The 144,179-nt window shown below is 35.5% G+C and overlaps 9 protein-coding genes and 1 pseudogene across 22 annotated transcripts; 3 read left to right on the top strand and 7 right to left on the bottom strand.

The window, feature by feature from the left end:
• The first annotated feature begins 11,230 nt into the window (after positions 1-11,230).
• LOC113688632 (caffeine synthase 1-like) lies at positions 11,231-13,490 on the top strand. The gene is made up of 4 exons (NM_001405427.1): positions 11,231-11,364; positions 11,513-11,929; positions 12,187-12,447; positions 12,900-13,490. Exons 1-4 carry the CDS (start codon positions 11,290-11,292, stop codon positions 13,299-13,301), a joined length of 1,155 nt encoding a protein of 384 aa, NP_001392356.1. The 5' UTR covers positions 11,231-11,289; the 3' UTR covers positions 13,302-13,490.
• Positions 13,491-21,626: 8,136 nt separating this feature from the next.
• LOC140038182 (pentatricopeptide repeat-containing protein At4g21300-like) lies at positions 21,627-22,175 on the bottom strand. The gene has a single exon (XM_072083284.1). The coding sequence runs from the start codon at positions 22,173-22,175 to the stop codon at positions 21,627-21,629; it is 549 nt and encodes a 182-aa protein (XP_071939385.1).
• A 56-nt stretch (positions 22,176-22,231) lies between these two features.
• Positions 22,232-22,999, bottom strand: LOC113734126 (pentatricopeptide repeat-containing protein At4g21300-like). The gene has a single exon (XM_027260518.1). The coding sequence runs from the start codon at positions 22,997-22,999 to the stop codon at positions 22,232-22,234; it is 768 nt and encodes a 255-aa protein (XP_027116319.1).
• A 22,114-nt stretch (positions 23,000-45,113) lies between these two features.
• On the bottom strand, positions 45,114-51,531 carry LOC113688767 (uncharacterized; annotated as a pseudogene).
• Positions 51,532-60,972: 9,441 nt separating this feature from the next.
• LOC113734549 (flavonoid 8-hydroxylase 2, chloroplastic-like) lies at positions 60,973-67,045 on the bottom strand. 2 transcript variants are annotated; one of them, XM_072072764.1, is made up of 7 exons: positions 66,260-67,045; positions 64,218-64,405; positions 63,716-63,805; positions 63,427-63,616; positions 63,108-63,305; positions 62,037-62,224; positions 60,973-61,465 (listed from the first exon to the last, which is right to left on the bottom strand). In XM_072072764.1, exons 1-7 carry the CDS (start codon positions 66,818-66,820, stop codon positions 61,210-61,212), a joined length of 1,671 nt encoding a protein of 556 aa, XP_071928865.1. In that variant the 5' UTR covers positions 66,821-67,045; the 3' UTR covers positions 60,973-61,209. The 2 variants fall into 2 exon arrangements, with proteins under 2 accessions (XP_071928865.1, XP_071929141.1); XM_072073040.1 differs by having other exon boundaries at positions 64,218-64,493; positions 66,260-66,977.
• A 1,604-nt stretch (positions 67,046-68,649) lies between these two features.
• Positions 68,650-72,004, top strand: LOC113688854 (zinc finger BED domain-containing protein RICESLEEPER 4-like). 9 transcript variants are annotated; one of them, XR_003448151.1, is made up of 5 exons: positions 68,650-69,076; positions 70,292-70,759; positions 70,852-70,910; positions 71,024-71,065; positions 71,751-72,004. XR_003448151.1 is itself a non-coding variant. In XM_072073204.1 (4 exons), the coding sequence occupies exons 1-2, from the start codon at positions 70,292-70,294 to the stop codon at positions 70,891-70,893; spliced, it is 510 nt and encodes a 169-aa protein (XP_071929305.1). In that variant the 5' UTR covers positions 68,651-70,291; the 3' UTR covers positions 70,894-70,910; positions 71,035-71,065; positions 71,751-72,004. The 9 variants fall into 9 exon arrangements, 2 of the variants coding, with proteins under 2 accessions (XP_071929305.1, XP_071929372.1); XR_011828556.1 differs by having other exon boundaries at positions 68,651-69,076; positions 70,283-70,759; XR_011829057.1 differs by having other exon boundaries at positions 68,652-69,037; positions 70,283-70,759.
• A 7,038-nt stretch (positions 72,005-79,042) lies between these two features.
• Positions 79,043-82,393, bottom strand: LOC113734634 (G-type lectin S-receptor-like serine/threonine-protein kinase SD3-1). Its single transcript, XM_027261287.2, has one exon. It carries the CDS (start codon positions 81,800-81,802, stop codon positions 79,370-79,372), a length of 2,433 nt encoding a protein of 810 aa, XP_027117088.2. The 5' UTR covers positions 81,803-82,393; the 3' UTR covers positions 79,043-79,369.
• A 17,068-nt stretch (positions 82,394-99,461) lies between these two features.
• LOC113688972 (IQ domain-containing protein IQM2-like) lies at positions 99,462-103,363 on the bottom strand. The gene is made up of 8 exons (XM_027206835.2): positions 103,061-103,363; positions 101,727-102,158; positions 101,431-101,611; positions 101,245-101,333; positions 101,065-101,155; positions 100,721-100,957; positions 100,498-100,599; positions 99,462-100,393 (listed from the first exon to the last, which is right to left on the bottom strand). Exons 2-8 carry the CDS (start codon positions 102,113-102,115, stop codon positions 99,707-99,709), a joined length of 1,776 nt encoding a protein of 591 aa, XP_027062636.2. The 5' UTR covers positions 102,116-102,158; positions 103,061-103,363; the 3' UTR covers positions 99,462-99,706.
• A 14,428-nt stretch (positions 103,364-117,791) lies between these two features.
• LOC113689062 (transcription initiation factor TFIID subunit 7-like) lies at positions 117,792-122,664 on the bottom strand. 3 transcript variants are annotated; one of them, XM_072073425.1, is made up of 6 exons: positions 122,518-122,664; positions 122,218-122,337; positions 119,354-119,487; positions 119,141-119,260; positions 118,613-118,684; positions 117,792-118,210 (listed from the first exon to the last, which is right to left on the bottom strand). In XM_072073425.1, the coding sequence occupies exons 2-6, from the start codon at positions 122,333-122,335 to the stop codon at positions 118,049-118,051; spliced, it is 606 nt and encodes a 201-aa protein (XP_071929526.1). In that variant the 5' UTR covers positions 122,336-122,337; positions 122,518-122,664; the 3' UTR covers positions 117,792-118,048. The 3 variants fall into 3 exon arrangements, with proteins under 3 accessions (XP_071929526.1, XP_071929743.1, XP_071929617.1); XM_072073642.1 differs by lacking the exon at positions 122,518-122,664 and adding an exon at positions 122,489-122,513; XM_072073516.1 differs by lacking the exon at positions 122,518-122,664 and adding an exon at positions 122,483-122,507.
• A 13,730-nt stretch (positions 122,665-136,394) lies between these two features.
• On the top strand, positions 136,395-138,744 carry LOC113689199 (uncharacterized). Of its 3 annotated transcripts, XM_072073726.1 has the most exons (5): positions 136,395-136,685; positions 136,908-137,072; positions 137,628-137,737; positions 137,969-138,121; positions 138,355-138,744. In XM_072073726.1, the coding sequence occupies exons 2-5, from the start codon at positions 136,955-136,957 to the stop codon at positions 138,508-138,510; spliced, it is 537 nt and encodes a 178-aa protein (XP_071929827.1). In that variant the 5' UTR covers positions 136,395-136,685; positions 136,908-136,954; the 3' UTR covers positions 138,511-138,744. The 3 variants fall into 3 exon arrangements, with proteins under 3 accessions (XP_071929827.1, XP_071929802.1, XP_027062821.1); XM_072073701.1 differs by lacking the exon at positions 136,395-136,685 and having other exon boundaries at positions 136,723-137,072; XM_027207020.2 differs by lacking the exon at positions 136,395-136,685 and having other exon boundaries at positions 136,728-137,072; positions 137,655-137,737.
• The last annotated feature ends 5,435 nt before the right edge of the window (positions 138,745-144,179 follow it).

Raw genomic sequence — 144,179 nt, forward strand, 5'->3', positions numbered from 1 at the left:
ATCGTTGGTTCATTTCCTAAATCCAATTGCCATTCAAATATTTCAGACAAAGCAACATCTCAAACGGTTATCTGCGGCTGAAAAGAGGAATTATTGGTAGTTAAGGGATATTCTGGTAATTACACCAACATACAAGCATATATGGGTTGTACAAAATGCAAAAATAGTTGCACACTAATTACACATTCCATCAATACCCAGATGGCTCATCAATGACAACTTTAAATGTATTAAAATGGGGTTATTTCAGTAAATATACCCAAATACATGCTTTTTTAACTTGTACCTAAAGTTTTTAAACTAATATACAACATTTCACATTCCTAGAAAGCCTCCATCTATACGGTTGAAATTCAACTTTTTCTTTGACCAAAACTCAATCTTATATAGTATAAGGATGTTCCCTTCTGTTTGCTAGTGCACCAAACCGATTTGTGACTCTATACATGTACAACATTAATCTGAACTAGCATTATTTTGCCTGTGCCTTGGCATGGTTTATTTTTTTAAAATTTATTATGAATTCGTGCAAGCATGAATAATTTAAATAAAAAATTAATGATGATCTTACAAGTTCATCCATATTAATTTTATAAAATTAATGTAATAATTATACTTAACTATCATACCAATTTTTAAAAACTTCGTTAGATACTTTTATTATAATATAATGATATTATAACACTTATAAAAAAATCAATAGATATTCTACCCTTTTCTGTATGGATATTTTTTAGATGATTACAATTTTTATAATAACCATAGACATAGTTACATATTCCTACTTAATTAAGTACAAAAAAATTTAGCAATTTATTTATGCATCAACAAATATTTAATTTCCAGCAATATTAATAAATCTATCAGTTAATAGTTAAAGTTTTTAAACACTAAGTTAGTCCATATGGATAAAAAAAATTATACAAATTTATCGTATTGTTAGAAAAGAGAAGAACCATAAGAATAAATAATTCAAATTTATGTAAAAACTATAAGAAAAACTAATTATAAAACAATCGGATACAAAAATAGGTAAAACTCAAGTGTCCAAATAACTAGTTAATTCCCCATCAATTTCTACTCATTTTCAATTTCCACCTTTCGAAGTCTTCTTTCGAGAATCTTCTATTATCGCAACTCCATTTAAGTTAAACTTGTGATCATATCATAGGCAAATAATTCAATTGTAAAAATTGAAATCCACAAGAACGCCCTCATTTCCTCCTTCCCAAAACATCCAAATTCAGTCAAAGTTTATAATTATATTATGAACTAAAGGTCGATTTTATTTCTAACTCCAGTTGAAATTGTGACAACTTGTGACAAATTGAAACTGTCACTACTACAAAAATAGTCTTTAGTGACACACCTATTATGACACTTTTAGCAAAATGTCATAATACAATCTTAATATGACATGCAATAGGAATGGTCATTAAAAAGGAAAAGAAGACACCGTAACGACATCGTAATGCTAGAAACAAATTGAAAAAAAAAAATCAGAAAATGCTGAAACAAAATGGCGCTCCACTAAGGCGCTTTTTTTTTTCAGGAAAATTTGTAAGCTCCTCTCCAGAACTTACCTGACCTCAAGATCTACTCTTTCCTCCCCCAATTTTTTCTCTCCGGACATAACCAATCATCCCAATTGAGCCAGAGAACCAATCATGCATCATCATACACAATATCCATTCTCATGCTTTTGCAACTTGTCTCATCGCACCGTTTTTCACCTCTCTAAGTAACTCTTGGATTCGTGGTTTGATTGCGAAGAAGAATTAGGGCATTCAAACCTAGTGATAATTAGGACATTTGAAGATAGAGGAAGGCAAGATTGTGGTGGCAGACAAATGGTTAGTCTGCATTTGATTTTTGAAAGTTATTTGCTTTTTGTGCCTAATTTTTCCATCTCTTGATTCAATTTTCTGTTGAGTTTTCCTTGCAAAATTAGGTTAGAAATTTAGGTTTGTAAGGCTAACACTCTGATATTAAGTGGGTTATTCTGTTTTTCATGAGTTTGGACTGATTTCAAGCATTTAGTGTTATATTTTTCTGGCAAAAAACATGAAGTCTAATAATATTTGCTATGTGTTTGCTGTTTTGCCAGAAAGAAACTTTCAAAATATAGCTGCCCCATTTGAATAGTTGTTTAACCAGTTTTAATGCTGCTGGTTGAACTTGAAGATGCTTAAATTATGTGCTCCTAAACAGGGCAACATTGGGTGATACTTGAGTTGTTGGTAGTTACCAAGTTCTTGGATTCGGATTCGGATTGTGATAAGAAACCAAATAGAGTTTAAGAAACTTTATTAGTCTAGTTTAAGCATCTTATTTTCAGCTTTGTTCATTCTTCATTTGATGGCTCTTGGAATTTGGTTTACTTGTTCTTCCTTGTAATTGGATTTTGGGGTTTTGTTAGGAAGATAGAGAGTCATCAAGAGACTAATAAAGTGCAGTAACATACTTAAGAAAGAGAAAGAATTATTCTGCAAAATTCTGAAAAAAAAAATTAAAGTTCCTAATGGTTATTCAGCCACAATTTCAAAGTCTGTGCACTTGAAATCTCTTAAACTATCTAGACTTAAGAGCCATGACAATCACATTTTAATTCAACAACTATTACCATAATGCTACATAAAACTTCTTCCAAAATCGGTGCGGTTTCCCTTGATAAAGTTGTCCAACTGTTTTAGAGATTTGTGTTCTAAAACATTTTGTCCTAAAGAACTTGTTCAAATGAAAAGTGAAATTACTATTGTGCTATGCCAGTTGGAGCGTGTGGTTCTACCATCTTTATTTGTTGTAATGGTTCATTTGACCATTCATTTAGCAACTGAGGCAAGAATAATTGGTCCAGTGTACTATCATTGGATGTATCCAATCGAAAGGTAACTATCATAAGTTTAAAATTTCATCTTTTTTTTCTTAATGTGATTAGTCTTATTATAAATATTATTTTATAATTATCTCATGTACCTATGCACCTTGAAGAATTATGTTTGAAATAGAAGTCGGACTGATAGTTAGAATGCAAAAGAGTACCTAATTAATGAGTGTAAATCACTGAAATTTTGGGTTGGTTTGTAGTATTATGTAATGAATTTCTGTTTAGGAGTTGCTTTCTTGTGTATCATTTTCACAAACTTTATAAAATTGATATTTTCAAGGTTAGGGATGAAGTTACAATAAGGAGCATGATTGATCCAAACAGAATTTTGGCTGTTGGAGAGGTTAGAAGTTTGGATCCTACGGCTAAAGTTGGTGACACACCTTTGGGGTCATGTTGGTGTGAAGTTCATGTGAATGTGCCTGTGAAGAGTAATGAGGAGTTGATGAGGCCATACCATAATTTTCGAAAGATTAGAGATGCAATTGGAGTGGCTATTGTTTGGCCAATAAATCTGGTACTCTTTTGTCATACCTTTACCATTTGTCTAATGTAGTTATTATTTGTTTTCTAATGTTAAAACTGTAAAACAAGACCTGTGTGAATTGTAATATGTCTTGTTTGGTTTACAACACTTGTAGGTGAGTATTGAAGAAAATTAAAGCAACATTGGATCAAGTGGCAGTTTTTTGAAGGCATCTTCCTTGCTTGGTAGTTGAGTTGCTGTCCCATGCGTCCTTTATATGTACACGACTGATTTAAAACCATCTAAATTAGTATGTAATTTGTAGACACTTTTGGTGTGGATTGTTTAAATGATGTACTTTTGCTCAAGTTTGGATGATTGTATTGCTTCTGTTATATTATTGTACTAACTATGTTACAATCCTTCAAAATTTAGGATCTAAAATGCTTGTGCAGCAGGATGAAATGTGGTTTCTGACGTTAGCTGATATGCAACAGGAAGTTGGAACACTTTAATTTGGATGCTATACTGACAAGTAGAAAATGTCATAAAAGCCTGATCTAGTTACTCTTCAAAAGTGTCATAATATTTCTATCTACTTATACTCAAAAAACGTCGTGATATATTATTGTACTCCAGCATTTCTTGTCATTTGAAAGTGTCATAACAGACATAGATAATGACATTTAATAATGTCATAATAATGATAAATTGGGACACTTAAAACTGTCATAAACCTATTGTGACGCTAGAATGGATGACGCTTTCAGTGGAGCGTCATTATAGCCTAAACGTCATGACATAGATCTATAATGACGCTTTTGAATGTCATAAAAGGACATTTTTATAGTAGTGTGTTTTTGGCTCCTTGCAACCAAATTGAAATAAATTAGTAAAGGGTCAATTTAGCACTAATCTTCAATGTTATTAGGGATAAGCTGCACTTTGCCCACTTGAGTTTATTTTATCATCACGAAACAAAAACACACATCCTCTTTTAAGACTAGCTATCTCGTTTCTTGGTTCTAAATAGTGGTGCACAATGATAGTCTTCTCAGTGTCTCAAAAATCAAGCTTGTGATCTCAAGTTAATCGAACTTTTATTTTTTGAAGTAGATAATAATCATTGAATTATTGAAATTTCTGCTCCCTCTTTCCATTGTTAATGTTGCTTGCATAGTTATTATTGCAATGATTAACAAATAATTAATTTTTTCCCACCGTGCAAATTTAGGTCATCCAACTCGAGGAGAAAAATAAAAAAAAAATTGTTCGCATATCTAATTAAAAATCAAACAATTTCAGTGGCATTATCCTAATTTATTTCTCATGAAAAAAAAGAAAAACCAAAAGAAGTAACTAGAAATACTGATATATATATATATATTTAGTATGACAAGGCTGGGTTAGGTTTGGTGCAACGTTTATCATTATTGGTCTGGGAATGATGCAGGTGACTATTCATATTGTGTCAGAACATAGCAATTGATTCCCAAATTCAAATTGATTTTCCCAATTAGACCAATGGATTTTGCCCCAATGAACAAACGTTGTCGTTCCACTTATTGGTCAATAGAGTTAGTGATAAGTAGGATGACGTCGTGGGAGGGCCAAGTTGAGTAGCGCGACGCCGTTTTAGCATACAACAGAATTAGTTAACAGATTTCTTAGTCGGTTGCTTCAGCTTATTTGTATAGCATTGATTGGTGGAAAAGGTATCAGAAAAATATAACAGAATTTCCCTCTTTTTGTTACTCTCTCTCTCTAATTCTCTCTCTCCCTCAATTCTCTCTATTCTTCTGTGCATCTTCCATCCCCAATCTCTCCCTTCTTCCCTAAATCTTCACAAATTCAGGAATTATCCTCAATTTCAGTCAAATATGGATTCTGAGGCCTGACAAGTGGTATCAGAGCAGGCTAAATCCTTGGAACGAGTCAGGATCCATGGCAGAAAGTACCAGGTTCAAAACCTTGGAAGAACAAATCAAGAAGCAGGAAATCAGACTTCAAGAAGTAATGGAAGGTCTGCAGGCATCGCAAGCACAACAACAGCAAATGCAGATGGAATTTCGCTCAAGATTGGAAGATAACAGTAGAAGGATGGAGAATCTGGTAGCTGAGATGAAGCAGGAACTTAGCGGCTTCATGAGAGCTGTAATAGGCAAGGAAAGAGCTACATCTGATGAGGAAAGGCAGAGAATGGATCAAGCACCTCTACTATCAACTCCACCACTGAATCAGAGACTACAGCTGGGAACAGACAACAGTAGAACTGTGAAAAGAGAAACAAGTAAGATTCTGGTACCCAACCCTCCCAGAATTGATTTACCTATGTTCAGTGGTGAGAATCCGAGAGAATGGATTAGGAAATGCAATAAGTACTGTCTAAATTACCAAATTCCTGAAGATCAAAAAGTAGGAGTGATAGAAATGTATCTGGAAGGTAGGGCAGATAACTGGTTCCAGGGGATTAAGCTGGAAAAACCAGATCTGACTTGGAAAATGTTTGAGGAATGGTTGTATAGAAGGTTTGATAATAGAAATGGCAGGGATGTGGTAGAGGAATTCGATAAACTTAGGCAATCAGGCAAGGTGGAAGATTACCAGGAAAAGTTTGAGGAGCTAAAAACCATGATGATGATTAGAAATCCACATCTATATGAGGAATACTTTGTATCCAGTTTTATCAGTGGACTTAAGGATGAAATCAAAACTATGATCAGAATGTTGAAACCTACAAACCTATCAGAAGCATTTGAACTAGCTGCACTGCAGGAAGAGGCACTAAGACTTCAAACCAGGACCTTCAAGGAGAGGGTAAAGCTGTCCTTGAGGATAGATTGGGAATTTCCAGGAACTCATCTCCACACCAGATCCACAGCTCTCAATATAGGGTGCCTCTCACCAGTACCTTTAGAAATACCCCATTTAGAGGCAAACCAGTGTCCATGGCAGGATCTGAAGCTAGGAAACTCTCATCAGAGGAATTACAATACAGAAAGAACAATGGCCTTTGTTTTAAGCGTGGATAGAAGTTCATCAGTGCAAACCTGGCCACCTGAACCTTCTAGTTACTGAGGAAGAAGAGGAAAATGAGTTTGAGGATGCAGTAGGAGAGCAAGATGAGTCCACAGGGAATCCAGGACAAGTCATGGAGATGTCCTTACATGCATTATCAGATGCCATGAAAAGAAAGACAATAACACTGGTTGGAAAGTGGGATGGGGAGGAGATGCTCATACTTGTTGACACAGGGAGCTCAGATAGCTACATTAGCAGTGAGAAGGTGATTGCATTTGATATCCCTTATCGGCTAGTGGAACCGTTTTCTGTGATTGTGGGGAATGGAGCATGTGTGACTAGCAAAGCCATTTGCCCCAAGGTCACATGGGGAATTAACCAGCACCAATTCTGTTTTGATCTCAAAGTAATGGATTTAAGTGGTTGGGACATGATTTTGGGAGTGGACTGGATGACTCACTATAGCCCCATTACTGTTGATTTCCATCAACTAACCATATCCCTGCATAATCAGGGCGAAACGATACAACTAAGGGGACAAGCTGAAGACTGTGATTTGGACCTTATTAGAGGAAGTGACCCGAGGAATTTCATTGAATATAAGAAGAAGATGTGTTTGGCTCTAAGGATGGGACAGGACAAGCTGTCAGAAGAATATGGAGTGCCTGCTGAGGTTCAAGAGGTCCTTGGAAGTTTTCACGATGTATTTTAGACCCCTGTTGAGTTGCCTCCTCCCAGAGAGATAGATCATGAGATTCCACTGAAGCAGGGAGCACAGGCCTTCAAGATGAAACCATATCGATATCCTCATTCTCAGAAAGGTGAGATTGAGAAGCAAGTGAGAGAAATGCTGCAGCATGGGATAATTATACACAGCAACAATCCTTTTGCTTCTCCAGTGCTGCTGGTCAAAAAAAAAAGAAGGAACACGGCGCTTCTGTGTAGACTACAGGCGCTTGAATGAAATGACAATTAAGGACAGGTATCCCATCCCAAATGTAGATGAGCTGATCAACGAGTTGGCAGGCTCAAAGTACAAATCCAAACTGGACCTCACTTCTGGCTATCACCAGATCAGGGTCAAGCCTAAGGACACCCATAAAACTGCTTTTCAAACTCACTGTGGCCACTATGAGTTTCTGGTCATGCCATTTGGGCTGACCAATGCCCCAGCTACATTCCAATCTCTCATGAATCAGATATTCGAGCCATACTTTAGGAAGTTTGTTCTGGTTTTTTTTGACGATATTTTGGTTTACAGTGCTACACTTGAGCTGCATCTGGAACATCTGAAAATAGTATTAAGTGTCTTGGGAAGGCACCAACTATTTGCTAAGAGATCCAAATGCTCTTTTGCCCAGCAGAAGGTGGATTATCTGGGCCATACCATCACTGAACAAGAGGTGTCCATGGACCAATCCAAAATAGAGAGTGTCATGAATTGGCCAACTCCCCAGACTGTAAAGGAGTTGATGGGGCTTTTGGGGCTGACTGGATATTACAGGAGGTTCATTAGGCACTATGGGATCATTTGCAGGCCACTAACAGAACTGCTCAAGAAGGACAACTTTAGGTGGAATGGGGAAGCACAAAGAGCCTTTGACTCACTGAAACACATCATGTGTGAAGCCCCTGTACTCAAGTTACCAGATTTTCAGATGACCTTCACTATAGAGACTGATGCCAGTGGTGGAGGAATTGGGGCAGTATTGATGCAGGAGGGTCACCCTATAGCCTTCCTTAGCAAGGCTCTATCAACTAGAAACTTGGGATTATCAGCCTATGAAAAAGAATTGTTAGCACTAGTGATGGCCGTGACCAAATGGAGGCACCTCTTGCTGGGATACCACTTTGTTATCAAGACAGACCACCAGTCCCTCAAGTATTTGCTAGATCAGAAACTTACTACTGCACTGCAGCACAAATGGTTGGCTAAGTTGCTGGGATTAGATTATGAGATACAGTACAAGAAGGGGTCAACTAACAAGGTGGCTGATGCACTATCCAGACTGTACAACAGGGGTCAAGGGGAGATCCATCAGCAAGGATCCTGCCTGGCCATTACTTCAGTCACACCCTTATGGATACAGGAATTGCAACAGAGCTATGATGCTGACCTTCATTGCCAGAGTATCATCTCCCAACTGCTCCTGGATCCTACTGCCCAGTCGCAGTATGAGTGGGATCAGGGATTGCTGAAGTACAATGGTAGGCTTTATGTGGGAGCTGCAAATGGCTTAAGGGGCAAACTGATTCAAGCTCTCCATGCTTCTGCCATTGGAGGACATTTTGGACAAAGAGGGTGTTGGCACAGGCTGAAGGCACTATTCTACTGGCCTAATATGAAACAGGATGTCATCAAGTACGTTCAAGCCTGTGACACCTGTCAAAGGTTTAAGTCTGAGCATGTTCCCTACCCAGGCCTGTTACAACCTCTACTTGTGCCTCATTCGGCCTGGACTCACCTTACTATGGATTTCATCGAAAGCCTTCCAGATTCTCAAGGGTATGATACAGTAATGGCTGTCATTGACAGATTTACTAAAGTGGGACATTTCATTGCTTTGGCTCATCCCTTTACAGCCAAACAAGTGGCTCTACTATTCCTGGACAACATATTTAGGCTACATGGAATCCCTGAGTCCATTGTGTCAGACAGAGACAGGATCTTCACGAGTGCATTTTGGCAAGAACTCTTCAGTTTGGCAGGCACAGAATTGAGGTATAGCTCTGCTTACCATCCTCAAACGGATAGGCAGAGTGAAAGACTTAACCAGTGTTTGGAAGCTTACCTCAGATGCATGACTGGGGAGTTTCCTCACAACTGGAGCAAGTGGCTCCCTCTGGCTGAATGGTGGTACAACTCTTCATATCATTCTAGTCTGCAATTGACACCTTTCGAGGCACTGTATGGCTACAGGCCTCCTCCGTTACCCTTGGGGCCTCACCTTGATACCATTATTCCAGCAGCTTCTCAACTACTCCAAGAGAGGTTGAGAATCTCCAGTAGTGTCAAGGAGCATCTTGTAAAGGCACAGCAGCGCATGAAGTACTTTGCTGATCAGAATCGCATAGAAAGGACCTTTGCAGTGGGTGACTGGGTTTTCTTAAAACTGCAACCTTACAAGCAGCAGTCAGTGGCCATCAGGAAATGTCTTAAATTGTCTGCCAGATTCTATGGTCCATTTCAGATTGAAGCTAAGGTTGGTTCAGTTGCCTATCGACTCAAATTGCCAGTAGGGGCACGCATCCACCCAGTCTTTCATGTTTCACTACTCAAAAAGAAGATAGGACCTTTGCAGGCAGTGGCTACGACACTACCTGAACCTGATATGGAAGATCAATGTCCCCTACAGCCTGAAGCCATATTGAAGAGGAGGGTGATCATGAGGAATGAGCAGCCCGTGATTCAGTACTTGATCAAGTGGAGTCAGCTTAATGAGGAGGAAGCTTCCTGGGAAGATAAGGACTTCATCCAGGCTCAATTTCCTCAGCTCCAGTCTTGAGGACAAGACTGTTAAACGGGGGAGGTTATGTCAGAACACAGCAATTGATTCCCAAATTCAGCAATTGATTTTCCCAATTAGACCAATGGATTTTGCCCCAATGAGCAAACGTTGTCGTTCCACTTATTGGTCAGTAGAGTTAGTGATAAGTAGGACGACGTCGTGGGAGGGCCAAGTTGAGTAGCGCGACGTCGTTTTAGCATACAACAGAATTAGTTAACAGATTTCTTAGTCGGTTGCTTCAGCTTATTTGTATAGCATTGATTGGTGGAAAAAATATCAGAAAAATATAATAGAATTTTCCTCTTTTTGTTACTCTCTCTCCCTCAATTCTCTCTATTCTTCTGTGCATCTTCCGTCCCCAATCTCTCACTTCTTCCCTAAATCTTCACAAATTCAGGAATTATCCTCAATTTCAGTCAAATATGGATTCTAAGGCCTGACATATTGGTCTGTGTTACACATGAATTATTGTTTGTGGCCCACGACACGCAGGGATTTGTCTTATTGTTTAGCGATGTTGCGCTTTCAATGTCCTCAGGCTCCTGGTCCCATGTTTTAAGACAAAGTGGTCCACTCCTGGATTGTACACGTCGTTGAGTTAAGAATGAATTATTAGTATTATTATTTGGGTATTCGGCAAGTGACTATTAGTGGTCCTCCATTTTAACTTTTAAGGCAAAGTGGTCCTACATTCTATATCTCACGTGTTTGTAAAGGTCGAATTAGCTTCAAAAGAAGCCCATCATGGTGGGGTGGTTGTAGGGAAAAATATCACTAAATAAGTCAAAACCAATTTTTTATCCGATTACACAATTTCCAAAACTCAAAACCACTGGTTATATCATCAATAATTAACCTTGTTTGGATTGTTATTTTTCGTCAAAAAATATCATTTTTCGTGATCACATTTCTCTATTACTTTTTTTCTCACATATATTAAATCGTTACAATAATTTTTTCATAAAAAATCATGAAAAATGTAATTCAAACACAAGTTTTCTGAGATCAGAGGAAGGGAGGGAGGTTTTAGCAGCAAATAAGTAAAATCTGTGTGGAAGGCAGCCGAGAAGAAAGAATACAAAATTGGATCATGAAACGAGTTTGGTCAATTGTGGCGGCCTTTAGTTTTTTAAAAAATCCATTATTTTCGTTGTAGGAATTAAAAAAACAAACGAAAGTGACTTCATTATCTCTAACCTCCGATTTTTATCATTAGTGGCTTGTTCCCATTGGCTGTGCGCTTCCTTTCTGACTAATTGATAGACTTTCTACGCACGTAGGTAGGCAGCTAGCATACGCATCTATGAAATTTTCGCTATTTAAGCCCGAAATTTCGCACAATTAATCATTAACAGATACCTTCTTTAGCAGTCCCAATTCGATTTATGCACAAGTCCTGCGTATGAATGGAGCTCCAAGAAGTCCTGCATATGAATGGAGGCGAAGGCGATACAAGCTACGCCAAGAACTCATCCTACAATGTCTGTCTGTCTCTCTATCTCTCTCTTTAACACACACACACACACACACACAGAGTAGTAGTAAATCATGCTATGATACGTCGATCTCTAACTTACTATGTCTTTTTTCCCCCTTAACATTTGTATTTTGGAGTGGTATGTGTTGCAGCTGTTTCTCATCAGGGTGAAACCTGTCCTTGAACAATGCATACAAGAATTGTTGCGGGCCAACTTGCCCAACATCAACAAGTGCTTTAAAGTTGGGGATTTGGGATGCGCTTCTGGACCAAACACATTTTCAACAGTTCGGGACATTGTACAAAGTATTGACAAAGTTGGCCAGGAAAAGAAGAATGAATTAGAACGTCCCACCATTCAGATTTTTCTGAATGATCTTTTCCAAAATGATTTCAATTCGGTTTTCAAGTTGCTGCCAAGCTTCTACCGCAATCTTGAGAAAGAAAATGGACGCAAAATAGGATCGTGCCTGATAGGCGCAATGCCCGGCTCTTTCTACAGCAGACTCTTCCCCGAGGAGTCCATGCATTTTTTACACTCTTGTTACTGTTTGCATTGGTTATCTCAGGTCTTTGAGTTAATCCCTTCTATCTTTTTTACTTTTTCTTGCAGCAAAAATAAGTTCACGATTTTTATTCAACACATTGGTAACTATGCATGGAAATTTCTTTAATAATTCTCAAGATATCCACAGGAATCCAAGAAAGAGATTTCTGAAGAAACTAATAACATATTTTATTTAATTCGTGGCTCATGATTTATATTCCCACATGCAACAGTAACAAAATGATCCAACTATATAAGTTACCAGCTCTAGACGTGCAGGTTCCCAGCGGTTTGGTGACTGAATTGGGGATCAGTGCGAACAAAGGGTGCATTTACTCTTCCAAAGCAAGTGGTCCGCCCATCAAGAAGGCATATTTGGATCAATTTACGAAAGATTTTACCACATTTCTTAGGATTCATTCGGAAGAGTTGATTTCACGTGGCCGAATGCTCCTTACTTTCATTTGTAAAGAAGATGAATTCGACCACCCGAATTCCATGGACTTGCTTGAGATGTCAATAAACGACTTGGTTATTGAGGTTATCATTTCTCTGTCTATTTGATGATCAGATGCTCATTGCTTGTCATCTGAAATAAACTAGATAGCTAGCTAGCTAGCTTATTCAGGGTTCCTACCTTAGCTGCAAAATGGATGCAATTTTATTCTTTGTAACCTTGATGGTAGTAACCTTTAATTGGAAGTTAGGTCACACAACTCCAATACAGTTAAGATAATTCTTTCAAGTTAGAAATATAGGGGGATTTAATTTGTCAGCTATCTTTTTTTCCCCCACATTTTGGTCAAAATGGTATTGGAAAAAATAATAATATGAACTAGAAGCACAAGTAATAATAATATATTCATATTGAAATTAAGGAAAAAACTGTTTGTTTTTTTTTCCTAGAGTTGACGTTTTAGCAAATTGGCTGATTTCCAAGTCTTGTACGTCCAGTAATTCGAATTGACTTGATGATTGGCATATGTATACAGGGACATCTGGAGGAAGAAAAATTGGATAGCTTCAATGTTCCAATCTATGCACCTTCAACAGAAGAAGTAAAGCGCATAGTTGAGGAGGAAGGTTCTTTTGAAATTTTATACCTGGAGACTTTTTATGCCCCTTATGATGCTGGCTTCTCTATTGATGATGATTACCAAGGAAGATCCCATTCCCCTGTATCCTGCGATGAACATGCTAGAGCAGCGCATGTGGCATCTGTCGTTAGATCAATTTACGAACCCATCCTCGCGAGTCATTTTGGAGAAGCTATTTTACCTGACTTATCCCACAGGATTGCGAAGAATGCAGCAAAGGTTCTCCGCTCGGGCAAAGGCTTCTATGATAGTGTTATCATTTCTCTCGCCAAAAAGCCGGAGAAGGCAGACATGTAAAAGTTTGTTTTTAGTTGGTTTTTGTGTTGTGGTTTGTTTTTAGATATGGGGAAAGGATTTAATGCGGTTGGGGGTCCATCGGGTATTGTACTTTTTATATTATTTGGTGTATGATTATATTGTATTATTATTTTGTATTTGTAATAAAAGTGGCGTACAAGAATAAGATGTTTGACATATATTTAATACAATATTTTTATATGTATATTTGTACACAAAATATTTGAACACGCACAACAACAGGATAGAGCCGCACAAAATACAACTGCACCAAATAGTTGTCCGATATCATGTGTATGACTGCACAACGGATCTTCTGTCCCGCATCCTGTGTTATTCTCTGTCTTATTTTTTATTATCTTGCTATTTCTCCTACATAAACACCATGTTTTAATTCTTTTTTGTTTCCTTAAGATCCAATAACTATTAACTGAGTAATATACAAAATTTAACAAACTCAAAAAATCAAAATGCATAAAAAAATGAGATTTTTTTATATTCAATTAATAGTTATTGGATCTTAAGGTAATAGGGTATTTGTATAAATAGGGTGTTTGTATAAATTTTTTTACCCTATCCTCAACCTAAAAAATAGGGTGTTTGTATAAATTACCTTTTACCCCTTGTAGCTTGGTGATTTACCACATAACTCTGTATACTTTAAAAAATTATATATAACCCCTCATGATTTAGGTAGAGTGTCACCATTAGTTCTTCTGTTAAAACGAATGGTCAATAGTAAAAGTCAAAATCAAATTAATAAATTGATAAATTCTCCCTTGCACTACTTTTTTTTTTCTTTCTCTCTTGTGATATCAATTTAGAAACATATATAGCTTTGTTATTTATTTATTTTTCATTGAAACCACGAGAAAACCATGAGACATAGAAATTGAAAGAAAAGCATTCAGTTTTTAAAGCTTTAAGTTGAGGATTCCAACGTCGGTGGAGTTGAGATGATACGGACTTGAAAATTTAAGTACCAAAATAATTTTACCATATTAAAAAATTGAAATTCAAGATGATGTTGGAAAGTATGTCTTTTTTTATAACGTGTGCAACATGTTCGAAATGTGGTACATTTTGTTTGGTTAATAAATTTAACTAAAAATAATAACCATTATGTTGACATAAACTAAAAAGAACAACATTTAAAAACTTAACAAGTGGTAACATAAATAAGCATTATATATACACACACATATATATATAAATAAGCATTATACACACACACACACACACTCACATATATATATATATATATATATATATATATATATATATATATATATATTTTTACCCACCGAGCTTCTACAAATACGCAAGGGTACCTCAAATACTAGTAGTCTTGTCTCCGTATCTCAACTATACTAGCCTTATGATCTTATCCCCATATATTTATGTTCATCTTAAATTGATAATTTTATTGAATAATTTCAATGATTATAAAATCTTTATTTCAATTGAAACTTAATTGACAACTAGTTGAAATGCCAAAAAAAAAATATTATTCAATCAACTCAATGACATATAGTTGTTTATATTATAATAGAATATTTAATTAATTATTTTAATTTATCAAATATAAGTATTGGACAATAGATGATGAATAAATTTTTAAGAGGACTTTTATTATGATTTTAAAATATATTATATTTTTTCATCCACGCACAACCGGCTTTCTCAGTGGTGTCCGGACATCCTTCATTGTGCGTCCCCACAGAGCACAGTTGGCCTCCTTGCATTGCTTCTGCCTACTATCGACAGAAAAGTGAACTTTCCACCGCAGACGTAACCACCTTATCCCCATACCTCAGCTTCTGATTTAGGTCCAACAACGTCTAATCAAACATATTATAATCTTTCAAGTATTCCCTATAAATAGAGATACCGAATCGTATGTCTCATTCAACTCGCAACATCAATCAAGAATTTCCTCATTGGTGCAAATCTAGTAAAATTTTCAACTTTAAGCATCAATCTATCAATGGCTGCTAATTCCAACTTTTGCTTCGTTCTATCGTTGATGATGGCATTGTCTTTTTGAAGCATTCATGTAAGCAAGGCACCTCGGCACCTTTTGCAAACTTCCCAACCAGCAATCCCTTCCGTACCTTCAATACCATCATTGCCTTCCATTCCAAATTTGCCTACAGGGGCATTGCCAAACTTGCCAAGCAATCAGCTGCCACCTCTGCCCACCATGCCTGCAGTTCCTAAGGTGACCGTGCCACCATTGCCTTCTGCTTCATTGCCAACCTTTCCAAATATTCCCAGTATCCCTATCTCCATTCCTTCAATCCCTTTCTTCTCACCACCTCCATCAAACTAGTAGTTTGACTTGAGATTTCGATATTCCAGGATGTGGCATCCTTTTCTTCCTCAAATTCATCATTGTGTTGTGATACTAGAATTATGTTTCTTTCATAATGTTCGTGTTTCAAATTTGTCCCTTAAAAATTCTCTGGATTGTAATTTCTGCATTTAGTATTCACTGAAATGTACTTGTATATTTACAGAATTGTTGTTGTATTGGAGATTGCTACTATTTTAGCAAGTTATGATCTTAAATCTGGACTTGTAAGCCCATACAAACACATGCAACTTTTGCAATTTCAATCCTGAGCGTTAAGAAATGGCCGGGCAAATACTTAGAATGTAGAGAGCTTCATTAAATCCTCCAACTTCCTTTTTATTGATTTGTACCCTAATATGATTTTGGAGAAAAAGAACTGTACAAATTTTTGTTTCAAATCACGTAAAGGAATATGAAAAAGGGAAAAGAAGAAAATTACTCCCTAATTATGTTTTGGAGAAATAGGAAACTATGGCCATAGATTCAGATTAAAAATGGAAGACGTGGATAGAAACACTATTTCAAACAGACAAAAAATTGTAGTTTAAATTGGCTGGAGCAATTTAGAATTCAATGTAGGAAACAAATGGGATATATGATGGAATGAACTCTAGTATATGTACACATTTTGTTTGATTCCAATTTGACTTTGATCGAAGCAGAATCATCAAATCAAGGAGTAATTTTAAAAAATCAATTTCAGATCTTCATTCTTTTTTGTTCTATTTCCCTTTTGTTCCTTTAGAATTTTCTTCCAATATATTTTGAGATAACAGGGCAACAATAATCCTCCATTAACGGTAAGTACTATAAAATGCTATTTTGCAGTAATTCATCAATTCCTTAGGGCAAAGCTCTGGATTAGTAAATGCAGGATTTAAAAAGAATTCCTCTTAAATTGGGAAATTAAGCTCGAATTCCTTTTAAATTGGGCAATTAAGCTCTTATAGCTTAAGCTTTGTTACATATTTACAAGATCAAAAACAATTTTGACTATCTTTTAGGATATCTCTCACTCACATTTCTAGGTTAGTCTTTCCTTCTTTCTTTTTTTTTTTTTTTCTTGTGTGAGAATGATATTTGTAAACTAGGTCTAAATTGTCATCATCCTAAATGGACTTATAACATAATAAGGAACAAATTGAAAAGGATAAAGGATACTTTTACCCCAATGATGTAGTATTAGTCCGTTTTCAAAATTAATAGTATATATACGGTGAGTGTATAGAAAATTAACTCTTAATTATATCCAGTAGTGAGTAGATCGACAATCAAAGATTTTTTTACATAATGTATGCCTTTTTATCTTTTCTTAATTTTTCTAAAGTTACTGCATTTGTAGCTCCATTATATATCACAATTTTGCCAAATCCTTTTCCGTTTAAAACTCAGAAATCTAAACCTTTTCTTTTCAGAACTAGGAAATCTCGACACGTATGTAACTCCATGCAAAGCACTAGAATGTCATTCGTATCCATCAAACTTCCTACAAAAAATGTCTCTGTTACCAGCCTCCAAGAAGCCTTTCAGCAACTCAACTAGAGTTCGAGAAGAATAAAGAAATTTGTTAGAGAAATCAGCATGGCAGCAGCAGTAGTTTATGGTTTGTTCGATACAATAACTAGAGGAAGAAATTTCCAATTTTGTGATGAATTTTAAAAAAATTCTACAAAAAGGGTTATTTTGGTTAGATATTCCGCAGGAGGTGTTTGCATTCGGGAAATGCAAGCTCTGTAAAGCTCGCATTCGCGAAATGCGAGCTTCCCATTCCTTGAACCATTGGACACCTCCCTTTCCTTTATTTTGGACACCTCCCTTATTACTGCAATAAATAGAAAGACCAGACATGTAAGCATCGACAAGACTTAAGTTTAAATTGAAATTTAGTATATTTGGAAACCTTATTTAAGAATAATGGTGTCGTATTTTAGTGACATACTATAGAGAGATAATATGTTGGAAAAGTAAAATTTTGGTTGGACAACAGTGTTTAAGAAATAATATAAAAATTTTCTAAAAAATGGGCAACCCATTCACATAAATTTGTAGGAGTTCAGCTACAGTAATCTACGTACTAATAACTGAGAAAGGAATGAAAAATCGAGAATATTCCAAAAAAATCCAGGTTTGAGTAGTCAATACCTGAAGTTGGAAATTGAAAAAAAAAAAAATGAAGACCATGAGAATTCAAAGAATCCAAGCTTAAGAAATGCCGGAGCATTGACCACTGTACAGGACCAAACATTATTGGCAACCCAAATTAGTGGTAAAAGAACTAATATCATTCACTGATTCACAGAGCTCGCATTTCCTGAATGCGAGCTCACTGAGCTCACATTCCCGAAATGCGAAAACCCCCATTTGTAGAATAACCTCTAAAAATCGCCTCAGTTGTAGAACTCTTTTTTTTTTTCATCATAAACTAAGAATTCACCCCATCTAAAGGCCCTTTCTACAACAGTGTTCTCGTGAGGGCACAAGAAATATACATGCAAGCTACCCCTCTACCGGTTAATTTCCTTTCACCCTGGGAGGATGAAGATCATCCTGAGAACTTCATTCCAGGCCCAGAGGACCAGTATCAACCTGAAAGCAATCTAGAATCTTGCGAGGAGGATCATCCTGAAAATATTCCACCACCACAGGAGAGAATTCAACACGGTGGCCACGGTAATATTCTTTAAGCACATGAATCTGATGATTATGATGATGACCATGATGATGATTATGAGTTTGATGATTTACATGGACAACTGGTCCAACTTAATAATGGGGAGATTGTCAGGCTTGGGGATGCATTTGCTGTAATCTCTGAAGATTTGGAAGTTTTGGGCCAACGAAGTAATCTGTACCAAGAAATAATCTCAGAGCATCTGCAAACTAGAAAGTACCAAAAACTTGCTAAGCAAGATGAAGATCAAGATGAGGTGGATGAACTATGCGTAATATGCCAAGATGGATTTGAAAGCGAAGACATGTTGGGAACTCTAGGATGCCAACACGAGTTCCATGCGGATTGTATCACCAGATGCTTGCAAGTGAAGAATGTCTGCCCAATCTGCAAGCGCATGGCAGTTCACCATCAAGGAAACTGTTGGGATATGCAACTTTTCCTACATATTTTGCTAGATTATGTTTGATATCAAAATAATTTAATTATTAGAAAAATAAGGATATTTGTTAACCAAAGATCATGTTGGTTTGTTAACAGATATTTTAGATAAGATTTGCTAGTAGAAGGAGATTATATTTTGTTGAGATTTTTAGAATAATTGTTAGTGAGATATTTTGCTAGTTTGTTTCATGTAATCACTATAAATAGCGAGTTGATGAATGTAGAACATAAGCTCATTTTCCACCTTCAATACAAGTCTCTTATAAGCTTTTTTTGCAACACTAAGGTGTTGTTTCTTAGTTTATGCCCCAAAAAACCAACAGAAACTAAAGACGTTTTTGGCACATCATCCCAAACAAAGAAGCTATATTATCCACTTTGTTCTGCCAAGGAAGATGGCTTTTGATCATCTCTTGATCAAAACAAGTCTATCTGTTTCTGATCAAGTCTAGGTCTTGACGGCATGGTTTCATCACTACCTAAGTACATAGTTACTGCAATTGAAATCATTATGATCAAAAGCTTGTCAAGCTCCTGCAAAAACCAACTGTACATAGATGATGAATGTATTTTTCTTCTTCAGTGGTAGGCTAGAGATTTTAGTCTTCAATCTGTAACCAAACCGATATTTTCATGATTTGAATAAAATCTCGTATTTGTAAGATTCTAAATTGGAACAGTTTTCATGATTGTGGTTTTGCTGAAAATTACTATTTTAGCTTGTGATGGCAATCTTAGTTTTAGCATGTTCTTAACCTAGACTTATGGGACCTTTTAGAGTTGCATTGATCCTGTTAACGTAGAAGGAATCTCATGGTGATACATCTACAAGTTCTTGAGACGGGCTACATAACGCCTTACACCTGTTTCACTCATTCATTCTTCTGAATTGGGTTCTCTCTATGTGTGCAATTATACTTCTAACATTTACTGTATGTGTTTCGTAAGTGTAGCTCACGATTGTGTTCCAGATATAGAGAAATTTTACCGTGATTGTTGTATTTGTTGGCTCGCTTGTTTCATCGCATTGTATGAAACTAAATATGCACTCTCACGCCTAAGGGATGCCTGGGCACATGTTTGGAATGTTGTATTAGCAGTTGCTCTGCTATATATGCACAAGTGAAAGAGTGTTGCAGACAATAAAATCAATCTGCCAGCAAATTAGTAGATTTTTCCCAAGAAAGAAGGATTAGTAGGTAATGGCAGCCTTTCAGTTGAAACTAAGAATAGGAAATATTCATGTTGTCCTAAAGATGGATCATCCTCAGTAAGAACCACATAAAACCTGACTTTGCTTACAATCTTTCATCTAACTCTTAATCAATCATTTTTTTCCATGTGGATGAAGAGTAGTTATATACACTTATTTAAAAAAGATGGCAAATAATTGCTCAATTTCCAGAATGCATGATCCAGATAAGCTAAAGTCACACGCATAACTTCCTGCTAGGAGCTTCAGTACATCATTCAGCAGCTACACCACCCTATATGTATATGCTACCAGTTTGAATATCTTTTAAGCATGATAATCAGCTCGGACCCAGTCAGTAGTGTTGCTTATTCCTCAAAGTAACTTCAAACACATTAATTGTTAACTAAATCCTTTTTTTTAACAATGTAACAACTGTGTGAATAGTCTTGGCCCACTTTTCTTCAAACTATATTGTAAATATACTAGAATGAACAAAATGAGATAAAGCTAAGCATGCGTATGAATTCCTCTTAATATAAAACTTCAATGATACACTTTGTTGGTTTCAATTGTATGACATATCTTTATGAGAAGTCCACGTTTTGCATAAATTAATTGATGAGGAAATCACCATCAGAATTCCAGAAACTGTGAAACAGAACACCAATTTCAAGTAGAGAGATGATTTTAGCCCTAAAACGGAAAAACCCAAAACCATGTGGAAACACCTTTATAGCTGGTCATTAATCCTGGACCATCTGCATTTTCATTTTCCGAAAATTCCTCTAAACAAAGATAAGATCCAAAGATATTTGTTTTTCTGAGCAGGATTCCATGTGGAAAAGGGATATTAGATACAATGATTTCAGTAATTATCAACGTAGAATTCTGTATCATACCACAAGTGTTTGCAAGAGATGGGGCCAAATGCAGCATTTTTATTGGGTGAACCAGATTGCTAATGTTTCAGAGTTTCATCAGATTTCAATCAAGCCCTCAAATGATAAAGTCCTTACTTTTAAATTGATCTCAATTCACATCTCCAAAAGGGGTGAAACGATACTAACAATAGCATAAAGGGCATAAATTAAACTCGTTACTAACATCAAAAGACTGGGAAAAAAATTCTGAGTGTGTAAGTAGTAAAGCCTCATCCTAAGACAAAACCGTTAAAATGAAACTAAACAAGAAGGGCTAAACTAAAAGGATCTAGCAGTTTAAGGGCGAGCATATAATCGAGTGAAATTTTAAAAGCTTCAAGAGTAGTTTACCCCAGTGTTTATTTCTTTGTCTATCATTCCAGGTCTAACCCCAGTTAAACTGAAGATTTTGTTACTCCATATTAGTTATAAATGCAGAAATAGTTCAAGTAAATTTTGCAATGTGTGTGCAAACTATTATTAAGAACAGCAGTATGACTCGTTATTGCTTGACAACCTAACTATAAACATTTATTACAGAGTTGCATTAATGCAGAAGTGTCCTTGGTATACATTTGTCATTTTGTTTCAATTGAAATTCAGAACCATGTTAGGGTACTCCATTCCATCCCTCAAAGGCTGAAGTATGAATGATCCAGAAAAGAAGAAAAGTATGTAATGTCTATACTTACAAGGTGCAAGAGATTCATATCTACTCTTAATTGACAGAGCACCATGATCAAAATTGAACATCCTCTGCAGGTGATGAGTGGCATGAGTTTGTGAATTTGCTACGGTGCATTGGATGGTAATACTGAGGAACATATCCCTCTCTGTGCAGCTCCCGAAGAAGATGTCTCAATAGCCGATAGATCTCAGATGACTGAGGATGATCTGTGTCTGCAGCAACAAAGATGTGGACGCTCTGATTCACCTCAAGCCAGCTGTAACCAGGAACTTTCTGCACTCCTCTTTCCTTCATCATATTTCTTACTTTGTTAACCCCTTCCCACTTTCCAGCTTCAGCTTGCACATGTGATAGGAGCATATAATATCCAGAATTTTGCGGGTCCAAGTCAAAAAGATGATTTGAAGCCAATTCAGCTAGTTCAACGTTGCCATGGACACGGCGGGCCCCGAGTAGCGTGCCCCAAATGCCAGCATCTGCAGTAAATGGCATGCTCCTAATCACTTGATGTGCTTCTTCAAGGCGACCAACTCGGCCAAACAAATCTATTAAGCATGCATAGTGTTTCATTCGAGCTGTAATTCCAAATTCTTGGGTCATGCATTCAAAAAGTTGCTTGCCCTCTTCAACTTGGCCAGTATGGCCACAAGCAGATATTATGGTGAGGAAAGTGACATGGTCAGCTGCAATCCATTTTCCCTCATTTCATTCAGTAGAGCCAAAGCATCCTCAAGGTGTCCATGGTTCCCATAAGCAGCAATTATGCTATTCCAAGAAACTTCGTTCTTGCACTCCATCAAGTCAAAAGCAGTACGTGCTAATTCCAAGTGTCCACATTTAGCATACATGTCTATCAAAGCGCTCTCAGCAAAAAGATCTGAGCTAAATGCTCCTCGAATCATGAATCCATGTATTACTTTGCCATAATGCAGTGCTTGCAAGTCTGCACATGCACAAAGAGCTGCAGATATGCTAACAGAGTCATATTTGGCTCCTTCTAAACCCATCTGATAGAAAAGATCAATTGCTTTGTCCGGCTTTGCATTCTGGCAACAGCTAGTAATCATCGAGTTCCAAGAAACAGTGTCTTTTTTGAAAATTCTGAAGAAAACTAGACGTGCTAGGTCCAACCTTCCACATTTTGCATACATATCTGAAATTGAACTTCCTACATAACACCTGTCTTCAAACCCATTTCTGAGAACACTACCATGCAACTCCCTACCCAATTTCAGAGCAGCCAAACCCGCACAAGGTAAGAGGCTTGCTAGAGTTACTGCATTGGGCCTCATTTTCTTATCCAGCACCCATCTAAACATTTCTAAGGCTTTACAATCCATTCCATTGAGCACAAACCCCGAAATCATAGCAGTGCAAATGACGATATCTATAGCAGGGCAAGAGTTGAAGGTTTTAGATGCCATCTCCACAGCCCTGCACTTAAAGTAAATATCAATAAGTGCATTCTTCAAGTAGGGGTGTGCATTCGGTGCAAAAGCGGTAATTCGGTGCAATGAATTCGGTGAATTCGGTTATTCGGCCTATAGAAATCTAAACCATTTTCAATTTCGAATTGGCCAGTGACAGGTGCCGAACCTATGCAATAATAATAAATAAAACCTAACTACCACTTTAAACAGTCAATAATCAATTCAAGTACTGGAGCAGGGACTCTATGTGTGCAATGGGTTACTTGATTCACCCTGTTCCCGAAGAGTTTGCTTAATCCGATATACCTAAATTAATTATTTAACTGAATACACTAACTAGTAGACAGTGGTAAGCAGGGTCGTCTCCTCAGGGACTGGAGAGAAATTTATTCCTTTTCGAATCAAGACAGATGGGGGTTTTCACGATTAAATGCTAAAAATAAAGTAACTGCAGAAAATAATTAATTTAAAGAAATAATTGGAGATACTCTAGCCAAGGGTACACTTCAGAAATGGTTCATGCACTGATCATTGATGCAGAAATAATTCCAACATTTATTAATAGATTGGTTATAGTTGTCATGCACGCGATAAACAACCAACCCTTCCTTAATTTATCGATAGCTAAGGTACGACCGTTAGCTATTTCTCTAACCCAAAAACAACCCTAGGTACGACCATAGGATTTAATTTTTAGATTGCATTATTAATTAGAAAGGCCCAATCCTAGCTAACAAATACGCTACGAGGGTTTATTTAAGCTAGATCATATGTTCCCCTAACATAAACCCAATAACGCCAGTTGCTACAAAGACAGAGATAACGAACAATTACGGATTCAATTATCTCTATTTAGCAAAATAGCCTATATGAATAATTAATTATTATGCACTAACCAATCATACACAAGGCTATAGCGATTAAAAGCAAGGGACATGTAAATATCAATAAATGAAGAAAACAATTAACAATGGTTTAGATCTCACAGTATCAGTTGAACTAATTCATCAGTTGCTCCCTTGACTAGAAATAGGGATTTAGTTCCCCATAATTGATGTACAGGCCATACGGATAAAGTTGGAGGAAACCATCGATTCCTTAATCAAAGCGAACGGAAGAAATTGCCCCTTGCTGATTCCGGTCAACCGAGGAAAAGGAAGGAAACAATTGATTATGGCGGTTTTCAATTGTTCTCCTAAGCTAACCGTACAGAGAGTACACACTTTCAATTTCTTCGGTCAAGACCAGAGTGAAAAACAATGGCAAAAGTCCACAATTGCGGCTCTTTTAAGCTTTCTTTCTTTTCCCACACAAGAAACATACGAGAGATTGGATTCAAATTGTTTGATTTCTCAATTTGGTCAAGACTAATGAAAAGCTCACAAGCATCCCAAAGTCAACAAAAGTGGCTATTGTCTGCTGCCTCTTCCTCTACAAAGCTGCGGCCCCCAATCCCTCTATCCAGCCGAGGAGAAAAGAACGAGCGGGCAAAAACCTAAACTAAGCGAAGCGCTCACTCCTCCCTCTGTTGTTCGAAGTTCAAGGGAGAGATTTTTCCTTATCGGAAATTGTTATTATCTTTCTTATTTTTTTTTTAAAATTAAAACAAGACTCTCCAAAAATATAAAATAGACTCAAGCCTATTACAATTTAGTTTCTTCAGCTTCTCACGCGGGCCCCACGTATGATGAATCTTCTAAAATTTGCATTTAAGCACTTTTCAGCATCCAGTCCTGCAATTGGCACCAAAACAAAATATCGGTAAAATCCACTCAATTGCTGGAAATATTTAGTCGAATAAAAGTGCATTAATGCCCAAAATACCCCACTAAAATGCACCCTATCAATCTCCCCCACACCTAAACTATGCTTGCCCTCAAGCATAATCAACTCAGAAGTGCAATAAAGATACTAAACAAATCACAGCAGTTCATACCAAGAATGGCATTCCAAATTCCCCAATAATCTCATCGAAATCAGAATATACCAAATCAACAATTCTCGCAGTTTAAAGTGCACTCATTCACTCTAAAGTGTATATGAAATGTATATAAGATGGCTCTCAAATCAACACAATAGAATGACACTACCATAAGCTTGCTCATATATCATATCTCCACCACTTATGAATTTAAATGCAGCAATCAAGGGACTCTGCAAGGTTGTAATGGGGCTAGGGTGAGAAGGTAGGATAAAAAGGAATAAAAAAGGTGTAAAAGTATAAAGAAAGTGCTCAGAAACTCACTACACAGATTCTTGCACATTGGGAACTTCAAGGCACCTCAACCATCCCTCAAGCGAAGTAAAATTTGGCACTTGCCATAACCTTCGACTTTTCTTTCTCCTCTTTTCATTCATCTACTTCCCCTCTCATTTTTTTTTCTTTTGCTTGTTTTTTCTTTTTTCAATAACTCCCAACCAGCACCATAAAAATCAACTTTACTTGCTGATTTCCTGCACCTTGTATTCTTTTCACATCTCTTTTTTTTTTTTCTCTTTTTGGTTTTCTCTTTTTTTTCATAGATATGTGTAATGCCTCTCAAATAATACTCCAAAATTCTGTATAATGAAATCAAAGCACTTCTTCACACGAGATTCAAAAAGAAAGTCTAAAAAGAGGTTTTACGGCTAAAAACTAGGGTCTCAAGCGAAGAATAAGGGTTAAGGCTCAACTTGGCTCCCTAGTAGTAAATAATCCAAGGGTTGGTTTTAAGAAAGTCCAAAAATGGCTCATTCCTAGGTGCCCTATCATTTCAACGCATTAAACTCATTTAAATGTGGTCTTGACATGCATAACTGAGCAAGTTCTAGAATGACAAATCATGTGCAATAACCACTCAAACAAACGAAAAATTAGGCCCAAAAATTGCACAAATGATCAAATTTATCTCAAGTTCAGCATATTCATCAATCAATTCATCATCGAGGAAAATAGAGCACGCCATGGCATGAACTTGCTACTTATACCCATATCTCAATTGCATTCATCACCGTTTAAAGAAAGAAACTACTAAGGCAAGGAAAAATTTAATCAGACAACTAAAAACACAGCTAAAGCATAGTTAACCCTCCCCCACACCTAAACCTTACATTGCCCTCAATGTAAGCAAAGAAAGATCAAAACAGAGGTATTGGGGCAACGACACTTCCCTTAAAACGGAGGAGGGCAGAAATGAACTACGGCTGTGGAGGGAAAGGCGGGCGGAAACCCACGTGATGGAGATACTGCGCTAAATTCTGGGCCATCCCGCCCATTTGACGCTCCATCCGCTCCATACGAGTGTCCATATGCTGCATTTGGAACCGAAAGGCTGCAAGTTGGCTATCGGCGGAGGAAGACTGTGGAGGCACCGAAGAAAACGGTCCGGGGGCATCCGTAGAAGGACCACCGGCCTCCGGATCAGTGGATCTGGAAGCTCTGCGCTTAGGAGTAATAAAGATCGGCCCTGGGGGAGCAAACTGGAAAGCGCCATTCACCTGTTCCACAAGACCCATTTTCTCCAAACAAACTAAATCGAGGGGTTCCATAGTACAGGCACGATGCAAATTATGATTATTTAAATCCAAAACCCCAAGATTTACAGCCAATTGAGTGATAAATGAGCCTAAAATTAATGGCTTATTTTTCTTACTTAGTACCGTGCGGAGGTGGATGGCAAACCAGCTACCCAAATTGACCTTAGTCTGAGTTACCATGCACCAAATGAAAAAGAACTCGGGTTTGGTCAAAGTACCCGAACTATCCTTCCTACCTGAGAAACTGTAAGCCATAAATCTATGTAAATAACGGTAGACGGCGCTCTTAAGATAAGATGCCTTAGACTGACTGGGGTCATAGTTGTGTCGGTCAACCGACAAATCTCTCCAATAACCAATGTTATGAGAGAAAAATGGCTCCGTGTACTCACACACACTATGCATATATTCATCACTCTGGGAGTAGGGAATATCAATGAACCCAAGAGCCAAATTAAATTCAGTTATAGATTGGGTGAACTCTCTACCCATTAATCTAAACCTCACTACCCCAGGAGTGGTAACGGAGAATTCATCGGGGATATTAAACTCAAAAGTAGCATAATATTCCCACGTCAGTTCAGTGAAAGCAGGTAAAACAATAAAAGCATAGCGGATCCAACCTATGTCGGTCAAGTGCGGCGTGACCTCATCCCTAAGGTTTAACATATCAAGTGTAGGGCCATGGATGTATTTACAAGGAATTATCTTCCTTGTGCAAGCCGAGGCATACTGCTCCTTGTCGGCAGCCCGGATAAAGGTCAAATTGCCTCCAAAGTGGGCCGGAGAGGAGATATGAACCTCCCTATTCCTCCAAAGCGGGTACGGGGCCCTCCAGACCCAGTCGATGGGGCAGGTCCCCCTAAGGGGACCGTAGGCAGAGGGGTGGAAGTGGAAGGCTTGTTCGTGCCTTTAGTTTTGGGTTTGGTCATTGGATATCAGTGAACAAGACAAAGGCAAAGTAATGGCGTTCAAAATATGTCAACAAACAACCACCAAAGCAAATGATCCCCGGTCACAGCACCCAATCATAGACAAGTGCACAAACAAACAATAAAATTACCCCAAAAGCCAATTAATCCTGTGAACCGCAAAGTTTTCCCCAAACATTACCAAATAAACCCAAAAATCACTTAATTAGACAAACGGAGCAAAATTCCCCCAAAAACTAATTAAACAAGCAACCAGAGTAAAAACTTTCCCCAAATATCTCTGATTGAGCACAAAATTTCACAAATAGACCACAATCAACCACAGATATATCACCGCACCAAAATCAAGCAAGAAATTGACAATCTGGCCTCAACTAAGAAAGTTAAATTCTGGCATCAGCTAATAAAAGTTAGTAATCTGGTCTCAACTACTTAGTGACAGAAAAATAAAGAAAGAAATCACCGGTGGGGATATGGCAACAACAGCGAGTAAGGTGGAAAAGGCAGAGGCTGCAGAGAGGTGGAGGAAAGCACCGCGCACGCGCTAAGGCAGGCGCGATAGAGTCGCGCCTAGTCTACTCGCCTATGCGCGAGCTGCTACCCTGGTGACCGCGCGCTTTGCTGCTGGAGGCGCTGTTCTGGTCGCGCGCAAGGGGGTAAGCTGCTCGCGCGGTCTGCAGTCCGCGACTGCAGCTGCTGCTCGCTGCTCTGGTCGCGCGCGTGGAGTGCGCGCTGGTGCTGCTTGAGAGCTGGCCTGGGCTGGGGTTCACGCTGGAGCTCTTGCGCCCTAAGGCTGCGAACGGCGCTGCTTGCGCGTGCTGGTGGCTCGCTGAGGATGGCGCTCGGGCCTGTCCTGCCGCTGCTGCGAATCTCGCTCTGGGCTCTGCTGGAGGCGTGCGGCTGGGCGAAGACGACGTGCGGACTGAAGGGAAGCGGCGGACCGTGGCGAGCTCCTGCGGTGGGCAGCTATGGCGCGACGGCGGCCAAGGCAGAACAAGGAAGAAGAAGAAAGAAAAGGAAGAAGAAGAAGAAGGAAGAAAAAGAAAAGAAAGAAGAAGAAAGAAAGAGTAGGGCCGCGGGTCCTTTGAAATATTTTTTTTTCTTTTTGAATAAGGGTAATTTCATCTTTTTGCCCTTTTTTTTTTGGGGTAAACGAAGAACTCCTGTCTTAGGCGTGGGTACGCCTAACTACCTCTAGTCTTTTGGCCATTCGACGAAAATTCTTGATCCTTTAGCGTGATCACCTAGCGTGGGCACGCTTAACTGCTACAGAGTTTTCTGACTGTCGGACGAAAATTTTCTTTCCCTCATGCGTGATCATCTGGCGTGGGCACGCTTAACTACTATAGAGTCTTCTGACCATCGCCTTCCAACCCTTTTCCTCAGACGTGACCACTTAACGTGGGCACGTCTAACTACCAATTTCCTGCCACCAAAAATCAAACTATTAATTGACACTAACACTTAACTAAAACTTAAAAAATGTTTGAAAACTGAAACAAATAGTCTTGGGTTGCCTCCCAAATAGTGCCTTTCTTTAATGTCTTTGGCTAGACATGGCTGAGACCCTCGAGCAAGATAAAGTGGATCTTGGAGGTGTACAACTTCTACTTCTTCAACAGAGAACCCCTCATAATAAGGCTGCAGGCGATGGCCATTCACCACGAACTTTTTCTCCATTTTTAAACTTTGGATCTCCACTGCACCATAATGAAACACATTAGAAACGACAAATGGATCAATCCAACGAGAACGTAACTTACCAGGAAAGAGTTTAAGCCTCGAGTGATACAAGAGGACTTTTTACCCCACTACAAAAGATTTTCTTGAAACCTGCTGATCATGAAAGATTTTACTCTTTTCCTAATAGATCGTGGCATTCTCATACGCTTCATTTCTTATCTCCTCCAGCTCTTGTAACTGCAATTTTCTTTGGACCCCTGCTTCGTCTAATCCCATGTTACACTGTTTCACTGCCCAAAACGCCTTGTGTTCGAACTCCACGGGAAGATGGCAAGCCTTACCAAAGACAAGTCTATACGGAGACATCCCAATTGGCGTCTTATACGCGGTGCAGTACGCCCACAGTGCATCTTCTAACTTTAAACTCCAATCCTTCCTATCTGGGCGCACCATCTTCTCCAAGATTGATTTGATTTCCCTGTTTGACACTTCGGCTTGACCGTTTGCCTGCGGGTGATACGGTGTGGATATTTTATGGAGCACACCGTATTTTCGAAACAGGGCAGTGATAGTCTTGTTACAGAAATATGTCCCTCTATCACTTACCACAGCTCTTGGTATTCCAAAACGGACAAAAATATTAGATTTTAAGAACTCTGCAACCACTTTAGAATCATTAGTACGGGTGGCTTTGACCTCCACCCATTTAGAAACATAATCAACCGCAAGCAAAATATATAGGAAACCAAAAGATGAGGGGAAAGAACTCATAAAATCTATCCCTCAAACATCAAAAATTTCAACAAACAATATGGGGGTTTGAAGCATTTGGTCCCTACGAAAAATATTCCCCACCCTTTGACACCTATCACAGGATTTGTAAAATAAATACGAATCTTTAAAAAGGGTAGGCCAGTAAAAGCCACTCTCTAACACTTTGCGAGCTGTTCGCTTGGGCCCAAAATGCCCTCCACATGCAAATGAATGACAAAAATTTAAAATAGAGTGAAATTCACCTGCACTCAGACACCTTCTTAGAACTTGATCCGAACATTGTCTCCAAAGGTACGGGTCGTCCCAAATGTAATATTTGGCATCACTTTTCAACTTGTCTCTCTTAGCCTTTGGCCACCCTGCAGGCAATTGATTAGTCACTAAGAAATTTACTATATCAGAGTGTAGACGAGTTAATGGCAAGTAGTTGCTCCTCTGGAAATGCCTCCCTCAATGGTTGCTCCTCCTTATGAGCAAGCAAGCGGCTCAAGTGATCAGCAACTAAATTTTCTGCTCCACTTTTATCTTCAATCTCCAAGTTAAACTCCTGAAGGAGCAGGATCCATCTGATGAGTCTTGGTTTAGCATCCTTCTTCGTCATCAAGTACCTTAAGGCCGCATGATCAGAGAAAACTGTTACTTTCGCACCTAACAAATAAGGTCTAAATTTTTCTAATGCAAAAATCACAGCAAGTAATTCTTTCTCTGTTGTAGAATAGTTGAGTTGAGCTCCATTCAACGCCTATGATGCATAGTAGATTGCATGAGTCGCCCTGCTAATCCGTTGCCCCAGCACTGCTCCCACTACATAGTTACTCGCGTCACAAATTATCTCAAATGGGAACCTCCAGTCTGGAAGTTGGATAACAGGTGGTGATGTCAATGACTCCCTTAACCATTCAAATGCCACCTTGCACTCCTCGGAGAAGTCAAATGCTACATCTTTCTGCAACAGTTTGAACTGGGGTGCTCCAATTTTAGAGAAGTCTTTGATGAATCTCCTGTAAAACCCTGCATGACCCAAAAAGGAACGCACCTCCCGTACACTTACGGGGTAAGGTAAAACAGAAATAACATCAACCTTTGTTTTATCCACTTCTATACCCCTGGCCGAAACTACATGCCCTAAAACAATGCCATGATCCACCATGAAATGACATTTTTCCTAATTTAGAACTAAATTTGTCTCAATGCATCTCTTCAAAATTAAAGCTAAATTATCCAGGCATTCATCAAAACTATCTCCATATACATTAAAATCATCCATAAACACCTCAATAATTTTTTCTACGTACTCGGAGAATATACTTACCATACACCTCTGAAAAGTTGTTGGGCATTGTAGAGGTCGAAAGGCATCTTTCGATAGGCAAAAGTACCAAAGGCGCAGGTGAATGTAGTTTTCTCCTGGTCCTCTGGTGCTATCGCGATCTAGAAATAACCCGAGAAATCATCAAGAAAGCAGTAATAAACACGACCAGATAACCTTTCTAGCATCTGATCGATAAACGAGAGGGAAAAGTGGTCCTTCTTTGTCACAGCATTTTGACGCCGGTAATCAATGCACTGACGCCATCCTGTGGGTTTCCTCACCGGGACTATCTCGCCCTCTTGGTTCTCTTCTACTGTCACGCCAGCCTTTTTCGAGACTACTTGCACTAGATTCACCCATGGACTGTTTGAGATGACGAAAATGATCCCCACTTCCAAGAGTTTAAGTATTTCCTTCTTTACCACTTCCATTATTAGTGGGTTCAATCTCCGTTGTGCCTGCCTTACTGGTTTTGCATTCTCCTCAAGCCGGATCCGATGCATGCATAAAGAAGGGCTAATTCTCTTAATGTCTGCTATGTTCCACCCAATCGCCTCCTTATGATCTCGAAGAAGACGAATCAGGTTGTCTTCTTGCCTTGGTGACAGGTGTGCAGATATAATGACTGCCAGTGTCTCTTTGTCCCCGAGAAAAGCATACTTCAAAATGCTTTGGGAGAGGCTTGAGTTCCAACTCAGGTGCCTGCACAATAGAAGGCAACAATTTCGTTTGAGTTTTGGGAACAAAGAGAGACGTGAGCTCATACCTTGAGGGAATTTGTGGGAGCGAATGCAGTGCTCCAACTGCACAATATAAAACATCACTTAATTCCACATCAGGAGTTGCTCCCAACTCAAGATGTTTGGCCAATGCCACTTTCAGTGCATCGCCCCTATTCAATTCAAATGTGTCATGTACAAGAGGTTCAATAATGCTCAAAGCAAAAACAGAGTTAGCCTCATCCGAGTATTTCATCGCATCAAAGATATTGAAATTTACAATTTCACCATCAAACTCCATCGATAAAATACCCTCATTCACATCTATTTTTGTCCTAGCCGTGCTTAAAAATGGTCTACCTAACAAAATAAGTGACGGATTTAATGCTTTTTCATCTCCCATATCTATGACACAGAAATATGCAGGAAAAACTAACTCATTGACCTGTACCAAAACATCTTCAACTAACCCCTCTGGATAAGCATTGGTACGGTCTGCAAGTTAGATTATAATGCATGTGCCTTTTAATGGGCCAAGATTAAGAGAAGCATAGATTGTCTTAGGCATAACATTAATTGACGCCCCCAAATCCAACATTGCTTTCCTAATTGGGGTACCTCCTATCTTTGCAGGGAATAGTGAACATATCTGGGTCTCCACATTTTGGTGGGAGTTTCCTTTGGAGTATAGCTGACACGTTTTCTCCCACCGTTACTCTTTCGTCCCCCCTTAGCTTCCTTTTGTGGGTGCACAAATCTTTTAAAAACTTGGCATACTTCGGTATCTGTTTGATTGCATCCAACAGGGGAATTCTCCACTTTTCGAAACACATCCAAGAGCTATTTTTCCTTCTCTACCTTCTTTGTCTTTTCCAACCTGCAAGGAAAAGGGGGTAAGTTAGAGTTAGTAGTGAGTGGAGAGGTGGAGGTTACTTTAGGATCCTCACGAACACATCCTTCCTCCTCAATTTCCTTTTCTATCTCCTCCTCACTTTTGCTTTTTGAATTTCCCGCTTTAGGCCCTTCCAGTGTCTTGCCACTCCTCAGTGTCACGACACTTACATTCCTGGAATTTATTTCGGGTTGTGAGGGTAACTTTCCATAAGCGTGGGACTCCAGGCAATTGATAGCAGTTGCCATTTGGCTTATTCGAGCCTCCATATCTTTCATGCCTGCTTTTGTGTCCTGCTGGAACTGAGTGGTGCTCATGGTTAAGGCACTAGTTTCTTGCTGGAGTTGAGCCATATTCGTGGTCAATGACCTAGTCTCCTGCTGAAGCTGTCTAGTCTCTTGCTGGATTTGGGCGGTAGTCGTAGCCAAACTCTAGACAATATCCTCCAAGGAACTCCCTGTGTTGGAGGATGATGAGGGTTGCGGTTTCGGTTGCCATGGTTGCTGAAACCCTGACGGACGATTTGAGAGTGAATTTTGTGGGCGGTTCCCATAACTGAAGTTGGGATGGTCTCTCCAACCGGGGTTGTATGTGTTGGAATACGGGTCATACTGCCTGCGGGGTGCGAGCACGCCTCCGGCCATGTTTACCTGGTCCGCCCCGTCCTCTTGTAACAGGGGGCACGTGTCCTTGCAGTGGTCCATGCTAGTGCAGATTCCACACACCTTTGCTCGTGGTGTGTTCCCCATGGCTAATTGCTTAACAGCGGACGTCAACTCTAATAGTTGCTGCTGAATGGATGGCGTCTCTGTCTCGTTAACTCTACGAGTGGGGTTACTCTCACGGTAGCCAAACTGCTGAGAGTTCTCTGCCATGGCTTCAATGAGCTCCCATGCCTCCCTCGGTGTTTTGTTTGCCAAGGCTCCTCCGCTCACAGCGTCAATAATACTCCTGTCAGTTGACTGGAGCCCTTCATAGAAGTACTGGATCAACAGTTGTTCACTAATTTGATGCTGTGGGCATCTAGTGCACAACTTGTTGAACCTTTCCCAATAGTCGTACAAGGACTACTCGGAGTACTGCTTGATGCTGCATATCTCCTTCCTCAAACTCGTAGCCCGGGATGCGGGAAAAAATTTTTCTACGAATTTTTTTTTCAATTGTGCCCACGTGATGATACTACCTGCAGGTAGGTAGTATAGCCAATCCTTCGCTGCATCCTTGAGAGAGAAGGGGAAGGCTCTCAGTCTAATTTGCTCTTCAGCCTCAGGACGTTTCATACTAGAGCAAACCACCTCGAACTCCTTGACGTGTTTGTAGGGTTCTTCGCCAGAGAGACCATGGAAAGAAGGTAAGAGGTGAATCAACCCCGACTTTAACTCGAAAGCTGTATTTTCTGTCAAAGTGGGGAATGTGATGCACAAGGCCTAGTGAGTCAATTCCGGGGCAGCCAGCTCCCTTAATGTCTGGGTGTTGGTCATGCTAAATTCGCCTTCTACTGACTCGTTTGCAAAAGATAAGTGCCCTTCTTTTCGTCTCTTGGTCTCTTGTCTTCGCCTACGCGCTGCCTTCTCAACCTCAGGATCGTATAACAATTTACTTGTGCAAGAAGAACGGGGCATAAACTAGCAAAAATACCAAGAAAAATAGAATAAAATAAAACAAAGTCAAAAACTGAATTAAAAAAGAAACAAATAATTCAGATGCCAATCCGCGGCAACGGCGCCAAAAATTGACAGGTGCCGAACCTGTTCAATAATAATAAATAAAACCTAACTACCACTTTAAACAGTCAATAATCAATTCAAGTACTGGAGCAGGGACTCTAGGTGTGCAATGGGTTACTTGATTCACCCTGTTCCCGAAGAGTTTACTTAATCCGATATACCTGAATTAATTATTTAACTGAATACACTAATTAGTAGACAGTGGTAAGCAGGGTCGTCTCCTCAGAGACTGGAGAGAAATTTATTCCTTTTCGAATCAAGACAGATGGGGGTTTTCACGATTAAATGCTAAAAATAAAGTAATTGCAGAAAATAATTAATTTAAAGAAATAATTGGAGATACTCTAGCCAAGGGTACACTTCAGAAATGGTTCATGCACTGATCATTAATGCAGAAATAATTCCAACATTTATTAATAGATTGGTTATAGTTGTCATGCACGCGATAAACAACCAACCCTTCCTTAATTTATCGATAGCTGAGGTACGACCGTTAGCTATTTCTCTAACCCAAAAACAACCCTAGGTACGACCGTAGGATTTAATTTTTAGATTGCATTATTAATTAGAAAGGTCCAATCCTAACTAAGAAACACGCTACGAGGGTTTATTTAAACTAGATCATATGTTTTCCTGACATAAACCCAATTACGCCAGTTGCTACAAAGACAGAGATAACGAACAATTACGGATTCAATTACCTCTATTTAACAAAATAGCCTATATGAATAATTAATTATTGCGCACTAACCAATCATACACAAGGCTATAGCGATTAAAAGCAAGGGACATGTAAATATCAATAAATGAAGAAAACAATTAACAATGGTTTAGATTTCACAGTATCAGTTGAACCAATTCATCAATTGCTCCCTTGACTAGAAATAGGGGTTTAGTTCCCCCATAATTGATGTACAGGCCATGCGGATAAAGTTGGAAGAAACCATCGATTCCTTAATCAAAGCGAATGGAAGAAATTGCCCCTTGCTGATTCCGGTCAACCGAGGAAAAGGAAGGAAACAATTGATTATGGCGGTTTTCAATTGTTCTCCTAAGCTAACCGTACAGAGAGTACACACTTTCAATTTCTTCGGTCAAGACCAGAGTGAAAAACAATGGCAAAAGTCCACAATTGCGGCTCTTTTAAGCTTTCTTTCTTTTCCCACACAAGAAACATACGAGAGATTGGATTCAAATTGTTTGATTTCTCAATTTGGTCAAGACTAATGAAAAGCTCACAAGCATCCCAAAGTCAACAAAAGTGGCTATTGTCTGCTGCCTCTTCCTCTACAAAGCTGCGGCCCCCAATCCCTCTATCCAGCCGAGGAGAAAAGAACGAGCGGGCAAAAACCTAAACTAAGCGAAGCGCTCACTCCTCTCTCTGTTGTCCGAAGTTCAAGGGAGAGATTTTCCCTTATCGGAAATTGTTATTATCTTTCTTCTTTTTTTTTTAAAATTAAAACAAGACTCTCCAAAAATATAAAATAGACTCAAGCCTATTACAATTTAGTTTCTTCAACTTCTCACGCGGGCCCCACGTACGATGAATCTTCTAAAATTTGCATTTAAGCACTTTTCAGCATTCAGTCCTGCAATTGGCACCAAAAGAAAATATCGATAAAATCCACTCAATTACTGGAAATATTTAGTCGAATAAAAGTGCAGTAATGCCCAAAATACCCCACTAAAATGCACCCTATCATCCATAACCGAATTCATTCCGTAACCGATTTCAAATTCAAAAACGGTAATGACTAACCGAATTCGTCTATTAAAAAAAACTGATTTTTTAAAAATTATTACTGATTTGATGCCCAAATTTATTCATAATTTAACACATTACTTATGTTCTAATCCCCAAATTATTACTGGTTTAATTTGATTGCATTTATTTGATCACTTATACCCAATGTTTTGAAAACCGGACCAGATCGAGCCGGTTCGATCGGTTGAACCGCGAATCGGCCATGGCACCAGCCCGGTTCTATGCCATTGTTGGTTATGCCAGAAAATCGGTCAAAACCCTGTTGAATCGTGAAAACCGCCGAACCGGATTGAACTGACGGTTTTCCGGTTTTCAACTCCCCCCCTTTTTTTTTATGTTTTGCAAAATATAGCTATCAAGATTCGAACTCAAAACCTTTGTAATAGAAGACCAATGTATCAACCGTTGCACCATCACATCTTATTAATTTTTTTTGATAGCTTATTTATATAAAACAAACACTCATATTTTTTTTTCCATTTTTCTTATAAAATCTCATTCTCTCATGGCTCTTTCTTTTTAATCTTCAACTCTCTCTCTCTCTCTCTATCCTCTTTTCTTTTATCACTCCCTTTTTAATCAAACCTCTTTATTTTTAATTTATTGATGTTTTCTTCCATCTTTTAATTTTGTTTTTGTCCATTAAATTGAAAAAAGTTAAAAAAGAATTATTTTTCTTTAACCCAAATTATTTAATGCCACGACCAGTCACTTTTATCTCATTTTTTGTTTCTTATCAAGTTTACATTTCTATTTTCGATTCTCTTGACTTTCTTCGAACTCCAAACTTCCTTTTTTAAATTGCAATTTTTAAATCCCAAAACGTAAATTAAAATTTAAGTTCACAATGTCTAAATTCTCATAGACGTGAATTTTGTATAATTTCAAAATATTGTGATATTTTTGGGTTGGATTTAGATATAATTGAAATTGAGATGAAATTTATTGTTTTAACTTATAATTTAAAAAATTTATTATTAAAAAATAGTAAACTTTTCCTCATATAAAGTATTAAATTAGTCCATTACATGTCTTATTTTGTGCGTATATATATTTATATAAATTATTTTTTAAAAATTCATTGAACCGGGGTTGAACCGGTCCGACCGGTTGAATCTCGACCCTTTCACTTCACCGGTTCAATTAACGGTCCGATTTTTAAAACATTGCTTATACCTAAAATCCTTAGTCTATGATTTAAGGAACACATAAAAAGTGATTAATTGAAACTAGAATAAACCTTAGACTGTACAATGATTAGTGATAATTTATGAATTTATAATTTACAATGATTAATAATAAGTAATATTAGTTACAAACTTACAAATTACAATGATTAGTGATAAGTTATATTAGTTACAAACTTATAATTTATTTCAAATCAAAATAAAACTTGTTTACTTGCATATGTTATTGTGAAAGTCAATACACTAATACATTGATTTGCAATTCACATGCATTCATTTATACTGCTTAGTCGTCTTTTCTATACTTAAAGCCTTAAGATTAGTGAATAGATAATATGAATTTTTATGTTAAATATGTAATATAAATTTAGAGCACACTAATACTTGCAAGTTACAGATTACGCATTCAAATATTCAATAATTCAAACATGAATGATCAATGATGTATCAAATTACCAATATCTAAATTCTAACTACTAATTATGTTTATTGTTTAATATTTAGTATTATACATATATGTATTAATTATTATCTAATTCTAGTCATGTTACTCATGTATAAAATAATAAGTAGTTATCTTATATTGTTATGCATTACTATATATTTGTATTATTATAATCATATAACAATTAACAAATACTAAAATAATATATTGTACATTATTATATATTATTATTATTATAAGTACATGATATGATGATAATACCATATACAAATTATTATTAATTGCATTTACCTATATAATATAATGATATATTATATTATTATAATGAATAGCATTTACCATATACAAATTATTATTAATAGCATTTACCTATATAATATAATAATATATTAGTAGTATATACTAATACTAAATAGCATTTATCTATATATTATATAATTTTATATACCAATTTGGTATTCGAATGCGGTAATGCGGTACCCTATTTCAATTATCGAATTTGAATGCGAAATTGGTTATTACCAAATTCATAATCTCATTATCTATTTCATACCATATTACCATCTATTCCAAACCACAAACTGAAAGAATACAAGCATAACTAATTGAATTAGGTTTAGTTTCAGTCATCCTCATTTCTCTGTACAACCCAATCACATCATCCACCAAGTTCCCATCTTGCGCGTAAGCATTAACACTATCCTTTTCAGGCATTTTATCAAACAGACGTCGCGCTTCATCTGTACAACCATTCTCCGCATACAATTTAATCAAAGCACTACCCACAAACACATCCAATGTACAAAAAGATTAGATCCCACATTTTAGTGATAAAAATGGATATGGATTGGGTTCGATTCCTTTTTTTTTTTTTTTTGAGAAAAATGAATATAGTTTGAATTAGATTCTGCTTTTTTAGGGTAAAAATGAATGTGAATCAGATAATTTATTTATAATGAGGTTCAAACTTGCACTCAAAAGTTATAACCAACTATCTTGTTTGCTGCAAATATACAAGTCGCTTTTGTAGCATGCGAGGTGTTAAATCCCACGAGGAACACTAACCAACTACTAAGGCCGAAAATTCCCTCTATTATTTAGACTATCAAGAATTTTTAACAGAAGTAAAGCAATAACATTACTATAACAATGCACTTGAAAGTAGTGAAATTAGAGCATCTCAACTAAACACAAGCATCCTAGGGTATAGAATCCACTAAATGTACCAAACTATCAATGAAGTGGTTAATTATCACTAACTACTCTTGTCTTGCCAAAGATACATTTTCCTCAAGGAATCAAGACTCGCTTTTGTTGATGAATTGATTATTGCCAACACTAGAGTTTCCCTATTTTAAGTAGGGGGTGTGCTTCGAATTCGAAATCGGTAATTCGAAACTTTGAATTTCAAATTTTTTGAAATTTTGGCATCAGAGAATCCGATCGAATTCGATTTCGAATTAACTAATTCCGAATTCAAATTCATACCAAATTCAATTCCAAATTCAGTAAATTTTGATTTCACCCAATTCGGGAAATTTAATATATTATTATATATAAAATTTATTAGATAACATAAATTTTATAATATTATATTATATTATATTATATAATTTTTATATTACATATATAAAAAATATATATATAACGAATTTGAAATCAAAATCAGTATTCAATTTTCGATTTTGAATTGTGAATTCGAAATCGAAAATTCTGATTTGAAAAACTCCATTATTGAATTCGAACCAAATTCGAAATATATGAATTAGGAAAACCCGCATTCAATTCCGATTTCTGATTTACCGATTTCCAAAATTCCGAATTGAATTCAAATTCGGTCGGTAAATCGAAATTTTTTGATTTTGCACACCCATAATTTTAATGGTGAAATCACAGGTGAACTTTTCATTAAGACAAAGAAATGTGAAGAAAATCCATCCAAGTGTACCATTACTTTCGTGTTCTTTAGGTTATGCTTATTCTATTTCTATCATTGTTAACCACTCACATATATTAATAATAACTAACATGAATTGTAAATTATGATTAAGCATTCATAAATGTTCATGCACAAAGTAAGTGAACTAGCAAATACAAGATATGGCAATTGGTAACCACAATTAATCCACAATCAAGGTACAAATAGATTCATCTACCCTAAAACAATAATATTTAGCTTAGCTAGACATAGTAGATGGAATAGAAAAGCTTAAGCATTTAATGCAATTGATAGGTGTCGAGTCTGTGTAATAATAACTATCAACTCAAATAAAATACAAATTTTTGTATATAGTGGTGAGTAGGGTCAAATCCACAGAAATTGGGGAAATTTGTCTCTTTTTAGAGCCTAAAGTAAGGGAAATTTTTAGACAATATAGAAATAACTCACTAACCAATTAATGAAATAAATAAGAATTAAATCAACGATAAATATGACTCTAATCATAGGTACAACTTTTCAGATACGATTCACACAACTGATCATTGATGCAATGATGATTTAATCACTCATTAATAGATTGGTTATAACCCAACAAGTTCTGACAGCCAACTTTTCCTTAGTTTATCGATAGTGAAGGTATAACCGTTAACTATTTTTCTAACCAAGAAACAACTTTAGATACGACCATAGGATTTAATTTTCAATTGCATTAAAAATTAGAAAAGCCTAATCCTAACTAACAAACATACTACGAAGGTTCATTTAAATTAGATTATACATTTCCCTAACATAAAACCAATCACGCTAGTCGCCACTTAGTATTAAACAATCAAACAATTACGAATTTAATTTATTAATATGGCAGTAAATATTAGATTAATTCAAATATCGGGTTCTTGACATTGAAATAACAAAATAATCATAAGAAGTTGAAGCAGAAGATGTACGAATACTAATGAATAAAAGAAATAAATAAAAATAATTCAATTTCACAGATGTTTGGAACCGTATCTTCAAATTACCCTTGACTAGAAAAAGGGATTAATTGCTTTCCATTGAAAATAACTCAAGCAATTTCATTGATGAAAGTTGCCTGAGGTTCAACAACAGAAAGAGCAAAAGAAAAGAAAAGACGAAGAGAAAAACTCTTTGTTCTTCCTTGGTGCCGAGACTAATCACCCCTTTCGCTAAAAACAACGATGACTCTTTAAAGCCAACACAAACAAGAAGACTTCCTTGTTCTCACGTCTCTTACTTTCCTAAACTACTAATACTTCCTAATTTTCTCCAAAGAAAGGGAGATTCCCTAAATTGACGAAAGAAAAGCTATTTGTTTCTTAATACAAAATGAAAGACCAATTATCTCAAATAAGGAAACATGCTTCTAAGAACTTCGACTCGAACTGGGATACTGTCACGCGTAGCAAAATCTCAAGCCTCTGAGACTTGACAGTAGGATTTGAACGAGCCCACAAAGAACTGCTAAAATTCTTCATTAAACCACTTTTTACTCCTTTTCTCATCATATTCCTACAATTAACACCAATTACCAAATATGAGTAGAATTTACCCATTAATACAGTATATAGCTAAATCAAGGGGAAAATAATCATAAATTTAATAATAAAATGCAACCTATCAATTTCCCCACACCCAAATCATGCTTGTTCTCAAGCATGAGAATAACAAATCAAGTAATCAAATTCAAACAATGGCTACCACTCAAATCATCTATTGTCAAGGTACAATTAAAACACGTGTCAAGCATTAGTGGCTAATCTCCAAGAAATATCTCTCTGGTTACCTTCTAAACAAAATACTTTTCCAATTTCTGACTAGCCAAATCCAAAGATATAAAATATTCAACTGGCATTCGTCAGCAAACGGTTTGACTATTATGCCAAATCTCAACATTGAAACCAATGGATCAGCAAGCTAACAATTCATTGACACACTTCCATATTTTTCACTATTAGCACATTTTTTTGCTTTTTTAAAATATCCCCATACTTGAGTTTTTTTTCCTTAATTTTTTTCAGGGAAAATGTTTAGTTTTTAACCATCCAAACTTTTGACGTGAACTCCGATATCTATCAAATGAAGAAGTCTGGTTACTCAACTCTTATCGCTTAAAAACCATATACTCATACCTCTCGCTATTTTTTGACGCGAAAGTTGATATTTTTGGTGAAAACCCCTGATTATTAGGTAACGATAACTAATGGAGTATAACCAAATATTATTTACAAATAAGTACCAAAACAAAATTAAAAACCATACAAGTCCGCTACATTTTTCAAACATGGAGAACTAAGATTAATAGTTGAACCAATTTATATAAAAAATGCCAAATAAATATTTACAATGTTTAGAGAAGTTAACCAAAAAGTGCAAAGGCCATAAAATTTCAAATATTCACCAGAGAGACACCCTTAGACCTTTTCACATCATACTGGACATATTAGCATATAAAACCTTAACAATAGCAAAATTTACGAATCTAACTATCATTGATCAGGGATAACCAAAAAATTGGATAAAATTCAAAATTTTCGAACAAAAACTTCAACAAAAATGGCTACACACTTTTCCAATATACTACCCCCTACACCTAAATCTTATATTGTCCCCAATGTAAGAAATAAAGAATAAAATATGAAGCAAAAGAGACAACGAAACTTCCCTGAACATTGAGGAGAATGTTGCACTACTAAGGATGTGGAGCAAAAATGAGGATAAAATCAATAAAATGAAAGTAGTCACCAAATTCTTCAGTCATTTTAGACGTGGACATGCCTAAAATATAAGGAGTCTTCTGGTCGAAAATTTTCAACTTGCCAATTCAACGTGACTTATAGACGTGGGCACGTCTTATCGACTAGTAGTGTTTTGAAATTTCTGAACATATCTTTAGAACCAATCAGCTAATTAGGTGCGGGCGCGGCTTGTCTGGTAGTAGTCTTCTGTCCACGAAAAAAACAAAATAAGAGTTGGGAGAATGTTGACCATGGAATGGAGGAGATGTCACCACATTTGATAATTGTTCACTGGATTCGTTCACTTGAGCGATTTGAGGTTGAGGTTTCAGTTCTTCCTTTTCAGTTTCTTTTTCAACTGCATCTGTAGATCTTTCTTCTTGAGAATCTTGTAGGTCCTTGATATTTGTCAGGGTAATTGCACTCTCATCTTTCTTAAGATCGATAATAGTCTATGAGGGCAATTCTTCACAAATTGGAGAAAGTAATTGGCTCATTATAGATGCAAATAAATGCATTTGATCCTTCATCCTTCTAATTCTCATTTGTGTCTCTTGTTGAAATTGATATGCGTTAGTAATTATTAATTCCATCATTTTTTCAAAAGACATGTCTGACATTGATGATGGTTATTGCTATTGATATTGATATTGAGAACATGTTGGCCTTGCTGCATAATTAAAGTTAAAGTTGTCCCACTATTCTTGATCATACACGTTTGAATAAGCGTCATCCCATATTTGATACAGGATTGGAAAACTCCAAAAGTATTAATTGGGGCACTCAGGTCATCTTGAAATATGGGACACATGTTGATTGAATGATCCAAAACATAACAAATTTCACAAATTGCAACAGCTAATTTTTCTACATGAGATGCATCTAAATGTTGATCATTAGAAAAAACACGAACCCCATTACCCTTTCTAGAAATAAAATCCAATCTATCACCAAAATATTGAATGTTAGCAACCATAAACTAGAAAAAAAATGAAAAATAAAAATAAAAATAAGATTAACTCAAAAAAAAATTTAATCAGACACCAGTTTTCGATAACGGCGCCAAAACTTGACAAGTGTCAAACCTGTGTAATAATAAAAACTTACTCAAATAAAATACAAATTTTTGTATATAACGGTGAGTAGGGTTGAATCCACAAGGAATGAAAAAAAAATATCTTTTTTTAGAGCCTAAAGCAAGGGGAATTTTTAGACAATTTAGAAATAACTCACTAACCAATTAAAGAAACAATTAAAAAAATAAATAAGAATTAAATCAACAATAAATATGACTCTAGCCAAATGTACAATTTTTTAGATATGATCCACATAACTGATCATTGATGAAAGGATGATTCAATCATTTATTAATAGATTGGTTATAACCATCAACAAATTCTGACAGCTAACTTTTCCTTAGTTTATCGATAGTCAATGTATAACCGTTAACTATTTCCCTAATCAAGAAATAACTCTAAGTACGACCATAAGATTTAATTTCCTAATTGCATTAAGAATTAGAAAAACTCAATCCTAACTAACAAAAACGCTACGAGGGTTCATTTAAGTTAAATCATATGTTTCCCTAACATGAGACCAATCACGCTAGTAGCCATTAGTATTACAGATTTAATTGATTAATATGGTAATAGATTATTAGATTAATTCAAATATCGGACTTTTGACATTCAAATAACAAAATAATCATAAGAAATTATAGCAAAAGACGTACAAATACCAATTAATAAAAGAAATAAATAAAAATGATTCAATTTCACAGATGTTTGGAACCGTGTCTTCAAATTGACCCTTGACTAGAAAAAGAGATTAATTGTTTTCCATTGAAAATAACTCAAGCAATTTCATTGATGAAAGTTGCCTGAGGTTCAACAACAGAAAGAGCAAAAGAAAAGAAAAAACGAAGAGAAAAACTCTTTGTTCTTCCTTGGTGCCGAGACTAATCACCCCTTTCGCTAAAAACAACGATGACTCTTTAAAGCCAACACAAACAAGAAGACTTCCTTGTTCTCACGTCTCTTACTTTCCTAAACTACTAATATTTCCTAATTTTCTCCAAATAAAAGGAGATTCCCTAAATTGACAAAAGATAACCTATTTGTTTCTTAATACAAAACGAAAGACCAATTATCTCAGATAAGGAAACATGCTTCTAAGAACTTCGACTCGAACTGGGATACTACCACGCGTATTAAAATCTCGATCGTCCGAGAATTGACAGTAGGATTTGATCGCACCCACAAAGAACTGTAAGAATTTTCATTAAACCACTTTTTACTTCTTTTCTCGTAATATTCCTACAATTAGTACCAATTACCAAATATGAGTAGAATTTACCCATTAATACAATATTTGGCTAAAATCAAGGGAGAAATAATCATAAATTTAATAACAAAATTGCAACCTATCAGCAACCAAACATAAATCCAACAATAAAGAATGAAGGAGTGAAAAATTACTCATTCAATTGAAGAAACAAGAGTTTTCAATTTCCATTATCTTCATTGTCTTCAAAATATTGAGCACATCAAGAGTTCTCCAAGAAAATGAAAGACTAAGCTAACTAAAAAAGCTAGAGAAAAATGTTCAAGAAGAAAACTAAGTCTTGACTCCTATATTTCTAGTTGTTTCTTGTTGCCAGAGAATCAAGAAAAAGCAGTCTTTGAACTCCCAAAATGCTGCTGCAACATCCCCTCAAATGTCCCTAAAAAAGTGTGAAAATGATGTAAGTGAAAGGTGTTAGGACCGGAGCCGTGATCGGTTCGCGATCTAATCGGTTGAACCGGCCAATTCAACTCAGGTTTCAAAACACTACCTATTAGTGCTCTACGCTACTAACACGTTTTCATTTCAACTTGACGTTATGTGTCATGTTTCACATGGACAAAACATGTTGTCGCTACATTTACATATAATTCTTTGAATTATGCTCCCTCCGAAATGTTTGTCTCTTTTTTTTTCCCGAAAACGTTAACTTTTCATTGATGATGTTTAAGATCTATACACTTAGTGAGCAAAAAGCTCTCAAAGAGCTATACAAGTGCATTGAAGCACTGAGAGTTGATCCACTCCTCATCAAAAGGTATGCTTAGAGCATAGTTGCTTATATGACTAATTGTATCACTATTTTCATTGGTAGACAGAATAAATGAGCATTCCACAAACATAGAGCTTAAACTACTAATGTCTTCCAGATGAGAAAACAAGCTCACACCCTTGGCCCTGTTGCTTCCCTTGGCCCTATTGCTTTTGATCATCTTCAGCAAGTGTTGCTGTGGAACTCGAATTTGGATTTTAGCCCATTGACATTCACTAGCTTTGCATAAGGCAAGTTTTAGTGCCATCAGTTGGTCTTCAAGTGTGTTCCCTGAGCTATACTCTTGCATGGCCCATTGAGCTACCACTTGTCTGTCATAATGTTCTGCCACGATGCCAAGTCCCAGCTTCTTGGTTCCCACTTGTTGTTTAATCGCTAAATTGATATATATTCTATCATGTCCACCTCCTTCCCCTTGCTGGATCATCTCTACTCTTATTGTTTCTGGTATGCTCATCTCTCTTTCCTTCTCTTTAGCTTTATTGTATTCCATCCATTCCTTGTGAGCTTTCTCTATGGTCTTCAATGGATATCATTGAATTGAAGACCCTATCATTTCTAGCCTTCCACAGTTGCCACAGAATATTTACTATGAGTGCTATATGATCCATCCCTGCTTACCTGTACCTTGCTTCAATCAAAACGCTCCACCATCTACTGAAGTTTCCCGTATATTCCTCCAATCCATCCCATTGAAGTGGTGACAGTCGCCACACTTCCTTAGCTAACCTACAATGGAAGAATAGGTGTTCCACTGTTTCTATGTCTTCCCCACATCTCTTGCAAATCAGGTCTCCCATTCTGGTTCTGGTATAGATTTTTTCATTGACAGGTAAAGCCGAGTTCATACATTTCCATATAAACAGCTTCAACTTGAGCTTTACCTTCAACTTCCACAAATGCTTCCATAGCTTTTCCTTCCCCCAGCTTGGCCCTTCTCCTATTACCTCTCTTTGTTGTTGTTGTAAGCTTCTTTGTCTACTGATCTCTTTATATGCAAAAGCAACAGTGTACTGTCCATTTCCACTATATGGCCAAAAGAAATAATCATCCCTATTTGCCAGGCTGATTGGAATCCTTAGCATCTTCTTTGCTTCCTCTTCCTGGAACAGTTTAAAGATAAGCGGCCTTTTCCTTCTGAAATTGTGAATCAGGTCTCCTACTTTTTGGACTACGCATTTCTAAGGTTTCACTGTTATCAATTTTCCTTGTCGATGCTCAGGTATCCATCTGTCCTCCCACACTCTTGTATTTTTGCCATTTCCAATTTTCTTAATAGTTCCCTTTTCCACCATTTCCCTCACCCCTACTAGGCTCTGCCAGATCCATGAAGCATTGTGTGGTACTTTGCATCTGAAAATGGACTGTCTGGGATAGTACCTGGCTTTCAAGACTTTTGCCACCAGTGAGTCATGATCTGTCACTAATTTCCACACTTGTTTCCCAAGCATGGCTCTGTTAAAATTTTGCAAGTCCCTGAACCCCAATCCACCTAGTTCTTTCTCCTGTGTAAGCTTGTGCCATGAGCACCAATGTATTTTCTTCTTCCCATTCTTCTCTCCCCATCAGAAATTTGACATCATTGAGCTCAGCTCCTTGCACAATCTGACTGGTAGTTTGAAACAAGACATAGCATATGCTGGAAGAGCCATTGTCACAGCTTTGAGTAGTACTTCTTTTCCAGCATCACTGAGCAGCTTATTTTGTCATTGTTTCATCCTTCTCTCACAGTTATCTCTAATAAAGCCAAAAATCTGTTGTTTGGTCCTTGTGATCACCATTGGTAATCCCAAGTATTTGCCTTGGGATACAGCTTGAATATTCTCAAAATGCTGGCAAACCTTCTTCTGAACTGCCTGTGACACATTTTTGCTAAAAAACACTGAGGATTTTCTAGATTTATCATTTGTCCCGAACCCCGCTCATATTTCCTGAGGATCTCTTTCAATTCAGCTGCTTCCTTAGGGTCTGGTTGCTGAAAATCAGAGAATCATCAGCAAAGAACAAGTGTGTTACTAATGGTCCTCTTCTACTTACTCTCATTCCTATTATCCTTTTTTCCTCCTCTGCCTTCTGCAGTAAATTGGTGAATCCTTCTGAGCAGAGTAGAAATAGATAAGAGGATCCCCTTGCCTAATCCCTCTTTCAGGAGTTACAAAACCTTTTAGCTGTCCACTAACATTGAAAGAATATGTTATTATGGAGATGCAGCTCATAATCCAGCTAATCCACCTGTCAGAGAATCCCATCTTTTTCATGATTTCCTGCAAAAACTTCCACTCCACCCTATCATATGCCTTAGACATGTCAAGTTTCAGAGCAAAATACTCATTCTTTCCTTGCTTTTTCTTTTTTAAGTGATGCAGAAACTCATGAGAGATAATGACATTGTCAAGAATTTGTCTACCTGGAACAAAGGCAGCCTGGTTCATGCTAATACAGACATTTAAGACCCTTTTAATCCTATTAGCCAAGATTTTGGAAATGATTTTATAGATGACTTTACAAAGACTAATGTCCCTATAATGCTTCAAACTTGTTGGATTGTCTGTTTTAGGAATAAGGGTGATCACTGTATGGTTCACAGACTTTAGCATAAACCCAGTGTGAAAAAAAGTTTGAATGGTTTTGATAATGTCTTCTTTGATAATGAGCAAAAAATGCTGGAAAAAAAGGGGACTCATGCCATCCATACCTGGGGATTTATTTGGGTTCATGGAAAAAATAGCATCCCTAATCTCTTTTTCCTCCACCTTTTTGGTCAAGCTATCATTCATCTGCTGAGTAATTGTGTGTGGTATTCCATTTAAAAATCTCCTCCAAATCTTTGACCCTTGAGGATCTATGTTATTAGGACCAATTTTCTAAAACCCCAAGGATTTGCAAAAAGTCTAAGAAAAAAATAAGCAACTCTTCAGATGAGCTTGCAACTACCAACTATTTAAGACATATTTGACTAACCACGCAGTTCATCATTAGATACAGCCAATGTTAGATTATGAGAGTAGTAAAGCAAACAAAAAGGAGATGTGGATTGAAGCAGATTACAAGAGAATGACAGCTGTGAAATAAATCTATCTATCGTACAGAAACATGATAAGACCAAGAGAAGGTCAATCAATACAATAATGTACCATGAATGAGTAAAATCAACAGCACCCTGAAATAAACTCAGTATACTCTTTCAAGACAAAATACAAAAGGTGAAACAGGCAAAAGATGTTTTGAGCTGAAATCTAGAAAAAAAAAATAAAGATTCTATCCAACCTGTTCAGGATTCTGCGATGGCAGAGATTTCCAACTGGTTCAGCAAGTATTAATTCCATCCTTGCAATCGTTTGTCAAGTTATAGAACGTTTCAACCCTTGTCTTTGCCCTGTAAAGGACTTCAGTGTCCACCTCAACTCTCATATATCCATCAAACTCAACTGGGTGCCCACCATTCAAAAGCCTTGAGTCATTGTACCATTCACTCATATTTCCCCACATTTCCTTGTAATCATCAAGCAAATGAACCTTGTAATGAGATCTCAGCTTATCAAAGTAATTGTAAAATGGTTCATTAGTAGCAACATACAAATGCCTCCAAGGCGTAACTGCTGTTTGCAGATTTTGAACAAGCGCCTCCAGAGATGTGTCAGCATCAAGATGAGGCCATAGTTCCTTATTCTGTGCCTTCTCTCCTCGAACCACATGAATTGCATCATAGTCCCAGTCCATGCTCCCACTAATTGCCATAACTATATTCATTAGTCTCTTTGATTTCCAAAGTGCATGCCAGGGCCTCTGGATGTATTTACCTGCTGGACCTTCACAGACCTGATAACCTTAGTTTTCCGGCTCAGGAGCATCAAATTGCCGCCATATAATAGTGCTCTTATCTTTTTTCAACTGCATTGGTGTAACTTTATAATCTGCAACCTTTCTCACAGGGATTTTCTTTTTATGTGTTTTATCCCATCTCTTCCAATCTTTATGGAACTCCTCCTCATCCACAACTGATGCCGTCTCCTTCAAATGCTCAAAATCAAAGTAGAACCAAAAATCTTTTCCCTCCTCATCCCTATGACTCTGAGTGTAAGAGAAGGACAAACAAATACTCAAATCCATCACAAATGTCCTATTCAGATACTGAGCCTCACCTAAAGCGCACAAAAAGCTCCATAGGTAATGATTCATTCCTTTACAATAATCCCCGCCATATGAATAATACAGGTATCTCCCATTTCTAAATGCCAAATCTGATCCTACATCGGAAGCGTATCATTTATTTCATCATCTCTAACAACAGGGGCAGTTTTGTTTCTCAGACCACTTCTAGTGGCATTTGTTCGAATCCTAGTACGGCAGGCATTCAAACCTGAGTGCCAACGCCCTGCATGGATCACCTTATAACTGCAATCATCCTTGAACCCAATCATAAACCTTCTGAAATCCCTATGCTTCCTCCAAGATTTCTCCTTCTTATTTCTAAACCTCCACGCTACATCACACTCATTAGGCGCCGAACCGTTAACAGGATGTTGATAATCTAAAAATGCAAGGGACCTAAAGGCCCTCAAGTTGAACCTCTCTATAGTTATCAACACCCTAGGATCTGAGCAATTTATGACACCTGTATCTTCACAACCAGATTTCAAGCTCACATTTTTAAGATCCGCTTCAGTTCTCTCAATCACATCTTCAGTAATAGATACACTTGCCCCTGCAGGAGCTAATCTTGGAGACTCAGCAATATCCTCACCAGTTTTAAGGACATAAGTATCAGTTTTAAAAGTGGCGTTTTCAACTTGTGTAAAAACCTTAGTGAGGGCTCTGAAGGACTCCCATGGATCAGGGGGCTGGTATGTTATTTCAATTACGGTAACTATGAGAACTGAGAATACAAAAACTGAAAAACACACATTGCTTATGAATTTTATTAGGTTTTGCCCAATTGGGTCACTTACTGAATTTAATTCCTTCATTGGATCAAAACCCTTTTTCCAAAATGAATCAAATTGAAGTCATAAATCAAAAAAGGCAGCAAAATTCAACAAAAGACTAGATCTTGACAGAAAATAAATAAAGGGTCTGCAAAAACAGAGGAAAGAGGCGACGGAGAAATTAAACAATTAGCTTAACTAACCTCTGATCTGAGAATGATTCTTTACCGCAGACACTGAATTAACAAGAAAAAATGAATCTTGACAATTATAGTGAGCAACAAGACGAATAATTTTGCAGAATGCAGAAAGAGAGGAACTGAGGAAGGGAGGGAGAAAGGGCAAGGTTTTCTGTTAATCTGATATTTCAAGCTCTTTTTCTTTTTTTTGGAGATTTGAGTAACATGAAGGAAAGGACTGGGAACTTGAAGTTGAGAGTGAGCTTTGTGATGGGTACTGAGAGAGGAGGAGATGTGAAGGAAAACAGAGGAAGCTAGATTGAGGTATGATTAGCACTAATCAGGAACTAAACTTCCAGAATTGTTGGTGTGAAGATGGGATCTTGAAAATTAAATTAACGATAACCTTCTCTGATCTACCCCAGAGAATACTTCAAAAAGCGTTTATGGCAGTGGGACCTTTCCTTCAGTAAAGAGTAAGTAACTAGGAAAAGTGTAGAACTGTCGGACATGGGTGTCAAAACTAGTGGAGGGAGAGATCTTAGGTTGCTTCTACGGTGGAAAGTAGGTTGACCTGCCCCACCGTAAGCAGAAAGAGTGCTAGAAGGACAGCTCAGCACAAGCATCTCGATCCATGTTTTTGGGGCCCAGTTGAGAGAAGATGACCAGCAAAGCCTATTATCATTTGAAGGAATTAAGAGCAAATAATACTAATATAAATTGGGTTGGGTGGTTAAATAAATTAGTGAAACTATAGATGCTATACTGGAATAACAATAAGAGCCAAGTTTGTCCTTTTTGAATTTGTTATCATCATAGGCGGAGGAAACATAAGGTGGGATAAAAAAATTTCACATTAAATTAAATTGCTTTTTAAACTAAGCAACTAATTTTTATTTAAATTGTAATTGTTTTTTAACATAATTGGGTTTCACCTTTTTACTTTATCATCAATTGCATTTTTTGCTTGCTTGTTTCAATGGATTTGCTATCATTAGATAATCCTATCACAACAAAATCTTTTAATTCAGCACTTACTTTTAAGTATAAATTTTGATTTTTACTATGATTTGATTATCCTTATCATTAGATCATTTTAATATTTAAAAATTCTCAAATTTTGACACTAATTTACTGGTCAAATTTGTGATTTATAGTTTGTCATGTCCAGTACAACTAGTTGCAGAGTTAGAATTTAAATTCATAACCATCTAGTCATTTCAATAGTTCAAACGTTCAATCTTTGAAACTTTTGTATTATGTGATTTATGTTTATGATTATTTTATTTACAATCTCAATTCTAGTTTCTTGGTGTATTATGTTAATTATATTTATGATTACTTATCTACAAATTTGATATCGATTTGAAAGTCACCATGTTACGTATAAGATTACTTATCTAATTTTTAAATTAAAATTAAAATCTACCAGGTCAATTATGTCACGATTCTGGTTATTTGTAACACTGTATTAATTATGTTTCTAATTATTCATCTACAATTTTGATTCCAATTAAAAAATCACTATCTATGAGGACTTAGTTAGAGGAATCGCTGTTAGTATAAACTTTTTAATATCATTTTCTAAACTTTCAATTTTATCCTTAGGGAAAAACTTTTAATTTTTGCTCTAATTGTTTAATCACATTTTGCCAATATAACTACCCTAAGTATTGTAATTACCAAATTACTATAACCTTATGAACCAAAATTCTTCAATAAATTATTGTGAAAAATAAAATTTTTATAAAATTAATTCCTTTTAATTATTTATGTATATAAGTACTCATCTATGCGAACTAATAATTAAATTTAATCCTTAAGATTGGAGTACACATATATACATTTATGGGCTTTTAACTTACCAAAATTGCCCTTCAAATTTTGTCCTTCACCAATTTGGCCTGGGAGCTGCTCCCTTATGTATATAATTACTCATATACGCGAACTAACAATTAAATTTAATCCTTGAGATTGGAGTACACATAAATACATTTATGGGCTTTTAACTTACCAAAATTGCCCTTCAAAATTTGTCCTTCGCCAGTTTGGCCTGGGAGCTGCTCCCCAGCTGATGTCGATTTTTGGGTGCAAACAAGTGTCCATAAGTTGTTGAGGGGCTTGCTTTTTATTTCTCGTTGAAATAGAAGGGAACCACATAATCAACCGCTTCTACTCGGTGTCCAGTAGTTCATTTATTTTCTTTTACTTTTCCCCTTCTCTTTCTTTCTTCTTATTTTGAAAATTAAGGAACGTTTTCAATTGTTGTGTAAATGATTTCTCATGTTAATACACAAATCCATTTGAACTCTTGTAATATTTCATCAACTGAAACTCGTCACAATTACCATTTATATTATGGTACAAATTTTCATTGGGTCTTTCCTTTTTGATTTGGATAAAAAATTTATTTACTAAATTAATATGTCTTTAATTTTTTATTTTAATAAAATATTATTACTTATGTTTAAACAATATACGGGAACCTTTTTTTTTTCCTTTTTAGATCGGATGGTAGTGCAAGTATGATAATTTATCATTCAAAATGCATAATAGGCAGATAAGGACCATAACGTTGAGACCCAAGAATTACAGATCTTAGATTCAAATTCCTCTGCCCACCCACTATTTCTTAAATCCTACCTCTTCCCTATTAAATTTTTTTAAATGTAGGGACTTAACTCTTACATGCATAAGCAAAATCTAATTTTCATCCAATTTCTAATTAAATATTTATTCATAATACTAACAACTTGTTGCTTTCGTCAGTTATTCATATACCATGTCTTCCTAGTCGGGGGAATCTGGAAATTCTGATGCAATTAATAACTTTTTTGCTTCATGAAATACTTCTCTCATTTCATTTTCCATTTCTCTAAGATTATGTGATTTATATACAAAATCTCATGCGAGAGTAGGATAAACTTACATGTATATATAAGCAAGTGTGTGTGTATATATACATATGCTGATGATAAGTCAAACAATCCTAAGGTTCTAGAATTTAGAATACAAAGTTTTAATTTAAAGGCGCCATCATTTAAATTCGAAATTTTCAGTTTAGAGTCCGAATTTTCAATCTAAAGGCGTCAACATTTAAAATAAAAAATTTCGATCTAACCCGCAACTAGCAAACCCCAAATTTTCATTTGAGAAGGCGGCAACTACTAGTCCCCCAAAATCTTCTATTGAATATTGCATAGAATGAGAAATAATTGAACTCCATTATTGGACATACATAATCGTTAATTTTAAAAAATTTATTTATAATGGATAAGTACCACCCCTAACTTGAAATAATACAAAAAAAATTAAATACTCTTTTGTGTAAAGCAAAAGGCATATTGAATAAATTTTCCAAATTGGTGATCAGGAGTGAGCATGGAGGCAATATTTAAAAAATGGTCACAGACAAGTAAATTTTAATCAATGTTATCGTTTGGAAAAAAAAAAGTAAATTTTAATAGGTAAGCGCAGCTCGGGTGAGGAGTGGAGATGAACATGCATTTGAACTCGGACAACAACTGGGATCAGCTTGCCAACAGGTGGATTTTGCAATTTGTCTTTCGAGAAAATGCACTCTTATTTTTTGATTATTATTGGCACATTGTTCTATCCAGTCTCCGGTATCTCTTTTTCATGTTGTCCCTTGTTTGGCTCCACAGTGATGTGTTGTCCTCATTTCCTTTGTTCTTCCCACCATGGGCAGATGACTCAGCTTTCCACCGTAGACAGAACCAGAGATCTTATCCTAAATACAAGGGATAGTTATACAGTATGTTAACAGTGGTCTTTACCACAAAAATGTCATTAGACTGACAAAACCGCTTGGAAAAACAGGAACTTGTCAAATTAATTTCGTACAACGTTAGGAGAAAATAAAGAACGAAAAAACGGGGTAGAAAAAATGGCCAATCGGCTCACGTGCGGAGATATAAGGGCAAATTTCTCACGTGGCAGCAATTTAAATGGATATATTTATCCACTGGATAAGGTTAATTGAAACATGGATAATTACTCATATATCTTCGACCCAATGAATAATAATCCATTTGGTACTAAAGCATGAACTGGTTATTGCAGTTCGATAGAAGAAAGCAAAATTTTATGGCAAATGCCTCGGGACATGTGCAATTTGCTGGCTCCCATTCTTCGATGAATGACTATGCTTGCAATTAAGGCTCTCGGTGGTGGTGTTTTATCATTTATTGCATAATTACATTCTATATAAGCCATGACTATTGGTGGACACACATTTGAGTTTAGCAGTAATTATTTAGTGTTAAAGTGGGCAGCATGTTATCAACTAAAGTTGGCCATTTGGTATATGTTAAGTGATCAAGTCCGGCAACGTTTTATTTGTTCTCTTAAAAAGTGTAAGCACTTGATTTGGTAATCAACATTCTAGGATGGCTTTATCATTCAAATTTTGATGTAAAACAAGCAAAATTAGATACCCAAAAATCAAATAGACAAATCGTACTGGTACTTGTCATTAGAAGTATAACTAGTGGGCCGAATTTGATACTATGTAATGGCCAAAATCAAAATGGAGTTAGTCAAACAATTTGAATTTTATATTTGTTTACCCTAATTGTTTGATTTTTGGATCAATATGGTTGACAGGCTAATTAAAATAGGGTAACTCAAAATAGGGTTATCAATCTTGGATTGAGTCATTTTCGGATTAACAATCCAACTTATCTAGTGCTTGGTTGGGAATTAGGTAAAATAGGATTGTTATTATAATGACCAAAGTCCCCCTTATTTTGCAGTTTCTTCCTAATAAGGTTAATTTTCCATTGTTAATATTTATAACCTTTATTAAAATTATAAATCAAATCAAGGATTTTAATATATACAAGCTGGTAATCAAGGATCATTTCTCTCCCTTCTTTCAACACCGCGCATGCTAAAAGCATGCTGCACGACCCTACCGCTAATACAAATAATGTGCGCGGACCAGCCAATCACCTTGGTCCGTGCACATTGTTTGTATTCTGGTCTGCGCACATTATTTGTATTAGCGGTAGGGTCGTGCGGTACGTTTTTAGCATGCGCGGTGTTAAAAGAAGGTTTTCGCACATTGTTTGTATTGGCGATAGGGTCGTGTAGTACGCTTTTAGCATGCGTGGTGTTGAAAAAAGGAAGGCTGGTCCATGCACATTGTTTGTATTAGCAGTAGGGTCGTGCAGTACGTTTTTAGCATGCGCGGTGTTGAAAGAAGGGAGAGAAATGACAGGACGGCACCATGTGGTCCGGACACATTGATTGTATTAGCTAGCACAATTATCTCAAATAATATTTCGCTTGCATCATAAACACATTTTTTAACCCACCTTTTTATATTTTCAATTACCTTTATATCTCACATACATCACATCACAAAAAGTGCTACAGTAATTATTCCAAATAATATTTCAAATAATACTCTATCCAAACAAACCTATTTCTTGGCTTCACCAAACCCACGTACTCAGTATTTTTTTTCCTTGGTTTGCTATTAGACTGCACCAAATTACGATATTAGTCTAAATTTTTTCGTTCAACTAAACCCCTATCCAATCATACTTTTATTCAAAGTAAAATGACATTTTTCCTCCTTGCGGATCATTCATATTTTTTTCCCTTGGTTTGCTATTAGACTGCCTCAAATAAATAAATATTTCTTATTTTAACGAATGTGTCACAGGCTTTATGATTGTATTGCAATTGATATAAATTTTTCCTCAACCTCATTTGTTTACGCTCAATTGCTCTACAAATCTCCCACTTTAATATCAAACTTGTCCTAATACTTTGGATGTCCCCTTCTGTTTGCTAGTGCACCAAACTGATTTGTGACTCTATTCATGCACAACATTAATTTGAACTAGCATTATTTTGCCTGTGCCTTGGCATGGTTTATTTTTTTAAAATTTATTATGAATTCGTGCAAGCATGAATAATTTAAATAAAAAATTAATGATGATCTTACAAGTTCATTCATGTTAATTTTATAAAATTAATGTAATAATTATACTTAACTGTCATACTAAATTTTAAAAACTTCATTAGATACTTTTATTATAATATAATAATATTCATCAAATATTATTACGCATATCAAAAAATCAATAGATATTCTACCCTTTTGTGTATGGATATTTTTTTAGATGATTACAATTTTTATAATAACCATAAACATAGTTACATATTCCTACTCAATTAAGTACAAAAAAATTTAGCAATTTATTTATGCATCGACAAATATTCAATTTCCAGCAATATTGATAAATCTATCAATTAATAGTTAAAGTTTTTTAACACTAAGTTAGTCCATATGGATAAAAAAAAAATTATACAAATTTATCTTATTGTTAGAAGAGAGAAGAACCATAAGAATAAATAATTCAAATTTATCTAAAAAGATAAATTTGTTAGGACGAGAAAAACTATAAGAAAAACTAATTATAAAAGAATCGAATACAAAACTAGGTAAAACTCAAGTATCCAAATAACCGGTTAATTCCCCATCAATTTCCACTCATTTTCAATTTCCACCTTTTGAAGTCTTCTTTCGAGAATCTTCTATTATCATAACTCCATTTAAGTTAAACTTGTGATCATATCATAGGCAAATAATTCAATTGTAAAAATTGAAATCCACAAGTACGCGCTCATTTCCCCCTTCCTAAAACATCCAAATTCAGTCAAAGTTTATAATTATATTGTGAACTAAAGGTCGATTTCACTTCTAACTCTAGTTGATTGTATATTGTACTCTAAAAAAAAGGAATAATAATAAAGAAACTCCTCAAACTTTCACCACTTAAATTTTGTATATTTTACATAAACAAGACATTTTGACACAAAATGTCTGAAGTTTTTAAGTGCAAGGAAACTTGTGGAACTCCGAGTGACTATATTGGCAATTTCACAAGCGTAAATGTTAAGAAAGCACTCAATCACTACATGCCAAACCTGATTACTAACTCCACTCCATGTTTTTTATAAGTGAACCAGCGGTCATTTTTTCAGTTTTTCCCCTACAAAATAACTACTTTAGTCTATTTCCCAAGGACTAATGACTGAGGTAATTAATGTTGCAAAGTCACCAGCTATGGCTGTTATTTCCTTTTCTCTTTTACATTTTGATCGTTGACCTTTTTTTTTTGGTGGGTGCTGGGGTTGGGGGGCGTGGTTTGTGTTGTTTGTTGGGGGGGGGGGGGGGGGGGGGGGGGGGGGGGTTGGGGGAGGAGCTATTTGGGTCAAACCACAACTCCGACAAACCATTCAGATATTTTCCACAATGGCCCCAGCCAGCCTTCAATCAGAAAAAAATGAAATACCCAGCCAGCTTTGTTTGGATAGAGTATTATTTTAAATAATTATTTGAAATAATTACTAATTTTTTTTATGATTTAATGTATATAAGATAAATAGGTGATTGGGAATATAAAAATATAGATTGAAAAATGTGTTTATGATGCAAGCGAAAAAATTTTTTGAAAAAATTTACTATCCAAACATAAATAACTAGGAAAAGTGTAGAACTGTCAGGCACTAGTGTCAAAAACTAGACAAATATTTTTGTGGGCGCCCTCTTATGATATAATTTTAGGGATAATTGCAGAAACCTCCCTAAGGTTTTTGATATTAGCATTCACCTCCCTTATAGTTTAGAAAATAGCACTTACCACCCTTGAACTTAAGGTTTGTGTTGCAAATTCAGTCCATGGCAAAAAAGTTACCATTAAAATTTTTTTTTTAAGGAGTGATATGAGAAATTTATACCAGATTTGTCTTTCATGCTGCTTTCCAAGTTATATTAATAGAGGAATGACAAAATATGAAAAACTATTAAGAATTAACAAAATTCAAGGGGTGTAAGTGCAATTGAATAAATTTTACCAACAATACATGAAGCAACGGTGTATACTAATGGTTAGTTAAAATGATTATATATCCAGGTTCTTGCAGCAAAGTTTATAAAGAATACACATCACTTTTAAAATTCTCTATTAGTAATATGAATAGCTATTTCTGGGAGTAACACACCTGCTTATGTTGTCAGCACCAATCATATACAAAAAATATATATATATCACTGAATAATCAACTAATTAACAGCATACTTAAGCATCACTAAAAGTTATTGAGCATGAGATAAGTCTAGTTACAAGTAATTAGAAGTGCATACTAATAAGATGAAGTCGGTTTTAGTAAATGAAAATTGCAGAAGTGCATTAGAACCACGTACTAAAACTGCTGCTGCTGCTGATATTTCCAGATTATAGGATTATAATTGTGTTAATGGAAAGAGATGTAGCAACTTAAGAAGTAGTAATAGGTTGAACTAGAGGAGGTATGGAAATAGAAATGACTTGAGCAGATATATTTGTGCAAGTTCTCTTTATACTTACTTTAGTAGTAGCTCTAGAATTGCTTACTGGCTTTCCTCTCTGCAGTTGTATAGAATTAAACTTAAATTGACTGGTTTGAATAGCATAATATAGAAACATTTATGCCATTTTCTCCCCTCAATTGGCACCATTCCTTAGGTTCGCTTACAATGGCTAATGATGCTAAAAACTCACAAGGAATTTAGTTTAATTAGTCACTCAATTTGTTGACAAAAAATAATTTTCTTTTCTAAAATCCTTTCATTAAGTGTCTGCAATTAGTTAGGGTATAAAAGTAAAATCATACAATTTATTGTTAGTAATAGGTCGAATTCCTCCTCGGGGGAGGTTAGTGCAATTTTAGAAATCATAGAGAAGGTGAATGCTAGTGTCAAAAACCTCAAAGGAGGTTTATGCAATTATCCCATAATTTTAAGTAACAAGATGAAATGACCAAGAACAATAGGTGGTGAGTATTTTTTAATCTTTCCATTGCACTTTAATGTGAATTGGGCATTTAATTTAATTTATCACTATGCTTTTGTCTCGGTATTGTTAGAACTTATTAGCAGCTTCTTTCTCATTTTAGGAAAACATGTAGAAATGGTCCCAGAATTTTAAAGTAAATTGTAACTTATAGTAGTATAAAATATACCTTTTTAGTAACTTATAGCATATTAAAGTAAATTGTAACTTATAGCATTTGTAACTTATACATTTTTAGTCTCCCACAATTTTAAAGTAAATTGTTTTGGTTTTTAACATATAGACCAGTTTGCCCGTAAATTATCCTTTGCTATTTGTGAAAATGTCATCCTATCACAGTCTATTTATTATTAGTAATTTAAGTGAATAAAAGAGTACATACATAACTTTCTGCATTTTTCCACATTTTTTTTCAACATTTTCACCAATACCATAAGCTTCTTCACTCATCCTACATACATATGGCCACCAATTCCAACTTTATACTCTGCGTTCCAACATTATAGACTGCATAAATGGCAATGCAGGTCATTATTACTAGTGATGTCTGTGTTAATGTTGAACTAAAGTTTATAATCTTTAGTGATTTTGTCTAAGCAAGTTCAAGATGCCTTGTATCTGTGACTAGAACAGTATGCAATGTCCCAAGAACCACCACATTTGACAAGTGATGTCGATTTTTTGAGTAAAAGATTAAGACATACTAAAAAGTTTAAGTGAGATAAGTCATAGTTCTAATCTATGCTAAAAAGTGTGCTAGATTACCAGCTAAACCAAGACATACTTAAACAAAAAATAAATGGTTTGCAAGCTTTTATAGCTTATCATGTTTGGAAGAAAATAATGCATGTATAGTAATCTTCCAAGAAATTTCTAAAGTACTTGCGTTATCCGGTGTCATACTAATGAAGACAACATTATTTGATACTAATATCAACAAATACACCGGGGCTGATTTAGACCCAAAAAAAAAAAGGGTAGAAATTACAGTTAATGAAGAGAATGGTTTTGAAATTTTTTCCAAGTAGTTCGTCAGTTGTTGTAATTTTTTTCAAATTACGTTGATGGATAGCATAGCTCCCATTATGGAAATTGTATATTCCAACTATGGTTCTATTCCATTTTAACTCAACCCGTGCTATACATCCATTATATGCATAATATGTATAGCATAACTCTCATAATGTTTGGACCATCATCCTTTCCTTGCTCTGCTGCATGATTCTCGTAGAGGAAATTCTGCACAACGTATAGCCATATAATTTAGATAGTATTAAATTACAGGATGATAGAAAAACCTTTAGTCTTTCTTATTAATGTCTGCTCCAGACTCTACGTGAATGTGTGTACTTTGAATTATCTATCTAAATGCTTCTAAGTGATATATGTACAAAGACACTGATGAATATTTTTCCTGTCATCTGTTTCATCTAAAACTCTTTGTTAAGTAGCTGACACATGTATCTCAGCGCGATGCGTGATCATAGTCATGAAAATGGAAGTTTTTGTAAACAAAGTGGGATAACCACTTGGAAACCAAAAAGCTGATAATAGCCACTGAGACCAGAGTGCTTCTTGCTGCTGCGGATAGTGCACCCTGTTTTGCAGCAGCAACAATTCCAATTGAAGCAAGAGAGAAGACTTGCAACACAATCTCTAGTACATTGAGCCCTTTATATGCTAGATTGCAACTACTGCAGCTGACTGTGTGACTCCAGTACCTGAAGGAATAGGTCAACATGTAATCATGAAAAATAGGCCTTGTCGCGTTAACTTTTCTAAGTCTATTGTATGTCACGTATTCTGAAGAGAACATGAAGATAAGAACAATGTCTCAGGTTGATAAAGAACATGTATGTTATCTAGTAAATAAAGAAACGAAGAACACTTGGTCTTTCAACCAAGCAATCGAAAGCATTCTTGATTCCTGACCAATTGGTCTTAAGATTGGCTACATAGTTCCTTTCAGTCTTACAACCATCCTAGCTGCCAAACTTTGGTCCTCCAGAGAGCCAGTACGGCGGGGGGGGGGGGGGGGGGGGGAGGGGGAGAGGAGGGGAACAGATCAAAGACTGGATTAGGAATGAAATAAAGTTGAAATTTAAGAATTTCTTACAGCTTTTTACGTATATAAGCTTCTTGTATTTTGCATGTAGCACGACATGGAACATTGGGGTTACAGAAACTTATTTTGAAGTGTCGGTATGCAAGAGTGATCATCTCTACTGTTTCTATCAACACAAATGAAAAGAAGAAAAGGCCAATATTTCACTGAAATTGGAAGTGATGTACCTGTCCATAAGTTGCTCTCTTGGCGGAGTGGGTGGGAGAGCTCCAGTGTACTTTGTTCCCCAGTCAATTTGACCATTGCTATACTTGTTTAACCACCTTCTGAAGCCCACCACAAGGGCATCTGCCTTCGTAGGAACAAAGCAAGCTTTATGCCAGTTTAAGGACCCAAATTCCTTTATCTTCCGCTCCTAAAGAATAGAATGAACACAATGATTAGTAAATCAGGCTACTACTTTTCGCGAAGATTTACAAAGTTTGACATGTTTCCAGATAGAAATATGATAGAGGACACGATACCCAAGCTAAGGAAACCTTAAATGGTGGATGGTCTGCACAGAAACCCTAGCTATGAACTCTATCATATTTTCCTTTTCTTTTCAATTCTGGATATGTTTTATTTGTGTCATTGCAAAGGATAATGTTTGTGGGCATCCAATTTATTGTCACCGTTCAAGTCCTGCAGTTCTGGCCTTGCAGCCTCATGCTTGAAAAAAAAGACACCAAGTGAATATTATGCAGTATCACACTACAGTTGTTTGATCAAAATTTGTGTTTGGCTATCATCTCTTAATTACAGTTCTTTGAAAACGCTAACACCAAAATGATAATTTAATTTTTTGTTTTTGGTGCTTAAACTGGTTAAGTTGGTGTGCATTTAAAAGTTCACATTGAACACAAAGGTAATTTTCTAGAGAAGGAGTTCCTTTAGTTGTTAATATTGTCCAGCATAATTGTTAAGACTGTTCAGCATAATATGTCAAAAGTAGGATCATTGGTCCTAAAAGCTTCTGATAGTGCTACGCAGCCTCAAAACTCTTCCAATATGACTAAAACGTAATTTTCTAGTAATCATGTACTCCAGAATACACAGCTCATATGTATTTGCCAGCATGCACGTTCTCATTTCATCATAATGGCCCTTATGCTCTAGATTTTCTTTGGAGAATTGAAAATTTCAATATAGAGTTGCAACCATGACATTCTGATGTTCAAATTACCATGACTGAAGATTTGGACACGTACAAGGACCCCTGTTGTAGAAAAGAGAAGAGGAAAAGTTCCAGGGAGTACCTCCACATGGAGAAGATATAAATCTGAATCTAGAACTAGATTTTGGTTCAGATGAAATATCCAGCGCGGAACAATACGATCTATCCAGACGCCAAAATTCCTTGGTGAGGTAAATATCAATCTGCTATTGCCCGGGCTAACTGGAATACACAGGAACACCAAAAGTATCTTCTTCACCGGCTTAGGCGTGGATGGATTCTGCATATAGTTATCCCTTATATGAATGCTATAAATGGACAATTATACAACGATAGGTAGATATTATAGAAAAGAAATAATTAAGAAACAATGACTAACTTCAATATTAACAATCAATTACCTCTGTGGTTCCAGCTGGTGAAGCAGATATATTATCTGGATTGCCTCCTAATGACCCGGAGGAATAAAAAACACAAGGTGGAATAAATATGTTATCTGAAATTGTCGATGATTTTGCAGTGAAACCCTTTTTGTCTAATGTCTTTACCCTTATCTCAAGTGGTCTGCCTCCTTCCCTGTCAACCTTAACAGTGCAGGAAAATGCAGAAAAGAAACTATTAGTAATTTGGAACCCAAAAAAAAGGTTAGGAACAGCAAACATTCTCAAATTATAAGGTAAAGGCTCTTATCTCTTTGAGCGCTGTGGGGCTCTCATTATGCCATAATGTGCATACGGAACATGAGAAGGGTCCATAAGATTTTCAATCAGAACCTCGTACCTGTAAATGCTTGGCTATCAGAAGCAACTTAAGAATAAAACAAACATTATTTGACATAACTTTTCAACCACTTTTTCTGTTTTTCTTATTACACTTCATAACATGAAACAAGAACCAAAACCTTTTAGTTTTATCATCTTTTGAGTTTTACCTATTTCTCTTTATTGATTTTTCCCGCATTTTTCTCACCCTTCTTGAAGGAAGCTAATGAATTTCTTTCTTTTTCCTTTGCATTTCCCAGAGCATGTATTGAATACCGACACAAGTAACAGTGAAAGCAATTTAGTTTAGCATTCCATAGAGATAGCAGCCTTTTCAATATGATTAGAGTTCAGATGAAGATTTGCCTAGTATGAGCGTGGAACAACAACCACCACAAAAGCTATAATAAAGGGGGCAACTAATTGCTTACCCATATTGTATATCTCTAGTGATCATCTGACTGGTAAAGGATGGATCATCAATTTCCGGGATGTATGGAGGCTTTTCCTTCGAAAATATGTCTTTGTACTGGCTATCAGCATTAAGCCAAAACCAAAGAATGCCATTTTGCACACAACTTGGATATGCAGCTACACATGCTTTGCTAGAAGTATGGATCTGAACTTCCAAGCAAAGTGTCAATCCATCATGCTTTGGTTTAGGTACATTGGAAATGGCAAGGTTTGCATGTTTAGACATGATGTATCTGCTATGTACAACAAAGTAAGCAAATGCATTTCCATAGCATCAAGTATCAGAATGAAGCTCCAAACTGTCATACTTAAACAGTAGAAAGCTATTGGCAATATTCAAAATTTCTAAATTTAGTATTGCATAAAAGATGTTCACAACAACTGGAAACAATATTCATTGAATAACTGTCCGACATAGAGGTAATTCAAGTTTTGAACCAAGCCAAGCTTGATTGGTAGATAAAGAAAAATCGCTTATCAGAATATTATGCATCTTCTCATAGAGCCTTGGTGGAGAATTAATTGAAAAAAAAAATGGAAAAAGAGAAGTGGCAAAATTTTTTGTAGATTTCAAGTTCATAATGGCTGATGAACACTTAAAGTTCTTTTTACTCTTTAAACGAGGAGATTTTGAGTACGAAAAGGTAAAAACAAGCGAAAATGTCGTACTGGAATAACCAGACAGTAGGAAGACTACTAAAACCTGAAAATTTTCAGTGAGTTTGGTCAAATGAGTTCTGCTTCTTTCCCCCAGCTATTCTTGATTCCCTATCTACAAAGGGCCTCGACTTCAGAGTAGATATGTATGTATGTGAAAGCTTACAAGTGTCTTAGATGTGGAAGTTATTAAATATTTTAAATTGGATTCCATCATCTAATCCTAAGGTATAAAAGACACTATGGCCATTCTATCATAAAGATCAAGCCTACATCAAATAAAAATTTCACCAATCCAATTTCACTGAATTCTCATCCACTTCCTCTGCTAGATTCAGATTTGTAGCTCATGGTTTGCATATAAAGTTTCTGGGTAATTTCTGGTGGAGGAATCCGAAATTCATATGACTAATTGTCAGTTAAAATTGAATATCCCCATTCAATGATCCAGGCCTTAAATGCCACCAATAAGTTATCGTTGTATCTGAATAAGATACAAATAACTTATTGCAATGGCTAGGTAAAGTGTGCATTATACTTGAGAAGTTTCCATCATATCTAGACTGTTTTGCCTGCTTCAGTGCTAGTGATGAATATCTGCCTATGTACAAATTCAAAGTCAATCTAGTGCTATTCAAATAGGCATATAAAACTTTGGAGCTTTCTTCCAAACTTGATTACATATCTCAAAAAATTGGCTTTCCACAGCTAGTCTGCTATTGATAACGGTCCTACCTTCACTATTGTCATTTATGTGCTATAATAGCTTTAATCTTTCAGCTACTACATTCTTCAAGAGAGGAGCAAATTATTTAGGTGGCCACCAAACTTTTGGAATCGTCGAGTTTTGATAATTGAACTATTAAAGGTCTGGTTTTGGCCATTGAACTATCTCAAGTTTAGATTTTAGGTCATTCCGTTAGATTTCATCATTAAATATGACAGATATGAGTGGTCGCAAGATTCATGAGAAAAAAGAAAAGGGCATAGTTACTATTAAATCCAACGGAATGGCACGCAATCTAAACTTTAGATAGTTCAATGGCTAAAATCAGACTTTTAATAGTTCAGTGATTAAAATCCGATGATTCCAAAAGTTCATTGGCTATTCGGATAATTTGCTGTCAAGAAAGTTACTAAAAATTTAGATATAACAGAGGATAAGGCAAAAAGAAAGCATGTGACTTGCACAGTGATTAAACAAATATGAATGTAGCAAACAGCAACAATGACACTGACTGAAAATCAATGCATCGAAAAGGAGAACTAGCGGATAGGAAAGACGCATACTTCACATAATTCACAATCATGAAAATGAACTTTTGTTAGCAATTTCAATTACCGGAGGACCATCTCGGGGTGCTTGAGGAATGAACTTGCAATCGCCAGATCCACCAAAGCACCAACCATGATAAACACACTGCAACCTGCCCCACTGATCAATCCTTCCTTCAGACAAAGGAGCCAACCTATGAGGACAAGTATCATCAAACACCTTCCAATCATTCTCATTCCTATCCCACCACACAACAATATCAATTCCCATCACTTTCTTCCCAAGTGGCCTCCTTTTGTCAAGATCACAAACAGGCATCACAGGATACCATTGTGCGTACCAATCAAATTTCTCATCTTTTTCTGAAGTCTCAGTTTCTTGACCAAACGAAGCGTCTTTGAATGATTGATCAGCCGCTGGCACAGTATCCGTGGAAGAGATGGCCGTGGAAAGCTCGAATTTTGCTTTCTTGAACTGATATGAAGGGAGATGTAAATTGGTGGGTTGTTGATAGCTAAACGGATAATGCAAGATTGGATTTTTAATCTTTCTTCCAAAGGGTCTTCTTGTGATCAAATTAAGGTGCGATGATGATAATGAAAGGGAAGTAGCAGTCAAAGTTCCCATTGCAGCTTCTTTAATGGCAGTAGTTTGTCAGTGTCCTGACTCCCGCAGGTTTCAAACAGAGGTTATCTTCATGGATTTGATGGATGCATATACAGCTGATAGACCGACCCTGAGTGAGTGTTGTGTGTGGGCGCAAAACTTTGTGGATGAGGCGCATCTTCCCCATCATTGAAACTGTTAATTTTGGATGCATCAGCCCTCCAAGCTGTAAAAAGCTGAAAAGGGGGGGGGGGGGGGGGGGGGAATTTTCAAGACCTTGGCCAAATTATAATTTATTTGACGGACTGCAAGACTTAAAAAGCATGTGAAAAATGTATTTGGCCAATTTGGAGAACAAATGTTTTAGTTTCTAACAACAAAGTAAAATCCAATTGGAAAGTCTATGTGGAAAAGTTTTAGGGATAATTTCAGAAACCTCCCCCTGAGGTTTCTAACAATTTTATTGAATTCCTCTAAGATTTAAAAAATTACACTTACCTCCCTTGATTTGATAATTTTAGTAACAAAATATTAAAATAATATTGACTTGGACAATAATTTAAATGAATACCCAAAAATGCCCTTGTGAAATGAGTTTTAATTTATTTGTCTATACAATTATAAGATTATTTAGTATAATTATAAGGAAAAATGTGCCAAATATTTCATGTCCATATCTACTATTTGATAAACAACTGTAATAATAAATTTATTACTATGATATGATATTTTTTATGGTAATTTTTAATGAATTTAGATTTATAAGATAGAAAAGAAAATATTGAAATAATTCATTTAGAGTTTATAAATTTTTAAAGTAGTAGGATTATCATAATTTAGTAGAGCTTTTGTACCATTTCTTTTTAATTTTAATACCAAAAGATAGAAAAAAAAATCAGCAAAAATATTGGATTACATATAAAATTAACTCATAAAAAAAATTACTAGTTCGACATTTGGTTATAATAGAAACCTAGAGACAACAGTGGAAGTTCTAAAATTTTATTGGTGAAAAATTTAAAAAAAAAGGAATAAGAAGGAAAAAGAATGAAAAAATAATTTTAAAACTTATTCTAAGTATAAGCATACCAAATAGAGAATTCCATTAAAATATTTAAGGGTAAAATTATCATTTTAAATGATAATGGAGGTATGTGTAATTTTTAAATTTTAGGGGAGCTCGGTGAAATTATCAGAAACCTCAGGAGAGGTTTCTGAAATTATCCCAAAGTTTTATGTACTAATCATATTGTCCTGGAATACTACTTTAGAAGTTTCTAAGTTCAAATTATCTTTGCCAAATTGATCAAGCACAGCGGTTGCCTCAATTCTGTTGGAGGGAAGTACTTGTAATTAACTGGTACTTCAATTTAGCAGGAAGATTAGCGCAGAAACTTCAAGAAAAACGGTTACTATGTCTTTGTCCAACTCTTGCCTTCAGCTTAAAGGTATGGTCTTCTTGTCTTGTAAGTTGTGTGACAGGGGAGGCTTCATCTCATTTCATGCTTGAAATTTTTTTGAAGCCAGGTCCAACTTTTGGCTTCAACTGTGCCACGTAACATGAATACTTGCCGAAGATTGGGAGCTGGGGCCATTCTGTTACAACTAGGGCTGCAAACGATTCGAGTCGCTCGCGAGCTGCTCGAGTCAAAGCTCGAGTCGAGTTCGGTCAAAGTCGAACTCGAGTCGAGCTCGAGCGGCTCGTTTATAAATCGAGTCGAACTCGAGCCATCGTCTATTAGGCTCGTTAGCTCGTCGAGCCGCTCGACGAGCTTTGTGAAATTATAAAAATACCCTTATTTATATGGTTAATTACTAAGTTATAACATGGGAATTGGGATGGAATTCGATTTCTTATAACATAGCAAAAATTACTTTCCCCAATTCCATTTCTTATTACTTCTCTACCACATCTCTGTTTGGTCTTTCCTTCTTTCTTTCACACCTTCTCAAGCCCTAGCCATCGCCGCCACCACCTACGAGTGCACCGCGCTGACCACAGCCACCACCGCGACACCGCCACTGCTACCGTTCAGGCCTCATTCGACTGCAATTCGACTTCATTCGAGAGAAACCTTCTTCCTCTCGAAGCAATTCGACTGCAACTCGCCTTCGTCGTTGGCTCAGCTGTATTCGGACAGAGGCTTGACTTCCCTCACGGTGCGTCTTAAGGACTGCTAACCATCTGTCTTCCTCCACGGCGCATCTTAAAGCCCTCAATTTGATTTCCAATTTAAGGTTGGTTCGGGCCGTTGGGTATTCCTTCCCCAATTTAAGGTTCGCGCAGCTTTTAGGATTTTTGACCCAAACTCCGTTTACTCTTTCCAGTGATTTTTTGCTGTCCTTTGGAATACAATAGTACAAAGTGCAAATTTTTGTCCTGATTCCCTTGTTGCATTTCCGATAATTGTAAACTGCTCTCCGTCTTTTTTTATTTTGGACGTATCCATGCACGGATTTGAAAGAGGATCCAGAACAAATACTGAAATGAAAAAAAAAATGAAATTTTCTGGCTTGAATTTGTAATGATTGAGACCAATTAGGGCATAAAATGGTTTAGACGCACCCCAGATTCCAATTTTCCATTCATGTCATGCATTTTTACCTTAACCATCAGTTCTTTCATTTCTGAAATTGTATGAATCATGCATGCAGATGTTAGGAAAGTTAACCAAGTGATGTCAAAGAAGGCTGCAATATACGGCAATTATGAAAATAGAAGTCGTTGTTGTGATTCTAAAAGTTACAGACCGCTCTCCACTACTTTTTTTTTTTTTTAATATTATCATTTTCCTATCTCCACTGCTGATTTGTAAATACTAGTGCAATTTTTAAAAAAAAAATTTTTTTTAATCGATGTTACTAACGTTGGAGGGAGTGTTATATACATTATCTAGCTACAATATGAATCTGATATGACTTGATCGAGCCCATAATTTTTTTTTCTCTCTCTCAAAAACTCTGATTCCAATATGTCTTTTCTAGTTGCGCATCTATTTTTAGATTATGAAAAATAACATGCATCTCATTTTTAATATTCCCACGTCTATCCCATTAAATATTTCTATAGGCAAAGTCTATAGTTTATAACTGCTGGTATATGGGGGCTATAATTCCATAGCTCAATGAAAGTGTAATTTAGTATATGATACGTAGATTTGGTTTTTATATGTTTACTCTGATGGTGGCCTCTTTTTGTGTAAATCATACCACATTTTTTATTCTTGCATGTTTCTGATCTCATGTGCTCTACACTTAGCCTCCTCATCTCTTTTGAGGCTCAATGTCTACTGTCTAGTCACCTGCTAGAGAGAACTTGGGTAATATTCTGCGGCGCTTAACTTTTATTTGTATAGCCGGTTTGAGCAGAAAAGTGAGACCACATTTGCTTGATTCAATAGTACAGATTAAGGCTTTGGCATGTATATAATGTATGCAATATTTTTCACTTGAGCTCACAATGTATCTGATTTATATGCCGAGTATGTGGAGATGCATGTTTCAAGTTCAAGAGATTCTGGAGGAAGCTCTCAAGTAGTGGCAAATGAACCAGGTAGCAAGAGTAGCAATAGTTCATCCTCTACAATGACACATGTTACTGGAATGTGTGAATTTCTATCTCACATTGCTACTGTGGAACCCGTTCAACCGGAGAAAAATGAGCTAGATATCTACTTTGAAGATGGCCTTCTCAGTGCTATGGAGAAGTCTAGCTTGGATATTGTCAACTTAGATGCTTTGAAATGGTGGAAAAGCACAACAAAATACAAGATTTTGCCTAAGATGGCTGCGGATATTTTAGCCATTCCTGTTAGCACCGTAGCTTCGGAAGCGACATTTAGTGCTGGAACTAGAGTGCTTGACTCCTACCGTGCTTCTTTAGCTCCAGAAACTGTAGAGATGTTGATGTGTGTTGGGGATTGGTGTCGTAGGCTACACGGAGTGAAGAAAAGGGATAAGGTAATTATGTTACAAATTACGTTTTTCATCTATTACAATATGTTTTATAGTTGGCTTAATCTTGGTCTTTATTATTTTTTTTTACTTTGCAGAAAATGAAGTCAGCGCAAGAGATTTCATTGCCTATTCCTTGAACTTTTTCATGTTTTAGGTAATCTATATTCTCAGTTTTTTGGCTGCTGGTTTCTTTATATATGTATATGATTTATTTGGTGGCTGGTTTCATTGCAACTGAAATGGAAGTTATTTGCCTGATTTTCTTAGCTGTGCAACAGTTGCAGCTTATTGGTGCATTATTGGCTGTAGGTGCGTTTTTTCACCTATATTTTCAGTACCAAGATTGTAAGCTTCCAGTTTGTGCTGCTTGTCAAATTTTCTTTTGAGTTCTATACGTGTCTGGCTTAGTTGAGTATTTGCAGAAGCATGCAATTAGAAGTAAAAGCAAAATTTTCTCAGCATGCAATTAGTTGAGTTTGTGCTGATCAAATTAAAACAGATCAACAACAACCAGCTTGGTTCAGTTTGGTGACTAGTGTTTTAGAATACAAGTTACATGATTAGCACACAAAGTCCTGCAGCAACCACATTTAACTGCTCTAAGGTAAATGAATCATTGCAGAATAAGCCTGGGTAATCTCTGCATCTGCTATGACTAGATTAGTACTAACATTACTGAAAGTGTTCCAGAATCGCATTGCATCTCCAAACATTGATTGATCTCCAAAAACGTCATTAGCACACAGCTCAGAACATGACAGATATATATATTAACTAATCAAGGATCTTGACTAGACTATCATAAGGTAAAAGACAGCACACTAGAGAATCTATAGCAGAATATTGAATCTGCAGTTCATGTGAAGAATGAAATGGCAAGAATATTACAAGTAAACCCTCAACTTATTGCTGTTTATATCCTTGTTAGGATAGAAATGGTGTTATTGTATAGCTCCTTGATTGGCACTTATTTATTTTTGGACGTATTGAGCAGGTTGGAGCTGGGACTATGAATCCTCTGACATTTCTAAGAAGAGAAGAAGTTCGTGACTTCAATGACTGTGCTTAGTTTGTAATTTGTAATTCAATAAGTTTCTAAATTTATGATTGTATTTAGTGAAAAATTTGTAGGCCTTTTTTTATTATGATAATGTGAAAAATTATGGTCAATTATAGGCATGAATTGTAAGCTATGATTATGCTCATAATTTGGTTAGGAATTAGTTAATAAAATGATTTTTTTTGTTACATTAATTCCCAAAATTCGAGCTAACGAGCCGTTAACGAGTCAAAAATTCGAGCTCACAAATCGAGCTGCTCGCGAGCCAGAAATCGAGCATTAACTCGCGAGCCTTAACGAGTCGAGCTCGAGCTTAGCTTTTTTTAGTCGAGTCGAGCTCGAGCTCAATTCTTATAGGCTCGTCGAGCTCGAACTCGAGCTCACCCATTTTTAAGTCGAGCTTGGCTCGATAAGTCCAAAACTCGACTCGACTCGACTCGTTTGCAGCCCTAGTTACAACAATCAAAGTCCAGATTACTCTTTGGGATAATATCAGAAACTTCACCTTCTTAGGTTTCTCCTAATGTAACTTAGTGCCTCTTATGTTTTAAAAATATCACTTATCTCCCCTAACAAAATGACTATGTTAATTCTCGCTTGATACATAATTCACATGTCTAATGAATGGAGCTCAAAAAAATTAAAAAAAAAAAGAAAGAAAAGTCACTTTCTTCTATTTCCCCTTTTTCCAACACTCTCTCTTACTTTTTTTTTTTGGATGATTATGCAATTTTTTATTCATAAATTATAGTAAATTAAATTTTGCTTATCTTTTTCTTTTCATGATTGCGATAGAGTGGCAGTATGATTTTTTTTTTTGTTTATTTTGAATTGATCTTTATAATGATTTAGTACAACTCAAAGGCTTGGGAAGAGGTTAAAGAAAAAATAAGATTCATAAGAAATCAATTTTGACAGTTGAGAAGAGGTTAAAGAAAAAATAAGATTCATAAGAAATCAATTTTGAGTATATAGAGTTGAATTGATGCTAGCGTATTTATTTACAAACATCCTTTTCATATTTAAAATTTATATTTTTATAGACTATTTATTACTTTGTGATGTGGTTGAACTACTAGAAATTGCTCTTTAGGTGATGATTTTTTTGAAGCAAAGAAAGTGCCTTAGAAGCATTTCCATTTAGCAAAATGGGTAGTTTAGGGTTTTTAAAAATTTTGTTAGTTTTTTTTTATCACAACGATAACAGTTATATAACCTATTATAACCTAATCTAAAGGGAGGGAGAGTGAACGGGAAACCCCGTCGAAAGAAGCCACCTGAAGGTGGCAGCCACAATTAAGTGGCAACCCTTGCCTCCCACTTTCCCAAGACTTTAAAGTCTTGGGGTTACCGCAATTAAGTGGCTTTTAAAAATTTTGTTACACAAATAACAAAAGTAAAGGAGATAAATGATATTTTTAAAATCTTATGAGTGCTAAATGATATAAAGATAAACCTCATGGGAGGGTTTTGATATTATCCCTTACTCTTTTATTCACATAAATGCATTTAATTTTGTGATTAATCTACCTATATTACCATAGTTTTTGATTAACAATTAGTAGTAGAGTCATGTTAAGACCACAGACATTGTAACCTACAAACTTATAGTTACCTATCATAACAAGTTTTGCAATATTACAAAAGGCTCGTTTAAAAATGCTAATTTATCCATAAACCGAACATTACTTTATCTTCTGAATTCCTTTCTTCTCTAGCTCCACTCCTCTTTTCCTCTGGTGTCTTTATCTTGTTGGTCTTTCTCCTCTTTTCCCCCTTAACCATCCTAACATCTTTACAATTAATTTTCTACTAAGTTGTAACATATTTTGGTAAGACATAGGAGCAGCTAGAGGACTTGCTTTCTTGCACACAACTGAAAAGCAAGTCATCTACCAGGATTTTAAAGCCTCTAATATCTTGCTGGATTCGGTAATTATCTGTGACGATTGGAAAATTAGCTCATATTTTCTTAAAATTCCCTCTTATTTTGATTAAATTACTTTATAATATCTTTCCTACTCATTTACTCCCTCAATAGTTGTAATAAAGAATAGAATTAAGAATTTTGCCCTTAGTCTTATAGTTAGGGTAAAATAGGGTTTTTGTGTATTTTGATAGTGTGATTAATTGTGGAGGTGTGTGTACTAAATTTGGTGGTTAAGAGTGAGTTTTAGATAAGAGGAAGTGTGTGATTAGAAGTGCTAATAATAAGTTAGTGAACCATAAGTAAAAACACAAGTACGCGCGAGTTAAGGAAAATTGGCATGAACCGCCGTGCACCGTTTGCTATCGATTGAATACACCACTTGAATATTACTTTATTACCTTAATCTCCTTGCTTTTATTTCAGCTAATCACCCCCAAAATATCCTCTAAAGTGGCCGAAAATATTGACCAAAAGAAAGGGGAAAAAAGGAAAAAAAAAAAAAGAGTTAATCTTGTTGTGACAAGTGGCGGTAATCCAAGAGGTATTTGACTAAGCTATTTTTCTACCTTCTTATCTTTCATTTGAGCTAAATTTCCTTCATTCTTTCTTGCTTGGTGGCTGAAACTAGGAGAGGAAAAAGAGAGGAGAGAAACCTTCCATTTCGACCTTGATTCTTCCTTGTTGAGTTGAAATCACACAAACCAAACCGATTAAACTTACCTCTTGATGCTTAGGAAGGTAAGAGTGGTGGAAATCTTGAGGGAAAGTGCTTGGTTCTTCACTTAGCAACAAGTATTAGAAAGTATAAGGCTAAAACTTCCTTTTCTCTTGCTTAATCTTGCTAAGTCTGGTATAAAGTGGTAAGTGATTTTTTTAGAATCTTAGGAGCGCTAAATGATATTAAGATAAACCTCATGGGCGGTTTCTAATATTATCCCTTACTCTTTTATTCACATAAATGCATTTAATTTTGTGATTAATCTACCTATATTACCGTAGTTTTTTATTAACATTTAGTAATAGAGTCATGTTTAGACGACTTGCTCTTTTGGTTTGATGCCAAACCAACACTCCTCTCAGATTGGGGTGAGGGCCCCCAAAACTCTCTTGAACTGGTGCACGTGGCACTTTGGCTAGTGCCCTTAGCACACTTAAACTCACTTAAGCCTACTATATTTATAACTACCACAATGAGAGTTTTCTTTATTAAACTCCCGATGTGGGATACAAAGACACACCCAACAAATCTCCACCTTGGCGTGTATCCAACATCAGCAAATAATAGACGAATAGCAAACAAGCTCCACCTTCTCCATAAAAATCCCAACGGATCTCAACGAACCACAAAAGTTCCAACGAACCACAACGAGCCACCAACGAATCAGAATGCCAAAGGCTCAATAGGTCCCAACGGGCCAAATCTCATAGAAGGTTCAATAGATCCCAACGGGTTAAAAACCACGAACATAGTAATCTTGCTCCACCATCTTCTCCAAACCCTTGACGAGTTCCAACGGGTCAAATAACTCTTCTTCAACACCCAACAGAACTCCAACGAAATTTTTTTTTCTTCTCTCTGTAGCACCCAAAACTTGTTATTGTCATCAAGAACCCAAAATCTGACCATGACCCAAAACCCGAAAGACACTATAATCTACAAACTTACGGTTACCTATTGTAACAAGTTTTGCAATATCACAAAAGGCTCCTTTAAAAATGCTAATTTATCCATAAACCGAACATTACTTCATCTTCTGAATTCCTTTCTTCTCCAGCTCCACTCCTCTTTTCCTCTGGTTTCTTTATCTTGTTGGTCTTCCTCCTCTTTTCCCCCCTTAACTATCCTAACATCTTTACCATTAATTTTCTGCTAAATTGTAACATATTTTGCTAAGCCATAGGAGCAGCCAGATGACTTGCTTTCTTGCACGCAACTAAAAAGCAAGTCATCCACTGGGATTTTAAGGCCTCTAATATCTTGCTGGATTCAGTAATTATCCACCTTAATTAATTAGCTACTAAGTTTTAACATCTTCTTCTTCTTCTTCTTCTTCAGCAACTCGGAACAATTAATTGCAGGCAGCTAGCTAGTTCGTTGCTGGTGTGGCTTAATTTATAGTCAAGAAATTAAAAAAAAAACATTTTCTTTTTTTTTTAAAATTTCTTTGTTGCAGTATATAATACGTAATTAGTTAGATAATGAATGAATGAATTAGTAAGGTTTTGGGTTTTGGACTGGCGAATGTATGCAGGACTTCTACGCAAAGCTGTCTGATTTTGGACCGGCCAAATTAGGCCCTGTGAACGGCTATTCCCATGTCACCACCGGGGGTGGTGGGTAAGGTTGCAAACGAATCGAATCGCTCGCAATTAGATCACGAGCGGCTCGAATATGAGGTCAATTCGAATTCAGTCAATATCGAGGTTGAGTTAATTAAATTGAACTCGAACTCGAACTCAAAAACATTAAACTCGTTGGCTTGCGAGTTCGATTATATATTTTTATTTTTTATTTTTCATTTTAATAATAAAATTACATATATATCCCTAATAATTTATTATTTATTAAGAAAAATTATTATTTTATTTATTTTTAAAAATAAATAATTATTTTTTAAATTTTTTTTAAGCTTGAGTTTGAGCTCGACTCGAATTTGAGTCGAACTCTAGTTCGAGTTTTATAAAATTAACTGGAGGCTCAGTTCGATTAGGTTGAAATTAGATTCGACTCGACTCGTTTGCACCCTTAGTGGTGGGTACTTACGGTTATGCACCTCCTGAGTACATGGCCACTAGCAAGTAGCAGTAGAGACTGGAGAGATTATAAATCTTTTTTTTTTCATTTTTTTTGAGTGAGGAGATTGGGGGTTGGAAATCGTCCAATAAGATCTAAGTAGGAAATCACGTAGGATGAAGAAGGGTGGCACAAATTTCCTAACAAAATGATAATTTGGGGTTGAATCCGGGTTACGCACGGCTTCTCTGCGGTCTATGAGAGTGACCCATTTGACCTCCTCCTCTAACTCTAAATTTCCATTTACGCAGAGACATATTCAAAGGTTTCCTTTTCTACCTAGGCGTTCAAACAAGTTTTCTAAACTTTTTTTCGAGCGTATCTCCCTTGCCAACAAAATCAAAGGATAATTCACAAAAGAAAGGAATCGGATGGAAAATGGAACTGGAGGAGGAAGTAAGAGGACAACGATCAGAGTGCGAGGATAGATTGCAGAGAGAGTACGTGGAGATTATTTAGGTGGGGATGGTGATGTGCCAAATAAAGTTGCAGTCAGTTACCCTCTATATGCAATGGATGGCCTAGATGTGCCCGACTGTAACATTGCAATTTTCCTTTCCAGACCCTTGTATATGTAATTAAATTATATATATATATATATATATATATATATTACTAAATTTATAAAATATTCTAATATTCTAGGGTCATTGGATTGAATATTGTAAAATTTTATGATTGTTTTCTTTTTTTCAAACTAATCCTAGTTGTCATTGTAATTAATACAAACTTTTTCAAAAAAAAGGAGAAAAAATAAAGGCAAATAAATAAAAGATTGGACATAGATACAGTTGAAGTTTCAAAAATAAATAAAAGTAGTCGATGATAGTTATTTTTTTGAGTTCATAATATTGCATTCAATTTCTTAAATATTAATTTTATTATTTGAAAATAAAAATTGGATGGTGTTTATATATATAATATTTTTAAAATTTATATATTTTTTATATATTTTTATTTTAGTGTGTTTAGAAAAATACAACAGATACTCATTGAATATCTGGATCCAGAAGGGTCTGAATTCTGAGTTTGGACTTACTTTTTCATACCAATAAGAGTCTAGATCTAGGTATGGTTCTAAGTAAATTTAATGGATTTGAATTTGGATCAGAGAAATTCAACCTAAACTCTATTCATTGACATGCCTAATTAAGAGATTCAAACCATGTTAACCACACACTTTTCTTACCATTTATTACCATTAATGCTTGAGAACATGCTTAGGTACATTGTAACTTTAAAAGTTGTAAAATCCTTCAAGTGGTAACTCTAGGGAAAAGTTTTTCCTTTTTTTTTTTTGGGTTGTGCATGGTTTGAAGAATAAAAATTTCACTCCAACGGCTCAGATTATTTGAAAAGATAGCCCTTAGTTTCTTCTCCTCTATTTATGTAAAAGCACTTTGGTCAAAAATTCCTTCTTCAATTAATGCTGAAGTATAGGTGCTACTTGGTACCTCAACATAAATAGATGATACGGATTTGAGACTTAGAGCCCATTTAGACTACCACTTTAAGATTTTTCTCCTTGTTTTTGTTGGCAATCTCATCCATGAGAAGAAATGGTGAAGCATGCAATTTCAAGGTAATTGATGTTGATAATAATAATATATTTTGCAAACGCTTCTTGTAATCAAGCAAAGGTGACTTCAACTGATTTCTTGTTTAAAATGGGGTCACTAACATCTTAGTCCATTATTATTAATTCAAGAAAAAGGAAGATGATGAACGGATTTGCAGGACATCAACCTTTAAGCAGTGTAGCTTTCAAGGAAAAAATTGTCTGGTGATCAAGTGGCAAAGAAATTTAAGCTGTCCGGTAGTCAATGAAACCATAGCATGACAGCATTTGCTGAGGAAAGGATCAAGTAGAGCAGAATTTTGACCACTGTAGAATGCAGATCACATAGATGCTCAAACATTATTGTTAGTGAGGTGTCTCTGTCATATTTAATTTTGCTGGATATATCATCCTTGACAGATTTAAAGGGATTGATCAAATCCAATCTGTGTGGTGTAAGGTGATGAGGGTGTGGATTGTGGAGCAGTAACAATTAATCTGTCCTAGAACACAAACAAATTGGAAGGTGGCTCCTACAATTCATTTATCAGATGCTACAACCTGTGATCAATCGACCTGTGGAGTCGTCTATTATTCCTTAAAAGGATGCTTAACTGGAGATCCTTTAGCTAGTTGAATAGATCATGGAATGAATTATGATCAGCCATTTAGTAGCAATGCATGGCAACCAATGCGTGCTGTTCCTGTGACCAAGACTGTTTCTTCAGCACATAAAACTGAAAGGAAAAATGATGCACAGAACTATAAGAAATGACCAAAGACACTGTGTCTTTAGGGCTATGCTCAAACTCACTTGTATGAATATCTCAGCATGAAACACTTCTCTAAATGCTAAAGCTGAACATGGAAAGGCTAATAGCTTTGACATCCATTCAGGGCAAATCAAGGTGTAAAATGCCGGTATGGTAATTCAGGAGAAGGAATCCATCTAAAACATTGAGAGATACCGTGTATTTCCTTGTGAGTTAAGCGTGTATTCAACCAAAAGCAGTCATCGCGCATGATAAAATACACTACATGTTCTAGTGTTGACATATAACTGATACACATAGTTCACGGAATTAAATTACAAAACTGGACTCTATCATTAGAATTCCAAGGCTACAAAGCATTGGTAAAGTTACCTTCTGGGGTGGTTCATTAGCAAAATTTCGAACTCACATAGAAGGATAAACTCTAGCTAAAAAACATGGAGGTTAGAACCACATACAGTTACGATTGCCTTCCTATTAAGCTCGAGGTAGCTTTCTCTAGAATTCTTCTCCCTCTACTGCAGTTTCACCATGATCCATGTTGTCATGCTTAAACACAAAACCTGATGGGGGTCCGTCAACTGAAAGCGTGCCTTCCAGTACCTTAACTACTTCGCCTATGGAAGGTCTCAAATATGGCTGAATTTGCATACACCACATTGCTATTTTCACCACTCTTTCCACTGCTTTTAGATCATCAATGTCACCAAAATTTTGTTCTTGAGACAACTCATCAAGCACTTGCTGCAAATTCTTCCCATTCACAACCCTTTTGCAGGTAACAATCTGCAACAATAGTTGTCCAAGCATGTATATGTCCTTCTCTGATGCCGTTTCCGAAGAAGATGCTGCTTCCTTGAAGAGTAAAGTCCTTAATCCAAAATCTGTCAACTTAGGGACAAGATTTTCATCAAGACAGACGTTCTCTAGCTTCAGGTTCCCATGAGTTATGCATTGTTGACACTCCGTGTGGAGGTAAGCAATAGCACGTGCAATTCCAACAGCAATATGCAGTCTTTGTTCCCAAATCCTTCTGTTTACATCCTCCTCAGAGCTGAACAACCATTGATCCAGTGATCCATTGGTAACATACTCGTACAGAAGCAGTTTATGTTTTGGTTCAAAGCAGAAACCTTTTATGGCTACTAAGTTTCGATGGTGCGTCCCACCCAAGGCAGAAACAGCAACTCGAAATTCCTTCTCAGGAACAGCAACATCATTCAACATTTTAGCAACTATGACTGTTTTGTTCGGAAGGGTACCTTTGAAATGAGAAGGTCCAAGTGGAGTTGCAAAGTTGTCAGTCAGTTCCCTTATCTCTTCGAAATTAAGTCTGACGAGAGCACTGTAATGTGGGTTCATTTGAGCATCCTTTCCAAATGGAATACGTGTTTGAGCTTTAAGTTGTCCTCTCCGGCGCAAAAGCCAAAACGCAAACATCTCCATGCCAACAACAATTGAGACCGTTATAAAAACGATCAGTGCTATTGCCCCAATGAACACCCTGATGTTTCCTCTACCAGCTTTGTTTCTGCCAATTGACGAATAAACTAATCCTCCATCATCATGGGGGTTCACACCTTGAGCTGCAACTGCTTGTGGAACAGAACAAACCTTCAAAAATGAAGTGGAAGGAGCAGAAGGAGTGCTATAACCACTAATAAAGCTTGTTCTTTTGACAGTGCAGAGTCCTGAACCATCATTCATCGATGTAGCTGCAATGCAGGTTGAATCATTTGAGCAGTAGTTCTTGCAATCATTCTGGCTCAAAAACAGGTTAACATCATTTGGTGGATAAAGGCCATAAAGAACTGTTTGTTTCATATCAACCATGCTGGGATGCATTCTACAGTTCCCCAAATCCACCATTTTTTGGCACCCTGAACCACTTGAATCAACTACAGCAGAAGTGGTTCCACCTTCAGAGGATCCAGAATACAGGCAACCACAAACAGGGCCAGAAGAATTATATTTACAGACACTATACAAACCGCAAGAACCAAACACGCTGCACTGATCCCCCACTGCTTGCCATCCTACTTTCCACTGGTTCACATTGTCCCAAGAGTAAATTCTCAAGTTGCCATCTTGGTCGATAGTAAGGTGTCTCAAAGTAACTGAAGGGTCTCCAAAATCCTTACTTGATACAGACCAGAAAACTTTGTCATTGTTATCAGACAGCCCCAAAACTCCATTAGGACCAAATCTTGCTTCCTTTACAATCACAGAGGAGCTTAACTGGCTCCTCCAGTAGGTCACATTATGCTCCCAAACTAGTGCTAGCTCACCAAATTTGCTAATTACCAAACTATAGTAACTTAATGTTGATTTTTTTGAAAGGGCTCTAAGATTTTGAGGATAACAGAGAGACTGACCAGGAAGTAAAGTATTTGTTGGACTACCAAAACTTTCCCACAACACCTTATCTTTACCATCCAAAAGAACCAAATTTCCATTGTTCAAAAGACTAGCTTTTGCAACACCCAAAGTGGAGGTATTACTACTCCATACAGGATTTCCATTAGGGAATTGAACTAAAACTAGTCTGCCATCCATGTCAAGCCTAATGCTGGAGTTTCTAGAAACTTTAATGCCCCCACCAACAGTCCAAACAGGCAAATTTACAGTTATATTTCCTAAGTTATACCTAATCCCAACTGCATAGCTATCAAGATCATCATCGCCATCCTTTTCCAAGAATCCAAATGCAAAAACCCTATTTTCAGACACCCAGTTCTTGCTTTGGTCCATCCCATTAATCTCAAAACCAAGAGGGACGGAAACCATGGTAAAATCATCACAAAGCACACTTAAAGCAGAACACAAGTACAGCACTACTACTACTACTGAAACAGTACTAAACCATCCATAAAAACAAATTAGATTGCTCTTACCTGAAAAATGTTTGATTTCCACAGCAGAAAGAAACATTTCAACTGCAAGGAAAAGCTGAAAATTCAGGGTATGGGAGATTCTTTCAACAGAGCAAAGTAACACTAGAAATAAACGGATGAGGTGTGTTTGAAGCAACTTCTGAGGTGGATATGAAGGATAAAAAGTGTCTTAAGTGCGTTGGCCTTTTCTCCATAAAAGAGAGAGCAACTGAAATGAATCTTTGTTGGAGCAAGAATTGTAACAAACAAAGAAACAAAGATTCAACTGTGACCAGTTAGCATCTTTTCAGGTAACAAGATTCTGATTGCCTTATTCTCAATATCCCACTGCCGAAAAGACAGCACTCGCCGCTTTTTGGAAGCACTAATCTAGTATCTTATGCTCAAAAGTAGAGAACTTTTGCTCTCACTTTTGTAACTCGAGGCGTCTGTCTTTTTCGGATTAGGCCGATTCAAACATTTTCTTGGATTACTAATTACTGACTGTTTTATTCTCTGCCTTTCTTTTCCCTTTTCCCTCCCTCTCATTTTGGTAATGTTTATGCCTTTCCTTTATCTTGGGGTCAAGATGTGCAATGATGGAATATTGCATGTCAACAGGAGTAAATGTTTGGACCCACGGTTTTAACTCGTCAAAACTTTCATAAATAGAATCAGCAAATGCTCCAGCCAAGCACAACCTGGCCCCAAAAAAAGAATGTAGGAAATTCAAGAACAGAAGGGAAATTGATAGTAATACATAGTTTCAGAGCTGGAAAATTGATTGGTAGCACTCCTACATTTCGGTATATCTCTTTAGAATTTAAGGCTGATGTCAAAATTAAGGAGCAAAAGATAAATACACTACTGCATGAACTGAGCTTATGCCCTTGGGTTTGACAAGCAAAACCAACCACTAGCAATCAAGGCACCGTTTCGAACGGGGGGAACGGGAGGGAAAAGGAAAGAGAGGAATTCGAGAGATTTGATTTTTGTTGTTTGGGTTAACTTTCTGAAGGGAAAAGAATGAATACAGAAGAAAAAGATGTAGTTGTTTTGTTGAATTATTGTTTCCGCTTAAAAATGGGCAAAAATGAAGGGGAATGAAACCAAATTAACTAAAAATATTTAAATTTTTTAAAATACTATTTTTTTTTACCTTTTTTTGTAAACTAATACTTTTTTCTTTTTTTTTGGACATAATAGAATTTATTGTAGACATACTCCTACTCTATACTAGAAAGAGGGAGGGATCTAAAGAGATCCAAAAGGAACTCGGAGGGGACTAAACCACTATCAACCACTTGCTGGCGAACTTTTCAGAGAAGTTTGGATTTTTTAGAATGCAAATCAACACTCAAGTAGAGCTCTAATACTCTTTTAGTTTTTTTTTTTTTTTTTCCGAAACGTTAGAAATTTTATATCACAACCAAGCTATACACTGTTGGAGCAAGGGCTCCTATTTTAACAATAGTGCATTTAGCACTCTGGGGTGGAGTAATTCCACTCCATATCACAAAAGTTTAGAAGAGCAATTTTGCTCAAACTATAGCACAGACTATCAATGTCCTCATTTAACCTATCAAAAAAGCACATTCGAAACCATGAAGTCATTTTCTGAATGTCCTCAATTATAGTGGCTAACTCCAAACTTCTGGCTTTTCCAGCTCGTATTTGATCAAGTAGCTTTCTATCCTCAATTCGTATCTTGATGTCTTGCCATCCTTTTGTTGCTGCTTTGATCATACAAAGCCTCACAGCCTCTGCATTGTCCTGAGCCTTGTTCCCTGCTTGTCTTTCCTTTAGCGACCAGGCTGCAATTCCTTGGCTTGCACCATTCACAGCTGTGATGCCTATGCCAAAGGAGTTGTTTCCAATCTGGTGTTGAGTTGCCAGCTTTAACGTTACCACATCTGAGCAAGTTTGCTCTCTTCGATTGGTCTCTTCTTGCCTTCTTGTTTCTGCTGTACTTTTCCTTGGTCGTTGCTGCAATGCTTCCTGGTACTCTTTCCATTCCTTAGCAGCTTTTTCACTCACTTTAAGGGGATGTTGTTGTGCTGATTTGAAAATTCTGTCATTTCTCGATTTCCAAATTTGCCACAGCACATTGACAGTTAGTGCTATGTGATCATCCCCTTCTTTCCTGGTTCTTGCATGCAACATCATGGAGGTCCACCATTGTTTGAAACAGCCTGTTTAGTCTTCCAATCCGTCCCAGTTAACTAATGCAAATTTCCATATTCCTTTTGCTATCTTGCATTGCAGCAGTAAGTGTTCAATTGATTCCTCTTTTTCTCCACATCCGCAGCATATTGGTTCCCCTCTTCTTGTTCTATGGAAGATTTGAGCCTTTGTTGGTATTCCATTATTGATGCACTTCCACACAAATATTTTCAATTTATATTTGATAGGTAACTTCCAAAGATTCTTCCATAGTTTCCTATCTGTTTGATGATAGCTGCATCCTGTTCCTTTGTTCCTTTCTTCCCTTCGTTTCCTCTTCTCTTCCTGCAGATATTTGTAGCCAGATGCTACAGTGTATTGACCTGTGTTGCAGTGTTTCCATATCAAACAGTCTCCTCTTTCTGCTAAGCTTAATGGGATATTGAGGATGTTTTCTGCATCTTCCCTCTTAAACACTTTGAATATTAGCACTCTATTCCATCTATGCTGAGCAATGAGTTGTGATACCTTTTGTAAACTACATCCCTCTGGTTCCTGGGTTTGGATCCTACCTCCACTGTTGTTGTTGATCCAGCTGTCCTTCCAAATGTTGGTCCCTCTTCCGTTTCCTATCCTTTTTTTGCACCCAACTTTAATTACCTCTCTGGCACTCATCAAACTTTGCCAAATCCAGGATGCGTTTTTGGGGGTCTTGCACTCAAGCAGTGGGCCATCTTTGAAGTACCTACTTTTCAAAAACTTACTTACTTTTCTAATACTCTTTTAGTGGCCAACTATTCTAGGAGCAGTTAGTTTTTGTAAACTAATATTTGATTAGGAACAAGCATTGGTTTCTCTTGAACTTTTTCAGAGTTTAGGAACAAGTGCAGAGGAATTTGTTCATTTCTTGAGGTAATACAAATGTTTGTGTATAGCAAGTGCAATATCAGACAAAATGTGGGAAGAGGGTGTATTAATTTCACATTTCAAATTTCAAAATTTTGGAATAGTTAAAATGATAAGATATTGAGTGATGATATTGTCTACGTCTATATGGAGGACACGCCTTGTTTAATGCAGCTACATGATTGATAATAATTCACCAGTTGACATAACAACCGTGAGGTAGGTTATTGCACAAAAGCAATACAAAACCCGTCTATTAAGCATAACATTTGATAGCAAGCTTTCCAAGTTTCACAATAATGCAACACTTAATAATGCTGCAACACCTTATGTTGAAGAAGTAATCCTAGTCTACTATGTTGAAGAAGTAAGGATAGCGGGGTACAAATAATTGTCAATGCAATCATGTATAAATGGTGTAATACTTTTCAAGTAGGTTGTAATTCGTCACAAATTAGTTGTACAGTTTTATAATAGTCATGTTATAACCAACTGCCGTTTATATAGGATTGTACACGTCAATTACGTCAAAATTACGTGATCTGAGTCATACATCTTCAAAATCTACACTGATGACTAAATTCGGACGGTAGATTGTTTGGGACGATTGCCCTTGTCTCTTTCTAACAACCGTGCCTATCCCTTGTCAATGTTTTTAAATTCGGATTGGAGAGTGAACAGGAAAACCTTCCGATTCACGATTCGATTGGTTCGACCACGGTTCAGAGATTTAATAATTTTTTAATTCATTTTAGTATTAAGAATTATAAATAAAACTAAAATATTTATTTTAGAAAATAAAAACTTGTTGAACCTTCTGATTTTTACCAGTTCAATTAATTTTTTGATTTTTTAATTGAATCGGACCGAAAATATGGCCGGTTCACGGTTCAACCGATCGGTCCGATCCAATTTTAAAAAACATTGCCCTTGTTGCAAATAACTGGCTACCCAAGTCCCTACTCCCTAGGCAAAAGAAAAAATAAATAATACAAAAAAGAAAAAGTTACCGGATTAGTAGTTAGGCTGAGCAAACCAGGAAAGGAAAGCTTGTATACCTTGGAAGGTGGAAACAAAGCCAAGGAAGTTGTTGAAAAATGAAACCACAAAAAGAAAAAAAAAATAAAAAAGCTGAAAGAAAGAAACAGGCAGAATGAAATGGCAAAGGGGGGGGGGGGGGGGGGGGAGGGGGCAGGAGGAGGCTTCACTTTTGAGATTTGTGCAGAAAATGTAGATCTTCTGGGGACTCGTTTGCATGCAAACAGACAAAGGTCCACGCTTGCGTGTCGAGAGTCGAGACCACTCCGCTCCGTTCCCAGCATCTAAAGCTGAGGTCCCAACTCCCAATATTATAACACGGCCACGGCTTCCCTTAGCTGTATTCTGTAGCATTTTGTACAAGAGGAGCCACCAAACCAATTACTACTCTCATCTTTCACATTCCAAAATCCACATTTTTAATGTCTGTGTGCCTTGTTCTGTTCCCTTTCGAACTCCTGTTGTTTCTTCTCTCTCTCTCTCTCTCTTTATTTTCTTCGTCCTACTCTATGTTTTCAGACTCGGACCGGATATTGACTCGGCTGAGCTCAGGGGTCAGAGGTCAATGGGTTCGACCGGGTTCAACCGGGGTCAAATTAAATGACATCATAAATATGTCATAAATATTTATTAATAATATTTAATCAAAATAAGATATAAAATTTATCTTTAAATTGGTGGTTTACAACTTCATAAGTTTAGATTTGTCATAACTTCAATGTTATTAATAAAAATTATTTTGAAATTAAAATATTATGTAAAATATCTAAAAGCATGCTAATATCAATAAAGGTGTATACATATGTGTTTGATGTTTCAAAGCTGTTTAACAAGAAAGTGCAAAGAAATTAGAACAATCAAATAGTAATTCATATAATTTAATGCATATTTACAAGTTCAAAGTTAAATTTGTGGAGAATATTTATAGACTATGAAACATTTTTAGGTATGTTAATAGTTTTTCAATATCCAAGGGGTTAGAATACAATATTGAAAAAGCTTTTTGAACCCTACATTAATATTCCCCCAATTCCTTCCTCCTTTACCTCTAACCGCCGACAAAGGCTTTTCTAAACTAGTGCAACCTTTTCTTGTTCCTGTTCTCCGTTCATTCCACTCTTCCTTTTTTCTTTTTCTTTTTTTTTTTTAAAAAAAATCCAAAGAAGGATAGAACATAGAAGGCCGCATAAGCTCTCAAGTCTCAAGGCCATCGGTGGCAAAAGCTCTTAGGCAGCCACTCCGAATGTTTTGAGAAACATTTCCCCTGTGTTTTGAGATGGACGAATTCGAAGAGGTTGAGCAATCTTTAAGTTTTTCCAGCGAATTTTTGACAATGCTGTTGATTTTTTAGTTCTCTTGATATGGATTCAGTGCAAGAGTAAGCTTTACAATAGACATTGAAGTCTTGTCTGTTCTGGGTTCTAACTACAACTTCAAGAACAAAGTGGACAAGCTAGTCTTGTCCATTCTTTCTGCTTTTCGTTTTTTTTTTTGAGTTTTTTTTTCCATTCTTATTTCTTATTTCTTTTCAGGATTTCCATTCTTATATCCTTAGGTATTTATTTTCAAAACTAACAAATAATCAAACTTTTATCTTTTTTCTTCAATCTGCTCTTTTCTTCATCTCTTTTTTTTTTTTTTTTTTTGGTATTTTCCCCATATCTAAGATTAAATCTTATTTAGAAAACGATATCAAGCACTGATTGTGGTGGCTAAATTGAAGGAGCTGAGGAGGTGAAAATGGGTTTTAGAGAGGTGAGAGATCAGGAGGATTTTAGATGGGCAAAGAAAAAAAAAAAAAAGGCAACAAAAAGGGCAAACAAAAAAACCGGGTTCTTATCGGTTTTACCGGTTTCCGGTCAAACCCGGTTTTGACCCGGGCTTGGCCGAGTTTCTGTCATCCGAGTTTTTAGAGCAGCTCGGACCGGACACTTGACCGGTTCCCGGTTGAACCGGTCGGACCGGCCGGTCCGGTCCGAGTTTAAAAACATGGGTCCTACTTTGATAGTCTTATTTTTCTTTTTCATCTATTTCAAATTATGATCCACTTTTCAATTGAAGAATGTAGTTGTCTTTTAATTTGTCTAAAATATCCTTATTTAATGTAAGTTGTTATTACTATAAATTACCTTAGTTAATATAGATTGTTAATATTGAATATAACTTTATCCCATTTAATGCATTTAGATTTTTCAAAACATATTGATATATGAAAAGCCAAATTTATTTAATGTAAGGGTATTTTAGAAAAATAACAATCTAATTTTATTTTTCCAACAAAATTAACTACTTTTTCTAAAATTGTGTGAAAAAAAACTAAGACTGTCAAAATGGGACACAGGGAAATTTTTTTTTTTTTTTTTTGAGGAAAACAAGAATTTCATGTTGATGTTAACTCGAGGGCTCAAATTTTAATGCTATACGAGTAATTTTTTTATAAGAAATTATCAAAAATTACCCTTCTTAAATCAATTTATTTTCTTCACTTGTAAGTAGGATTATGCATTTCATAGGTCAGTCAGATAACTTTTCCTTATAAGCCTTGACAAAAATCATCAGAGTGACGGAATGAATTTTCTCTCCTTCTCCTTCGTAAGAGTACTTGTGAATCTGCATAATCATTGGACTTTAATGCATTCAATCTGACATGGACATGGTAATACTGATTTTTACCATTCAAAGAAAGTAATAGGTGTATCAATGAACGTATAAATTCAATAATCCAATCCAAATAATAGGGTTTGAATTTGCATTTTAAGTAATCTCCTACTAATTAGAAATCTCTCAACACTTTTTGTCTAGTTTATTTGATTATAAAACAAGTGCTACCTGCCTTAAAAAGGACATTCCATTCTTAAAAAGAACACATTACAAAGAAGATGTTCATAACTTCACATTTCTCTTTGGTTTCAGTGTCATCCTGGAATCTATCTTCAATCCATTAGGTGCCTTATTTAAAAAAAAAAAAAAAATCTATTAGGTGCCTTTGATGGATTCTCTTGAGATACCTATGGTTTTCTTTCTGGTAAAACAAAAAAATAAAAGAGTTTTCTTTTTGGTTTTTGAGAAAACACAAAAGCCCATTTAGTAGTTAGCCACTTTAAGCTTTTTGTTGCTTGGACTTTTGCCCATTCACAAGTTAAGCCACTTTAAGACATCAAAGGAGATGAAAATTGCAAATAATCCATTGTGTAAAGTTTCTTTTTTTTTAAAAAAATATTTTATTTTTTTTCTCGAGTCTAAGAACCTCTATTTACAATCCTTCCTATCTTACCCTCCGATCCAACCCGTCCCCTGTAAAGTTCTTTTATTTGAGGAGAATATTTTCCTGTTCGAGTTACCCTTCCCCTGATCCAACCCTCCGATCCACTTTAATCATCATCACTAAGCAACTAGAGTGGAAATTGTAATATTTCTGCCCAAACAAAATGCTAATAGAACAAGAAGGCGGGGTTATTTTCTCATCTATTGATACTTTAGTGGTATAGCTTTGTTAAATGGTTAGTGCTACTTAGTATTTTGAAAACGTCCACAAGGTATAATCTGCTTATCCGCTGAAAGATGCAAGACTGGATAACACAAGATTTGTAAATTGATACATGTAATTTCTTGCAACTTAGCCCAAAAAAAAAATTGCAAATTGAAAATATTCGGCCCAAAACGTTTTTATTTGGCTAGGCTTTGGTGCATCCTTACCCAATGCAATCAAATAGGATATTCTCTCCCAGCCCAATCAACAATAACACAACTTTTTCAATCCACAGTCCTCTCAACTTAGGATGGAATTGGGCCAGTTGGTTGCTAAGTCAGCCCCTACCCAGTATCCATACCTTTTAGTATTCTTTAGATGCATAAATGAATTGATAAAAATTTTCTTATACTAACCCCATATCCTAAACTACATAAAGCCGCGAAGGCTTTGCTACAGTCAATTGTCCTGGTTTCCCTGTAATTTGCAGCTCATTTTGTCCTTTTTAGTCTTTTCGTGGGCTTCATGTAGCGCAATTGCTTCTGCTTCGCTTGTCCTTGTTGCTTGTTTTGTTGCTTTGTTCCCATTCTGCCCTTTCGCTTGGTACGCCTGTAATTTTGTCCCCAATTTTGTCCTTTTGTTTCTCCTCGATCTTCCGCTGTTGCCTGAGTTTACTCACGAATGTGGCTTTTCTCCCCAATTTCGTCCTTTTCTTTCTCCTCCGTTTTCCGCTGCTGTAATTGTTACCTTTGCTCCGCGATTTTGCCCTTTTCTTTCTCTTCCATTTTCGCTGCAATTGTTATGTCTAACTTTTATTCACCAAAATGTTAGCTTCTCGCTTTTATTTATTAAGTTTCTTTCGCATATAACTCCCTTAACTTTGTATTGTATTAAGGTTCCTTTCTTCAAAATATAATTTTCCCTTCTCTTTTATATTTATTACGATATTCATTATTTAATATATATATATTAGCAAAAATGTTGATTCTGTGAAAAAATATACGAACCACTAAAAAATTATTTGTGCACCTAATATGTATACAACGGTATATAAATTCCATATTTATTAAGATATTCATTAATTAATATATATATTAGCAAAAATATTGATTTTGTGAACAAATATGCAAACTCAATAAAAAATCTTTATCTGTCTAATATGTATAGAACAGTATATAAACTTTCCTCTGCTCTTTTATATTTATTAACTTTCTTCAAAATATATATATTAGCAAAGATATTGATTTTCTAAAAAAAATACAAATCAATAAAAATTCTATGTGCATCTAATATATACAGAACAATATAAATTCTATGTGTTACATTATCTATTCGTTGATTTCGAATGAGATATTAATTCATCAATAAATAAATTGCTTCATGATTAAATAAATATTTATTCATATATGCTATTCAATCAAACGTTATTAATCTTCGATATCAATGAACTAACGAACTCTTCAAAATTGTGTTCTCTTTAAATTTTTGAATCTTATTAATTCCCAAAAAAAAATTGAGTAAGATATTGATTGATCAATAAATAAATTGCTTCATGATTAAATAAATATTTTTTCATATATGCTATTCAATCAAGCATTATTAATTTTCGATATCAATAGACTAACGGACTCTTCAAAATTGTGTTATCTTTAAATTTTAGAATCTTATTAATTCCCAAAAAATTAATGCAAGTACTATTCTTTCCAGCAACATTTATTTACATCAATCGATCTAATACTCATAGAATACAAAAATGATTATTTGATTAATAAATACAAATATATGATTTCTTAATTTCTAATATCACATTGTTAAAAATCTTTAATTTATATATGTTACTTCAATATCACATTGTTAATTTTTATATATGTCGACAAAAATAATGATTTTTTAGAAAAAAATATATATATCGACAGAAATTTTGTGTGTATCTAATAAATATAAATCAATTGTGCCACTTTGTATTAGCTTCCATTAATACGACCAATTTTTAAAAATATAGGATAATTTCCCTCTATTTCAAATGTAACTTCCATAATATTTGTTAACTACTAAATTATTAATTTAAAGCTTTTGCATTTTCGAGACTATTTTTTGAGACTAAAAAAATATTAAATATCAAAAAATTACGCAGGTCACTAAAAATCCTATGTATATCTAATACATACTAACGAATAAAAATTCTATATGTATCTAATCAATATATATAAATCGATTATGTTGTTTTGTATTAATGCAGATCAATGAAAATTATATGTGTTTAACCTATATCTAATGTATATAAATTAATAATACTGCCTTGTATTAACATATAATAAGTGTTATTTATATCAAATAATTATAATTTCGAGACTATTTCTATATTTATAATTTTCTCTCATTCTTTATATTTATCCGCTTATTTATTAACTCGCTTATTTATTAATTTTGTCGAAAGTGTGTACATTGAAAAAAATATTAACTATTAAAAAATACGCAAATCTCTAAAAATGCTATGAACATCTAATACATAAAAATAGCATTTTTTATGTTTATTCGCTTATTTATTAATTTTCTCCAAAATGTATATTAGCAAAAATATTATATATGAAAAAAATGCAAATTCTTAAAAATCCTACGTACATCTAATATATGCAAATGAATAAAAATTCTATGTGTATCCAATCAGTATATATAAATCAATTATGCTGTTTCATATTAAATATAAAAAAAATATGCAGGTTACTATATACACAAATATATTAAATATCAAAAAAATATGCAAGTCACTAAAAATCCTATATACATCTAATACATACAAACGAATAAAATTCTATATGAATCTAATCAATAGATAACAATATATATAAATCGATTATGGTGTTTTGTATTAATGCAGATCAATGAAAATCATATATGATTAGCATGCATCTAATATATATAAATTAATAATACTACTTTGTATTAACATATAATAAGTGTTATTTATGTGAAATAATTATAATTTCGACACTATTTCTATGTTTATAATTTTTCATCCTTCTTTATATTTATCTGCTTATTTATTAACTCACTTATTTATTAACTTTGTCAAAAGTGTGTGTATTGAAAAAAAAATACTAAATATCAAAAAATTACGCAAGTCACTAGAAATCCTTTGTATATCTAATACATACTAACGAATAAAAATTCTACATGTATCTAATCAATATATATAAATCGATTATGCTGTTTTGTATTAATGCAGATCAATGAAAATTATATGTGTTTAACCTATATCTAATATATATAAATTAATAATACTGCCTTGTATTAACATATAATAAGTGTTATTTATATCAAATAATTATAATTTCGAGACTATTTCTATATTTATAATTTTCTCTCCTTCTTTATATTTATCCGCTCATTTATTAACTCGTTTGTTTATTAATTTTGTCGAAAGTGTGTATATTGGCAAAAATATTAACTATTAAAAAAATACACAAATCGCTAAAAATGCTATGCACATCTAATACATAAAATAGCCTTCTTTTTATGTTTTTTCGCTTATTTATTAATTTTCTCCAAAATATATATATTAGCAAAAATATTAAATATGAAAAAATGCAATTTCCTAGAAATCCTACGTACATCTAATATATGCAAATGAATAAAAATTCTATGGGTATCCAATCAGTATATATAAATCAATTATGCTGTTTCGTATTAATACAAATCAATGAAAATCATATATACTTAACATGTATCTAATGTATATAAATTTAATTAATTTTCTCCAAAATGTATATATTAGCAAAAATATTAAATATATAAAAAATATGCAAATCGCTAAAAATCATACGTGCATCTAATATATGCAAATGAATACAAATTCTGTTTGTATCCAGTCAATATATATATATATATATATATATATTTATTATGCTATTTCGTATTAATACAAATGAATGAAAATCATATGTACTTGACATGTATCTAATATATATAAACTTAAAAAGAAATCAATCCCATAGTTATTGATTCAAAAAACAATTATTCGATCAATAAATACAAATATATGATTCTAAATTTATAATTTCAAATTGTTAGAAATCCTTAATTTGTATATATTATATTTATGAATTTATATTCTTCACTATATTTCTTTTCTTTTAGTTTTTCTAATACTAAACTCTTCCATTATCTAACACACGATTTTGAATTTTTGGTGAGTTTCATACAAATTACATTCCAATCAATATAATTCATACGTACACTACATTGCTACTCTGATTTCATAATACAACTACATTTTTTTCCCTATTTCTATCTCAGGTACTTATTGGTGATATACCCTCGCATATACAAACAGACAACATAGGAATAATCAATTGCTATTATGCTAAAACTCGATGGATCTTTCAGCTAGAAGGAATAGAAATAATAGAAGATTAACCAATATTCACACAAAAACACTTCTTACATGAAGGAAGTGTCATCCTGTTCACCCTGCTCAATGAAAACAATTATCATCTGCAGCTCATCAGCCCAGACTTTATCCAACAATCATAATTAAACATGTCCACTATAGTTTCTTGCACGTAGCAATTATATGTTCCCTAAATTTTCTTTATTCTACTTCCACTTATATTTAACAATATAAAAATAAACATATCGAAATTATTTCGAATTATTAACTTATCTCAACTCTTAAAAAATGATTTACATTCCATTAATTTAAATAATATTTACATCCTGTTACTCTTAAAAAATTAAATACAAATCACAACAATATTACTATATCTATTTATAAATATATTAATCCAATATGTTGTTCCTCTATTTATTATTCCAACCCTACTATCATATAAAACACTCTAAACATTAATTATTAAATAAATCTTACATTACTCTTAAACAGTCAATAATGGGCACCCCGCGAAACTCGCGGGGCACAATGCCTAGTATATATATAAAGTGCGTAAAATTTAGAGTTTAAATTCAATCATTCATTTAATGAGGCAAAATTTAATCATTCATTTAAATGTGATAATGTATTCATTATCAGTGTAGGTAAAATTAATCCTAAATGTAACTACTATCAAAACTTTCAATATTCCAAGACATGAATGATTGATGAACAACATTACAATGACAGTGAAAAGAACAATGTGCACAAAATCAAAAGTGGATTCTTCAAAGGGCAAAGTGAATTGAACCAAATTTTCCCAAAAAGACAAGAAAGAAGAAGCAGAATAGATGAGTTATGTAACAGGTGCAATGGATCTAGGATGCCAGCTACTGTTAAGTAGGCCACAGATATTATGCTCACAAATTCATATACAGAAATGTGAATTAAATTGGAAAGTATGTGCAGCATCACCGTTATTGATGTGGTGGTTGTGTAGTCATGAACCGCAAAAGCCTTCTCAATTTTTTAGAAAGCCCTCTTAATTTTACTGGTCCTACCATGCCTAACCATGATTCAAAGAAAACAAAGAAAATCCAAAATGTTTTTGCTTTTCCTTTTCTGAAATTAGCAACATTAATTTTAAAAAGTGATAACTGTATAATTTGCTAGTTCTTGAACATTGCCCTTGGGGAAAAAGGGGCAATGTATAGAATAGCACAAGAAAAAGTAGAAGCAGAATATTTAGTTGTGAAGTAGTTCAAAAATAAACCACAGCCCTTAGTGGAAGGCGGCTTGAGATTGTATCCAGAAGATTTGATTCAGATTAATGTTAACGTGTTAAAAGTATAATTTATACTACAAAGTACCATTGAAAAATGTAAGCCCATGATTCATCTCATGATTTTAGAACCGAAGCAACAGAAAGATTTAAAAAAAAAAACATGTTGCAGAACTGAGCTGCTGCAGCTGTTGTCTGGAATAAGAATAACCCTTTACTAGAATCTCCATGATAGGAGAAAATTCATGAACTGAACACAAGAATCAGTTAAGCTCATGTAAGCTGAAGATCCCCTGCAGATAATGTCCTGATCTTCAACGTTAGTGTACAACTTCTGAAAAGTTGCTTTGTTCTGGATCTCCATGACAATATTCGATTCTACAACTTCAACCTGTTCTATTTGTACTAGAAATGTTGAAACATTATTTTGCGTCCCAAATCCAAAATCCACTCTTCATGCAAATACATCTCTTGAACCTAGAATTTAGTTGAACAAACCAACCCATTAGAGTGTAGATTAGATTCCAATACTACTCTTGTCTGTACTTTTGGCAACTCTATGTTTGGAATTTGAGATCCACAACATAAAATTTCCCCACTTGGCATTCAGAACTGTACATCACTAAGCTCTTATTTGAACAATTAATGATCTCTCACTTAACATGTAGCATGGCTGTCATGTACCGCCAGTGTTTTTTCGTGTTCAATAATATAAAATTCGCTACAATAGATTTTGTTTGTAGTTTCAAGTTCTCAATGTCCACAGCCATTTGTAAAGCTTAGGATGTTTTGTAGTTACAAGAAGGTATGTTCAAATAAGGGTTGCAAATGAATTATGCCAGTTCATGAGAGCTCGTCAACCAGTTCAGTTAAAGTTCGACTCTGTTAAACTTGAATCCCTTAGTGCGATTGTCGAATCAAGCCAAATAACTCTATATAGTTTTTGATGCCTTAATGAACCGGCTTGATCCTATATATTTTTTTAATAATTTTTTATTATTAGTGAAATTACAAGTACGCCTCTCATATCTTTATTATCTATTCGAGTGATTTATCTATTTTGAGTGATTTATCATATCTTTATTTTTTATTTACTAGTTGTGGTTCCCTACTTACCCCCTTATTGTAGCCTTAGTTCAGCTTTTTTTTTTTTTTTTTTTCTATTCCAGTGATTTATCATATGTTTATTTTTTATTTACCAGTAGTGGTTCCCTGCTTACCTTATTGTAGACTTAGTTCAGCTTTTTGTTAAAAAAAAAAAAAGAGGATCAATAGTGGTTTACACTAAATCCTTTGATGACTCGAACCCGTGACATATCCCCTTGATTACTCGAACTTGTGTTTGTCGGTTATAGATGAAGTGTTTTATCAACGAGACAATGCTTAGTTGTCCAACCTTAGTTTAGTTGATTTATCATGTACTTGTAAATTAATTTAACTTATTTTCCCCTTTTCTTAAACTTTAGATATTAATATATAACAATTATCCCCACGTAAAAGTTGATAAATGCTGATTAACAAAAATACAAGTTCTTCCTCTCCTACCAAAGAAAATCCCACCAATTTGGGGGCGGATTTAAGGTGGGGGCACCTCTTAAATTCCTATAATACTCATACAATTTTGATATAATTTTAAGTGTACCCCTAGAATTTTCTTAAAAAGGATGTGAAAGAATTATGTGATTTTTTAAGTTAGTTCATAAACCAAAATTCTAAAAAGATACGTGTGACACAAATTCTATTTGAAATAAACTAAAAAAAAAACCTTTTCATTTCAACTAGTAAGTACCAATCATATCAGTCATTTTCTTTGGACCCCACTCCCCATTTTCCCTTCCTTCCTCTTGTCCTCCTTTTTCCCCCCCACAACCGAGAACCACTACCTTTCACAACCAAGCAGTTAGCTACTCTTTTTTTTTTTTTTTTTATCAATTCAGTCAATCATGTCATTCATTTCTTTTGTCTCCACTTCCCAATTTCCCTTCCCTCCACTCGTCCCCTATTTTCCATCCACAACGAGAGCCATTCTTACTTCCACAACCTAGTTAGTTATCAAAATATAAAAACTCGCAGTAAGCAATTGTAAATAGTTTAGTTTATTTTTGAAATAAAATTATTATTACATTAATAATTTTGAATTTATCTTTTTATGTCTTTCATGGAATATATGCATCATTTGTACTTGTTGGTGAATTTTTTTTTTTTTTTTTGCTTAAAAAACTAGAAAAAGAGTAGGTAAAAAATTTTAGTGTTGCTTTTGCTCCCACTAAAAATTTTTTCTGGCTCCGCCACTACCACCAATTCAATAATTTTATTGTTGAGTAGACCTCGTTGATTAACTCCTTATGTTGTTTTAATTAAATGATTGAGAATTATCCATGACCATGCCACCCTTTTTTTCTAATTTTTTCTAACAGAAGATAAATGGAATTTAAGAATCTTCGGAGTCTCAATTTTAGCCACCCGATTAAACAAAGCCTCCTTGATCAGCCATGACCATGCCATCCTTCTTGTAAAAATTCAGACAGAAGTTCACAAACGGGGTTATCTTCCATTTTATGGTAAATTTAATTCACATTTGAATTCTTTACCTTCCACAATCCGTAGAGTTTCAAGTCATTGAAGATGGTCGTGTATTTAGGTTAAATAAAGAAATGAGAGGCCTGCAATTGTAAAAACTAGCTAGCATGCATTCTAACTTTGTATACCACAAGTAATTATGACCCTCCAACTTGCCCTAATTTTGGGTTAACGACCTGACCTGGTCTATTAAGTCCTCAACTACTCCGAGTTTTGTGATAAGATGTAGAAGTTGGTAAAAGAGTTGTTTACAGGCTTAGTTGTCACTAATATCAGAAACGTATTGTTTCTTCTACGATGCAACTCATATTTAAGTTGATTAATCGTGTTTATTCATTCTATAATAAAACATTACTAGAATTCTGACTCGTGCTATGCATAGATTGATATTTCAAATCAAAATAGTAAAATTATTTTTTTTTAAAAAATGTTATTTGGAAAAGAAAAGCAAATAGTTCAACATGGTGAAAATAAAAGCAAAGAAAAAAAAAATCCCTACTCATGGACTTGAAAGAAACTACTATGCAATTGCCTGAAAGTTTGTGTCTAATTGTCATATATTTTTCACAATTGCTTTTAGAAAAATTCTTTTCTTTCATTATATCATACCCTGAGAATTTTTTTTAAATATATTTTTAAACTATCTATGGTTGCATGAATAACAGAAAAAAAAAATCTAATTCCAGTTGCATTATTAGGCAACATTTGATTTCATTATTACGACTAATTTCAATCATGGAACCTGTTACTAACATATGGAAACTCTTGAAAGCAAAGACTGATCAATGCCGGTGGAGAATGTTTATGCTCCAAATTTCCTACGCGGTTTAGAAAAGGGAATTTTTAATAAGGCCTTACTCGGTTTCTGAAACTTGATTTCTTATGCAAAGACTACTAGTCAAATATAAAGATTTTGGCAAGAAAATTAAATTATACACAACGGCATTTACTTGTCAATTGAATCAATCCGAGGCGTGTACTTATCCTAATTATTAAACTATAAACATGCAGTTAGTTGTTGTAAACTCAGCAGAAAATTACACTTCTGAAATTAGAGGAGAATTTGTCAAATATTTTAAGTCGGTGAAAATGTGTACAATTGCATTCAAGTTTGACTTGTTTATTTATTGAATTGAACTCGGATAATCTTCTATTAAGGCAAGCATAAATAGTTTACCTTTATCATATGCAAGTTCTGTGTTCTGTGCTAATCTAGTCGAGTGAGTATGTACTTAGCTTGATTAATTGGCAAACCAAGAACGAATTCAGCCTTGTTTGGATTGCATTTTTCTGGTTTTTTTTTTTAAAAAAAATTACTGTAGTGATTTGATATATGTAAGATAAAAGAGTAATTGAAAAATGTGTTCACTGAAATGTAGCCCAAACTATATTTTAGTATCGACCGGTTGTCTTTGACCCCCTAGGAAGAAGCAGGTCTGTCGACATAATATTTTTTAAACAAGAAGATCAGACTGTTGGTCCTGGACAAAAAGAACTGATGAATCGACAAAGCAGTACATGATGTCAAATGAATTATCTTAAGCTTGAAGTAGCAGCGAAGCAAGTAGACTAACAGCATATGGTAAATTTTTGTGCATCTACCCAGATCAAAGTCACAGCACAGCAACACATCAAACCAACAAGCCCCTTTTGAATAAATCCAATCAAGCTTTCTTTTCTCAAGGAGTTGACTCTGATTATTGAATATGTCTGTTTCCAGCAACTGGACCAGGTCATAGTCAGTGAACGCGGAGAATTGTGGGATCCCACAATCTTCTGTCACTCACCTTCAACATCATATCCAAAAGGATTTCATCATTGTTAATGCAATACTTTCGGAAAGAAACAGTTTGTACTTTTCATGTTTTTGTTGAGCTAAAAGAAATAACTGAACATTTGCAAGCTTGAAAAGGAAGAAATCGAATTTCCTTTTTGCTTCTGATTACAAGGAAGTTTTACAAACTTCATCCTGTATGCTGTACACTACGAGAACACAAATGTGTACATTGGCTGAGTAGGGAAAAAAAGAACAAAAATTGTCAAAGAATCCCTACAAAAAGAATGACAAAGAATTCCTAGGTCATTTTGGTATTCACACAAAAGAATAGATTGATTGAACAACTAATCCTATAGCCCTTCTAGTGTGGTGGATAGATCAGCAACTGAAATGTACTTCTTTCTTACACAATGGAGATGACTGTGGCCTCCTATGATGACCTGTTCTGTGCAGGATACAAGCACTTCTGGGAGATAAGTTAGCTTGTTCTAGAGCATGGGATTGTAGCTCAGACGGGTAGTCCCTTAAACAGCCTATCCGTGGACCAGCTCCCGTACTCCATTTGCAAGACAACTTATTCCCTAATTGGAATGGTTTCAATCCTGAATGTGGACTGATCCTTTTTAGAATAGAGTCTTCGGATACAGCATGTCCTTTAGTTGCATCAAGCTCTTTAGTAGACAAGTTAGGCCTTGGCTTTTCTGATTCAGATGATTCTTCTGCTGTTTCATATCCATCTGCGGGGGATTCTGGTGGCAAGCTGTTGGGATCTAATTGAACTAGTTCGCTTTCAGACTTGAACCTCTCTACTAAATCGTCTTTGCTTGGTATCTGAAGATTTGTCAATTTACTAGCAAAGCAGTTGAGTGGCCTTGACTGAGTGAGTTCAGCAGGAGCTTTATTTAATCCTTTCTCGGAGTTAATTCTTTCTATATTCGAGTCTACGACATCACTCTCTTCTATATTCAAGTCAATTTTGTCAGCCAGGTCCTCTTCGGAGGAGTTATTCCTTAGGTGTCCACTGCTTGTCCTTCCAAATGATTCATCTTCATCTACAGAGTCAAGCTGGAATTGCATTGACATTAATTAGCATAAGCACTTTTTCTATGTTGTCTTAAGGAAAACGGATAAAAAATGAAAACAAGTGAAGGAGGCAAGCACAATTGTACCTTGACATCAGTTAGATCCACATTATTGTCCCTCAGAAATGAAATGAAGTCTTGAAAATTTTCTGGTGTTGGCCGATAATGGCCACTGTGAGGCCAGACAGCCTGTAAGAAATTGACAAAAAGAACATTAATACCAATCCAGTATGGGAATTCCATTTATAACCACTTAAAGAGGCTAGAAAAGATAGCTTTCACAATCTGTAAGCTAAGTTATAATCTATACCTTTAAGATGCCGTTCTCAACAACTATCCTCCCAGCAGCTAATGCGGCACCCCCTGCCAGAAAACTAGAGTGCTGAAATGTTCCCTTCTTTTTCTTGCCCACATACATGGTCCTTGTGGTACTGAGAACGAAAATCCATTTAGCCTTAGGTTCTTCAGAGGTGTCAAGTAACTCTCCTGTTTGCTTATAGAAGAATTTTCCATCTTCCACTGCAACTTCATAAGCCTTTCTTTCCATCTGTAATACGGAAAACAAAACTACCAGTTAGAAAATCTGTGAAGGTATCAAACTTGCATATTTTGATGAAGTTATTTGAAAATGACGAGAAAATGAATGAAACATACCGGGCCAAGATACTTAATGCACTGCTGCTGAAGTTTTGATCGAGGACATTTCTCAACAAGATTAACCTCTTTTCCCTCTCCGATATCTAGCCTGCGTTGAATCAATTTCAATAGTTAGTAGCATGCACTAAAAACACAAAATTGCTAAACAGTCAAGATGTTTGCTTCCAAGAAAATTACCAGTAGAAGAAAGGTTCTTTGCTTTGAGAATGAAACCATTTGACATAATAGAAATGTAGATTGTGTCCATAACGATGTCGAGGATCAATCTGCTCAACCAGAGACAAGAAAATTATCAGATGAGCGAACCTTCACAATGGAGAAAGTTTAAAAACTTAAAGCCAATCAACAACTGATTCTACTTACCGCCTCAAGCCAATGTTGCAATGCAAGTTTCTGTGCTTTTCCATTCTTTGACAGTCCTTTCCCTACTTTGGCAGCTCGTGTTCTTGCTCTTGACCAGCGTGAGATAGCACTCTCATGTTTATCAAGGTCAAAGAATGATATCGAGCTATGCTTGAGTTCTGCAAAATCTAATAGCTTCCACCTACAAACATCAAGAAACAGCATCAGACAAGTTTGAACTCCATTACGAAACAAAACAACAAAAAAAAAGACAATTTCTTTGAGCAGACACTTTCAAAGCTAACAGAAATACATACCAACTGTTCTCGATTAGAACAGCACAATCTGCCAACTTTCTTCTAGTCCGGAAGCTTTTGTATACTTTCTGCAACTTTACCGCAGCTTCATGCTTCGGGTTGCTGCAATCCAGGATTGGCAATTGTGGCACTTTAACAGTGGCCATACTTTGTTTTAAAGACTGATTGCCCATCTCTTCAGTCTCAGTGTCAATTACAAATTGGCAGTTTCCATAATCGAGTGATAGAAATGCTTTTGATTCAGAATCTTGGCTGCCGATGCCCATAGACCACTCTGGTGTCTTCTTTTCATCATCTCCAGAGAAGCCAATGGATTTCACAATTACTGAGTCAAGTCCATCCTGGAGATCACAGTATGCAGCCAATAGGCACGAAAATGATACACCCATGCAATTTTGGACGGATTTTTAACAGTTTAAAACACCTGGATTCCTGTAATGAAGGACGATTAGTACTATATTCAATTGCCTGTTGCGCAAAAAGGAATTCATTAAAAGCAACAATTGGATACTAATAAAAAAAGCAAATTAAGTCCTCCTAAGATGAGCTGTCAAAAAGTAAGACAAGAACAACATCAAATACTGCAAACAGCTAGAATGAAAAACAGTAACATTGTGAAACAGTTCCCAAGAACCAATTCAAACAAACATTAAACAAAATGGGGATCAAAAGGGGGCTAAAAAAGACAAGAAAAGCCCACAAGGCACATTTTCGTATTAACAGCTTTTTCTGCACAACAGAATACGAATTGGTCAAGAAGTTGAGTCACAGTTTCGCAGAATACAAACTGCATTCGTGGACACACTTATTCATCCGTGGATATGCCTTTTGACAGCTTTTAAGGGTTGAATCCAAAATTCTAAAATATTACCAGAAGAAACTAAGAGATCTGCCATTTGTAAGATTGCAGAACAAAATGCTCCCTAACCCAATAAATGGAATAGCATTTCCCGTGCAAAGAAAAACATCTTATTAAAAGATAATGTCCAATGAAATTGTGCATTGATTACAGCACTCATCCAACAACATGCACTTTAAATATGCCAACATTTCATCAAAACAGAACTAACAGAGCACATGAGATAAAACCCATTTCAAAAACTCCGAATACAACAAAGACAAAATCTTTGCGAAGAATTAAAAGAACCCAGATACCATTTTCATCCAGGTACTTTCCAAAACACGCAGAAACCAAATAAAAATAAAAGAAGGAAGGAAATCAGAAACAAAAAGATAACTACTATTTTTGGTTGGGAAAACCACGTGTCACAGCCAGGAAAACTCCGCAAGAAAAGATTGGAAAAGGGATAAGAACAGAAAGAAGAAGATTTTACCTGAATACAAGAGGTTGGAAACGGACCAAAAATTTATGAAAAAAGAACTTTCGGTGGGCAATGAATAACTGAAGAGTCCGAATATAATGGGATGAAAAGATGGAAATTGGTAATATTTGACGAGAACCCTTTTTGGGTTTTGCCTTTTTGGTTTCAATGGATGGCCTTTGGGGGAGAATGGAAGGGGGTTGGTGTTCAGCATAGATGAAGCAACGTTACTTTCCTGGGAAGTATTTATATAGGAATGGGAGGGAGAGGGAGAAGCAGAGAACAGAGCAGCCTAACAAACTCAAACTCGGGGGAGTGGGCTCAGGCCAGGGGGCGTGGAAAGAATATGAGAGTGAGAAAGGAGAGAGAGAGATAGATGGCACGTGGAATTGACTTTTGACGACATCGATTAACTTCTCCTATACTCACGAGTACTATGGTCTGAATTTTTTTTTACTTTGGTCATTTTATTTTCTAGTCTTCTTTGTTTTTTAATTGCTCATTAATTTTTAGCCAATTGCTATTTTCTAAGGAAAAATTTTAATATTTTTTGTGAACAAATTTTTTAATCACTATGTTACCTTACATGTATCAAATCGTTATGATACATTTTTTTCAAATGGAAAATGCGCTTGCTGTGTGCAAATTAAGGAAAATTCTGGTAAGAAAAAAAAAAAGAAAGGATGATTTTTTTTTTTTTGTTTTTGGTAAGCAAAACAGAATGGGAGTTTATATACTAAATGTTATACTGAGTTAATAGCAAGCTACTATATTTGATAGGCTTGATATAAACAATATTCAGCTAGAAACTAGCAAAAATACCAAAAAAAAAAGAAAAGGAAAAATTTAGCACCAAAATTTTTCTAAATCTTGCATTATAGTAATTGTTTATGAAATAGGTAATGTTAAGAAATTAAAATATCTATAAATCAATGAATATTTTTCGCTAATATTTAGCTTATAGAATGATATATAAGAGAATTATGAAGTGAGTTTTGGATAGTAGATTATTTTGAATAACTTTTTTTTAAAAAAAAAATACTAGTTTATCACTTTTTTTATGTGATGTACGTGAGATACAAAAGTAATTTAAAAAATATGCTGATAATGCAAACAAATACATTTTGACGAATAATTCATTATCCGAACATATATAATTCTTCAACTATTATTTATCACAAGGAAGCTTCTAAGAAATTGTGCTAAATAAGCAACCTTTTTTTATTATTTTAAGTAAGACCATTTCTATGTGGAAAGTAACCTCCAAAAGTTCAGCAGTCCAAATTAATCGGTTCAAACACTTCAAAATCAACAAATTGAAGTTCAGATTGACCCTCTACTTCCAACTAATTTCTTTCTCTTTTTTTTTTCAAAGTTTTCTAATATCTAAGATATAATTTCTTATCCTTGTTATTAACCTAGTAAATTCCCATGTTTAATTAAATTATCCTTCTTCAATAAAAGACAGACACATATTCATGTGGATAGACAAAATTGGTGTAGAAATACTCACTAATTGCTACTTGACAGATTGCAATATTTTTTTTTCAACAGCCTGAATCAGACTTTTTGTTGTTTTATAAACCTAATCCCAGAATTAACCTCAAAAGCCCTGGTTGGGGTTGGGTTTGGGTTGGGATATAAGTCCCTGGGATTGCCTCAAGAGTTGCCGGTTTTTGAGGTTAATTCTGGGATTAGGTTTATAAAACAACAAAAAGTCTGATTCAGGCTGTTGAAAAAAGACAAATTGCCTCAGGGTTGAAAGGGTATTGGGTGGTAGTATCCCACTTAGTAGCAGGTCCCCCCTATAGGTACATTTGTCCCACATCGGGGTTGGGGTTGGGTTTGGGTTGGGATATAAGTCCCTGGGATTGCCTCAAGAGTTGACAGATTGCAATATTGCATACGAGCAGGCTGACCTAAACGTTTACCTTTCCACTGAAATTTCTAGGGAGATAAATAAAGTATAGACCTTAAGTTTTAGTGCTTCTACTCCTAACCCTTACCACTTGTAGTTTTTTTTTTTTTTTTTTTGGGGACAATAGAATTCCACATATTGCACTAATGAATTTATCGATTTATATATGTTTTTTAGTTTTTTAATTTGGTGTAACATATTTTTTGACGTGGGTTTGGATACGTATTTTTTATAATGTAAATACAGCACAAAAAGTGTTATAATAATTATTTAAAATATATTTCAAATGATACTTAGTATATGACCTATTTATACACACTAATCAGATTTGAATACATTGGTATTTGGACGTACGGGGATTATAACGAGTTTCTTTTTTCAAACAGGGTAAAAAGAAATGATGTCATGTCTTAAAATCCAAAACTATGATTGAAGAAGAAGAAAAGACCATTCATGAACTTGGACCATTTAGATGCTTTTCAGTTGAGCTAAATGCCTTAAAAGTCTTAAAGACTCATCAAAGCTTGACCAAATCCTCGTTCGACATCAAACTTTCACCTTCAAGGATTTGAAAAGGCGAAAGAAAGAAGTTGCGTCTAGGTTAAAAGTTAACTCGAGGACAACAAAACTCATCAAAAAATTTTAATTTGGGATAGGTTAAATTCACACCTTTTCGATCAAAATTCACACCCTTAATGGATTAATAAGTTGTACCATATGCATTGATAAAACTTATATCATTAATATTAAATATTGTACTAGGTGTAGATTTAAATGAAGGGTTTTAATTAGATTCAGAGCCCCTTTGAATTGTTATTTTTTGGAATTTTTTTAAAAAAAATATATTGTAACGATTTGGTGTGCATAAGGACAAAAAAATAAAATTGAAAATGTGTTCACAAAAAGTATAAAAAGATTTTAAAGAAAAATTTACAATTCAAACAAGGCCCTAGTCCCTCCCAAAAACTTTCACCAACAATTCTTTTTTCCTTTTTCAAAGTAAACATATTTTTACCGTCCGAATCATAGAATCAAGAAAACCTAGTACGTAAGCTCCCACATCACTCGACGTGACCATCACTAGACACTCTAATTGATTTAGTAACTTTCTGTTGCAATTTCCAAGTTTTAGCATCCCAAGCAAAAGGCAGCATAGCTTGAGGGCCAAGCTTTACATTTAACCCCAGTCATATACAATTCAGCTGAAGAAAATTCCTAGTAAATTAAGAGAAGGTTAGACTTTATGACCACGACATATAAAATAGTTGTGTTGTGCTGTATTAATCAGTTTTGATGATGTATTTGCTTATGTTTTGTGGTGATGGATGATAGGTATTTAGTTGGTGATATGTTTGGACCAGGGGCAGGAACGGTTGCAAGAGCAACCGTTTCTGAAGGTTACGTGCATTTTGTATACGGCGTAACTTTGTTTGCACATGGTGTAATTTACTTTCAATAACGTGTAATTTTAGAATAAAATTTTGTGAATTCCATGCATGTTGTTAAAAATCAGGTACAAGATGAGATTTGAATTGTACAATTTTTTTTGACCAAATCTTGACCATGAACTGTCAGGAACGATTGCATCCTGCCCCTCTTCCAATATGTTTGCTGTGTTTTTAGCGCACGAAATGAAAGAGACAGCTCCAAACTAATATTTAGAAGTTTCCATGCATTCTAATGGATGACCCCACTTGGCCACCCACTATTATGATGATGATCGCATCAAATTAAGAAAGAATTGTATGATTTGCCATTCACTACAGAAGTTGTGTTTTAGATAAGCCTAAAAATTAAGGGAGAGATATTATATGGTGAAGGAAACTAATACAAATGTACACTATGTAAATTGTAAGGTAGACAAAAAAAAGTACGAAATTATTTGTATTACAAACACTGCAAATCAATTAGTGCGTTGACTGAATAATTGTGAGTTGATAAATTTCGAGCACGATCGTATTTGGAGTGCCATTTTTCCCTAAAAAAATTTTACATTTTTGGTGAATACAGTTTATATTCATTTTTATATCAAATCATTACGGTATATCTTTCTATAAAAACTCTAGAAAATAACAATTCAAACGGGCTATTGAATGTAACTATGTGTAAGTCACACATTCATTCTCAAGTTTCAATTTGCAAGTTTTGATGGATAAATATAACGTTTCATGGGATTTAAATGACACATTTTCACTTTCTTTTCATTTCTGTCCATGTTTACAAAAAAAAAAAAAATTATTTTAATTTTTCATCATTCCATTTCCTCCACTTGTGTCCATATAAAACTCTCAAACAAAAAGGATTTGTATCAATTTCTCTTCCTGATCTCCTTATCCTTGTTTTCATCCATCCAAGCAGACTAGTAGTGAAAAGTAAGTTCATACATATATATGACACTCAAATAATGCACGACTCTGTTTGTTTAATCTAATGCACCATGCACGACTAGTAGACCAATACTGTACAAATTAAAAAAAAAAAAAATTTCTAGTTTTAACCCAAGTGTCATTTCTTTCCGGTTTGTATGCAACCTGCCCAAGAAAGTGATAGCTCCATGTAGGGGTGTAATCAACATGAAAAGGGAACCTCCAATGTGTGGCTACCAACTCATTCAACAGATGTGCTTTAAAGTTTCAACACATTGATGAGTATTACTCCTTCCGTTCCACTTTGATAGTTTTATTTTTCTTTTTCGTCTGTCCCAGATTGTAGTGCACTTTCCTATTAAGAAATGTAGTAATCTTTCAAATTGTCTAAAATACCCTTATTAAATATCTTGTTATTAATACATTATTATTAAATACTAACCCACTACATTGAATACATTAAGCTTTTCCAATACTAACCCATTAGCTGTGACTGATATTAATTGGCACTCTTCGTGATTAGCATAAGGGTATTTTAGGAAATTATTAATCTAAATTTATGTTTCCAACCAAATTAATTACACTTTCTTAATCTGTGTGGAAAAAAAAACCAAGACTAACAAAACGGGACGGAGGGAGTATATGATAGTTTTTTTTTAATTAAAATCATATTTATCACAAGGAGGAGTTTGGGAAAGGAGATGGTGAGGAGAGGGAACGCCTCCTGCTGCTATTTCTGTGAGGTACCTGTCTACTGCTACTATTCTTTAGCAGAATTGATGTTGGTAGGGTTCGAATGCTGACCAACACCTTAGGGAGAAACTTAATTAGATCCAGTTTGGATTGCAATTTTCTGAAGTTTTTTGTAGAAAATGTACTATAATAGTTTAATATATGTCAGGTAAAAAGATAATTGAAAAATGTATTTATAAAAAATATAAATTTTTTTTTGTGAAAAACGGTTTTCCAAACAAGATTAAGTTTCCCTAGTGGCCACTCCACTGCATCCTAGTGGTTAAGTATTATATGGTTGCTAAGGAACAAGACAGATCTCGACCACAACCAACGCATTTGCTCACGCCAGGCAGACAAAAATTCAAAATACAACATGAAAGAATACAAGTTAAACAAAGGGAAAAAAAAAAAAAAAAGAGGAAAGCGACAATAGAATTAAGAAAAGGTCCAAATCTGATTATCTAAGCAAAAAAGTTGTATGTATGTGGCGAAGTGTATCTTTTCAACCAGTTCAAAGGGAGGGTACCCAGATGTTCTTATTCTATGGCCTCCAGATAATGTAAAATGACCACTTAATGGAGTTGAATTTAACCTAAGCAGCCATGCACAATCCAGTCTAATATTGAATTCAAACTTCTTTTCAAGTTGAACCAAAATAGCTGCTCCTTTTTAATACAAGAATGGTTCGTTCAATCAAGGGATGCTAAGGCCAGCAGCGACTTTTGGCAGTCCACATCTTCTTCTTTCATTCTTTTTCCCTAAAAAGCAAAAAAGTATAAAAGTTCAACGTCCGTTTTCCAAATTATTGGCTTTTTTTTTTTTTGATGGCAAATCAAAACCTTTCCGTTTTCAGATATTTGCTGACCATGTATAGAGATTTTTTTTTCCTTTCTTTTAGGACTTCTGAATTCTGTTCAACCCCTTCCCCTCCAAAAAAAAAAACAAAAGAAAATCAATCCCACTTTTTTCAACGTTCATGCCGGTAAAAGAGGAAAGAATGGTGATTATCCAGCCATCTATCTATAATAAAAGGACCATATTTTTTCTGCAAACAATTCTTACCACTTTTTAGGATTTCTGAACTCGAGTTCTATGCAATGTATACATGGAAAATTTTACTCATTTCGGCTAAACTAGGTATGACTCATCCAACTAGTTTCAAGAAATCGTTCTCATGCCCATAAGCCACTAATTTGCAATATTTCATTGGAATACAATTGATTTCTTTTTTTTTTTTGTTCTTTAAGGATAATATTTATGTGGTCAAGTTCCAAGTGGCATATATATAAATCTTGAGTGTGAACATTGAGTCATTTGCTAATCATTACACTTCAAATACACCTTAAAAGCTGACATGTCCAATTTAATAAAAGTTGTAATTATTAATTAATAAAACCTAAGAAAGCATCGTTGGCTTCAAAAAAAGTTCATTGTAACGCGTTTCTATAAACAAAACAACAAAATTTTTTTTGTTGAAGTTTGAAACTCAAACCTAAGCATGTGTCTAAAGTAGTAGTAGTGTACCATGCTAGTACACATTTAATATGAATCTCACTTTAGAGTAGTATCAATTGATAATTAATTGGCCTTGTATTCCATGCAGATGGATATATAAACAAATTCATGATACAGCAACTTTTTGACAAATCTAGGTTATTCAACCTTTTGTACAGCCGCAAATAGGTAAAGACCACTTGCTTTCCGCCAAAAAATAAAAAACCCTTTTGGTTGAAGGAATATTCACAGATCTTGTTTAGTTTACTCCTGAAATAATTAAAATTGTAGACAAGTAAATGTAAATTCTTGCCACAAGACTCTAGCTGGCTTCAATGTGGTGCCCCTTAATTTAGGCAAAGTCCTTAAATTGGATTAGCCATTGAGGTGACACACAATGACATAGGTAAACACTTCATTGAACTTTTCATCAATACTTAAGGTCAGAAAATCATTAGGCTGGGTGGTGAAGTGAGAGGGATCGTAAATAAAAGATTCTGAATTTAAAACTTTCTACTTAAAAAAAATATTATGCCGTGCAAATTTAGAATTTTGCTAAATCATGACATGGCTAATAGTTAAAATCCTACACCAAAAAACCCTATTTCATATATTGCTCCCCTCATATTATATATAACCAACGTGATGTCATGTTAATTTGCCTTCTCACACAAGAGAATATTCACGAGTCCCTCCTTCTTAGTTTAAGAAATTTCATTAAAGATCCGCAGTTTTGCATAATTCCTCTGTACTAATTTTCGGCCTCTTGGTCTCGTTTGCACTAAATATTTGGTCTCGTTTGCACTAAATATATAGTCACGGAAACGGGGCAGGAGCGGTCATCAGCTGTTAATGACCATGATTTGGTCTCAACAAATTATGCGGTTCAGATCACAAGTTATACATCAATTTTCACACCATGTGTGGGATCCACAAAATTTTGTACTAAAGTTACACGTTGTACAAACAAAGTTACATCGTATGCAATCAAAGTTACGCGCTATTGAAAATGGCCAAAACCGTTGAAGAGATGCAACCGTCCGTGCTCCTTGTCCGTATAGTCACCTGCCTGGCGCCTGCAGCTGCAACTCTGCAAAGTCAAACCAACAAAAACCGGGCGTTTTTGAGGCCTGCAATGTCTCTTAATTTCCACAGGCCGAGAAATCAAGAATCAAGAGAATAGAATAAATGTTTGAAGCCCCCAAAAACAAAAAACAAAAAAAAATTAAAGAAATCGAAGAAAATCAGACATTGTGTGATTACATCGTCATGTCCAACTGTCACATTTCAGATCTCCATGCAATAAGCTGCAAAACCAACCAACTTTTTTTGGGGTACTTTGTACTGTACGGCCCAGTGATTAGTCTCATTATAGTCCACGTGTCATCAGGGTTTCCGACCACGTTGCCATGTTGGTTGTGAGAGGGACAATTTCTTCCAATATTTTGGGCATTGGACAACTCTACCTCTTCGTACATTCACGTTGTTGGTTCCTAACATTAGCTGCCTTTGACGTAATCTTTACATAGATTCAGCTCACGAAAATTATTATTAGAGATTAAATGCTTCTGCGATATGTTCCTAATTGATTTGCCAGGAAATTAAACAACAGGTATTATGATCCTCTTAAGATATGCCAGACTAGCAAATTTTTGGATAGCAAAACTTGATTGATTTAGTTAAATGTATGTATGTATAACTAATAGGATTAATTTTCTATGTACTGATAGTATGTACACTTTCTAGAAAAAGTGTCAAAAGTGGGAACTTAAAAAAGCATTATTGGGAACTAAAAATAGCTAGGTGTTTTAGGTAAATGAATCTGGAGCAGAAGCAGCAGCAGCTATTCATCAAAACGCGGTTCGATCGTCGCATGTCTGCAGTTGTAGTTGGCCTTTCACCGACGAGAGTGTGCAGGCATGAGCCAGCTAATAAGAAAGATAGGTATCTTGCACCTTGATTCTGCTACTGGATTTTAGTATAGTATTGCTGAAGTTGGGACTTGGGGAGTTGAAGAGTAATGAGTACTAGAACGACCAACCAACCAACCAAAGTCAGAGACATCAGTCTCCACTTTCCTTTTTCCTCCCACAATTGTCTACATAGACATTGACTTTGGTGGATCAAATTATTCTGCCTGACTCGCACCTTACCACTTAATTGTGGCTGTTTCGGACCGATTTTTCGTCAGTTAGGTCCTCCTCCCCCTCTCCTTCCCCCTCCCCTAGATTAGATTAGAATAGGTTATACTAATATTATCGTTGCGATAAAAAAAAAAGATGAAATTCTTCTACCATTTTAGTACAACTACCTAGTTCCTACCATTTTTTCTGTCAATTTTGTCTGCCCCAAAAAGGACAGGAGGAATTATACTTCTTTGTATTTTTGTTCAAAGGAAGGAAAAATTAAGACAATTGAACGGAGAGAGAGAGAGAGGGAGAGAGTACAACTTGGAATTAGTAAAACTTTAGTGATGTTCTTTAATTTATGCCAAATGTCAAAACTTGCACTTGATGCACTCTTCATCAAATCCTAAAACGCGGAAGGTGAATTTTACATTTTAGACTTCACAATTTGTACTCTTGGGCTTGGACAAGAAAATCTTGTCAGAATCTTGTTCACTTCTGAAGCTTTTTGCAAGTAGAGTTTGATTCGGTCGGATTATCAATTGGTTTCCTCTGTGTGTTTAATTATGTTTTGGTTTGTAATTGATTTAAAAATAATTTTGCCATTACAGTCTAATTAATTCATGTAGTTTTATGTCTATATTAAGGTCTTAACCAACTTATGAACCAAACCCAACTTTCCCTCGACTGGACTCCTCTGGACTCAACTTAATTTTAATATAGTTAACGCACCCTAAACGTCAATTACTTTATTCACGTTAGAAGTACGTAATCCATCATTATCAATAAAATTTTCTGCCTAAAAAATAAAAGAAAACTAAAGCTGCTTTGATTCCATCAGCTTAGCGTGCAGAGACATCTTTGAAGCTTATTTTCTGTCAACTTAGGCTGTTCTGTTTGATAATCCAGTTCAGCATTTAAAATTAATGAATTCAGATTTTAACATATTCAGATCGTTTGATAATGAAAAATTAAACATCTGAATTAGTTAAGTAACACTGAATTTTCTAGGCAAAACTTGCTTTCAAAATTAAATGATAAACTATTCACTTATCACTGAATGTAATATGCACTCAAATGTATTAGATTTAATATTTAACATTTCAATAACTTAATGAATTCATATTTCAGATTTTAAATTTCAATTTTTAGATTTCAATTTTATCAAACGCACCCTTAATGCGAATCCCTAATTTCCAAAAATTTACGTCATAGTAATAAAAGTGGGCATTTGAGTTAGCTTCATGCATGAACTAGAACAACAACATTTCGAGGGACCCAAGCCTCCAGCGTAGCCATGACCAATAACAATCAAGAATGAAATCTTACAACTCTTTTACCAGAGTAGAGTCAACATCATCCTCCTATTCCTATATATATACACATATATATGAGAGATATATGGCCCCATGACACCAAAATTTCTATGTAAGGTGGAAAATAAGGCACTAAATAACGCTAAGTTATTACCAGTGTTAATGCTCACGCGTGACGACCATCCTATTCCCAAATTCCTGTCAAACTAGAAAAAAAAAAAAGTGCAGCATTTATCTTTGATTGGTCGGTCTACACAAGGGCCCCGTTGACCTTTTCGATCCCATATCCTAATTCTCATCTCTCAGTCACACGAAGGAAGGAACACACACACACACACACACACACACACACACACAAAGAGAAAGGTGTAGGGTGTTGACTGGGACAGACGTAAATAAATCTTGTCAAACAAGTATGAAACATATAGTAGTAGTATTAATTAGTCCAAATACACCAAAGCAGAAGCAAAGGGGAGCTTGTCGGTTAAGCAATTCTTGGTCAATGCAAATACCTCCAATTGACAGACTTCAGAAATTTGACAATATTTTCTTTGCAAGAAAGCAGAAACTGTCAAGGTTCTTGACGTCAAAAGTTTTTTTTTCACACTCTTTTACTTTTTGCTACTTGCTGTTTTCGCCTTTTTTTTGGCGGTGTTGCTTCCCGACGCGACGCGTTTTCCAGGTTGGGATTGGGTAGAGGCCCAGAGAGCCAGCCCTCCAAGGTAACAAGACCCAAATTCCGTAAATTTGTCGGATGTCATAGCGCCAGGCCTGCTAGAGTATTTACTTGTATTTATTGAAGGAGTAATTACATCCAAGAAATTTCTTGCCTGTATTTTTCGTCCAAAATTTTCTGAAATATTCAAAGTAGTTTAGTTTACACCGAATTCGCAATAGTTTAATTGAATCCATCCCCATTTCCCCTTTCCCTCCCTCCCCCACAAAAAAGCTTAAAATATTTTGTTGAATTTTCTGAAATATTTTTGAACGCAGTTTAACTTCCACCGAGTTTTCAATAGTTTAATTGGATCCATCCCCATGTCCATCCCTCCCCCAAAAAAAGCTTCAAAAACTTTATCGATAGGGTTTGTTTAGATATCTCATTTTTTCAAATAATATTTCGCTTTCATCGTAAACATATTTTTAAACCTACTTTTATATTCTCAATCACCTTTTTATCTCATATACATCACATCATAAAAAATGTTACAATAATTATTCTAAATAATATCTCAAATAATCTCCTATCTAAACACATTTTGATACTATTATTTAGTGGTGAACATATTTCCTAGAATTCTATTAAAGTACCTTGTTCAGCAATACAGAAAACTAGCACTCAGATACATATAAGCACAAGCACTAGTAATATAAATATAAATATATATATATAAGCACTATATATGTAATATATATATATAAGCACTATATAATATATATATAATAAGCACTATATATGTAATATATATATAAGCACTATATATGTAATATATACATATATATATATATAAGCACAAGCACTAGTAATATATATATGTATATATATATTTATATCAATACCAGCCTTAGCAAATACTCTAATTTTATACTTCAAATACTCATTTCTTGACTTGATGCTACTAGTCTACACTCTACACAGGCCCAAAGTTACCCTCATTGCAATTTACTCATGTCCCAATGCCACCCACCGCTCCAAACTCCAAACAATTTGCTCCCTATTTTAGTGCCTCCACGAGCATCATGCCAATTATCCTTCCCAGTTGCTTCTTCCCTAGTTTTAAAGTTTGGTATTCCCTTCCCCACTCTGTTCTATCATTAGGTTGTCAAGGAATACTTAATTTAATAAAACGTTTAACGCAGCAAATCTCATTTGCAAATACGAAGATGACACATACAACCACTCTCCCTTTTTCGAACTCTTGGCATCGGATAAGGATTAAGGCTGGATTTAACAACTTGCCATGTGAGGTTCAATGTCTAATCACCAAACCTAATCAGCTTTTTCAAGTAGGTTTAAGAAACCACATGTTTTCCACTCCTGTTTCAGTAAAAGTCAATGGCATTGGAGTCTCCTCATGCGGACATTTCCATAGCTGGAAAAATTCTGCAAGTTGCTCCCCCACAAGAAGCTCTCCCATGAATAGGATGCTGAGGAGTTTGACTTTAAGCAAATTCTCATGGATGCCTCATTTTTGACACCCTGTAGACTTCTAATACCACAGAGTCAAAGCAGTGTGCTGAACCAGTAGTCAACCACCAAGTACAAATCAATAGATTTTAAGCACTGGATTAACTCAAGAAACTGCTCCTGTACTGACAGCTACAATTCAACATGTACATCCCATTCAACATGGACTATACATGTACATATTTATATGTATACAAACATGTAAACACACTAAAAAATAGGGAGCAACCCTGTAAAAGTTATGCACCGAATACTTGTGATTTTGCTAAAGGTGTATGTGCACTTCAACTTTCTTTAAGGTTTTCTATCATACAGTCAAAGCCTAGGTGATGATTTGTTTAAAAAGGTGCAAAAGCCAGGATGGCTCTGGGGATATTATAAAAAGAACAATTTGTACTAGTGTCCAAGCTATTATGCAGGGATAGGTTAGTGTAAGCCAATCTGGTTAGGAAGAAAACCACCTGCGCCTGCCAAATTCATAAACCACCCATACCATAATGCTTGTTTACTTCATTATTAAACATGAATTGATCAACTAGGGGGGTTAGACTAAAAGAAATGGCAACTACAGATCTTCTTGATTCCTATGGATCAGCTTTTTAGCACCTGCTACCCTGTCAGTGCATGGAAATATGTTCTTCCACATCTTGATTTCTACTGGCATTATCAGGAAATGGCTGTTATGGGCTTATTCAGCACAAGAGATTAGAGAAATTGCTGGGAAGGAGCCTTGACAGCAGAGCACTGATTGGACTATTTAAGCCTACTACCACATAGCTCGTATTGGCAAATAAACTCCAAAATATGTAATGTAGCCAAATGATACAGCATCCTCTACTTGGAACAAAAAATGCAACAATGGCACAGGAAACCGGTTAGGGACTGCATTTTTTTTTCGTCAAGATGATAGATACCATGCCACAACTACTCCTACTCTACACTAGGAGGAAGGGAAGGGACCTAAACAGGTCAAGGGGAACCCGCTTAGGGACTACATGACTACACAGAATAGGTAGGAAATTCACATTTGAGTAGAGACATTAATAATCCAAATCAAACCTACTCAACAAACCAGCATCTGCACCAAATGAACAACTTGCCTAATGGATTGCATATTCAAAAGAACTTCTATTTGCCTCATAAGATGAGACTAGTTATGAGGATTGCCTGAAGAATGCTATAAAGAAAATTGATAATGCTCCCCCAAAAAAAAAAAGTATCAAGGAGAAACCATTTTGGCAAATCAGTTGAACCTTTGAAGATTTGCAACAGCTTGCATTAAGATATAACATGTTCAACGAATAGGTGGTCCTTCCGGAAATGTTCGTCCCCCCTCCACACAAAAAAAAAAAAAACTTGGTCACTTTTACTCTGTCATTAGTTTGTAATCTCCAGGTCCAGGGTATGATGCCTTAGAGGTTGACAGTTACAAGTCATTTTATCATTCCTTTGGGTCTCTCAATTTCCACTTTTATTGGCTTCATTTCTTAAGCTTATTATTTCCTGCAGGAGTTCCACTACCGTTAGCATCCCTTTTAGTATTCCTTCAGTTAATCTCTCATTGTTTTTGCACACTATACAACATATATTAACAAGCACTAGTGGGTGGAAAATTTGCATCCTTTACATCTAAAGTCTAAACTAAACTCACCCAGCTCAGAAAATCAAATCTTCTAACACAAAACTCCGCAGAAAGAGATAGACTTCATTATCCCCTTTTAGACATCAAAAAAATGGGAAAAGACAAGTACAGGAGTGGCAGAGAGCATGAGCTATTAAATAGCCATATGTCAAGAGCAACTGTTCTATTTTTCGACAAGTTTGCTCACAATAGCATTTTGGTTTCGAAGGGTTGTCTTGGAACATTTTGCGTCGCTCTTTTTCCATCAACATTTTGGTAGATTCCCTAAATGCAGATGGAGAAACCAAGGTAAAGAAATAAAAATGGCATTATCAGCACAAGCCAATATAAAGAAAGGACAAAGATGTCATCAGCCCACAGGCTACAGCATCCTTATGCTTCCTGACTAATTGTTTGTAACAGATACTATTGATGAACAATTCATGCCAGACACTACAGATTTAATTCTTGGGAATTCGTGGAAGAAAGATGGCACAAAAAGGACCAAAAGACAGGCACATCTGGAGGAGGCATATCCATAAACTCGAACATTAAGATCCTCAGTCATCATATCATCATATTCATCTGTTCTCTACAATCATATTTCACACTAAACAGCAAGTTTATTATAATAATCCTGCAGACAAACCAATAACAAATCCCTAGTTAAGATCATTTCCAGATTGAAAAAAGTTTAGTACTGTGACCTTTGGTGGAAGTATTTTGTTCAAACCACAATCATATATATCAACTCGCTTCTCTTCCACCAATCTCAGATTGTAGATTACCTTTCAATAAATACATCTAGAACTATGGGGTCTGAAGTTTGGAGTCCCTAATCTGTATATTGTGTAACTTGAAATGAATTTATGAATGGTGCATGCATATACACTATGGGGTCTGAAGTTGGAGTCCCTAATCTGTATATTGTGTACTCCCAGAAACCAAACTATCAATTACTACAAAGATTGCCCGCTCATTAAATCTAATTAGTGTATTGATATATACAACCTATCCAATGTTTGAAATACCACAGAAATGTTGAATCTCAAGTAGGCTATCAATACCACAAGATCCAAACAGGGCACACACATAAAACTACTAAACTTCCTTTAACTATAAACCCTTAGACATAAAGTTTTGATGATGAACCATGACCTTACAAGTTCAATTTGCAAATAGTTGGTCTAACCACCAAGCAGAACCAGATACTCAAGTTTAAATAAAGGACCTCCATCATATTGAATAATCAGACTCATCAGAATCGCTTCTGTCTGGCTCTCCACCAGCTGTCCCAGCCTCAGGCACGTCAGGCTTCTCTGGAGGCTTAGGTTCCACCTTCTTACTTGCATTACGAGCATTTTCCTCGCCATCTTCCTCATGCTCAACGGCCTCAACATGTAAGTTAGTCAAGGAATAACAACAATAAAATTATACACTATGAAGAAAATCTATGTGAGGAATGCACAGCTTCACAGTATCCATGAAATTCCACAATCCTCTCAAGTCACAACTGTAAATATCAAAAGAAGGCGGAATTCTGAATTCCTTCTTCAATTGATGCGCATGACCTCCCTGCTACATCTAACAGTGAAACGAACAAAACAAAGTATGAGATTGGACAAACAGCCAGAAGAATGAAAAGTTATCTTGACAAGTTAAGATTGTAATATGCAAGTACAACAACACGATCATCTGTGCTAGTATGAACTAAAGAAAATTTAATAAGTCGCTCAAGTCTCAATAAATCCATAAAAGCTGACTACTTCAAGTTCTGAAAGCCAGAATAACTGGAAGGATATCAATATTCTCCGCTGTTCCACCAGCCATAATATTCTGCAAATCTTTCTCAGCACGCCGGACCAGCTCGGGCTGCAAAATGACACACATGTATCACAACTAACTCAAATAAATACCAATTTAATATTAGCACACGATGTTTAACTTGTATACCTACCCATGCAGACATGTCTACAGATACAAAATATGTAATAGACACTTCATGCCTATGAACAAGACTACCTAGGGGCATGGGAAAAGCCATTACGTGGCACTATCTTACAAATTATTTTTTCCCATTGTAGGCTTTAATCAACTGTTGTTGCTTACTCTTAGAGAAATTTGAAAGGTAAGGTGATGGCATCAGATGGAAAACTCGTGCGATAGTCTCATCTTCTTCTGTCCCTTTCTTACACCCATTCCAACCATAATGTATCATTGTTTGTGTCTATGTCTTAGTTGTGCGCATTTTTGTGTGGGTGTCACAGAGAGAGAGAGAGAGAGAGAGAGAGGATACTGGAAGAAGAGACAGTTCACAAGGCCACATACATTTAGATCTGGTTCTCTGCGGAACCTTCGCCTTCGAGCATCCCTCATCGGAGGGGTAAGGCCATGTCTGTACTCCACCTCATCTGGAACACTGTCACCTTCCTCCTTCACCATAATCATCTGCAAGACATCACAAATTTTACAAAATTAAACTAGGAACTCTTCAGATGCCATGTATGTTACAAAGCAATAATTGGCAAGCTGACAGCATACTTGACCAATGTCTGCACTTTTAATCAGCACGCTATCATCATAGGTTTTGTATGACTCCACAATGCCAGGTAAATCCAAAAGAAATGCAGGGAAGTGATCGTTTCCTATTGAAAATGTGCCACTTCTCCCATCCTCTACAAAATATCAATCAAGCCCTCAAGAAGAAGAATGATGAAGAAAATAAAATTCATGTCAACCAACTATGTATTCAGGAGGACTTTTAAATGGTGGCAGTGTAACAAACAATAACATGTACAACCATAGTAACTCATGAAATTTCACAGAAATTCGTTAACTTTTGTCCACCAAGTCTAAAGTGGTCCAATTCTAATTTTTCATGCTGGCACAGTTGACAGAAAATGTTCATTAAGATGCAATTTCATCTGTTACATTCAGAATCTAGAATTTGTGTGATTTCCTGGACTGACATATAAACAATGTTTCAACCTCATTGTTCATGATTAGACAAAGTTGTGGATTCACTTGAATGCATTTTAAACATGTATAACCCTCCGTGAAGTTGAAAGACAATGATTCATCCCATGATATCAATCAACTCTGAATTAACCTTAGGGGCTGATTTGTTTCCATTTGGGAGTCAAAATTGGATGGGAGTGATATACTAGAGAATCAGCATTGGTGTTATCAAAGCCAACAAAGCATTTGATTGAAAATTTAGGAATTGGTTTGAAGCCTTTTTTCCCCCCTGAAAAGTTTCCTTTATGACTCCTATTTCTTAATTCTTTTACCATTTTTCTTCCTTGTCCCCTTTCCCAGTAGCAATGACCAGTCTGCCTTCCCCTACTCCCCACAAGTAGTGCGAGACTACCATCAGCAACCACCACAGCTATCTGAAGAGGCCAATTTTACACAATTCAACTCCTTTTTGTGAAAAACAATCAAAGAGAAGTCATTGAAAATCATATAAAAGAGACTAACAATAACGCCAAGGGTGAAGCATGCCTCTTCAACCTCCATACTACACAAAAAATAAACACCACTCAGCTCCCTAGACCTCCTACATCCATACAATTTCCAAAAGACTAAAAAAAAACTACAAACAAATAATCCAAGTCCCAAGATTGAATCACAACCCATGCTAGATCCACTGACATCCAAATATAACAAATTTATTTGTAGATATCAAAATGCTTCTTCCATTACATAAATTGAGAATCTACTGAACTGTTGCATCTTTTCAAGCAAAATATCAATGGTCACTACAGCAATGTCACAACTAGTGATGAGCCATGACCAGCGAAAAACAAAGAGCTAGAGCTAGCAGAAGAGGGGGAGGGAGAGAGAGAGATTACAGGGGCTGTGGGCATAAAGTGAGGAGTACAGATGGAAAAAGGATTTGTCTCACAGCCACAAGGATGACGGAAATTGGAAAATGCTGTTTTTCTGACTACCTTTTGTATTTTATCCATGTATTTTCTTTGTAAAAAATTAGTCTTTCGACATCAAGTATGGGAATAATTTTGAAATTGCCCCATTTGCATATGTCCAGGAAATGAAAGCAACATACCAATTCAGATAAAATCCTTCCAAGCACCAACAATATGCATCATTTAAATAAATACTTTCTAATTCCTTGGCTCATACTCCTTTACCAAATGAACCTCATATTGGTAATCTGATTACATTACTATTTCATCCTCCCAATATTGTCCCATAAAAACTGGTTGTGGGTTAAAGATTTGCATATTTGTAACCAGATTCTCATTTTAACATCTCTAACACAGATGAGATCTTCACTGAAAAGACATGAATCCTATTTCAATTGAACAGAGACTGTTTATGGCAGTTTAAGTTGCACATCATGTGTATTCGCTTTCCTGCTTCCCACTTTCCAAAAAGGTTTAGAAAAAATGGTCAAGGGCACACTTCAAACATAAGAACAAGATCCTAGAAGAACAACCACCGCTCCAGATCAGGTTTCTAGTTAAACATAAGACCATATACGTCTCTCTGTGTGTGTAGAGAGAGAGAGAGAGAGAGACGGAAAAGATATCATGCATCGTTCAAGAGAATCAGTGAGGCTAGGGATAGAAGAAAAAGAAGCCTAGTTGCGCCTCAATTTCTGAAGAGAAAGCGATATAACAGAGAACAGAGCCAAGAGTCAGAAGCAATTGGTGGCCGGGTGAATGTGCAGAGCAAGTTCCTTAATCTCCTAACTAGCAAATTTTTCCAAAGAGTTATAACTTGAGACCAATAGGAACAGAAGCAATTAAAAGAAGGTCCAACAATATCCTAACATACATTGCATTTGCCATTCTCTGATTTTCTGTAACCTTATCTACTAGGATGCTCAAGGACACTGATGAAAAAAAAGAAATCACCAAAAGCTCAAACAACTAAATTGGAAAGATTCATTATACACATTGTATAAAGGACGACTAAACCAAGTTTGAGGTAGATAAACAATCCCTTTTGAAGATACAAGTGGCAAATAAGTGACCATCTTTTAGATTAAAATGACTACTCAAATCATTGTTCAGCGAACCAATCAACCACGCTGTGAGTAAATTAAACAGTGCCAAACTAACATTGATGAACATCAGGGAACAATAGATCGAAATAAATTATAAAACACTACAAAACGAAGGAACAAGCAGCTCAACTGCACCAACATCAGCAGCGAGCAGAAACTATAAAAGCTCCAAAAGCATGATTGACATGCCTTAATCCGAACAAAGAAGAAGCATAACAATGTTCAGTAGATGTTCTATACAAACTAGTCAAACCAAATAATTAAATTGCACTTATTCCTAATCAAAATCCTTTCTTGACGCTTCTTATATAAACTCTCAATTGATGAACACAAATTTAAGAATAGAGATGGTAAAACACAAGTCGCTCACCGGAAAAGGTTAAATCCAAGGACTTGTCATCAGAAGACGAAGATGCGTTTTCGCTCAAGAGCCGGTCTATCCGTTCAGCTACCGAAGGTGGAAGTCGAAGTATAAATTGCTCTTCCATGCCTGCATACCCAACCAAAAAAAAGAAGGAAAAAATCAGCTATCGCAATTATTCGAATAGCTTATATTTGTGGCTCATTGTTCTTGATTTCTACCACAGCAAAGAAAAGGAAAAAAAAAAAAACAAGAAGAATTAGTGTAAAAGAACTGGTATCTGGATTCAGGCACCCGTTGGTCAGTTACCTGCAGAGAAGGATGGAGAAGAAATTTGGAGGAGAGGTATGAGAATTTAGAGGAGCAAGTGAAATTAGTAGTTCGTATTTCTAATTTGGAATAATATCATAAATCTCCCCTGAGGTTTACCTTAATATCACTTAGCACCTCTATATGTTTAAAAGTATCATTTACCTTTCTTACTTTTAAAGCTGTAAATGAGTTGAGTCGAATTGAATATCTTAAGTTTGAGCTTTATTCGTTAATCTAAGCGAACAAGGCTCATATTCATTCGATAGCGTCTGAGCTCTAAATGTATATTCGTATTCGACTCGTTAAGCAAAATTCTAACTCAAATTCGAGTTCGATCTTAACTCATTTATTATAAACGTGCCATTCGCGAACAATTAGGCCCATGTCCGCGGATGATTAAGCCTGGAATTAGGAATTAGGAATACAATATGAACCATAAATTTTGTGAAATGACAATTAGACCCATACTCGTTAGCGATCATTTAAATTAGCGAAAGAATTCCTGTTGTTTGATTACTTATCGAGCCAAAATATTTGTTTGAACTCAACTCATATAAAATTTTCGAATGAGTCATTATCGAACGAACAAGTCTAAACGAATCAAGAACGAGTCGAGCATCTTAAGGAAAAAATCAGCTATCTCAATTATTCGATTAGCCCTTTTTTTTTTTCTCTTTTTGGCTTATCGCTCTTGATTTCTATCATAGAAAAAGAAAAAGAAAAAAAGAGCAAGAAGAATTAGATGTAAAAGAACTGGTATCTAAATTCAGGTACCCGTTGGTCAGTTACCTGCAGAGGAGGACGGAGAAGAAATATGGAGGTGGTGAATCAGAATTTAGAGGCTGCCAAATTAGTAGTTTGCCTTTTTAATTCTTTAATTACATGAAATAACCAAACCAATACTTGGCTAGGGAGAGGGGCATTGTGGTCCGTGCACCTGTTCTGTTCTTGAACGATGACGGTCATTTTGCATTGTGATGTAGCACATTGTAGGTTATCTCCTTCAATACATTATAATTCACAGCAAACAAAATCTACACTTTTAGAGATGTTATATTCAGGTTTTGTTTTTCATTTTTTTTAAGCGAGAGGACTTACAACCTGCATGTGCTGGTACGGCTGTTCAGTGTAGTCTTCTTTTGCCTCTCTCACTTCTTCCCTATGCAAATGACCGAGAGGATAGTTCCTCAAGACTTCTTGAATTCCTCAAGACTTCTAACTTGCAACATTTTTCATCTTACCGTTCAGCAGAAATGCAGATAGCCAAATTGCGGAATAGAGATGATTGAGAGCCATTGTTTGGATACACATTCGAAGCTCAGCAGATCTTTTATGGGTACCTTTACTAATATTTCCTGCAAAACATCTTCATTGTTGGTGAGTTCTTCGACTTGTGAACTGGAATTAGGCAATTCATTAAAACCCTTATCAGAATAGCAGTCTTTGAGTTCAGGAACAAAAGCTGGATGTGCTGGGTAGGAGTTGGAATCATCAGTAAATGTGGATTTTTCACCAGAATCTGTTTTTTAAATCAATTTACAGATGCACTATTTGCATTTTATTCCTTTTTTTTTTTTTTGTTTCTGGGATGAGGAATTGAATTCCACTGGCCACATATCAAATGACATGTTATGCAATCTTGTAGGAGCAGTCACAGTAAAATATGTATCCTGAATAATATGAAGAAGTACAATTCTGTTCATCTGAAGGAAGTCAATACCAACATTTGGATACCAGATATTAATACCATGTAAATGCATATAAAACTACCAACTCAAATAATCTGAAGAAGCTAATACAAACATCTCTTCATTCTGTATGAAATTTAAAAGGGCAAATTCCACTTTACCCCCTGTGATTCCCTTTTGATTTAGTATTTTTTTACATAACCTCCCTAAGATTTCAAAAACTATACATAACCCCCTCATGGTTTATAAATACCAACTCATGGTTTGGATTAAAGTGTCAAAGTGACGAAAATGATCATTCATAATGGAGTCACTTAAAATGTTAAAAATACTCTTATGTAAAGTTGAAAATTATTTATTAACCAAGGGAGGTTATGTGTATATTTTGAAAATTATAAAGGGGTTATATGGTAAAATATTAAATCACAAGGAGTTATATGGTAAAAAATATAAATCATACGGGGTGTGTTATGTATTTATAAGGTAATTTTGATATTTTTAGAAATTCCATTATGAATTACTATTTTCGTCACTTTGTTACTTTAATCCAAATCATGAGAAGGTTATGTATAGCTTTTGAAACTATAGGGGGGTTATGTAAAAAATGCTAAATCACAGGGGGGTAAAATATAATTTATCCAATTTAAAAATTGTTGTTTCAACCCAAAAATTAGCAGGATGAATTACTAAGGGTGATTTGTTCATCTTCATTAGCTATAGTAAGAGAATGATATTTTCAATGGGTTTTAAGTATTTGTCAAAAAAGACCAAAGATTTAAGATCGTTTAGGATCAAAATATTAAGGACAATTTCAGTAAAAACTAATTTAGTAGACTTCAAGGAAATTAAAAAAAAAAAAAAACTGAAGAGCAACAGAGGACCTCATCTTACAATTTGGATCTTTAACAGTTGCCATTGCAAAGAAGTACAAAATAACTAGCCAGCGGAGAACAATTGGCGGTCAAGTTTTTTTGCCAAGTCTGTCTGCTACGAGTTTCTTAAAAACTTTAGTTACAGTAATCTCAAAAAACTTTTTAAAGTTTTTAAACTATACGCTTTAAAATATTCAAAAATTTATACACTTCAAAATTTTTTAAAAATTTCTACAGTAAATTACAGTAAAGTTTTAGACAAACACAAAAAAAACTTACTTGTCATAAAGTGGAAGTATTCCATTTTGTATCCAAACTAACATCTATCTCATCATCTATGATTAAACAATCTAAGCATCCAATAATGAATAATCTAAGAATTCATTAAAGATCATGAAAATTGATCATTTAACAGGTCATGCCAGAGAATGCAGTAAGCCAGAAAAATGAAGTAAGAAGGAAAAACTTGTCGTTTGCTGTAAGAAGGGAGAAGCCAAATATTACAATTAGCATATGCAAGAAGTGGCTAATCTGCCAATTAATCCAAGGCTGTAATTTAGGCTTTAAGTACCTCTTGATGATCGACCTCCTGCTTATTAAGAAGTATCTGATTTTGTTCCCAGTTATTTCAATTATCGTAAATACAACCTTGAATACCTCTGATTTCCTCGACCAAATGGGAAATACTCCAAATGGGAATGATAAACACATGCAAACAATAAACAGCCTTAAACCCATAAAACTAATTGAGCTACTTTGGAGAAGGCAGGAAGTACCCTGGGAGCTTGGCAATCAGGAAGAAAGAAACGAAAAGAGAAGAAATTCTTGAACACTGTGGAGGGTTGAAAAGGGACCTCTCTCTTGCTTGAAGAGCGCAAGAAGACTACGAGTTCGGCTCACTTTGTGGTTTGTTGAAGATTTCAAAGGACTCTTCATTAATGTTTAGTTGTTTACTGCATTTCCTCCCCACAGCACTTTGTTAAAGCTACAAATTGAATATTTATGTTTGGATTGATACGGTTTTGTTTCGAAGTACAAAAATGGTGGCATGGGGCCTCACAAAAAATTAATTTGGAGCTGAGTGTTGTCCACGCTCAATTGAGATTCAAACATTCATTTAAGACAAGAAATGATTGTCGGCCCGGTGTCATTCATGTCTTCTCACACAAAGGAGGACATAAAACTCTGTTTGTTTAAGAGAAAATGGTGTAAGAAAGTATGTCACGGGAAAAGTGAAATGAGGTGAGTAAAGGAAAAGGAAACTACAATTTTCTCAGATGTGTTTGGCTAACGGGAAAATAATGCAAGAAAATAAAAATTCTTATGTTTATTTAGCTGAAAAGTGAAGAAGAAATTGACTAATGCGTTTGTTAATAGAAATATTCAATATTGAACTTCTTCATTTCTAGTATTTAATATATATATATATTAAAGTTGTTTATCTCAAAATTAATCACATTCTTTACTCACAGTGAGTAAAGGAAAAGGAAATTAAAATTTTCTCAGATGTGTTTGGCTAACGGGAAAATAATGTAAGAAAATACAAATTCTTATGTTTATTTAACTCAAAAGTCAAGAACAAATTGACTAATGCATTTGTTAATAGAAATATTCAATATTGAACTTCTTCATTTCTAGTATTTAATATATATATATATATATAGACATGCAACAAATAAACTTTTTGCATTGGAGAAGTTGTTTATCTCAAAATTAATCACATTCTTTACTCATAAGTTTACACAGACACGCACATACATTATATATGTGTATAAGTTATTTCACAAATATATAGACATAAAAAGGAACATAAAATGTAAAAAAAAATACAAATGTCATAAAAATTCAACAAATTGTTAATTAATTAATTGTTAAAATAGCAATAAATGTTTAACTACAAGCTAATTTTTTGAATTGTAAATTTTAAGATATTCTGATTTATGTAGAAGTTTAGAATGGAGGAAATAGTTAAGAAAGAAAGGAGTTGCAAAAGAAATCTATTTAATTGAAACTTTCCCCTCACTCACTTTTTTTTTTTTTTCAATTTGAGCAGGAAAAAATTTACAGAAAAATGAATGGTTACAAAAAAAAATTTATGTAGTGGTGCCATAAGTTTCCTGACAAATAAACACACTCAAAACTTGTAGGAAAGTCATTTTCCTTCCCTTCATTCCTTGGCAAACAGACACTATCTAATCTATTTCATTGAATGGGTCTAGGCAAGGGTAAAGTGGGAAAGAAACAACAAATGACCCAACTTTTGCTACTATACATAAAAAGTACAAATTCACAATTTTGACAAATATTATGGAACAAAGGGAGTAACTTTCATGATTTATTGAGTGTCATAACGATTCTTTTTTTCCACAATAGCAGTTCTAAAATACACATCCTATTATTTTGAAATTTTTACACAATAAATAGCCAAGATTTAATGAGGTATATCAACAATCATTTTTACTTACAATGTGGTTGACTAAGAAACGCATATGAGAATAAATGACTTGTATTTGACACAATTAGATATTAGTCAAATATAGGATAATCAAATATCATCATAGTGATGATGTTGGTAAGATTTATCTTAAGCTTATTTTTAATCTTAATTCATTCATTTTGTTTTCTTTCTTATTCTTCCCATCTCATGTTTGAGATATGGTTTGTGGTATCTCTAATTAACTAACACAAGAAGTTAACCTTAAATATGCTAGAAAGGAAATAAAATTGTTTTTGAATTAAAACCATAATTTCTCAAATGAGAATAGTTCAAATTACAAAGGAACAAATGCATCAATACAAACATCTTTAGTATACATTTATACTGAAATTAGTCTAACACTCAAACTGAAGTTATTCCTTTCTACTTTTTTTTCTACCCTTTTTTGCTCATTTTAAGAAAAAAAAATTAAGGGGTGTAATATGTTAAATTTTATAGTCCTTAATTTATTCTTTTTAATAAGAAAATTTTGAAATCATAATTTGGTGTTTGATCTAATGATTTATTTTTTTAAACACCACAAATATGTTACTAGAATTGTTTTAAAATTTCACTAATTTTCTAAAGTTCCATAAATGTTTATCTATTTTCAACACTAGCTCTCATAACATGACATGTGGCTTATCCTTTTATTCTTTCATATTTCAAAACACATTACATGTATAATTCAGTCTTCCATTTTAGTACATTTAGCATTATATTTTAGAGCATTTATTTATCTCAATATGTTAATGCAAAGCTTTTAAATTGACCCATGTTGAACCTCACATTACCCCAATCCTAATGAATTCATTCATCATGAAATAGATGTATTATTTAACTCTTAACAATCTCACAAAATCGACTCGTGGAGTTGTTTGTGGGTTGGTCCAAAGAGCTCTTATGTACAACAATAAGGGGAGCTTTTAACTATTCGCTGCAAGCAAGCAACCAAGAAGTCGTTGGAAGAAGACGAAGGAATAGAGTTGATGGTTATCAAAATTAATGCATTTGTCTAATTTTGCTTTCAGATTAGTCGACTTTGGAGCTCATCTAGTTTGTACTATTTAATAATAATGGTATTGTTGCTTTTAATGATCGATCTACTTTGTTCTCATAAATAGCATAGTATTATTGATTTTTTGTTGTTGGTCAAATAAATATCATCAATCTTATGGTAGTTGATTCTTCTATTCTATTCTTCAGGTATGTCGTTGTATGTTGGTCAAGGCGCCAACATCTCTAGGCATTGCACCTTCTGGTGCTCAAGATGGTAGTCCGACTTGATGGTGGCACATTGAATGCATTGCTCTCCAAGAAGTTCCTGTGGAGGAAACTCTAAAGCTGTATTTTTGATATGTTGCAGGGGATGAGATTGGATGCAGGAGGACTAATCCTGTCAAAATTGGCAGGTAAGAATTGAGGTCAGCCCTTCAGTCCATAAGACTGTAGCTGTTGAAGACAAGAAGAAATACATGTTAGTTCAAAAAATTGGAAAGTTGAATTTAGAGGACCCAAATTCAATGAATAGAGCACTAGTTTACTTGTCCAAACTCGTTGTGATCTCCACAATATCCCCACAAAATTGTGTCATTGCTGGAGGTATTGCTGGTGGTTTAGTCCAAATAGAAGTTATGTGTCAGGCTCGGAGATTTAGCTGCCTGAGTTTTGGCTAGAATCCAAAGGAAATGAGCAGGAATTGAGATAGAGAAGAAGGAAGGGACGGAAGAGAGCGGGTAATGAAAGAGAGAGATAGAGAGAATGAATAACAGAAAGGAGAGAGAAGAATATTCAACTGGAAATTTACTCAACAACCTTCAATTACAAAAAGGGACTATTTATGCAATTATTTCTAACTAACTGCAGCTAATGGAACAACTGTCATTTAAGTCTAACGACATAGTTTTCACCCTTTACTAACCATACTCAAAACGCACACTCCACTGAATAAAACGTCAACCTTCTTATTGTGAAGTTCCTGACAATACCTTCCCCTTAAACGAAGCTTGTCCTCAAGTTTGAAATTCTGGAAACTGCTTGTCAATTAAGCTCCTGTCCTCCTAAGATGACTCTGATTCTGGTAGATCACTCCATTTCACCAAATATTGAATGATTGGCTGAGTATTGCACATGATAACTCGCCTCCTAAGAACCTTCTCAGGTTTCAGCAGGCATTGATCCGCTGCATTTATTTCTGGTAGAGTTGGTTCTACAGACTGCATTGCATGACTCCAATCTTCTTTTTCAGCAAGGAAACGTGGAATATTGGATGGATTCTAGCCCCTTTTGGCAGTTTTAGTTTGTAAGCCACTGCCCCTACTTTCGCAATGATTTGGAAATGTCCAAAATACTTAGCAGCCAGCTTCAAATTCTTGCGGATAGCAACTGTTTGCTGCCTGTAAGGCTGTAGTTTAAGGAACACCCACTCCCCTTCCTGAAAAACCCTTTCAGTCCTATGCTTGTCAGCAATTTACTTCATACGATTCTGAGCTTTGGCCAGGTTCTCCTTGATAAGGAATATAATTTGCAGCCTTGACTGTACCATGTCAGATGCAACAGGTATGATACTGTCATGAAAGGGTCCTAGAGGGATATGACTTGGTTTATACCCATATAAGGCCTCAAATGGTGTTATTTGCAAGCTTGTATGGAAGTTTGTGTTATACCAAAGTTTAGCTGTAGGCAACCAACTGCTCCAATGCGAAGGATGTTCACTGCACATGCACCTGAGATAAGTCTCCAAGCATTGGTTAACTCGTTCACTTTGACCATCTGACTGTGTATGGTATAAGGAACTGTAGTGTAGACTTACTCCCAGCAAACTGAACAATTCCTGCCAAAACTTACTGATAAAGATCCTATCTCTATCAGTTATTATTGATTCTAGTAGACCATGTAGCTTGTATACATTGTCGAGGAAAACCTGAGCTATTTGCTGTGCTAAGTAGGGATGAGTAAGCTTAATGAAATGGCTGAATTTGGTTAACCGATTCACCACCATTAAGATGGTGTCAAATCCATGGGACAAGGGAAGTTGTTCAATAAAATCCATGGTTAGGTGTGACCAAGCTTGCTGAGGTACTGGAATAGGCTACAACAACCCAGGATAAGGGACATTTTCATGCTTGCTCCTTTGACACACATCATAGGACCTCACATACTGGATGACATCCCTCCTGATCCCAGGCCAGTAGAATAAAGCCTGTACCTTTTGTAAGCATTCTCTCTGGCCAGAATGCCCTCCAATTTCTAAGTCATGCAAAGCTCGAATTAAGTTGATTCTAATACCGTTAGCAGACCCCACGTATAATTTTTCCCTGAATTTGAGCACTCCATTTAAGAGCAACTCAGACAATCTCTGTTGAGCTTCTTCATCCCCATTATAGCTCTCAAGTAGTTCTTGCATCCAAGCTAGTTGGACTGTAGAGATGGCACATGTCTAGTGCACCACTACATTGCCATTACTGACTTCTTCCATTCTTCTTCTAGAGAAGGCATCGGCTACTCCATTGTCTGATCCCTTCTTGTACTGTATCTCATAATCTAGGCCAAGCAATTTTGTAAGCCATTTGTGCTGCAATGGATTTGTAAGCCTTTGCTCCAACAGGTGTTTGAGGGTCTGGTGATCAGTTCTAATGATAAAATGATGGCCAACCAAGTAGTGCTTCCATTTGGTTATAGCCAACACTAGAGCAAACAGCTCTTTCTCATACACTGACAGCCCAAGTTTCTGAGTTAACAAGGCTTTATTGAGGAAAGCTATGGGGTGCCGCTGCTGCATCAGTACTGCTCTAATGCCTACTCCATAGGCATCAGTTTCAATTACAAAAGGAAGCTCAAAGTTTGGCATGCTCAGTACTGGGGCTGTAATCATAGCTCTTTTCAAATCCTCAAAAGTCATATGAGCATTATGGTTCCACATAAACCCCTCCTTTTTCAGCAGTTGGGTCAAGGGCTTACAGATTAGTCCATACCCCTTAATGAACCTTCTGTAGTACCCAGTTAAACCCAAAAATCCCCTCAATTCCTTGATTGTACTGGGGAAAGGCCATGATTTTATACTCTCTACTTAGCTGAATCCATGATTACTCCAGTCTCAGAAATCACATGCCCCAGGTATTCTATTGAAGTTTGGGCAAAAAAGCATTTTGATTTCTTACAGCACAGCTAGTTTTCAGCCAAAACTTTTAGCACTGTTTGCAGGTGTTGTGCATGTGACTCTAAATTTAGGCTATAAATCAATATATCATCAAAACAAAAAAAACTAAAACAAACTTCCTTAGATATGGCTGGAATATCTTGTTCATCAGGGCTTGAAAGGTGGCGGTGCATTGGTCAGCCCAAAGGGCTTTACTAGAAATTCAAAATGACCATGATGTGTCTGGAAAGCAGTTTTTGGTGTGTCCACTGCCTTAACTCTCAGTTGATGATAGCCAGCTCTAAGGTTTAGTTTGGACATGTACTTGGCACCATGCAACTCATCTAGTAACTCATCTATATTTGGTATGGAAAAACTGTTTTTCACAGTTAAATCATTCAATTTCCTATAGTCAATGCATAATCTCCAGGAGTTGTCCTTCTTCCTAACTAATATCACAGGAGAGGCAAAGGGACTAGTGCTATGTATAATGATCCCATTTGAAAGCATTTTAGCAACCTGTTTTTCAATTTCTGTTTTATGGGAATGGGGGTACCTGTATGGTTTGAGTTTGAAGGGTTTAGCTCCTGGTTTAAGAACAATCTGGTAATCCAGCTCCCTCTTTGGGGTAATCCTTGTGGGGTGGCAAACACTTGGGAATGTTGTTGCAGAACTTTCTCTATAGTCTCAAGAAGGCTTTCCTCTGAATCCCCTTTTAGTTCTGCCTGCATGGTTGCCCAGCTCCTTTGCTTTTCCTGTATGAAGGATCTGAGGTCCTTTCTTCTCACCAGTCCAATTGTAAGTCGTTGTACAAAGCCTTGAAGGTGTAGTAAATCTCCTCTGCTACTAAGAGCAATGCTGAGAGTATGGAAGTCGAAGGTAATAGGGCTGAATTGACATATCCTGTCCACTCCCAGGATAATATCCCATCCTCCCAACTCCATTATCTTTAGGTCAAACTGAAATTGGTACTCTTGGATTAGCCAGGTTACCTTGGGACAGATTGCCCTATTGGTTATGTCTGTCCCATCTGCTAAGGTCACAATGAAGGGATTGACTAAGTGATGTGGCAGATGCAGCAGGTTGACAACCTTATGATGAACAAAGCTATCAGAACTTCCAGCATCTACCAGAATCTTGTCTGGTAGTCCTCCCAGGTTACCTATCAACACAATGGATTTCCTCTTTATAGCTCCAGACAAAGCATTTAGGGATACCTCAGCAAGTGTCACCAACTCTACTTGTATGCTCATCTTGCTCCCCTTCTATATCCTCAAAGTCAGTTTCTTCTTCCTTATCAGCACCTATACAGTTTAGGTTCCCTGTTTTGCACTGATGGCCTACCCCAAACCTTTCTTCATATCTGTAACACAAGTTATGTTTACGCCTATATTGCATTTCCTCAGCTAAAATCTTACTGAATTATCTACGTGTGGTATCAGCCTTCTTGGAGACTGGAGCAACTGCAGGCAGCTTGTATGAGTTGTGGTGATTCTGTCCACTCACAGAGTTCCTATACATCCCAAACTTTGGTTCTACTACAATCCTGTGAGAAGGCTTAGATTGCTTTGACTGGGTGTCCAAGTAGCTTTCTTGCAGTTCAGCCACTTCAAAGGCTTTGGCTACTGTCTGTGGTTTAAACATTTTTATCATAGGTTTGATCTCCTCTTTCAAGCCACTAACAAAACTGGAAACAAAGTAGGATTCATCTAATTTTGGATTCCTGGTTAGCATTGGGGTCTTAAACTCCTCGAACTTCTCCTCATATTCTTCTACTGTACCTTTTTGTTGCAATTTATTGAATTCCTCTACTATGTCAAGGGAACCTTTTCCAGAAAATCTTTCACACAACAACTCACTGAATTTCTCCCAGGACATCCCAGGTCTTGCTAATTTCACCTCTTGGAACCAGTTATTAGCTTTTCCCTCCAAGAACATTTGAACCAACTCTACTTTCTAATTCGCAGGTACTTGATAATTCAGAAAATACTTGTGACATTTTCTCAACCATTCCCTAGGGTTACTAGAAAAAAACATAGGTAGCTCCAATCTGGCAAATTAGGTACTAACATTTTACCTCTGACCTCATGTTGGTGACCTACCAGCTCAATTGGAGTCATCAGTCTCAGATGTGGGGGCGGGGTTGGTAGAAGTGGTTTTGATGATACTCCGTCACAGTCCTGTGGTCCTTTCTCCTTCATCATTACCTTCAACAGTGCATTGAACTTTTGCTCCATCTTGCTAATTTTTTTAATTCAGATTCCCTACCAATGCCTCCAACTTGGAGTTATTGTGCTCCATTTCATCATGAATTTTTTGCTGCAACTTGTTCTATCCAGATGTCTGAATGTGGCCATGGTTTCTGCTATCTCTTGTAGTCTATTCTCTTGTTTTTTAAGCTGATCTTCCAGTGATCGATACCTAATGTTTTCCGCCACGGTAGTATCTCAATAGCCAAGGATCAGCTGTTCTGATACCAAATGTCAGGCTTGGAGATTTAGCTACCTGAGTTCTGGCCGGAATCCAAAGGAAATGAGCAGGAATTGAGACAAAGAAGAAGGGAGAGAGGGAAGAGAGCAGGAAATGAGAGAGAGAGAGGGAATAACAGAAAGGAGAGAGAAGAATATTCAATTGAAAATTTACTCAACAACCTTCAGTTACAAAAAGGGACTATTTATGCAATTATTTCTAACTGACTGCAGCTAATGGAACAACTATCTTTTAAGTCTAACAACGTAGTTTTCACCCTCTACTAACCATACTCAAAACGCACACTCCACTGAATAAAACGTCAACCTTCTTATTGTGAAGTTCCTGACATTATGTACAATAAAGGCAAACTTGACATCTTGGTAATTCAATAACTACAAACCTATTGGAAGAAGTTGGAGGAAAAAACATTATCGTTAAAGCAGTGAACGCATCTGTGGCCTCTTGTGGACTTTCTCTTGGCAAATTCTTGTGTCAAAGATACATGGATATACAAAGGCTGAAACATGGAGTGGTGAGCCAAATCCAAGATAAAAATGGAAAAAATAGAGAAGAAAGTGTAAAATACTACTAGTCCCACTAAATCAAAAATAGCAAGATTATAGGTTATGTGTTTACTTTTTTGAATTGTAAAAATTAGTATTACCATTCAAAGAAATAGAGAGGAGAAATGGATGTTGGCATGTTTGCTTGAATAGTTATATGTTTTAACTATGACAAAATGTTTGTTTTGACCTATATAAGCAAAGTCTCACTTAATACCTTTCTCATTAATTTGTTTCAAGGACTGCTGTCTCGCACCACTCTAAGTATATTGTTCAAAGAATTTTTAATTCATTAATATATATCCAAAAATTATTAGGCCATCAATTGTTAAAAGTTCAAATTTGTTATTTAGGATCCATGATGTATTCATTCTATTTACAAGGAAAATAAAATGCGACATGGAGAGAAATTTACATTTTATTTTACTTGAGAATTTTCCTTCTGTTGTTTAAAGTTTCTCTAGACTATGTCCAAACTATTCATTATCGTTTATCACTATAACATTATTATTTGATTTTGTAGTTATTAATATTATGTTTTCTATAAAAAAAATTTCCATTTGTGGAGGATCAATTGGAGTTTTCATTTGCATCAATTGAGAATAATTGTATAATTTAGGGATGCTTTTAGAAATCTTTCCTGAGATTTCTAATAGTTTTATTGCCCTCTTTTGAAGTTTTGAAATATTACTTACATCCTCTGTTAGTTATTTGGGACTCAATGCTTACCTTATCGATGGTCAAATGACTTTATTACCTTTACAACTTAAGAGATTTTACTTAATTATATAGAGAGAAATAATTGAACCAATTGTAACTAAATTTATCATAATTTGGAATGTAAAAATTTTGGAAAATTTGAATCCTATCTTTTTTCTATATTTTAGTAGGTGTTATAAATTCTTCCCCTAAAGAATATATTAAAATTTATGTTGATATATTATTTTTTCTTAGAATTTCATAAGAATAACAAGATCAATACCAAAAATACACAATTAAGGGTAAAGTGTTGAAATACATTTACAAATTAGTCTTATTAAGTTACGGGTAAAATGTAACTACACATAATTTTTTTCCTTTCCTTTCTTTTTCAAAAAAAAATGGCATTTATTTTCTTTTCATTGTCTATATAATCCAAAAAAGATGGCTTGAAATCGATTTTCTCCACTATTATTTCCTTTTTTTTCCAATAAAATCATTTGCTTTTTATTGATCTGAACATTAAACTAAGTGTTGTTATCTTTTGATTACAAACAATGGGAATTTCTTATTAATCATATGAAATAATGGACTATAAATGAAAGAAATAATTTTTAAAAAAGGACATAATTTAGCATATTTTATATTTTTCATGATAAGCAATAGATTATGGTGTTTCTTTTTGAAGAGGCCATACTTTTTGTTGTCCAATTCCTGTTCAAATCTTACAAATTCCAGTGCTAAAAGTTCACGAATTGAACCTGCAACTCTTGATTCCAAATTAACAAAGTCTCCATTCCAATTCTTTGGTTTTACTAATTTATGTTGTTCCATAGAAATGTAGCTAGCTGTTACTGTTGAATTCTACTATGCTCATGTTAGCGTTGCAATTTCCTCCAGTTATACCGACACTCTCTGACTGTGGTGTTTATTTTGCATATTTAACTATTTTTCCCTTTTGATTCTAAGTCCACTAACAAGTAAATAGTTGAGAGGCATTTGTGAATTCAAATGTTCTTCTCACCCTTGAAATTATTTGGGTTGATTTGTGCCAAGAAAATTAGTTTCAAAGGAGGTCACTGATATTTTTAAAACCTTTAAAAAGGCAGTAAAATTATCAGCAACCTCAACCTCGAGGGAAGTTTCTGAAATTATGTCCTTATAATTTATGTTAATGTTAATTCCACTAGTGGTACATTATTCTCCCACCTTGTGTAGGTTGTTGTACTTGCAAAAGCTATCGGGTTTTGTTTAGAGGTAAATATGATATTACAAAACTCGTCAGGTCCAAATTGTAAATTTGAGGGGTTGTCTTAGATTTCTTCAAATTTCTTTGGGCAGTCTAGAAAGCACCCTATTAAAAGCGTTTCCTTAGCCGCGCCTTATACGGCACAGCTGTTACTTTATTGCACGTATGATGTTTGCAAAAATTACTGAAAGAGCCTGTTATCCACTGTTGCTTGTCTTTTTGGTCTTCAGATCGTGGCACCATACTGGGTTCTTGTAACGAAATCCTCTGGACCCGAATGGCGGCAATGGGTGCATTAACTTCCGGGTTGCAGCAGCTGCAGTTGAAGACTTGTCAGCTCTTTGGAACTTCTGATCTGCATCACTTTGATAACATCCTTCCCAAGAAACGAGCTTGTGAGTTTGTTAATTAGTACCATATTCCCTTTTCCTTCTTATGGGTTTTACGATTCATGTGGAACTTTTTCAATTGTATGTAAGTTAAAGAATCTGTTAGGCAACACATTTTGAAGAGAGGGGGGCTTTGCTGTTCAACAGGAGTGAGCATCGGGTCACTTCTGCATGAAGTCAGCTGTATAATCTTCCGATAATAAATTTCAATCATTTTTTAGCCTGACTAAATCCCGAAAACCAAGAAAATTGAAGTTCATTATTGCTCATTTCAAGCTCACAACGGAAGGAGGAGAGAACTTCAATCGTGATTAATTTAGCAAATGGGAAAATGACGTGCCTCTGACCTGATAGTCCAACAGTGAAAACGAATCAAAATATTGTTCCTCTGTTTCTCATTCTTTGTCGCAGCTACTTATGTGTGTACATCCACATACAAAATGAAGTCAAACTGCTTGTAATTAAAGGATGGTGTTTGTGGCGCTGTCTTTTTTAAATTTCTTTTTGACGCATAGAATTGCACATTGAATTCTCTGCGTTGAAATAGTCCCATTATCTCAGTTGTCTTATCACTTTGTAAATATCTAGCTCTGAAGCCATTGGTGATTGAAGCAAAGGCCAATGCGAAGACTGAGAGTGCAAAAACCCGAAACAATAGATTGAGAAAAAAGGTATGCTTCTGTCTTTGGAATTACAAAATATGCGTACTTGGAAAGATATGTTCAGCCCATTGACAAGTAGGACTTTAGATATTTGTTTGTGGAGTTTGAGGAACTCATTTTCAATGAGCTTATAGTGCAAGTTTCATTTTTGATGCTATCTTAATTTGTGGAATAACTTGCTTAGTGTTCTTGCTTTTCCACTTATCTTTGCAAATAATGGTTCTTGCGTCTCTTGACCAGTTTAATGGCACAGCAACAAAACCAAGGCTATCAGTTTTCTGTTCAGATAAGCAGCTATATGCTATGGTAGTAGATGATCAGAACAAAAGGTGTTTGTTCTACGGCAGCACTCTACAGAAATCAATTCGCCAGGATCTATCTTGCACCACCATTGTCAGTGCTCCCTCTCAAATTAACACCACAATTCTCTACTCCCTTCCAAATTATGCACCAAAATTTCAGTAAACTGGACGCAATTGGAAACATATAAATAGTTGAAAAAATAGTATTCCTTTTTCATTCTTTCTTTTCAATGCTTTTAATTGGGATAAGCTGAGTTTGTCCTTGACCAAATGAGGTTTACTGTATCGAATATAGATCTGATTTTACGCAATTATTAATATCAGGAAGCAGCTCAACGTGTTGGTGAAGAGCTCGTCAAGGTGTGCATCGATCTTGACATAAATGAAATTTCATCATATGATCGCAATGGTCTTGCAAGAGGAGATAGAATGCAGGCATTTGAGATTGCCATTTCTCGTCATGGGTTCTTGCCACGATAACATTGCAATATTCAGATTAATTGTTCTTATTCACACTGGTTGTAGCAAGAAAAGGGGAGCCTGCATGTTTGTGAGTTCTCAGATTGTAAAAAGCCTCCAAAGGATCCTACATACAGTTTGATATGATGTTTATATTACCTACTGCTGTTAGCCTGTTACTGGGTATAGGTGCTTCTTTAAGTGCTTTTATGTACTCTTTTTCCAGGCAGAATGTTCTGCGATACACTTGCTGTATTCTTCTTCTTCTTCATTTTTTTTTTGGTACAAGAAGTCAAAACATGGTTATAGGCTAGGAGGTTAGATCACTTTCCATAACGCACAATAAGGAAATAACTACTAATTTCGTCCCAATACATCGACTACCAAGTTGATCTAAAACAGAAAGTTATTTGTCAGTGACAAACTGAGATGATGCAAACAAATGTATGCGTCCGGGATGTCGTTGTTGCAGTACGGAGGTGCATGATAAAAACTACTAAAGAAGCGTGATATTAGTCTATAGAAGATAATCAAACTCCTAAACTAGTTAAGAATTTTGTGTGACTTCTATCATAATGTGTGACTTCTATTCATTTGGTAAGCTAGTCTCCATCTATTTGTTTCAGATTTTGACTATGAATTAAGGTTGGATGGGGAGCAAGACCAGTTTAGTTGGTTTTCTTTTAAAGAATCTGATCCCCCTTCCAAGGTAGATGGAGCAAAGCAGAGGCCCAAGACCAAGAGAAAGATGACAAGAGAGAAAAGATTGATAGGAACTTAACTCATCTTCTATTAAGTGGATTAAGCTTTTCTTATAGATTAGTTGTACTAATCAATTACTATATCACATTTGTTGGTTTTTTGGGGTATAAACTAAGAAGCAACACCTTAGTGTTGCAAAAAAAAAAACTTATAAGAAACTTGTATTGAAATTGAAAATAAGCTTATGCTATTTATTCATCAACTCACTATTTATAGTAATAAATGAAGCAAAGTAACAAAATATCTAACTAACAATTATCCCAAAAACTCTCAAAAAAAAAAAAAAACTTGATAACATAATCTCCTACTCAACAAATCTTATCTAAAATATTTGTTAACAAACCACATGATTTTTAGTAAACAAATATCCTAACAAGAAGATTTATTTAACTACTAACTAAATTATTCTAATATCAATCGTAATCTAATAAAATATATCGAAAAAATTGATATATCTCAATACTCTTCCTTGCCACTTTTGCTGCAGATTTTGAATTGCATTCTCAAATTTTTGGATCTTGTTTCGGAGAAAACTTTTATAAGAAGCTCTACACATGATTAGCCTTGCAATGAATTTATTCTTTTGGATTTTTATGCAAGCTAAAGATTAGTCTTGCAACAAACCACTTCTTTTGTCTTCTCATGCCAAACTTCAAATAAAAGATTTTTTTTTATGTTTCCAAATAACTTTCTTATAGGTTCAAAGTGGAACACTATTCGATAAAATTTGAACTTGTACAGAAAATATGAAATTCTACATGAGTCTTCATCACCATCAAAACTTGTAGATTCAAAACAACAATATTATAATCTTGATATATATCAGGAATCAATTTGGTACCTCCTAACTTATTAATGATCTCTTGTTGAATTTTTTAGGATTTGAATTCTTGATTTCATCATGCTTTACTTCAGAATTGTCAAAATCCAACCAATTCATAATGAAACTTTCTCTTTTCATTTTAATTGGAAAAATTTATTCTCAATCAAATAATAAGCCATTATCCTTGTGAAAATGGCATCAAATGATATGTGAATATTGGTCATGGATCTCTGTCTAACTACAACTCTACGGTTTTTAATCTATGTATCCATCGATTTTTCAAATACCGGCAATACAAAATTTGTGTCGCACCACATCCCATAGCTTATTGACTACCAAATAAGTCCAAAATTTAATGGCCTAAATTTGGTGAGTTTCACCACTAAAAGTTGACACATTTGACAAAAAATACTTTCCTATCATGGTTTTGAAGTTGTAAAAAATCCTCATCGAATGCACTCACTCTCAAAAAACAACACAGGTATTAAGACATAAGCTCTGATATTACTGTGTCGGTTTTTTTGGGGCATAAATTAAGAAATAATATCTTAGTGTTGCAAAAAAAGGGCTTATAAGAGACTTGTATTGAAACTGAAAATAAGCTTATATTATTTATTTATCAACTCATTATTTATAGTGATTATATGAAACAAACTAACAAAATGTCTAACTAACAATTATCCTAAAAAATCTCAACAGAACACTTAATAACATAGTCTCCTACTCAACAAATCTTAGCTAAAATATTTATTAACAAACCATATGATTCTTAGTTAACAAATATCCTAACAACAAGATTTATTTAACTACTAATTAAATTATTCTAATATTAAACATAATCTAATAAAATCTGTCGAAAAGGTTGGCATATGTCAACAACATTGATTTGATTTTGCTTGAGATTACAAACATCATTAGTATAGGGTTGCAAACGAATCGAGCTGTTAGCTCGAGTTGAGTTCGATCAATATCGACCTCGAGTCGAACTTGATCAATTTCGAGCTCAAGTTGGCCAAGTCGAATTCGATCTCGAACTCAAACTTAAAAAATTAAGCTTGTTAACCCGGCTTGCGAGTTCGAGTGTATATATATATATATATATATTATTTTAATAGTAAAATTATATATATATCCCCAATATTTTATTATTTATTAAGAAAAAATAATTATTTATTTTTTAATTAGAATAATTTCCAGAAACTCGAGCTAACGAACTGCTCACGAGTAAAAAATTCGAGCTACATCACGAGCTAACAATTCAAGCTGCTCGTGAGCCAAAAATCGAGTTACAGCTCGCGAGCTTTATCGAGTTGAGCTCGAGTTCGTATCGAGTTGAGCTCGAGTTCGAGTTCGAACTCGAGCCTACCTATTATTAAGTTGAGTTCGGCTCGATAAGTCCAAAATTTGACTCGACTCGACTCGTTTGCAGCCCTACATTAGTACCATACTACCATGTGACACTTGTTTGTACATTTTTGTTTGTGTCGAAATGGGACTTCTGCTAACTGCTTCTATTAAAAAGTGAAGCAGGTTTAAAGACCAGAATTGGTGTGAAATAATGTGGGAATGCAAATATGTTGAGCCGCAATTCTTCAGCCGCAATCCTTGACTGTGGCAGAATTTCTTCATCCCACATCGCCTGAAGCAGAAGGAAAGCCTCCCAAATACAACTATAAATAGGGGGCTCATATGAAGGTTTCAATTGCACCACTCAAGAGAGTAATATGGGTTATTAGCTTCTTGAGTCATTTAGCTCATTCAGTTAAATATTTTAGGCTCTCTTGTTATGAGTTTAGGAATATTTTCTAAACTCTTTTATAAGTGCCTATTGGCCTAGGAACCACTTTCCTACGGTCTTTTGTATTTCTTCTTCATAGTAGAAATATTGCTCCTCCCTCGCCCGTGGACGTAGGTCAATTTGACCGAACCACGTAAATCTTCTGTGTCTTTTATTTGCTTTGTTATCTATCTTTATATGGTCGGTTTTACCGCCTAATTATTATATGACTGGTATCTACCGCCTATCTATTATATGGTCGGTTATACCGCCTACTTTGTGCTAACTTGAGTTTGTCTATTCCTGGCCCGGTCCTAACAAACTGGTATCAGAGTTGGTTATTATATTTTGCAAGACAGGTTCATCTGGTGGGGTCCGTCCATCCTGTGGGGCCCACTCATCCTGTGGGGTCCGTTTATCCGTGGGGCCAGCTCACCTTGTGGGGTCCTTTCATCCCGTGGGGCCCGCTTATCTCGTGGGGCCCGCTCACCCTGTGGGGTCCACTCACGAGACTTGCATATTTGTTTGGCCAGTTTTTTGAGACAAACTTCACGTTACAGATTTTGTGGCAACAATGACGATAACAAAGACAATTATCGAGAAATTCGACAGGAATGTCAACTTCGGAATGTGGCAGCTCAAGATGGAGGCCATTCTTGTTCAAGACGGAGTTGATCTAGCGATTCACGGAATCGAGAACAAACCAGAAGATGTAAAGGATGCGAATTTCGCCGATATGGATAAGAAGGCCAGATCCAGCATAATCTTAAATCTCTCCGATGAGGTATTGCGTGAGGTAGCAACGGAGACTTCGGCCAAGGCTATGTGGGATAAATTGAAAGCCTTGTATATGAAGAAGACAGTCGAGAATCGGCTATATTTGAAGCAGAGTTTGTACATGCTTCGGATGTTTGAAGGTACATCTATACTCTCCCATCTTGATAAATTTGATTCCATTATTATGGATTTGGGGAATATAGATTCGAAAATTGATGATGAAGATCAAGCCCTATTACTTTTATGTTCCCTTCCCCAATCTTTTAAACATTTCCGTGATACTATGATTTATGGAAAAGAAACAATTTCGTATCGCGAAATTAAATCTGCATTAAAATCTAAAGAGCAGATAGATAGGGACATTACTGGGGAAACTAGTGGGAGTCAAGCCGATGGCTTGTTTGTTCGGGGTAGATCTGAAAAGAGAAACACAGAAAATAGAAGTAGATCCAAGTCCAGACATAAAAATGTGGTGTGCAATTATTGTAAAAAGAAGGGCCATGTTATCTCTGATTGTTTTAAATTGAAAAATAAAGAAAAGCAAAAAGGAAAATTTGTTGAGAAAAATACTGAATCCGCTGAAGCTAGTATAGCAGCTGATGAGAATGATGGAACCATTTTCTGTGCAACGGAAAATAATTTTAGGTCTAACAATGAGTGGATTTTAGATTCGGGTTGTTCGTATCATATGTGTCCCAACAGGGACTGGTTTTCAACATATGAATCAGCTGAAGGTGGAGTTGTCTTAATGGGCAACAACGCTGTTTGTGAAGTTGTTGGCAAAGGCACAATCCGAATTAAAATGTACGATGGTATTGTGAGGACGCTCACAGATGTTAGACATGTTCCAGATTTGAAGAAAAATCTCATCTCTTTGGGCACTCTTGAGTCTATCGGGTGCAGGTATTCAGGTGGAGATGGAGTTCTAAAAATCACTCGAGGAGCTCTTGTTGTTATGAAGGCACACAGATCTGGTACTTTGTATATTTTGCAGGGATCTACTGTGACAGGTGCTGCTGCTGTTTCAACATCATCTTTGTTAGATACAGACATCACCAAATTATGGCATATGCGTTTGGGGCATATGAGTGAAAAAGGCTTGGGCATACTGAGCAAAAGAGGACTTCTGTGTGGACAAAGTACCGGTCCATTGGAATTCTGTGAACATTGTATTTTTGGGAAGCAGAAAAGAGTCAGCTTCAGTTCACCAGCAATTCACAAGACAAAAGGTACTCTTGATTACATTCATTCAGATCTATGGGGTCCTTCTCGTGCTCCTTCTAAAGGTGGTGCCAGGTACATGTTGACTTTCATTGATGATTATTCAAGGAAAGTTTGGGTCTATTTTCTTAAGCATAAAAATGATGTTTTCCTAACTTTCAAGCAATGAAAAGTTTTGATTGAGAAACAAGCAGGAAAACATATTAAGCGGTTGAGAACAGATAATGGCATGGAATTTTGTGGAGGTGAATTTAATGAATTCTGCAAGAATGAAGGAATTGTTCGGCATCACACCGTCAGGATGACGCCTCAACAAAATGGTGTGGCTGA

Source organism: Coffea arabica, chromosome 1c, assembly GCF_036785885.1.
Source record: "Coffea arabica cultivar ET-39 chromosome 1c, Coffea Arabica ET-39 HiFi, whole genome shotgun sequence".
In the NCBI taxonomy this organism is placed as follows: Eukaryota; Viridiplantae; Streptophyta; class Magnoliopsida; order Gentianales; family Rubiaceae; genus Coffea; species Coffea arabica.

Bases quoted from the DNA above. Each gene is read 5' to 3' on its own strand.
- LOC113734126 (XM_027260518.1), bottom strand. From the start codon at position 22,999: ATGGCATCTAAAACCTTCAACTCTTGCCCTGCTATAGATATCGTCATT.
- LOC113688972 (XM_027206835.2), bottom strand. From the start codon at position 102,115: ATGGGTGTATCATTTTCGTGCCTATTGGCTGCATACTGTGATCTCCAG. The intron at 100,600-100,720 runs GTATAGATTATA...AATTTCTTACAG, and splicing joins TTGAGAACGGCATCTTAAAG to GCTGTCTGGCCTCACAGTGG. The intron at 100,394-100,497 runs GTACAATTGTGC...ATGCAATTCCAG, and splicing joins TGGATCTAACTGATGTCAAG to CTTGACTCTGTAGATGAAGA.
- LOC113688632 (NM_001405427.1), top strand. From the start codon at position 11,290: ATGGAGCTCCAAGAAGTCCTGCATATGAATGGAGGCGAAGGCGATACA. The intron at 11,930-12,186 runs GTCTTTGAGTTA...CTAGACGTGCAG, and splicing joins GTTTGCATTGGTTATCTCAG to GTTCCCAGCGGTTTGGTGAC. The intron at 12,448-12,899 runs GTTATCATTTCT...ATATGTATACAG, and splicing joins TAAACGACTTGGTTATTGAG to GGACATCTGGAGGAAGAAAA.
- LOC113688854 (XM_072073204.1), top strand. From the start codon at position 70,292: ATGCATGTTTCAAGTTCAAGAGATTCTGGAGGAAGCTCTCAAGTAGTG. The intron at 70,760-70,851 runs GTAATTATGTTA...TTTACTTTGCAG, and splicing joins GAGTGAAGAAAAGGGATAAG to AAAATGAAGTCAGCGCAAGA.
- LOC140038182 (XM_072083284.1), bottom strand. From the start codon at position 22,175: ATGACCCAAGAATTTGGAATTACAGCTCGAATGAAACACTATGCATGC.
- LOC113734634 (XM_027261287.2), bottom strand. From the start codon at position 81,802: ATGTTTCTTTCTGCTGTGGAAATCAAACATTTTTCAGGTAAGAGCAAT.
- LOC113689199 (XM_072073726.1), top strand. From the start codon at position 136,955: ATGGCGGCAATGGGTGCATTAACTTCCGGGTTGCAGCAGCTGCAGTTG. The intron at 137,073-137,627 runs GTGAGTTTGTTA...CCATTATCTCAG, and splicing joins CCTTCCCAAGAAACGAGCTT to TTGTCTTATCACTTTGTAAA. The intron at 138,122-138,354 runs GTCAGTGCTCCC...TATTAATATCAG, and splicing joins ATCTATCTTGCACCACCATT to GAAGCAGCTCAACGTGTTGG.
- LOC113689062 (XM_072073425.1), bottom strand. From the start codon at position 122,335: ATGGAAGAGCAATTTATACTTCGACTTCCACCTTCGGTAGCTGAACGG. The intron at 119,261-119,353 runs GTATGCTGTCAG...GATGTCTTGCAG, and splicing joins AAAGTGCAGACATTGGTCAA to ATGATTATGGTGAAGGAGGA. The intron at 118,211-118,612 runs ATCCTTCCAGTT...ACTAACTTACAT, and splicing joins GAACAGCGGAGAATATTGAT to GTTGAGGCCGTTGAGCATGA.
- LOC113734549 (XM_072072764.1), bottom strand. From the start codon at position 66,820: ATGGGAACTTTGACTGCTACTTCCCTTTCATTATCATCATCGCACCTT. The intron at 63,617-63,715 runs ATAAGAGCCTTT...ATTTTCCTGCAC, and splicing joins GCCCCACAGCGCTCAAAGAG to TGTTAAGGTTGACAGGGAAG. The intron at 61,466-62,036 runs GTACATCACTTC...CTATTCCTTCAG, and splicing joins AGAGAGCAACTTATGGACAG to GTACTGGAGTCACACAGTCA.